This window comes from Lepisma saccharinum, chromosome 5 (assembly GCF_977018435.1).
Source record: "Lepisma saccharinum chromosome 5, izLepSacc3.1, whole genome shotgun sequence".
NCBI classification, from domain to species: Eukaryota; Metazoa; Arthropoda; class Insecta; order Zygentoma; family Lepismatidae; genus Lepisma; species Lepisma saccharinum.
The window spans coordinates 64,955,845-65,100,023 of NC_139233.1; the positions used below are offsets into that span (position 1 = coordinate 64,955,845).

At 37.4% G+C, this 144,179-nt stretch overlaps 1 protein-coding gene across 1 annotated transcript; it reads right to left on the reverse strand.

The window, feature by feature from the left end:
• Positions 1-4,199: 4,199 nt before the first annotated feature.
• tim (timeless) lies at positions 4,200-101,071 on the reverse strand. The gene is made up of 25 exons (XM_083122590.1): positions 100,651-101,071; positions 72,034-72,152; positions 70,636-70,730; positions 64,316-64,377; positions 62,729-62,912; positions 60,723-60,926; positions 58,162-58,308; positions 54,496-54,660; positions 53,934-53,982; positions 51,889-52,031; positions 49,709-49,875; positions 49,460-49,594; positions 46,639-46,872; positions 41,235-41,361; positions 40,496-40,595; positions 37,646-37,838; positions 35,792-35,990; positions 33,202-33,335; positions 27,322-27,445; positions 21,511-21,667; positions 20,956-21,102; positions 13,542-13,742; positions 9,504-9,648; positions 7,598-7,699; positions 4,200-5,019 (listed from the first exon to the last, which is right to left on the reverse strand). Exons 2-25 carry the CDS (start codon positions 72,128-72,130, stop codon positions 4,743-4,745), a joined length of 3,588 nt encoding a protein of 1,195 aa, XP_082978716.1. The 5' UTR covers positions 72,131-72,152; positions 100,651-101,071; the 3' UTR covers positions 4,200-4,742.
• Between the last annotated feature and the right edge of the window lie 43,108 nt (positions 101,072-144,179).

A 144,179-nucleotide genomic window follows, 5' to 3' on the forward strand; every position in this document is an offset into this window, starting at 1 on the left:
TAGACAAGCTAGAAGGTGCAAAGAACTGGCCGAGATGGAAACGACAAGTGGAGCTGCTGTTACGACACCACGATGTCCTAAAAGTTGTGGATGGCACGTGTACTTCTCCACAGGAACTTGGTGCTGAGTGTACTACGGAAGATCGACGTAAGTATGAAGCAGAGTGTAAAACATTCCAGAAGGCGGACATTATGGCACAAATGATATTGGTGAATAGTATGGATGATGCAAATTCGGAACTTACCAGCACGTGTGATACGTCTAAGGAAATTTGGAACAAACTAATGTCAGTATATGAACAAAGTTCAGCACAGCGTTTGGATCGATTGTCAGAGCAGTTCTTCAATCAATCCAAAGATGCAGCGGAAGACATTGCAACATACGTGTCCAAATTACAGAGAAATTTTCGTGAAATGAATGATGAAATGGAACGTCTCTCGAAGTCCAAGGTTCCAGAACTGCTTCTAATGAGTCGAATCATGTCTACCTTACCTAGTGAATATTTTGAATTCAAAAGTGTATGGGAATCAGTTCCAGTGGAAGAGCGTACTGTAGACAGGCTAACTGAACGACTTAGGCTAATTGAAATGAGACTTCCCAACAAGAGTAGTGACACAACAGCTTTTGTGGTGAAAAGTGATGATCCGAAGAAACACAAGAAACGTCCAGAAAAAGCGAAAAAGTGTTTTAAATGTCACAAGGTAGGCCATTTTGCCAAACAATGCAAGTTGGTGTTAAATAGATCTTCAACCAGTGAAAGTGGGCGTGTTCCAGGAGGAGCATTTGTGAGCTTTGAATCGAACTGTCCTGTTTCTGAAGTTTGGATTGCAGATACTGGAAGCACAGCACACATGACTAACCGGAAGGACTACTTTCTACAGTACCAAAAATTCCCAGCACCAAAGGAATTACAGGTGGGAAATAAAGCCATCATATTAGCACATGGCAGTGGTATAGTGAATGTGGAAATGTTGGTCAATGGTAGGTGGGTGAAAAATCATCTTCGTGATGTGTGGTATGTGCCAAATATCAGTAAGAATTTATTTTCTGTGAACTCCACCACAAAAAGAGGTTTTCTATTCTGTGCAGACTCCATGAAGTGTTTACTAAAAAAGAATGGTAAGGTACATGCATGGGGAAGTGTTACTTTAAGTGGTTTGTACCAAATGCACATGCGTGCATTACCCCCCAAAAATCCTGCTGAAGTGTGTTTAGTGTCAGCTTCCGATACATTGCAGCTGTGGCATGAAAGGTTGGTACACCAAGGTAAGCAACATGTTCGGAAGTTTCTAGTGCAGCACGGAATTGATGTAAAAACTGATGATCAGTTTTGTGAAGGCTGTGTGGTTGGCAAGCAACATCGTAAAAGTTTTGGACAGCGGGTTACTCGTGCAGAAAAACCAGGTGAAAGAATCCATGCTGACGTGTGTGGACCAATGCAAACAAAATCATTGGGTGGTGCACTATATTTTGTTTGTTTCAAAGATGACTTTTCGAAATTCCGACGCGTGTTTTTTCTGAAACAAAAATCGGAAGTTGCTGCAAGACTAAAACAGTTTTTAGTTGAAGTCAGTGTTGCAGGTCATGTAGTAAAAGAATTGCTCACTGACTGTGGGAAGGAATTTGATAATGCGGAAGTGAAGGCTTTGTTGAAAGAAAAGGGGATCAATTTCAGAACCACCATGCCTTATACACCTGAACAGAATGGAGCTGCAGAACGTGAGAACAGAACATTGGTTGAATCTGGACGCTCGATGTTGCATTCAAAAGGTCTTCCAGTGAAACTTTGGGCTGAAGCAGTGAATACTGCAACGTATGTTCTGAACAGAACTGGACCAACAACTGTAGAGAAAAAGACACCATATGAACTTTGGTATGGAAAAGACTTACCAAGTGTAGATCATTTGAAAGTGTTCGGAACAGAGTGTTTTGTTCATGTACCAAAGCAAAAGCGACAGAAATGGGACAAAAAGAGCATTAAGGGTCTTCTGATTGGTTACTGTGATGAAAAAGATGGTTACCGCATCTGGAATCAGAAAACTGATAAAGTGTTGCTCAGTCGTGATGTAATTTTTTGCACGGAAACAATTTTGCCAGTAAAAGAGTCTTTTGAAATTGTTTCACCAGAAAAGTCAGTAATGTTTGAATCTACTGTGGAAGAACGTGATAGCCCTGGTAGTGAGTCTGCAAACTACGATGATACAGGAAACAGATGCATCACAAGAGATGTAGCTGGTGGAAGTGAACCACGTTATGAATTGCGAGATCGTCAAAGGGTGCAGAAACCAGTGTGGCAAGATGGATACGTATTACAGGTAGATTGCTTAGAACCGAGCTCATATAAAGATGCCATGTCATCAAGAAATGCTGCAGAGTGGAAATTAGCAATGGAAGATGAAATGCAGTCTTTGACTAAGAACCATACTTGGATACTAGTTGAACCTCCAAGCAATAAGAAAGTTATTGATAATCGGTGGGTTCTAAAAGTAAAGACCAAAGCAGATGGCAGTATCTACAGATTTAAAGCAAGACTGGTAGCAAAGGGTTATCTACAGAAGAGTGGAATTGATTACGATGAAACCTTTAGTCCAGTGGCTCGATTTGATACTGTACGAACTGTGCTGAGTGTTGCAGCTTGTGAAGGGTTGAAGTTAGCTCAATTTGATGTGAAAACAGCTTTTCTTTATGGTGAACTTGATGAGGAAATCTATATGTGTCAACCTGAAGGGTTTGATGACGGGACTGGTCGTGTGTGTAAACTAAAAAGGAGTCTTTATGGACTGAAGCAAGCACCTCGTTGCTGGAATAGACGATTTGTGAATTTCATGTCGAAGCATGATTTTACATGCAGCAAAGCTGATCCCAGTATGTTCATTCGTAAGAAAAATGGAAAGAAAATGATCGTAGCCATCTATGTGGATGATGGTTTGGTTGCTGGCAATAATATTGAAGATATCAACAGTTTTCTCGGAACTCTAAAAGAAGAATTTGAAAGTGTGGTTGGGTCATTAGATTGTTTCTTGGGCATACAAGTAACACAAAAGGAAGATGGTTCTATTTTTGTATGTCAAGAAAATTATACAAAGAAAATTCTAGAGAAGTTTCGCATGAGTGAATCAAATGCTGTGTCAACACCTGCTGAAAAGGGAAGTGTAAATGCAAGGGAAGAAAACACACAGCAGTTAGTAGACACTAGTGTGCCTTACAGAGAAGCAGTTGGCAGCTTGATGTATCTGGCTACAGTCACTAGGCCAGATATCTCCTATGCTGTTGGATTAGTGTCGCAAGCATTGGACAGTCCAAGACTATCTGATTGGCAAGCAGTGAAACGAATTTTCAAGTATCTACGAGGAACCACTGCTTATGGAATATGCTACAATTCAAATCATAATCCTGGGATCCTGGAAGCCTTCAGTGATGCAGATTATGGTGGAGATCCAACAACAAGACGCTCAACAACAGGAGTTCTATGCAAGTATGCAGGTGGAGCGATATCTTGGATGAGCCGGAAACAGAAGTCTGTTGCTCTATCAACAACAGAGGCTGAATTTGTGGCAGCCAGCGAGGGAGCGAAAGAAGTGATATGGCTAACAAGACTATTGGATGAGATCACTCATCTGACAGGAATGCCCACACTGCTGGTGGACAATGCTAGTGCTATTAAGTTAGTAAAAAATCCTGAATTTCATAAACGCTCAAAACATATTGCGGTGCGTTATTATTTTGTAAGAGAAAAGTTTCAGGAAAAAATGTTAAATGTGGAACACATTGATGCTGAAAGTCAGGTAGCAGACATTCTCACGAAACCATTAGCAAAAGTTAGGTTTGCTAAATTATGTGGCTTAATGGGAGTGGGAAATGAAAAGTAGTGTACTTATTGTTATGTTAAAGTGTAACAATGTTTTTTTGTAAAGGGAAGCTTGTGAAAGTTGTTTTTGAGGGGAAGTGTTGAACGTTGTACAAAAGACACACTTTCCCAACATGGTCAAATTGACTTATCATTTGTTTTTGCTCTGTGGTGAGTAGTCTGTGGAGAATGCTCTCCAAGGAAGGTTGTATTGTACCAAGAATGTAGCAATGTACATCGCGTCGCGGTCGGTCGCGTTAGACACTAATAAAGTGTTAATTAACTGTTAGCACGTGTTGTTACTCCTTGTACCAAGTCACGGAAATATCTGCGTTGAAGTTCAACAATTTTTCTGTTTACAGCAGTATACTTTGCCACTACCATGAGGCAAAATACTCCTTTCATGCAGTTCCATAGTTCAATCAATTCTTTCCCCAACCCAGAAAGCCATCTGTACATTGTTGCAAGATTTAAGATTTTTTTTCTGAAATAAAACCTTTATGAAAGTATTAATTTGGAAAATTACACGAATATGTTGTTCCCAGCAACAAAGAAATTTTAAAATTGACCAGACATTTTGATTTTAAATATTTTTTACCCCATTTGTGTATTCAGTGCATTTTTCCTTTTTCTTGAGGGATTTCTTTGTCATTTATTTTGTTTTCCTCAATACAATGTCAATGCAGTTCTTGTAGTCATCAAACCTCATTTGATTCATAAGATGATTTTTTTTTAAGAAACTTATTTTTTAACATATCTACCCCACTGCTTGGAGGTAGGTTCTTAAGACAAGGTTGCATCAATTTGTAACTTTTCTTTAAATCTTACTTAATCTATAACAGATTTCGTAAAGATTGAGGCTAACACATTTTCCTTTGAATTCATTAAAAATACATTATGATACATCCATACCTTTGTTAAATGGAAAATTCTGTGGAGTTGGCAGTTCATCACACTTTTCTTCATCGCTTACATACATTCTGGTCAGATCAGAAGCAACTGAATCTTCTGCACTTACTACGCTGTTCACTTCAGGTGTTAATTCCGCATCAAAGTGATCTGGCATGACTTCTCCAATGGGCTGGGCTAGCAGAGCACCTGATGGTAGAAATGCCTCCACTTCCGGCAGAACTTCAACTGCTTTCACAGGAGGAATGGTGGGAGAAATAAACCTGGAAGAATTATATTAAATTATATTCACAGCTATACCATTACATTTCAAGTTCTTGGTGATTCTCAGAGTAAAAAAAAGTGGATGAAATAAATACAATAAACAACATCGTAGAAAAGAATGAACAAAATACATGACAAAGCTCAAAACTTACACTACGCTGCACAAAGTCTTTAGGCCAATGTGAAAAATATATTCAAAGAATGGTGGATTTTCCATTTTATAACCTTTTAGGCCATATATTTTTTTCAAAGACGAGGTTTTCGAGTGAATGATTTCAAAGGTGCAAATATGTATAAAAAAGTAACATGAGAACTATGGATCACAGAACGTTAAAGTCTGGTTCTTTCTGGGAGAGGGAAGGGGACTGGCTTCCTTGAGGAAGTGAAATTTTGCAAATCAAACACAATTACAAGATGAAAAAAGAAATTTTACACATAAATTCTAATAATGTTCCATTGCTCAAAATCACATATTTCTTTATTAACGATTTATTATTTCAGGGTTCATTTTGAAACATTGATTGTAAATACAATAGACTAACAGTTTAAACTTTCTAGAAAAATTGTATTTATATTTATTTTTATTATTATATTCTTTTCCTCATTCAATTCCTGTAATATATTAATATTAAATATATGAAAGAAATGGACAAAGAAAGCGAACATTTCATGCTTTATTATCAGCAGGAATGGACTGACATGAACTTCTTGCCAACACCTATAAGTATCGATATAATTTTTTTATATATCAATGCATAATTGATATTCTACTGATGTGATATGAAATTGTACATGTTTGAAGGTTTCATTTAACCTCTTTAACTAATGCATGTAACCAAGTGTATGCAACAGGCTTTGCTTGGAAAAAGAAACTTCAACATTTATGTACAAAACTAGAAAACTTAATTTACATATTTATGTCCATAAAAATTACAAGTGATGACAGTACATGTCCTACACAGCCCAAAAGATTTACTTGCAACAGAATGAGATTGGTATTTCTTAACTATAATTTTAGCCAAAGACTGGCATCAATTTTTAGCATCTAAAGGTCCGGTTTCATTTGTGCGATGACTGCGTGCAGTCGCTGCACACATACACGTCAAGTGGAATTTACCAGAAGTGGTTTTGTTTGTGCGTCGAACACTAGAGAACGCATGTGGCTGCTGCAACGACTCCTCTGGGAGCAGTCAGCCTGCAGTGATCACATGTGTTCCAGTAGGTTCTTGTGTTCCTCGATTGAGCAACTTGTGTTAATTTCTTTGTAGAATGAGTTTCAGCCACCGGAATTATGCGATCCTTCTCACAAAGACTGCAAAGATGTGGTGCTGAGGGATAATATTTGGGAAAACATAGAACCCTCAGGACTGACATCTGGAGAATAGAACAGGTGAATAGAAACTGCAAGCAGTTTAATTTGTGGCCCTGACAGAATTTTTGCAGTTTACGAAAAATATTATTTTAACATAGTTACACATTTTTACAAATTTTGGTGCTTTATCTACATATTTCGCAAGCTTTGGCTACATAAAAATCCGTGCCTTGGAATAAGTGTTGATCAACGAGAAGATGAGGTAGACTTATTTTACAACTCTAGCAATATCAGTGAAAAAATTGCCACAGTATTTACAGTAACAGGCAAAACTGTGACAAAACTGCGAAATCAAGCCACAAATGAGATGCTGAGTCTGGAAAATATTGTTTTAATAGAATCCACAAATTCGATTTAAACATTCAGGAAATATTGATAAATTATATCAATAAAACGTGGCTGTGGTGGCTCAGCCGGTAACGCGTCTACCATGCTAAAGGTCCCGGGTTTGATCACCGGTTCAAATCCGGGAACTTTTCTAATGTTGGAAGCGGCCCCGGCGCCCACCCAGCATCGAATGACATGGGTACCTGGGAGAAACCCTGAGGGGTAAAGGCAGTCAGGGGCGTGATGCTGATCACATCACCCCCACTCACGACCGGATCAAGAAAGTGTGGGGCGTTACCCCCACACCCCCTATACGCCTTCATGGCGTAGTGCTAAGCACAGGGGAGCACTTTACCTTTTCTTTTTATCAATAAAACATTCTCGTCTGTTTGATGATTGTATTCATCCAAATTATTAGAACCCACCACAATAGCACTAAATATTGATTGTAAACAAGAATTCTTCTTACTGTTTTTGAAAGTAATTTCTGAATATCTTCCTTAATAGCACCCAAAACAGAATGAAATTGATTTATTCTTAACCCGGAAAAATGTGTGGAACTTCATTTCATTGCGATATTTTGGAATTAAGTTGTAGTGGTATCCTTCATTTACCCTTTTGTACATCTTATCTGTTCTCTTTCTTCATTTCTTTTTGTTTTAAAATTTACTGTTTCTGGACGCGATCCATTGTAGATAGCCCCAGCTGTCACCGTTGCATGCGTCTGCGGGATAAACGAAACTTCCCCACCCATGCATCGGTTGTAAGCAATCACTGCACGCAGTCATCACAAACGACCATCGCACAAACGAAACCACACCTTTAGGAAACAAAGCTAAGCACATATTAACTACATGGAGTTTCAGGTGCTAATGTACCTTGATAGTGATGTTTCTTGTGGAGGCTCTGGCTGCAGATGGGTCTGAGAACATACTGGAGGTTGCACCACAAATTGGAACCAATTGGAAGCAGCATTGGGCCTATTGAATTCAATGAAAGAAAATCAGCCACTTATGCAAAACCATCAAAGTTAGGGATGTGACGAAGCTGAAAATTTACCAATGCCGATGTACTCACCAATAATTTTTGGAACTGATGCCGATATTTAACCGATTCCGATACATAAGATTATTACACAGAGATGGGATGTTATTTTTCTGCATGACAAAAATAGACTTGCTGTACATTTCTATTGCATATCATATGTATATACATATATATTCTCATAAGATGCGAATGTACATTTGCATCTACAAAACGTTATGTGAACCTAGAGATTTAACATTAGTACACAAGCAGTTCTTCGAAATGCAAATGAATTCCTGTTCTGCCAGATTCAACTTCAGAAATACGAGATTTGGAAGCACTTCAGGAAGTAACCTACTTCTTCTCTTATCGCAAATCTGTTCAGCAACACTGAACACTCAATCGCTGAATACTGATGCAGCAGGTATGCCCAAGTATTTTCTCAGCACTTGCTTCAGGTTTGAATACTCATTTTTGAATTTCCAATACAACAGCAATGTACTGTTATATGTCCAATTTATAGTTAGGTTGATCCTCTGAATGAGAGTTTGCAATAATTTTATTACAAATCTCTACAATAATGACGAATCATAACCAAATTTTCAATAAATCTTACAAAACTAGAATATAAAACTTGTTAGAAGGTAAAACTCTAGTATAATCTATACCGGTTTAAATATTGGATTTTTGCCGATTCTGATACCGATGCCGATATGTCAATTTCTGCCGATTTTCATACATCTGTAATCGATTTTGGCACATCCCTAATCAAAGTCAAATTACATGAAACCTGCATGCATCCCGGACCCCAAAGCATAATGCCTTAGACCAAACGGTCATAGTGCAGAACTCCTTCACCCAATAATATTGGCATTTATGGGCAGAGCTCCCAAAAAACTATAGTGGTGGCAATGTTTGTGGTGACTCAGGGGTGCAGAGTCCTGAAAAGTTGCCATCAGGATTGGGAAATTATTTCCCATCCTGATCCCAACTTTGGACAATAATTTCCCATCCTGATCCCAAATTTGTAGAATCATTTCCCATCCTGAACCCAAATTTATCAAGTGATTTCCCATCCTAATCCCAAATTCATTGAATGATTTTCTCTCCCGATCCCAAATTCATAGAATGATTTCCCATCCTGATCTTAACTTTGGGAAATGATTTCCCGACTTCTTGAGTTCCAAACAGTCAGAATATTCCAAATTATCATGCTTAGATGTGGTTAATTTCCAATGTTTCTGCAGTACAAGTCTCTGAAATTTCTTCAAAGTAGTAGTTTTTATTCCAGAATGCAAAAACAATTACTTGAAGGGAAAATGGTGTGCAGAATTTAGGATTTAGATTCAGGATATTACGAACATTTCCTGTCTCAAGAATTTCCAAATTTAGTTGGCAAATGGTGAATTCTTTCCATCCTGAATGTCACATTTATAAAATTCTAACCAAGTCCTAACCAAAAATTTTCCATCCTGCACACTCCTAGTGGTGACAACAATGATGATGGTGGTTGTAGTGATGCTCGTAGTGATGGTACCATTGGTGATCATGATGATTCATTTGAGGAAAGGAGTGAGTACAACAGCCAAGATGCCAATGAAGTGACTAAGCTTTCTTTTTCTTTCTTTTTTTAGTTTTATTTACGCTCTACAGTATAAATTTTAAATTTACAATTTATTTTATAAATGTGTTGATTTCAAAATGTATATATAAACACATGTAAGCAATATAAAACAAATGGCCTTCAGAAATACTTACAAAGGCATAAATCTTATTGCAGAAGATGCCTGCTTGGTTTTCAGAACACTGAATGGCGCACCTGGTAACTCAGATTCTTCAACTGTGGTCTTCACAATCAAATCATCTTGAACTTTGGTGAAATCAGTATCAAATTTCAGAAGAGCTAAAAATAAAAATAAAAATGCCATTATTATTAACACTATAAAACTATAGTGAACCAAACAAAAACTACTTAAAGGTTATATGAAGCTACAAGTTGATACATATGAAATTTGCATTAAATTATATTCATCTCTCATAATTAGTATTCAATAATGGGATTACGATAGGATGAGAACTTCCCATTTTACCTTCGACATGAAAGTAAATTGCATGACTTATTTTGTTTTTGGTGGAAATACACACAAATGATATGGATACTTAAATTCCTTATTTCATATATATGTTAATAAAATGTTCATAAGAATCAACTTGAACCATCCTGAAAACAAACACATAGTTATGATAACGCAAAAACTGACTGCAAAATGATAACATACGAGGCGCATCCAGAAAGTAAGTTTCCCTATTTTTTTCCCCGTGAAAGTAAACATAATGAGCCATGTAAATTGTGCATGCGCAGCAGAGCTAAGACGTATCAATCATATGCCAGGCGGACAGATCCCGCCCGGCGCCAGTAGCGAGGCAGCAGTGGTCCGAAGTGGAAGCTTGTATTCCTTCTCCCACCGCATGCGAGGTTCGGTCGGTGATAAAGTTCCTGAATGCACAAAGCATTGCGCCAATTGACATTCATCGTCAGCTCTGTGAGGTCTATGGGCCGAACATTATGAGTAAGCAGATGGTGCGTCGCTGGTGTCGGCAGTTTTCGGAAGGTCGTCGAAGTGTCCATGATGAAGAGCGCAGTGGGCGTCCGTCCCTCATCACTGATGATCTGGTTGAGCTGGTGCGGCAGCGCATCGTAGAGAACTGTCGCTTCACGATTACGGAGTTGAGTAGCCTTTTTCCGCAGATATCGCGATCCGTGTTGCATGAGATTGTCACGCAGCACCTGCTGTTCAAAATATTGTGTGCCAGGTGGGTGCCGAAAAACCTGACACCCGAACACAAAATGAAACGTTCAGGAGCAGCACTGACATTCCTGCAACAGTACCATGATGACGACGATGATTTCCTTGACAGGATCGTCACGGGCGATGAGACATGGATTTCGCACTTCACCCCGGAAACAAAGCAGCAGTCAATGCATTGGCGGCATAGTGGATCTCCGGTCAAGAAGAAATTCAAACAGACGCTGTCGGCACAGAAAGTGATGTGCACCGTGTTTTGGGACAGGAAGGGCATTTTGCTCATTGACTTCCTCCCCAGAGGTGAAACGGTGAACGCTGACCATTACTGTGAAACACTAAGGAAATTGCGACGTGCCATTCAAAACAAGAGGCGTGGCATGCTTACTGCAGGTGTTGTGCTCCTCCATGACAATGCTCGTCCACATACGGCTCGGCGCACAGCAGCTGTTTGGACGGAATTTGACTGGGAGTTGTTTGATCATCCACCTTACAGTCCTGATCTGGCTCCCAGCGATTTTCACGTTTTCTTGCACCTCAAGAAATTCCTGTCCTACGGTGAGCGTTTTGGCAACGACGAAGAGCTGAAGACATCTGTCACACGCTGGTTCCATTCACAGGTGGCAGAGTTCTACGACAGTGGGATCCAAAAGTTGATACCACGATACGACAAGTGTCTCAATTCTGGTGGTTGCTATGTTGAAAAATAGCTGAACCTTTGCTGTACCTGTTGCCAATAAATGGTTTCCTGAAACTGTGTTGGTTTTTTTAAAAAAAATAGGGAAACTTACTTTCTGGATGCACCTAGTACATTGTCATTAGGGTAATCATATATCCAGTTTTGACAGGGACACTTTTGTTTTGGAGGCTGTTTCAATTTTATTAAAAACTATCATATACTATTACTTACGTGAAATTTAAAAAATTACGCACTTCCGCATTGCACAATTTAATGGTTAAATCCTATTAATTTCAAAGACCCACTGTCTTCATTCACAAAAGGGTACGGCGTTTGAAGCAGAGATGGTACCGCGTCACTGCATTGTTTGTTCCCGGGCGGTGGTAGTTGCGATTTATCCCGTTCGGCGGTGCTGGCATGCGCATCTTGGTTTGTGTCATCTGCTTCCTGTTGTCAGGTGGCGTTGCCACTTGGGGGTTGGGGGGCTTGGCCGTGCTGCTCAGCAATGTGCCGTTCCTATTCCCCACGTGGCTGGAGGGGGGTCGAGTATGTGCACCGCAACTTTTCTTTTTCAGGTCGGGGATCTTTCTGAGGACAGGGTGCCAAGTTGGGTGTGCCACTGTCCAGGTTCAGTGCTGGTTTCTGTTGGATGATAGCATGGGTTTCTTTGATGGTGTTTTCTATGACAGAGCCGGTTGGGTGAAGTATGGATATGGGGGAGATGGTGTGGTTAGTGGAGTGGAGGTGTTGGGAGAGGCCTGATTTTGGTGTGTCGTTTTTGGCATCTTTTACATGTTCGTTAATCCGTTCTTGGACAGTGCGGATGGTTCTGCCAAGGTAGGTGTTGTGGCATTGGCATGTGGTCTTGTAGACACCGGGGGATGCAAGTTTGGGTAGGTAGTATCTCTTGAAGTTAGGTAGTGCCCTTTCGATTTGGGATATGGGTTTGTGTGCCACTCGGAAGTTGAAAGGGCCTTGGCAAATTTGCCAGATGTGGTGGGGTGGTATCGAAAGCCGATCCATTTGGGTTTAGGATTTTGGTTCGGGTTATCTCTGTTTCTTGGGTGTCTGAGCTGGGCTTCTGTTTTTGCGCACCACATGGATAGTTTGTGCTCGGTGTAACCGTTGTTTAGGCCTATTTCAGTTACGCATGCTATTTCATCATGCAGGTCATCTTCTGTGCAGCTGTGTGTGAAGGCTCTTCTGTAAAAGTTCATCCATACTCCAGCTTTCTGTTTTGGTGGGTGGTTGGATTTTGCATGGATGTACTGGGTGCCCGAACCTGGTTTCCTGTATACGGATGTGATAAACTTGTCTTGGTGTCGTTGGATGCTGAGGTCGAGAAAGTTGAGGTGGCCATTTTGTTCCCTTTCAACAGTGAAGTTTATGTTGGGGTGTATGTTGTTGAGGGCAGTTAGGAGATGGGTTAGGTCGTCTTCCTGTTTATAAATGACTATGGTGTCATCGGCATATCTTTTGTATCTTATATGAGCAAACTCTGGTTGGGAGAGTATTGACTTCTCAGCCAGATGCAGTACAATGTTGGATAGGAGTGCAGAAAGGGGGTTGCCCATCGCTAGGCCTCCTGTCTGGTGGAAGAAACTATCCTCGAACTGGAAATAGTTGTGGGTGAGGCAGGCTTGTAGAAGGTTGCAAATTTCATCAGGAACGGCACATTGCCGAGCAGCATGGCCAAGCCCCCCAACTCCCAACTGGCAATGCCACCTGACAACAGGAAAGACGACGCAAACCAAGATGCGCACGCCAGCGCTGCCGAACGGGAGAAATCGCAACTACTGCCACCCGGGAACAAACAATGCAGTGACGCGGTACCATCTCCGCTTCAAACGCCGTACCCTTTTGTGAATGAAGACAGTGGATCTTTGAAATTAATAGGATTTAACCATTAAATTGTGCAATGCGGAAGTGCAAAATTTTCTAAATTTCACGTAAGTAATTTTAAACCGTGTTTACCGCAACCATCATCTATCATATACTACTACTATAAAAGTCTGAAACTTAGCTTGGAAATTAAGTCTAAATTTGAGACACATTCATGATATAAAATAGTTAAAAAGTTGATGGATTTTTATGGCAACACTGTGGCAAAACAGCTGCTCCCCCTCCCCCTTCCTCCATGTAGATCAGAGGCTGGATCTCTAGGGGTAGCAGTCAGACAATCTACTGACTGGACCACCTCAGCTCACATGAAGTTTCTATGAAATTAATGGTAAAATTTAAAGTGAACTACAAAATTAAACAACTTTTCCACAACAATCAATACTTCAGTACAAAAATCATTTTGTAACTTACAGTTGTTGATTGGTCCTAATTTCTGTGCCACACTGAACAGCACATCCGAAGTCCAGAAGTTTGGAATGCGAGCAAATACTTTCCCCACATCAGCTGGAAGATGAAATCCCAGTTTGTGAAGGAGCAAGATGAATGGTTGGTACATGAAGATGCTCTTCTGGTCAGAGTTCCACTGCACCAAAGGAATTGACTGCTTCATCACTGAAAGAAACAAGCACAAGATAAATACATTATTTTGATATATATATATACAGTATCTGCTGTAAAGACAAACTCAAAAATTTAAAGGTTTAATGAAGGGAGCATAAAAGGGAGTTCTGAGATTGAAGCAACAAGTGACAAGTTTGATAAATTTATTTTATGTCTCTTATTTGGCTAATCATGAGGATGGGTATGAATTTTGGTAAGATGGGATGGATGAAGGGACAATTATGGACATATATTATTCCTACCGAGGATTATACTGGTTGTTCGTTCAGATGCCTGAGTCTGGTAGTATTTATATTTGTAAACTATATTTCGATATCTCTTCCTTAGACCTATGTCCATGGGTCCACAAAAAACATTTTTTCTTCTATTGAAAGCTTCTTTTGCTATTGCGATTCTCATTTTCACTTCTTGTTTGCAGCTCATGTCACTGCTTATAGTGCATCCGAGGTACTTGAAGCTATCCACTTGCTGGATTCTTTCACTGTTTGTTCTCACATTAATATTCCTTGGTTTCCGTCCAATAACCATTGCCTTTGTCTTCTTTACATTAATCTTCATCCCATACTGCTCACAGCTGCTGTTTAACTCTTCTAATATACTATTTATGGTTATTTCATCCTCAGCGAATAATGCCATGTCATCAGCAAATCTTATGCAGTTTATTCTTCTTCCTCCCAATTTGACACCTCCTGTTCCCTGGAAACAATTTTTCACTATATCTTCTAAATAGATATTAAACAACGTAGGCGATAGGCAGCATCCTTGTCGTACTCCTCTTCCAATTTCACAGCCTTCTGTCATTTCGTCTCCTGTTCTCACTTTAACTCGTTGATTCATGTATAAGTTGCTTAGAAGTCTTCTCTCTTTCCAATCTACCCGAATTTTCTTCAGAATTTCTGAAAGTTTAACCCAATTCACTCTATCAAAGGCTTTCTTCAGGTCTACAAATACTACAAACACCTCCTTTCCTTTCTCTAAATATCTTTCCCAAATGGTCCTCAGTAAACCAATTGCATCCCTTGTGCCTCTTCCTTTCCTGAAACCAAACTGTTCTTCCTCTAACTCACCACTGACCTTCGAGTATAGGCATCTGTTCAGAATTCTTAGAAGAATTTTTGCCGAGTGAGATATCAAGCTGATTGTCCTGTACTCAGAACATTTTCTGGCATTGCTTTTCTTCTGCAGAGGTACCAAAACAGTCTCCGTGAAATCTTGTGGCCAATCCCCTTTCTCATAGATTTCATTGCATAAGTGTAGTATTTCTCTTTTTCCATCTCCCAGGCATTTGATAAGTTCAACAGGAATTTCATGAGTGCCTGTTGCTTTCACATTCCTCATTTCTTTGAGTGCTTGCTCAAATTCTTCATTCAGGATATACTGGACGTTGAGAAGAAATGAAGAGAAACGACTCGAAGCTTTTGAAATGTGGACATGGCAAAAAATGGAGCGTGTAAAATGGACGGACAAGGTAAGAAACGAAGCCGTACTGAAAAGAGTTGGTGAAAAAAGATCTATACTGGAGACCATCAAGAAGAGGAAAAGAAACTGGTTAGGACACTGTCTAAGAAGGAACTGCCTGCTAAGAGATGCCTTGGAGGGAATGGTTGAAGGAAGAAAAGTTCGTGGAAGAAAGAGATATCAGCTTATGAATAATATTAAATTAACTGGGTCGTATGCTATTATGAAGTGTAAGGCGGAGAATAGGAAAAGCTGGAGATTGCAGTGAAAAACCTGCCAATTAGGCAGAAAACAATGAATGAATGAATTTCGATATAAAATTTATTGCAGGGACACAATGCATAGTTAAAAGAAATATGTAAGCTAGGGATGGGCAATTATGAAATTTTTATTGATACCAATGTAAAGTAAAAAAAAAAAAAAGTAAAGTGCTCCCCTGTGCTTTGCACCATGCCATGAAGGCGTATAGGGGGTGTGGGGTTAGGGCCCCACACTTTCTTGATCTTGGCTGACCTGGGGGGTGATGTGATCAGCACCATGCCCCTGGCTGCCTTTACCCCCGGAGTTTCCTCCAGTTACCCATTTTATACAATGCTGGGTGGGTGCCAGAGCCACTTGAACAGGTTGAAAAAGTCCCGGTTCTCCTCCACTGGGAATCGAACCCAGGTCTCTTGCATGGTAGTCGATGCCCTAACGACTGAGCTATTGCGGCTTCTTATTGATATCAATGAAATACCAAAACCAATTAATATGAGTAACAGACATTGCAACAGTGCCAAAGAGAAGCATTTCATGAACAGTTCAAATGAAAGTGAAAACCACAATGATGTAACATTTTTGTAAAAAAAAATGAATGAATGAATACTTTCGAATGGCAGCAAGAGTCAAGTGTGTACTATGAAGTGCATTGTATGTTTTTCATTTCATGCAAATCATGACTTTAAATAAACATTCAAATGTTGAAATGCATTTTTCTCAGAATACACAAAACATTACTCATACACAGAGCCGTAGCTAGAGATTCCTGCACCCAGGGCAAGAATAAATTTTGGCACCCCCTACACTGGCCTTGTCGAACTTCTATCATTGTTTTTTTAGGGAGGGGTAGAAGTATTTGTTGTTGTGCCTTACTTAAATAATGTCGTTCATTCAAATTAACATTTCATGTATACTAATAATTGTAGCAATTGTATGTAATTGTAGCAATTACAACTATCGAGTTGATTGTATGTATACACATTTTCTTCTGAATCAAGATCATTATTCACCTCTCGGTATGCAATGATAAAAAATCCTAGAAATGAAACTAATCCATGCAAAAAAAATCTTATCGTATGAATAGCATATTTCTTAGACAGCATAAAAACCTCTAAAAAGATCATTAATGTAATGTAATGTTTTTTATATTACATGAAACCCTTTCAAATATTCTGCAAAGTCATTGTACAGACTAGCTAAAATCATTCAGTATTAATGTAATGTTTATAAATTAAAACCTATTTACACTGTGAAATGTTATACTGATGAGCTGAAATCAACAACAATAAAAACAAAAACTTATTAAGAACTACAATCAGTACATGATTATTTGACAATAATCTCCTGTGCGAACATACTAGCTACAGTTTTACTCTTCTTGCCTTTCGAGCAGCAAAGTCATTAATAACATCATCGAACACAAGTGATTGGACAAAATAGCCAGGTTAGTCAGCTTTTCTTGACTCAAGGAAGAACGCAAGTAATTCTTTATAAGATTTAGATTACTAAAACTCCTGTTACAAGATGCAATAGACGAAGGTAGAGTTAAAAATAGTTTCAATGCAGTGACAAAATTTGGGTACAACTCAATACATGATATTTTATGAATGAATGAAGTGGTGACAAATCTGACAAGCATTCCAAGTGAAAGTCTTTTGAAAATGCTTGCGCATGATGTTTAAAAACCAACATGTTTATGAAGTAACTCACTTCCGTTGATATCCTCGGGGTATAATAAAGCCAGATCAAAGACTCCCTTTCTCAACGTTTCATTTGACATAACTGCCATATTGCTTGGAATAATTATGGAAAAATCCTCCAAAACTCAGTTCATTAGCTTGAATCAATCACCTATTTGTGACAAAATTGAATCCAATGCACAAAACAAGCTCTTCCAAATTTTTTGTTCTTCATTTATGGCTACACTTTCATCTTCTGCAACTTCATCGGAAAACTTGGCTTTCTTTCTGGGACACTGTTCTTTACTAGCAATGTTCATATTGACGCAGATCTGTTTGCTTTTCTAAATAGTGTTAGTCACAATTGTTTCCGATTGGCAGACAGAAAGCTTTGCAGTCCCTGTAAGTGACTATCTTGTAGCCATAGGTTAACGTCGTTAATAACTGGAAGGATATCAGCCCAGCAGAATAAGAACAGAAGAAAGTTAAACTTCTTAAGGCTGTGTAGCAGGCATTTGGCACCTTGTACTGTTTCGGGTGAGTCTCTTGGGAGGTCACATAATTCCTCCAAAGCTGCCCAGACATCCGGAAATTGGGTACTTAGAGATTGTACTCAGTTTGCTTTTGAAGACCACCTAGTTGCTGATTGACTCTTCACAATAATATGAACATGATTTTTTGTTATGATATGCAGATTGCAGTTTACACCAATAGTATTTTTACAGCTGCGTAGGTATACTATTGGAAATATTCACTAAGAAGTTGTGAAACACATTCTCACTAACAAACAAATAATATGTATATAAATTGGATATTTATTTATTTTCTTTTATTTGTTTAAAAGAAAAGCTTGTAATGTGAGCGCACAGAGCTAAAAAAAAATCAATACCTTTGCAAACTGGCAATGATATTGGTTTAATAGGGCACCAATACTTTCAAGGGGATCACACGCATCCTTTATTACAAGAAATTATCAATGTTTTTCTTCTTGCCGTTCGGTGCCCCCTTCCATCAGCGCCCGGGGTGACAGCCCCGCTGCCCCTCCCCCCCCTAGCTACAGCTCTGCCCATACAGTTATGGTTTTCACTCATTCAAATGATTGATCAATGTTTTCAAATAGCATACATAACTAACAGGGGTGTGTGGTGAATTTTCGTGGTAGGCAAGCGATGCATCAGTTTTGAGTTTTTCGTTTTGGCTAATTATAACATTTTCAACTTTAATATGGGGGGTCAGGGTAAATTTGAAACCAAAATTACCAAAAATTGGGCGTTTGTGAAAACTTTTAGAGTATTGAGGTTTTTTTTGAGGGGGGGGGGGTTGAGTGTGTGTGGATATATCACTGGTATACATACAGGAGGGGCTGGAATTGTAAAGGAGGCTCTTGCTCCCCCCCCCCTAACCTAGTCCCTGCAACGTGTATTTTATCATATTTTTCCTGTTTTTAGCCTTCTTTCTTCTCTTATGAATACTATGCCAAAACAGGGGTTATGATCCCCACCAATCCTCCTTTGGTATGTTACTAATGAACCAAGAATAAAGATGGACACAGAAGAGTTGAGGGTAGTGGAGAGCTTCAAATATCTAGGAAGCATAATTGAGAGAAGCGGAAGAATAGATGAGGAGGTAAACAAAAGAGGACAAATGGGTGGTAGACTACATCAAAATGTTCAAAGATTAATATGGAACAGGGACGTACCTATGAAATGCAAGTATGTAATACTATGTGCCAATAATTATGTATGGATCAGAGACTTGGACAATGGCAGAGAGAGACAAAAGAAAGATGCAGACAGTAAAGATGACATTTTTAAGGAGTATATTGGGGAAGACTAGAAGGGATAGAATAAGGAATGAGGAGATCCGACAGACAGTGGGTGTTGTGAAGCTTCAGGACAGGATAGATCAGGCACAGATGAGATGGTTCGGACACATGAAGAAGATGGATGCAGAAAGACTATCAGTAAGAGCTTACCATGAACAAGGAGTGGGAATAAGGCCAAGGGGGAGACCAAGATGTCAGTGAAAGAGCAGATACTGGAGAGTGTTAGGAGAAGAGGAGAAGATTGGAACACTGTGGAAAGAGAGGAGTGATGGAAGACCAGGAAAAATGGAGAGGCTTGACTTCTATGCAGACCCAGCCAGAGGCAGGAAACAGGTAAGGAGGATGATATTTTACTTCTCATTTCTGCCACTTTTCGTTAATCACGAATATGAGATTTTGGGAATGTTCATGTCTTTACACTGAATTGTGGAAATTACTGAAGTCATTGTGGCCTGCATAGTTCCGTGTTGAAACAAAATGATTTATTAATAACATTGCTGCTACATAACCACACAATATGTAATGTGACCTAGGCTGTGATACGTAACGTTGTTGCCTTGTCGAATGGTTCGGGTCCCACTTTAAACTGAAGGTCGAGTCCCAATTAGCCTTTCTGAGCATAAAGTAGACTTTTTTTTACTGAGACACTTTTAATTGCTTAATGAAAACTTGCTCGTTTTTCTTACTTGTTTTGGTTATACATAGTTCAAGACACGGTCCCACATGATTCACCACCTCCAACTTTTTCGTACAAGTTCTTTAACTGAATGGTTTTCAAAGAAGGTCCCTAATCAAGTCCTTACCTGAACCACTCCAAATCAATGGCTCGTCTCGTTTGTCAACCCTGGTGGTTATTTTCAATATAGACCATACTTTAACACAAAATAGCAAAAACACCACACGAAAGAACAGAATAACACAGGATGATGGCCACAGTAAAGAAAACACGTGTGCGCAGCTCCCACACTACCAAATGCTCCCTCTTCCTCACCCTGTTTGCAGTGTTACATACCCTCTATATTTCAGAGTTACTGACCACATGGCGCATATGTCCAAGTATTCGCTGGTGACTGTATTTCTTATATATACCATACGACCAGTACTCATTGACTAACTTCATAAGCTAAAGTGACCATGTAAGAACTGCATAAGTCACTCAAAACATGGGGAGAAAGGCGACCAGTCCAAGCCTCTTGAAGGCTGCAAACGCTTTATGTTTGCAGCCAATATGACAGGAAATAGGGTAATTGAAAAGTCTGCATATGTAAATATGTTAAAGTAGTTAAATTACATTCCAATGTGTATATAGTTATTAAAAAACATGAACTTAAAATATCAAAATTGTTTTTAAAAAAACAACGCAAGCGGCGCTTGCTCCGCCTTCCTTTACCACACGTTTCTGATAACTAGGTAACTGCAATGCATTTGACTTAGAAAAAGAAATTACATATTTAGAAATTTAAGAACCCAGACTATATGATTAATACCTTATATTCATAAAAATAACAACAAAGTGGCAGAATTATGAACTAGGTTAAAGGCTATTTATAGATATACTGTAGTAGACTCTAGAAGATACAGAGGTGATGAGATTCAATATGACCAAGCTTCACCCAGTGTCAAGCTACTTGCCAGAATTTTGGATCATAAATATCAGTTACACTACCAAGTTTATTATTTTATATAAAAGTATTAGGTTCATGAAATTATCAGAAATTATATCAATACACCTATGTGCTCTACATTAGATGATACTGATAGTGTACCAGTTAATCTATTCAATTCCTACTATTACTATTGTTGTTGAGTTGGTGTTTTAAGTCCACTTTATGCACAGGAAGGCTAATTGGGACTGGACCTACAGTTTCAAGTGGGAGTCAAACCACTTGGGCCTCTACCAGAAATCGAACCTGGAACCCCTTCATTACAATTCCTACTATTGAATAACCAAATAATTAAAATATATATTTCAATTCATACTTACGTGTATAATGATATGGTATTGGCTCCATTATGGGCAATGGCTTCCTACCCTCTTTATGCTCCTGGTTTAATTTCACGTAACAAGCCTCCAGAAGTTGTTGCTGTAGCCACATTATCTCTCGACCCTTGTTTTCCTTCAAAAGATGTTCTAGAAGCAAAGAAGAGGACATTTCCTTACTTTCTCATGCAAAAGCACTTAATTTTCAGATTTTATGACCACAAAAATTTCACCAACTTTGATTATAGAATTAGCTTATTGATGTAACAATTGATAGATGAAAGAAAATTATACTTGTGCATCAGTATCTAGACCAGAAATTGCCAAACTCCTTGAGGCATTAAGCCCACTTCCCACCACCCATTTCACACCTTACATCCTGATGGTCCAAGAGCATATCATCATCATCATATATTTTTTCCTGATGAATATGTTGTGACACTTGCTCAAACACTGCCTGCTTTGTAACAAATGCATTCATTCAATTATCAGTCCTCTCCTCTACATATCACAATGCATATGCTTCCATATTAAATAGATATACCACTACTAACATACCTCTCAGCAAAGTTATTTCATCCCATGTTTGTGAAGCACTCTTAAATCCTCCATTTGCTTCACCTACATTTTCGGAGCAATCCATCATTTCAGCTGCTCGGTTTTCTGCTTCCCTTAGATCATGATTTTTAGTTGCATTTTTTCGCTCATCGCATGTCTGGAAAGGATGAATGGATTTGCAACTGTATAACATTATTGTTGCATACACAAAAACAAACGCACACTAACTGCTCTCAGCTGAAAAAATACACTTCAACACATACCAAAAAACTCTTTAATGTTATTTTGAACCACAAGTAAAAAATATGGAAATGTTTAAAATAAGCAGAATATACAGGGTGTTCAAAAAGTCTTTTAACACTTCTCTTAATTTTTTACACAAAGGGCACAAATGATACAATTTCAGCATATATGTCATATGAAAAAGAAACTTGCCAAGTTTGTTTTCACATCACAAAGATTTGTTATGGGAACCACATGTAACTTGGCAGATATCCATGATAACCTGTGGCTCAAAAGTCTGAGGGCAAGGGCATACCTACCAACTGCCAGCCATGTGGTCAGCACCATGCAGTAAATCAACCTCGTGCCATACCCATATCCTTTGCTACAGTTGTGGCAGCTTCTTGAATCCTACACTTGAGTTCCTCTACATTTTGTTAAAGGTGGCACATACATACAATCTTTGATGTAGCCCCACAGGAAGAAGTTGCAGGGACTCAAATCCCGTAACCTTGTGGGCTACTTTTCCTAAACAATTATCACCAATCCAGTATTGAGGCAACTCAGTGTTCAGGTAATCACAAATGACATTATGGAAATGGGGTGGAACCTCATCCTGCTGGAAAAGGGATTTATCGGAATCTTTCTGCATTTGAGGTAAAAGTCATCCCTGTGACATTTCCAGGTATGAAGAAGAATGGTCCATAAAGTTTTCGGTGTGACAATGTCCAGAAAATATTCACCTTAGGTGATTCATGCTCATATTCAATAATTTCATTAGAATTCTAGGTACTTCAAATTTGACTGAAATGTTGCTTCATCACTGAAAATTAAGTGATTCACAAAGTATTCATCTTCTTCCATCCATTGTTATACTTGGACACAAAACTAGAAATGCTATTGTTTGTTTATCACCTGGTTTTAACTGGTACAATAGCCTGCATTTTACGGCTTAGAAAGTGAAAATCTTGGAGAGTGTGTGCTGCAAACAACATTATCCAGTCAAAACATTTGAGATTCTGTATTGTTTAGTTTAGATAGTATGTTGTGATAGATTGCCATAAATTACCATTTACTTCACTCAGGAACAATAATAAATTCAACTTGATTAAAAATACAATTCATTTCAATATTTATTGTACTAAGTCTCTTATGCACAATCTTCCTCATAAGTGACATTTGATGCTTGTGGGATGCTCTACGAACTGACTTTTTTGGGCTCCTTACATGTCTCTATTTTTGTAGGTTTGGTGCGTATTACCCACAATTCCAGAATATAAAAAAAGGACGTTAAAAACTGTACTTACGTGTGCGAGTATGTTGTTCCAATATTTCTTACTGTAGAACCACGTTTTGGAGATTAACTATCCCCTTCTTCAGGTTCCTATGAAAAAACTAGGTACTTAGCACAGTACCACGTCGAAATGTAATATATGGATTGTGGACAAGGGTTGGTGTGGATACATTTAAAATATTATATCCTCGCCCTAGAGGTATATAAAAAGCTTGTTGTGCACTAAAAAAACTTGCACAATAAACCTATTCTCATGTTAAAAAAAAAACACTTTACTGATTATAAGAAAGGAAAGACAACTAGGGAAATACCGGAAAAACAGAAGGGAGTTTATCGAATAGAATGTCAATGTGGGAAGGAGTACTTAGGACAGACAGGTCGAAATATGGGTAAAAGATGGAGCGAACATGAAAAAGATATAAGAGAAAAAGTTCCCAAAACAGGTCTCTCGGAACACATTTTGGAAAGCGGACATAGAATCGCAAAAAAGGAGATAATTAGAAAAGAGAAGAGGAAGTTAGGAAGAAATGTGTATGAAACAGCAAATATTTGTAGAGGGGGGAAGAATAATCTTAATAGGGATGAAGAAAATTTAGAAGAAGGGTGGATCAATTTCCTCAAAAAATGGGACAAAGCCTGGAAGATTGAACCCAATATCTGTTTCCACGTCACTCCGGAAGTTATCCATGCTGCCCGGGAAGAACTTGAATTTACGTTGGATTTGTGACGTGATACGAGGAAATGAGAAAATAAAGGGGAGAGGAAAACATTCATGGAGAACTGACCTTCAAATAGATTAGGAAGCACAGTTGGGTAGGAATGGCCGAACCTGCAAGTTGTATAGAGATACATGCAGGTTCTTTAGTTTTTTAACATTTTTAACATGAGAATAGGTTTATTGTGCAAGTTTTTTTAGTGAACGACGAGCTTTTTATATACCTCTAGGGCGAGGATATAATATTTTAAATGTATCCACACCAACCCTTGTCCACAATCCATATATTACATTTCGACGTGGTACTGTGCTAAGTACCTAGTTTTTTCATAGGAACCTGAAGAAGGGGATAGTTAATCTCCGAAACGTGGTTCTACAGTAAGAAATATTGGAACAACATACTCGAATATGTAAGTACAGTTTTTAACGTCCTTTTTTTATATTACATGTCTCTCAGTAAACATTCTGTTGAATGGCCTATCCTTCTCTGCATATCTTCACTCTTCTTCTTGTCGAATCCCAGCACACAGAAACACATTCTGCATCAGAGATTGCCATCTTTACAAGAATGCCAACTGTGGTGAATGGAGAAACTACAAGCATCAACAGTAAAATCTCCACAACACTACATGTACAAGTACATGTCATGTGAAACAGAATTTCAAATAGTGTTGTCTTTATGTAATAAATTAAGAAAACTGATACCAAACTTTATCATGCTGTTTAACATTAGCAAGCTTTCTGCAGCCTTATAAAATATGCAAACTAAAGGCATTTCCAGCCTCTCTCTTCCAACCATAATTTTATCCTGGTACTATTAGAGCAATAATTTTGCCTCAGCTGCTGAGTACTGTATTTGGCTAATAATCTAATTTTTAATTTCCATGTTCACACACATGTGTGTACTACAATTTTGGTAGTAAAATAAAACACAGTTCAGAGTGACTGCCCTTTAAGTCCGATAAAATTGAAGTTCAATTCCAATCAGCTCAGTGGCCCAAGTGGTAGACTTTGGTGTTGCCACCAAAGTTTACAGGTTTGAATCGTAGCCAGTCATGGGTGTTATTTGTAAGTGTGTCTTCATCAATTTCACCTAATCATCACTCATCTTCACAATTAACCAAAAGTAGCAGAAAAGCGATGTGAAAATGCAAATACATAGTATGATTCCAAGTCCCCATGACATGAAAGCATAATAAATTATCAATTTAGAGAAGAGTATATAGAGATTGCTCACTTATTCAACTACCTGCATAAGGTCTCCGGGAGAATTAAATATGGTATTTTTTCACATCTTAAGAAAATTTACAGATAATTCCAGAATTCAAGGTTTTCCGGTTGGTAGACACCCTGCAGTTTAGCTCTTTCATTACACAAAAATTAAATCGTCTAAAGTATTTAGCTACAGATTTCAATAATAATAATCCGAGTAGTAATAATAAACCAGGTTAAGCAAAAGTGCAAAAATCAGACAAAGCCAGGGTTTTCTTGGTACTCAGTATATGGAATGGTATGCCAGAGACTCAGGTTTGAACCCTGATCGATCCTGTATTTTTTGCTCTGTAACAGCCATTAATTTATCACTATTCCTGTTCATTTAGTGGATTGAAAATCTACAGAAAATTCAAGTTATCATTTCTTAAGGTTGAAAAGATACACAAAGTATTGCATTACTAACCACATTTGCTGTCGATATAAACTATATATACTGTTTGTACTTTCTACAATCTTGCATTAACAATTGTTGAATAACCTAAAATTGAAATTTGAGCATCACAATTTAATCCAGAGCATACAACCACACTTCATGTCCACTGTATATTGATTGTTGACATATGGTCTACGTATGTTACAATGTTGACTTTCAATTTTCTTTTTGTCATCCAAGTAACATACGAATGTAGCAGAGTATTATACAAATTCTCAATACAGGGTATACAGAAATGAATGGTGGGGTTACATATGTCAATAAAAAAAAATATTTTTCAACTTACGTGGTTGCAGCAAACACAGAAGCAGAAACTGTCCTAGTTTTTGATATGTGAGTTAAAATTACAATTCTTGAATGTGGGCTCTCCTGGTCACATTACACACATCAACGTGGTAATCAAACTCGTTCCAGACATGGTGTAACATGTCCACTGTAATGCCCTACACTACATGCATTATCAGATCACGAAGTTGCTGGATGGAAGTTGATTAAAGACAGGGTTTATGCACAACCAATGACAAATTTCATGATCGGATAATGTGTGCAGTGCAGGATTGGATTGGATTGCTTTGTTGTTTTAAGTCCACTTTGTGCACAGTAAGGCTAATCAGGACTGGACCTACAGTTTAAAGTGGGATCTGAACCACTATGTGATTCCACCGGGAATCAAACCTGGGACCCCTTGATTACAAGGCAATGACGCAACCACTGTGCCATCAGGGAGGCCACACCATGTCTGGAATGAGTTTGATTACTGACCAGGGGAGTCCACATTGAAGGATTGTAATTTTAACTCACACATCAAAAACTGGGACAGTTTCCGCCTCTAACAGTGTTTACTGTAACCGCGTAAGTTGAAAAATAGAATTTTTATTGACATTTATAACTGCACCATTTGTTTGTGTATACCCTGTAATATATGCTTACAGGCCAAAACCAAGTGTTAGGTAATAATCAAAATCTAATTATTGATAACAACTCATTTGAACCAGTTTCCAAATTAAAATACTTAGGAGTAATATTAACAAGTAAAAATTATATCTATTAAAGAGGAAATAAAAAGGAGGCTTAATTCAGGAAATGCATGTTACTTCTCTCTTCATAAACGTTTCTTTTCTCGTTTAATATTTAAGAAACTAAAAGTTAAAATATACAAAACAGTAATTTTGCCTGTAGTATTGTATGGCGGTGAGGCTTGGTCCCTTGCATTGAAAGAGGAACATAAATTGAGAGTATTTGCAAATAAGATCCTTAGGAAAATATTGGGACCTACAAGGGATGAGGAGACAGGTGAGTGGAGAAGGTTACATAATTTAGAACTACATAATTTGTATTCATGTCCAGATATTATTAGAATAATTAAATCAAGAAGACTTAGGTGGGCAGGTCATATGGCACGAATGGGAGAGGAAAGAATAGTTTACAGGATTCTTGTTGGGAAACCTGATGGTAAGAGACCTGTAGGAAGGCCAAGACAAAGGTGGAGGGACAACGTTGAGATAGACCTAAAGGAAATCGGTAGGGATGGAAAAGAGTGTATAGATCTTGCTCAAGATAGGGACAGATGGAAGGCCTGTGTTGCTGCAGCCATGAACCTTCAGGTTTAAGAAGGCTAGAGAGTTAGTTAGTTAGTTATACCCTGTATGTATTTAGTTAAACACTTGTATTAACTGAACCAAAGCCAAGAATTATTCATGAATCCACCTAGCTAATACAAAATGTATCTGATGTTTATCTTATAGGGGTTACCAATACAAAATGCTTGCTGAAAAATAAAATTTACTGATACATTGAGGGCATATACAAATTAATAAATTTAGGGCATATACAAATTAATAAATTTAAAGTAATATTTGCAAAACTACTCACATCCATACGAGCTCTATTAGTTGTACCAGAGTCAGAGTACAGCTTAACAACTTGCTCCATACAATCTGCAGTCTTGGCTGTCTGCATGAAGTACCAGTACAAATTGTCGGAATTTTCTTTGGATCTGAAAACAAGAATATAAGGGGTAATTTCAACATACAAACTGACCATAAAATCTATAAAATTTGCATGAAATACCCTGAGAAGTTAGTTATATATTTAAGATTATCAATAGTATCAAGATTGTTAACAGCATCTGAAATAAATGCATGCATAACTTATATATTAAATATATTACATATATTTTCACTTCTTAAGGTATGGAAAATTTGAAAAAAAAACAATAGCTTGCGCAACCTAGTAAATTATTTTGTTAATTTTTTGTTTTTAAAGGTCGAATCACACGGAACTGGATTTCCAGTAAGAAACCCATAGTCGGCACTTGACTAACTACCTAGATGAAAATCATGGCCGCCGGGCTGGCTGCTTGACTGGTTTTGGTGACTAGGCCATGTTCTAATTGCAACTGGCTTTCTCTGCTAGATTTTGTAGAACAGGCAATCAGAGGGAAAGTTTGCCCATGTGAAGATGACATGTGAGTTTGGCAAAGGAAAGTTTTTGTCTGTGGTTTCCGAGAGTTGGTTGTTTTGGTTCACTTCTCAATAAAATAAAAGTAACAGAGATGATATGCATTCATGTTCAGTTCACTAATATTTAGGAATTTATCCAAAGCGATGAGATTTGTACACGACAAATGTGATTAGCTGATAATGAAAATCCTTATTATTACAAGTGTATTAAATGTTTGACATTTATGAACAAAATATTTTTCTATGAATGAATTCTGTAAATCTCATGTATGAATATGCTGCATACCAGAGTTCATTAAAAAGGTTGTTCAGTATGCACTGATTACCACATTTTCTTTCAAGCCAATTCTTGTCCATACTTTTCTTTTTCATTATTTCAATTTTTAATAACAGCAGTAGCTATTCTCTTACAACATTCTTCAAATCGCTCGTCCATCTTTTTAACTTCTCTGCTCTGCACAATGTCTTGTGGGAACAAAAGTATAAAGTCAAGTACGGTATCTAGCATCGTATGTGGTGAAAACTAGCAGCTGAGCCAGTACTACACAACTAAAGTTCAAATCACCAACCCTGAGACCTTCTGTAAACAAAACCACGTGCATGCAGAAAGCATTGCAAACTCATAGAAGTAAAATAATCGACACGAAAATCCAGCATTGTTAAAGGATTCATTACGTAAGGTAAAACAATGGCCAATTTGTAGTATGGGATACGCTGCCGCAAATGATGTCTCACTTTAAACCCAATGCTCTTTCTTTTGTACTTTTTGCTTCACCTATATGGTTACTCTTTGCACCAGTAATCATTTCCCACAAATTTGGCTTCTTTCTAGCATGTGAATTGAATATATTTTACTTGAATTTTTTTTAGACAAAATGATAGAACATGGTAATGTATATTTCTAAGGTTTGATATAGATAGGAGTGTATTTGAAATTTGTTTGTAGATTTTATGTAAATTGTATCTTATGTAAATAAAATATATAATGGGCATAAACATCCATATGCAATGCTGTAAGTCCAATAAATATATTGATGATGATGATCAAAACAAGACAAAGAAAGTTCGTAAATTTATTGTGGTTGAAAACTTTGACAAGCATCCTAATAACGATTTTTGTTCCGCCAAATATAGTGCACTTCGTAAAATAACTTGGTGACATGGCAACGCAAGATAAGTGTGAACATTTTGTAGGAATATGCATTGTAACTTTCAATGAGCTTAGAGATTTGTATACATATTGATATTATATAACATTGGTTATTTTCTAAAAATAATCATGTGAACAGCAAGGAAGTAGTGCCACTTAGTAATATTGTCTGACTTGACTTAAAAAAAGTAATAATATGCAGAGTTCTATGCGTGCGGGAAGGTGAAGATGTTCTCCGAGCTTGTTTTCAAGGACAGCCTTTGAAAAGAAGCGAGAAACAGATTTGGTAACTATCTGATATCGCCCGAACGGATATCTTCAAAATTACAGGAGACATACTACTTACTGAAATCACTTTCTGTATCATTGTCGAGGTTCTTTGAGGTATTTTCTTTCGCAGAAACTAAAAACTTTACCATAGAATGCTGCAGAACAATAAATAATCAGTTGTTACGTAAGGAACTTGCATCTTCTGTAACATTAGGCCGTTGTTTCCATTATGTATGTGCAGATGTTGCAAGCGTCGAAAGTTTTCAGTGTTTCCAAACGTGCCTTTTTTTACGAGAACTTTTTTAATTTTTTTTTAACTATGATTACCTAACCTAACCCAACCTAACCTAGCCTTGCCGGAAATGGTTCGTGGGGCTATCGTGGATGTTTTTTGGGGCTATCGTGGATGTTTTTTGGGGCTATCGTGGATGTTTTTTGGGGCTATCATGAATGTTTTTTTGGGGCTATCATGAATGTTTTTTTGGGGCTATCATGAATGTTTTTTGGGGCTATCGTGAATGTTTTTTGGGGCTATCGTGAATGTTTTTTGGGGCTATCTGTCAATGGTTTATGATGACATAATGAACACGAAAGTAGGTATTTTTCGGTGAAGAAGGTTGAAACACTGCATACCCACTCCAAATTGACAAAACACAAGCACGACGCGCGATGATCCATGACGAGTGCACACCATATTGTCTGTTACCCAAGCATAACAAGGAAGACAAATAATGACTCGTAATATGAAAAGTTGACACTATTTTATGGAAAAAGGCATAACTTCACCTTAAAGAATCTTCCGCAATGCAGAATAGGTATGTATCAATACTAAAATTAAGAAAATAAATGAGTGAGAGGTGTTCGGGCCTTATCGGATAAGTACCACAGATTCTACTCAATATTTATGTAACGTTCTGTCAGTGGTATCCTGAGAAACCAGTAAAAGAAGTGGTTAAGTTGGTATCCCAGTGCAGTGGTGTGTTAGTGTCTGCAGTTTTAAGGTTTATGAAAGAGAGAATGACCGGGAAAGTAACAATGTATGCGGCTGCATATTCGTATGATGTTTTGAGAGCAGGTTCTCACATTCAGAGGCTCTTATATGAAATGAATAGGTGCGGCGAACTATGAGTGTAACAGCAGATGTTTGCAGTCAAGAATCAGCTGATGCAGAGTGATACATCGATCAGTGCGATGGTTTGTTTACAGAAGGTCTCAGGGTTGGTGATTTACACTTTAGTCCAAGTCCAACTGGAAAATCCAGCAGGAAATCTAGCTTCATGTGATTCAGGTATAAGATGAGAATACTGAACACTGGATCATCTCAATGAAGTGGAATCTGGACTACCAAAATATAGGCCCCAAAATCAAGACCTGTGGCATAGCACAAATGTGTGAAAAAGCTTCAAGTATGTGAAAAGATGACAAACATGGTGCTGGTTTAACCAAAAAAATATATCCACTAAGGCTGAGCCAATACCACTTTGAACTGATATCCATACCATACCAATGCTGATACTCTTTATCGATTTCCACTGATACTGATGCTTGAATATATTAACAATTAAAACTTGTTCAAAATATTGATTAATATTACTGTGTAAGTATTACACTCCAATTATATGCAACAATTTACCAAGAGTTTTGCTTTAAAATATTCAATCATTACATCAGAATATTAAAGTATATGTTATACAATCATAAAATCCAGTTTCTAAAATACTGGTGCAAAATAAATGGAAACTTCAAATTTTGCATATTTTTCACAAGTGTTACATGGCATTTCTGCAGACCTTGTGAAAAACCAAAATGCCGGAAAAGTATTGGCTAGTATCAGTATGTAAATTCAAACTCCTACTCTCCGATACTGATACATCATCTTATGCTGATACTGATACTTATGCATCAGTTCAGCTCTAGGACCAACTCTTCCCTTAAAAGTGTTTACTGGCTTACTATGTTAATTGCAATCTAAACTCCATTTCACTTCATTCTAATCATCCTGAAAGCCTGAGAATAACTAATTAACAAATGAAAAATGATTCAATTGTTAGTAATTACATTGTATTATCGTTTTTCTTGTATGTACACATTGCTTGCATTATAGAATTATTTTCCTGTAGTTTACGGTTATTACAAGCATAAGAAAACAGTTTTTCTTTGTGACGTTTCAGGAGAACACACGCTCCTTTCATCAGACATTTATTTTCATTTTGACTAAAGATACAGTTATAACAATGGTTAGTAATTTTTTAAACAAAAAGAATCTGTTATATAATGGATGTTGTCAATGTTACATTGTTGTAATATAGCAACTTAACTGTGAAAAAAGCAGTCTGTTTTATTTTTATTTCAGATTTTTTAAAATTATGAATCCCAAATATCATCAGGTAATTCAAATTCATCATTGTTTTCACAAAGTCTCTTGATGTTTTCTGTTACATTAAATTTTAAAGAAGGTGGCTTACTCCATTTGTGAAAAAGAAAACTCCATACTGGATCTATGTTACATTTTCATTAATTTAATTTATTCCAGTGTTCTTCTGCAATGAACGAAGCTTCCCAGACATTCAACTCTGTGTTCCCCGTTAATCTTTTTAAAACCCTTCTCTTTTTAATCAAATGCTTCTCTTCAATGATATGAGTTGACAAACCTGTTCTTGGGTTTAGATTTATAATGTCCAAATCATGTTCATGCCATCTTATTGCCATTTTCCTTGCTGTTTGTCCCACATAATTCTTTGAACATGAACAACTTATATTATATATTCCTGTGGTTTCCACATCTGGTAGAGAGTTTCTCATTTTGAATTCATTAAATGTACATTCCAAACTTCTTGGTGATTTAAAAACAATTTTGAAATTAAAACTTCTAAAAAATTTTGTAATTTTATGTGAGAATCCCTTGTGGAATGGAATGCACACAAATTTCTTTTCAACAGATTTTTCATATTTGTTTGTATTTCTCTTTTCCTTTAGTTTTCTTGCAGCTTGTTTTTTGATTTGGTTTATTCTGTTAGTGTGAAAGCCATTTTCTTTTGCTATATTAAAGAGCCTTTCTTCTTCATTTTTGATATCCTCATTATTAGAACATAGTCTTTGTGCTCTCAGGAAAAAATTTAAAAATATGTTATCCATTGTTATACGCGAATGTTCTGATTTGGCATGGATGTATTTTTCCCCTGCTAATTTTTTTCTATTAACAGATTCTTTTTGTTTAAAAAATTACTAACCATTGTTATAACTGTATCTTTAGTCAAAATGAAAATAAATGTCTGATGAAAGGAGCGTGTGTTCTCCTGAAACGTCACAAAGAAAAAACTGTTTTCTTATGCTTGTAATAACCATAAACTACAGGAAAATAAATCATTGTATTATCTCCATAAATCCATTATCTCAGACTTCTTGTGTCTTCATGCGAGCAAAAATCACTCCAAAAATTTTCTCCACTGGTCTAGTCAGTAGGGTGTCTGACTGCCATGTGGGAGACCAGGGCTCGATTCCCAGGATGGGTGATCTGAGGTCTGAATTTTTCTGCCCTTGTCCCCACATATAGTGGCTCTGGGGCTCAGCCAACCTCTAATCAATGGGTACCTGGGGGACAACCGTGGATAGTAAAGGCAGCTGGAGCATTGTGCTGATCACATCACCTCCAAAATGGCCGAGATCGAGAATGTGTGGGGTCTTACCCCCCACATTTCCTAAATGTGCCTTCATGACTCAGTGCTATATGCACGAGGAATTTTACCTTACCTTTACCTTACTCCTTTGATTTATCTAATAAAGGGCCTAACCAGGTACAAATATAAATCAGAATTTACCAAATGGTTTTATATGATTATTCAGAGCAGAATGTAAAGAAATGACTCATACCCTCCAGCATCTTTTTGCCCCTCCATCTCTTCATCACATCTCAGATGGGCCGGAATCAGGTGAGAGGGAAGAGTGGCCTGTCTGGTGCTGTTCATGAACTTGTTGATAACATATTCAACCAAATCTGACCAATCCTGGAAACAGAAATAAAAGCAACTTACTTACTGGATGTTACAGCAAGAACCTGGCTATCCAAAATTCTGAATTAATATTGTCCTCAAATATAAATTAGTGCTAAGTCAGGAACGATATATCTACGATGCTGCCATCTGAAAGAATATAGCAGTGGCATAGCTGTAATAAAACCTTCCCTATCCATGATACCCTTTTCTTGTTGAGTTTGATCTCATTTCCAGAAAGCCATTATTTTTTCCATCATGCTTGGCATTTCTATTTTTAAAAACTAACACACAATTCCACCACACATCTATATGGTAGTTTTAATTTTTTAATTTACCTCAGTCCTTCAAGACGTGGAGAATAGAGCGAAGCATTGAAAAGGTTAAACATGGTTAAAATAACTGAAGAAGGGTTAAAAGGTATGAATACTGTATTCTATTATATGAGCTGCCATGGTTCTGCAGGTAATGGCTAGGGTTACCAGATTGCTAGAAGGAAAATGTAGGACATGATGCCCCAAAATGTAGGACATTGAGTCAAAATGTAGGACACAAAACATTCGCAATAAATAATACATATTTCTATAGAACACGTTAGAGAGTAATTTAAAATTGACACTTTTTAGTTTAAAAAAGAAAAGATTTCTTAATGAATTCTTTAATGCAAAATTTCCAAACTTGTAATCATACTAAACAATGAACCTCTTACTAGATGGTTTTAACTGGTAATTCTCAGAGGAGCCAATTTTTCTCAAAATTTCAGGTTTTAGTCAAAATGTGTTTATGAGAGACTGGACAGTCAAACTCTTTTAAATTTTATGACCAGTACCAAACTTTTTACAGACTTTATGAAAAAAAAAAAAATATTTATCTCGCGAGTCCTCCACATTTGCATTATGACCTGTAATGGCAAACAAATATTCAGGAATTACCGTAATTTGAAATGATTCCAGAAGTTTCATCTTGGGTAGTTTTTAGTTCAATAACAGGGTTTCTGCCAAAATAACAAATCCAAAATTCTTGACTTCTTCAGGACTTTTCGTGACCTTTTTCCCAAGTTTTTCTTAACCTTTATTTATTCGACCCCTACTTAAAATTAGCAACTAAGAAAATAAATATCTATTTAATGAAAAAACCCTAGCAAAAGTCCAGTTAAGATGAAAACTGAAGTCGTATTTAACCAGAGAATTAGACCTGCTTTATCTATTAATGCCCTCGGACTGCACTTTCCAGACTAGCGAGACTCTGGCATCTCGACTCACAGTCTGTATAATCTTATGTGGGGCTTGTGTTGTTGTTCCTATATGTTTGTCTCTTCATCCATCTATTCTTACCATCATTCATCCTCATCTTCGCGATTAGCCAAAAGGGCAGAAAAGTTAAGTAAAATAAACTAAATAAACTAATCAGTCATTGTGATATCAAAAATTCTTGACCACAAGTATAATTTATTGACTTTCATGACTTTCTTGACTGGTAGACATCCTGAATATAACTGTTCTCTATACCCCTGCTTTACAATGAAAATAATGAATAAGAATGGGAAACATCTTGTTCCATCCCAAGGCAAGAAATTAGCCTCAGGCACTGAACAGTGACATCATCATTATGTGGCCTCAAAACTTTGCTCATTAACTGCTTCAGTTTTTGTTCTAGCATGACAAACTTTTCTTTTCTTCTTGGTCAATGACTGAATTAAAATAAATTTCACTATTGAGTTTGGGAGCGCAGTCCATTGACTTGTAACTTGCATGATTTCTCTTTGTTCAACTGATACACGTATTTTCCTAATTAATATTATGTGATGCTCAAAATGTAGGACATTTATGATATTTTTCAAATTCCTCCTGGATGCCGGACATAAGGCTAAAATGTAGGACATGTCCGGGAAAATCCAGACATCTGGTAACCCTAGTAATGGCTGACCCATCTATTTAAATGAAGAGCAAGTTGTCATACATATTATCCATTCTTAATCAATTTTAACAATATTTTAACCTTTTCCATGGTTTCTTACTTTCTCCCAACCCTAAAGAATGAGGTTGATCTGAAAATAAGGATGACAAAACAGGTGTGTTTAGACTGTCTCAGTTGTTAATATACTGAAAACAAATGGTGTGAAAACCAACTTTCTTCTGATTTCTATTTTTCTTATAATTCTTTGTGGTCACTTTCGGGATTAAGTATAAAGAGACTACTTTGATTGCCTTCCAGCTAGAAAAATTTCTCCTGTTTTGTTGTCAGCATTAAACCTATCCACAAGTTTAGACTAATCATTGCCCCATCTAATAATTGCCATTTTATATGCATAGATAACAACCCCACTTGCCTTAAGGACAGTAATGAATAATAGAAGGAAGAAAATAATCAGTTATATTACACAATCTTTCAGCAGATAAGACACTATCATTAACCAACAATACGCATCAGAACAAATGAAACATATACTCTTGTTTTTGGGTAATACTTACATCGCAAATTTCAAATTCCATCTCCCAAATCTGTGAGAAAACTCGTAATATGATTGGTTGAAACAAAGTCTCCACCTGACTCAGGTCTCCAGCAATATGATGCATCATTGTGAACACACAATCATTAATGAACTGGCCATTGTTCTGAAAATCCTCCAGCAGCCTTCCATATTGGTGCATTATCTCTGCTGTTGCAAATCTACAAGCACATGTTCATTTAATGGATTAATGATTAATCAAGAATAGAAATATATTAAGAACTTGACATTACTCAGAGAAGGTAATGTGTATTTTAGTATGCTGTTACTAATTATTACACTGAGGTTAGTGCTCTGAACTATTCACATTATGCCTTGAATTATAATTCACTGATGTAAAGATCCAGATTTTTTCTACAAACACAAACAAGTATAGTAAGATTGAGTCAATAATGTTTTTTTTTATGCAAAAGAATGTTGAACATTCAGAATGAAAGTTTACTTGTAGTGACATTACTTCACGAGTCACCGGCAAAAAACTTCACATTTAGTTAATATTATGCACTACTTGCAAATATACTTCAGAAAAAATTGTCGATTTGGAAATCTTGCAATGAATGGTTTCTCAAATATGGAGAGCAAAGGAAAAAAACACTTTTGCAAATGATTTTATCAAGTATCAGGGGGAAAAAAAGAAACAAAATGATTAGCAGCAAAATCAAGGAAGTAGGGTGGGTGCTCAGAAGTTATTTTTCTGAAAAAGGGTACAAAAGGATCAATTTGTATATTCCTGTCCATTATGTACTGGTTACATACAAAATAACTACAAGAAAAAACAGATTGTTTTGTCAATTTTAATAATTATTTTTATATTAGTATAATACAAGGTTATAAAATATATTGCTTTTGAGTCATTCCATATGAAATCAACACAGCCCACAACCTGACCAAGTCCGATTTTCATGAAATTTGGGGAGTTGAAACTTAGTAACTATGAAAATTTTGAGTCTCGTGCATCTTGTAATTGTTAAATTATTCAAGGTCAAAGTTCGCATATATTGCCTTTTTATAGCCCGCTTAGTTATACTAAGTGTGCTGTAACTCCACCCCTATTTTGCATAGGAAGCTCAAATAAAGCTTATTGTTTAGGGAATTGAACAAGCTTTCCAGTGATATTAACAAGCCTACCTTTGGATAAAAATATAATTTTGTTACGTGACCTTGACCGTGAATATCTCAAAACATGGCATCACCAAAAATCGTGAAAAAAATATATTTGGTCCCTCATGCCATACTCTAAAACATACCAAAAAATCATTCTGGGACTGCAATGGGATCAGAAGATATAAAATAATATGTGTAACTACGTGACTCATAAAAGCCTCATGAAAGAAATAGGTTAGCTGTGTGTATCAAGCACAGGTCCAGCATATTGTTGACCGCCATATTGAATTCAATGCAAAAATTTCAAAGGAAAGGGGGTGATGTGATATATCACTGGAAAGTTTGTTCAATTACCTGTACAATAAGGTTTATTTCAGCTTCCTAGGAGCGGAGTTACAGCACATTTAGTATAGCTAAGCAGGCTCAGAAAGGGCAATTTATGATAAACTTTGACCTTAATTTAACAATTACAAGACGCACAAGAGTCAAAATTTTCATAGTTACTAAGTTCCATGCATAGTTTAAACTCCCCAAATTTCATGAAAATCGGATTTGGTCAGGTTGGAAATTGCACATATCTGTGTTGATTTGGCATGGAATATGACTTTTGTAACATACATTTTTTGTTCTCATATTTTGAAGCAGGCTGCAAGTTTCTTGGATGTATTGCACATTCAACAACAAACACCACTCTAGCTCCAGGTATACTTACTGCTTTATGTGTTCCATCATGTTAAAACACCCCTTAGAGTCTGGTAATTCACTGACGCTTTCCAAGAAGAGTAAGAGAATATGATTTGTTGCTACTAAATCCTGAAGATACTGTTTACTTTGAAACTTGGGATTATAATGTCGCAAGAGAAGAACAAATAGGCACCGTAAATTTTCTGTGGTTCCTATTTGCACTGGAATTGAAAATATAGTAAATGTTAAAGTGTAAAAAAAATAATTATGAAAACAAATTACCAGGCAGGAGAAAGATTTTTATTGAATCACAAGACTGTTTTTGATGACAATATCAAGAATAAAATCCGATGTCTCAAAAAAAAAACTAATATGGAAAATAGTGAAAAAATAAATAAAAGTATTGAAAATTCTACTTAAATTGCACAGAAATTGTATCTAAGAAACAATACTTCTCAGAACATTAACTGAAAGCAAATGAGATTTACAGAAGAAAACACTTATCGCACATATAGTAAAAAGTAAAAAGAACTCATGTCGAAATGAAAATTATAAAAGCATATTACTTTTAGAGTGAACAGTTTAAAAGTTCAATGAACAAGGTTGGAAATTTCAGTGTTTAAAGAAGTAATATAATGCAGAAGAGATGCACTACACATACAAAAAAATAACTGAAAGAGACTGATGTATAAGCTATATTGGCATTCTAATGTCAAAACTTCACATCTACAATGGACAATTCCCAATACAAGAATAAAAAAAAAAAAGTCGTAAATTAAATCACAAGATAACACAGTATCACGAAACACCTAAAATAATTTTCTGAATGTGATGCATTATGAACAGATTTCTTGACAATTAATAGTGAGGATAAGAAATTGAACATTTCATATAATGGGCAAGGTGATTCAAAATTATTATCAGAGTTTCCATAGTCTATAGGTTATAAGCAGGTAATAACATGATGGAGATGGAGATGCTAAAAGAATATGAAAGGGTAATTTAGTCCAGGTGCCAAATGCCTAAAAGTGGTATAACCTTGACTTGAGGTATGAATAAAATGTATTGACTGTTTTTGAAAGCTTATGTTATGTACATTTCAGATCCAATTGATGCCACTCTGTCAACCTTGAGCAATTTGAGAAATTCAGATAGCATCCAATATGGCAGACTTTCCCGTTAATGACCTATATCTCAGTAAGCACTGGTCGTAAACAGAACATTTTCTTAAAGTCTTGATCCTCATTAGATGGACTACGAAAAGATTTTCATTAGTTTTTCGTTAATATCAGTGGTTTTAGCATAATTTAAAAAATAACAATATCTGAAGGCAGGGCCGTCTCAAAGTTTGTGGAGACCCCTGGGCAAAATGTTTTGTGCCCCCCATTTTTTCTTTTTCTTTTTTACTAGGAGCTTTATTAGCTCAACATGTTAACCACCAATTTTCAGCAGTTGAAATGGTAGACCTGATTTTAGTATCAGTAGTCTTTCATAATCGAACATATCGGAGATAGATTTGCAGGGAGAATAGCGCAGTTAAGTTACAGGATGACAATTGTAGCACTAAAGCAGCAGTAAAATTCTGCATCTAAATGTCTACAGTATATTATGAAGAATGATCACCGTAACTACAATATATAGTACATACTAAGGGGGTTCAGACGGAAACAGAGAACTGAGCATTAGACTGTACTTATGTACATAATTTATTATAAATGATATTATTTACAATGAAGAGTAAATATGTCACTACATATGCACGGTCCATCTACTGGACAATTACCGACAGGTTCATTGTGGAAATTGTATGTAATGTATCTTATGTAATTTTTCACAAGCATAGACAGCTGGTTAAAAGATTTTTTGGTGGAGGCCCTTCGCAGCTTCCTTTTGGTGGGGACCCCAGGGCAATTGCCCCAGTTGCCCATAGGTTCCATCAATCTCCCAGATATGAATGCATAAATTATAACAGTGTCAAATAAAACTTCCTAGGTTACCCTTTTATATAAACAGTTTTATTTCACTGTTTTCAACTTTAAAATTATAGATCTCAAAAAGCCTAACAATAATGTTAAATCGCCTTGTATTTAAAGATGGACTCCAATGCCAAATGCTGTAAATTAAGATCTTATTCCATACAATCAATACACAGCATTAAAAAAATTAAATTAATATGATTCATTTCACAAATGTCTTGCTTGCAGCAATTTGATAAAAATATAAATCCTGAAGCAGCAACTGAGTTTTCGCTGAAATTTCTGCATAGTAACTGTTTGACAAACAAAGGACCCATGTTCTAATGCTGAGTACTCTAATTTATCTAACATAAACAACTGTAGCAGAATTAATAACATAGTCAATTGAAAACCTGTCACAAAACCTGGACAGTATTAACCAGGATGGTCTGATATGAAATTGTATTACAAAATGGCAAATACTTTATTAAGAAATTTGAATAGGACTCCAATGAGTCAAACTTCTCCATAATATATGACTGAAGAGTTTTGCCTCAGAAAAGAGTAGTTGCATATTAGAAATTTAGTTTACAACAATGGGGCTACATGAATTAAACTTTTAGATCCTTAACTTTCAGTGTGTGAACTACTTATTATAAGAGCATCAATAAAATTATAGTCAATTTTGCCAAGTCAAGTCAATACTGTAACAAGTTTTTACATCCCTAAGGTTTATTAAAGTAAAATAAAACAATAAAAAAATCCATGGACTACTGAGAAACTGCTTGAGCAGACTAAGTTTAAATATAGTAGCTTACTCACGGTGAGCCACCTTAATTTTCAATTCAACAAATTAAAATAATAGCTATTTATGCCTTAAATTAGAATATAACACCTGGAAAGTCCTGAATAAGATATCTCACCTTGCAACATTTGTAGCCGTTCTTTATCCTCTCTGCTTAGGTGAACAATCTTCTTGTATGTGACAACTGCTTGAACAAACTCTCGTATTGCAGTAACAACCTATAAGGGTAATAGTAAACAGCATAAATCTAATATTCATTTAAATTGGTGGTGAAATTCACATTTACCCCTTTTCGTGTCTGTCTTTATGCCATGAAAACACCTTCTTCAAAATTATGTTTGCTGTTACTATGAGCAAATTGAAGAACATGAAATAGCAACGTATCAGTGGCATGTCCAGAAGAGAATTTGAGGAGGATTTTTGACAGGTCATTGTTTTCACGACCGGATCAAGAAAGTGTGGGGCATTACCCCCACACCCACTATACACCTTCATGGCATGGTGCTAAGCACAGGGGAGCACTTTACCTTTTTTTCGTTGTTTTCATAAACAGTATACATGTATGTGTGTGTGTTCTCATGCAAGACTATTTTCATTATTATTTCAGTATTGACAATTCCTAACACATACACATGTAATATATATAAAATTCTTGAACTCTACGCTCTTTTTTCAGCCCTAAAAATTATATAACACTGCTTCATTGGAACCATTAAGATGAGGGTCCCACTGCATTTTACTTTTGTTTTACTTTCAATGCACTATTAAATAATAAATGTCAAGACTTCACACACAAATAAAAAAACTTCCTAAAAGCACCAGAGCAAACCATCCTCCATTCAGAACTAAACACTTACCAGATGCATTCTACGTAAACATGGCTTAAGGTCAGTTTCCTGATGTTGGTACGCTAACTCCAACTGTTCACACAAGTTTACTCCCTCAAAGGTAAGGTATGACACAACATCAAAGGAAAGCACTGGGCTAAGTAAGGAAAAGAAAGCATAAAATCCATTATACACAAATACTAAGCATTGTTATTGCTTTGGTCATATTAGAAAAAAGCAACCACCACACATTACAAAATCCACACTAAAACAAACACATTATCCCTGACCAGTCGTCGGCCAATAAAATTATGCTTGCCCGGGCTGGACTCTTGAAAGGCTGTTTCACTATATAAACTGATTGAACAATCAAGGCTTATCAAGTTGAAGGTGCTAATTCTTATTTTCAAACTCATCCATGTAATCATCCTTGTTTATTTTTATTTATTTGAAAAATCCTTGTATGGAGGGAACCCAATAAGAGGATATCATCAATGAAAAATAACATACGATGCACAAATAACAAACATAACAGCAATAAAATAACAATGTCCACTATCCCAGTGTGATTTATGTATGTCTGCAAATCAGTACCAGTATCACATGGTTATTGCTTTGTTCATTGCAAGAGTTTCCACATAATATTGGTACAAAATCAGTAGAAACTTCAAATTTTGCATAACTTTCAGGATAATTACATTCCGTGAAAGTGTCACGTAGCACTTTTGCAGACCCCGCAAAACACCAGAAATACCAAAAATGTATTGGCTGGTATCAGTAAATAAATCCAACTGATACTTTCTGATACAGATACCACTAATCTTATCAGATACCGATAGATGAGCATCAGTATCAGCTCAGCACTAGTCACTTTTTTTACACTTTATAACTTACAGCATACTATTGAACAGTGGTGTGCATTCAAGGTAAGCTACCGAAGCACTGCTTTGGCATGCAAGTTGAATTTTGCATAATTCCCAGGATACTTACGACTCCCCGATAGTTTCGAGAGGAGCCCGTGAAAGACTAAAATGCTGCCGCATGGTAGTGGCGTGCAGTGTTTTTATCAAGGCAAAGCCTGCCCCTTTATGTACTATTGTTTATTTAAAAATTATATATTCAGTGCTTCGGCTATCTAAATAGTCACCGCACACTACTGCTATTGAATGTGGTTTTAACAGTAGAAAGTAGGGTTTAAAACTGATTTGGACTCACTTTCCAGGGTTCGCCAAGCAATGGAAACAACTTCAGTATGATTGATGTCCAATTGCTTTTGTTGTTAATGAGGTTTGATTAATTTTGTCTAATAAATATAATAATAAAGTTGTATTAATATTAAAAATGTAATTAGAAACCCTAATATATCCTTAATAGAAAAATATGGGTGGAATGGATTTTTGTTGTTGGGACAATGTGAGATCAAATTCCAACTTGTCAGCCAACAAAAACCCAACCTTTCTCACACAACTCTGGTTGGTTTTAATGATTATGGGTTACTTCAGTTCTCTTGTGTACATAATTTTCCTATCCTTTCACATTAACTGCAGTTGTTTACATTTCTTGATTACTTATTTTATAAACTCACCTGTTCTCGTTTATTTTCTACCAAATTAGTGCACCTTCTAATTTACTTTAATAGCCCATGAGGGCCACAGTCTACCTAATGACTAACAGCCTCACCCCCACATGCCTCAGCCAAGTTGGGTGATCATTATGGATGTGCCGAAGCCGATTACAGATGTATGAAAATCTGCAGAAAATTGACATATCGGCATCAGTATCAGCATTGGCAAAAATCCGATAATATAACCGGTACAGATTATACTAGAGTTTTACCTTCTAATAAGTTTTATATTCTAGTTTTGTAAAATTTATTGAAAACAGTACATTGCTGTTGTATTGGAAATTCAAAAATGAGTATTCAAACCTGAAGCAAGTTCTGATACAATACTTGGGCATGCCTGCTGCATCAGTATTCAGTCATTGAGTATTCAGTGTTGCTGAACAGATTTGCGATAAGAGAAGAAGTAGGTTACTTCCTGAAGTGCTTCCAAATCTCGTATTTCTGAAGTTGAATCTGGCAGAACAGGAATTCATTTGCATTTCAAAGAACTGCTTGTGTACTAATGTTAAATCTCTATGATCACTGAAATAAATTAATGAATGACTCACTCCCTCCCTTTTTTTAAGTTTTGGCCTCAGTGTTCGGAATCTCGTAAAATCCCATGAATTCCTCAAAAATATTAAAATTTTCATTTACAGTTCGAATGCAAAATGTCAATTGTTCAAGGATGGATATGTCACAAGTTTCGTCAACCATAATAGCAAAATATTCCCGACTTTTATTAATATCTGCTACCATGGAGCGCAAAACAGATCTCCCTAATATATCAATGATCTCATTCTGAATGTCATGCGAGAGCCATTCGTAGCCCGAACGTCCCATCCACTCTCCTAGTTTATGCACATCTTATTTTGAAACTCTTTTTAGTAAAAATGTTAACAGTACTCATAATTATATACTTAGTATATAATAATAAGTCATGTGTTTTGCTCTCTGGTCATAGCCTCCCCAAAGTTGATGGTTTAGCGGTCTCAGTCCCCCAAAGTTGATGGTCTAGAACATTTCAAATGTGTATTTAAAGTTAAGATCATGTGGCACAATTCAGAGTAATTTTACAAGAGAAGCAAAATAGTACATTAGATTATCTTAAGCAAAATTATTTGGGGGGCTCTGCCCCCACATCGATAACATTGGGGGGCTCGAGCCCTCCCAAGCCCCATAGAGTCGGCACCTATATATATACATATGATATGCAATAGAAATGTACATAGCTAATTTATTTTTGTCATGCTGAAAACAACATTCCATTTCTGTTTAATAATCTTATGTACCGGAATCGGTTAAATATCAGTTCCAAAAATTATCGGTGAGTATATCGGCATCGGTAAATTTTCAGCTTCGTTACATCCCTAGTGATCATCCAACCAGTTACAGGTGATGTGTGGTCAGCAAGCCAGCAGTCATTGTTAGAGGTTTGCATGACCAGGTTACACTACTACCAAAATTATTCATCCTATTTGTTGATGATATCACGCTTATGCATTCAGATTTATCGATTACTTTATATGCAGATGACTCCCTTCTTGTCCATGTTGGAGAAACATACGAGGATGTAAAGGAGAAAATGGAAAATTCATTCCCCACAGTATTAAATTGGTACAACATCAACAACCTGAAGCTTAATGTTGCAAAGATGAAGTCTTTGGTACTTCACACTGGTAAGGGAATCCTGACTAGCACGATATGAAGCGAAAGTACCTTTGAGCAATCATTAAAGTATCTCTGAATCATTATCGACCACCAGCTAAATTTTAGCCTCTAAATAAATAACTATATTCGTAAAATCTATCACCATATTTACATATTTTGGAAAATTCGTAAATATATCAACAGAAATCTTAGTAGACATTTCTACCTTTCCTTTATTCATCCCGTATTTGAGTATGGTGCTCGTCTTATTTTTGACGGTAACTTAACTCATCTGATGAAACTTGAAACAATCCAAAACAATTGTTTAAGAATGATTCATATGCACCCACAAGGAAACAATTCCCAAAAATTGCGCAAGACTTACAACATACCCACAGACACTTCAAGAATACATTACATCTACCTCAATAAGGTATTCCATAGTATTCATAACAAATCATCTCCATTGCATAATAGGCTACTCTGAGGTCAGTGTCTGAAATGCCAGATCGTCCTTACATAGAGACCTAGTAATCCCCAAACCTAACAAAAGCAGATTTGGCCAGAAGTTCATCTTGTACCTACAGTGGTTCCGGCGAAAGAACAGACTTGGAAATTCTATTTTTGTCTTTTCTATCGAAAGCAATGGAAGGTTACATGAACAGCTGAACCAATTGCCGTGGTGAGAGGGAGTTCTCATGGTATTCTGCATTGCCAATTTTTTCATTTTGGGTCATTTTCGAAACAGGCCAGCATGACGAAGCCTAATGGTTGCCTCCACATAGCAAGCGATGGGTTTCAGATTCCCTGCATCTCCCTAAAATGCAAGCAAAGGGGGCTTGCTGACAGGAAGAGGTGTCTTGTACGACTGGACAAAAATCAGGTAGCAACATGTGGCAACACCACTTTTCCCCCCTTGAACTGGAGGCGAAAAGTCTGGGTTTCCTCAAGTCCAGTCTTTGGCCGGGCGGACTTTAGCAGTCAAACTCAGTACCAGCAAAGTGCAGTTCTGCCATCTTCTTCATTCACATGTTCATTGTTGTCAGTGCTCCCCCCCCCCCCCTACTCTATATACATATATAATTAATTAAAATTTTCATCCTCTTTCCACAAACAGTCAATTCCATATCCACAACCACACATCCTTAACTTCCAATTTCTTCTCAATATGTATGATATATACGTATATTATGTTATAGAACATTCTACAAATCATGTAAACATATTAAATCATCTCATTTTCATTTGACGTAGTTTAATTGATAGGCATTTTTACTATATGGGGAATGATCAAGCCATTACTTGTATTAATTCATTACCGAAGCATAGATTTCTTATAGCAATAAAATTATTATATTAGAAATAATATTGTGACAAAGCAGATATACAAGAAAAAAAAAGGAAACCAAACACTCAATATGCTGACCAAGGCAGAATTTATTTCATTTTAAATCATAAACTAAATGTTACGTTTCAACCTTCTAGCAAGGTCTTCTTCAGACTCTGTACCAAATACAAATTAAATAAGGTACAAAACAGGAAGATAACAGGAAAAAAAGTTTCCTGGACCATATTTAAATTGATCAGGGAAAAAAGGTTCCTGTGTCGAATTTAAATACTTTACAAATAAAAAGGTTCTTTACGGTCCAGAACCCATTTACGCTTGCTGAATTTCTCTCCTGGACCGGAATTGAATTTATTTACAATTCCTGGACCTTTAACAACCCTGCTTGAAATAGCAGATGTTCAATTCAAACCTACCCATTTCAATCACTAGAACAAGAGAAATAGGGGATAGCAATTAACATCAGATGAAAGAAAACTCAACAAATTTTGGAACATAATTTCAGATGTTACACTCCTAATAACTTAATATTGCAAAGGCAGCATGAAACTCAACAAAATACACACACACACTAACTCTCAAGAAAAATGATTTCACATTTACTTACACCTATTCTTTAACTCTAAATCACAAGATGACGAGTTCGATGCAGCACACTTCAAACTTACTTTATAGCTGTAAAACGATAAGTAATTTATTCAATTATTTTGAAATTAAATTACTGGAAAATAATAAACTTTTAAAATAACTTAGTACTAATCATGCATTTGATTCCACCCTATCATGCATGCAATGTAGTATTTAATTTTTACAAAACTAAACAAAAACCACATCACCTTATATGCTCCAGTTCCAGTTCCAACTGCGTGGCAAATTTGAGGAAATATGTAACCAGCCAAAAGAAATGCGAAGTGTCAATCTGTAAATGGAGATTTGAAAGCATTTGTCCATGTAGTTCATCGACCAGTGACCCATAGCCTTTTAGCAGAAAATCGACTGTGAACTCCTTCAGTAGATTGGAAATATCTTCATCAGTTGGTGTGTGATGGACAAGGGCCTTTATATTCATCCTGCAATGAATCCATAGTGTTAGTATTTTTAGACTAGTTGATGTTTTAGACCATTAATTAGAAATTTCTGGTATACAATGTTGCACTTTTGGACATTTATTATTATATATCAATCAGTCAAGTCAGCTGTTCTGAAACTTTTCAAATTGCGGAGCCCTTATCACGCAAAGACAAGGCCCTGGCCCAACACTTTTTGTATGCTTTTCAGAGCAAATTTATATTTTTACAGCCAATGAGAACTTTGGAATTAATTTGAAAAGTATTGGTTTTACCTAATGCCCTACGTACATTTTAGTGTTTCGTATGGTCTTACATCCAGTAAAAAAATCAATTATTTCATAATATGGAATCAAAGAAAATGCTATTAAAACTGCATGGTAAGTATTTGTAATGAAAAAGTGTTTGTATTCGTGACTTCAATGTGATGAGTGCCCTTGTTTCTTCTTGCAAAGTTCTTTCAAATCTGACTCTATGGAGGAAAGTTGCAGTTTAAAGCATTTAGGCTACGAAGCTTGTCTTTAACCTTTTGCCACCCAAGCGTCTCGAACAAGATACCCAAATGTAACCCTCACTGTCCCAAGCGTCTCGATCGAGATGCTGTGTCAAGGTAGTAGTTTTTATGTTATAACTTTTCTAATTTTGGCTAGAATTTCGATTTTATTTCTTTATATTGTTCCTAACACATGTATTTAACAGAAATGGTTTTTTGCATTTTTTTTTGTCTTCATGAAAATGGAGGGGAAAAGGTGGGAAAAGGTACTTCTCTTTTGCGGCTCTTTTCAACGTCAATTTTTTGCCGACAAAGGAAGACCGGCTTTGTTGTTCTAAAGCAATGCTTTTCACTCCCTCCTGCTATCTGCGTTCGAAGGAAGCTTGTTTATAAGTATCCGATGTCAAAATGAAAGTTTTCCGTGAGGGCGGAAGCAGGGGGTAGGGGTAGGGGAGGGGGAAAACTGGTTGTTGAATCTGCGTTGTGAGAATGGGAATTCGAAGCACGCTGAAGGAAACGTTTGTTTGTGAGCACAAGTGTTCCACAATGTTGAACAGAGGTCACCCAGCATTGTCTAAAAATAGAATGTCAAGCAGCTGCAAGAATCTGCGTTCATTTTCCAGTGCGTTCTAGCTTTTTGTCCGTGAAAGTTGTGCGTAGGTGTGTGTCGTTTTGTGCCCAAGTGCGAGGATATTTTTTGACTGAAGTGACATACTTCCAAGGACTTTTTTGTCATCTACGTGTTTGTCAAAAGTGTGCTAGCGATAATTTCTATGTGCATTTTGAACTTTTCATATCCTTTTTTCGGGAGGGTGGGGGGAAACCCCATTTTTAAAAAAAATATCGGGGGATTTCCCCCCTTTTCCCCTCCATATGTGCGCCGAATGTGCATAAATTATATATCGTCTGAATCTGTGATTCATTCTGCGTACAACGGTATATCGTTCATATCTCCAGAGCAAATAGTCTCTGAGCTAAAGCCATTTCAAGGTACAACTGCATTTTGAAGCTTGAATCAGTAGCGTGCCGACCATTCCTTTTGGGGGTATAACTCAAGTTACATTGGTCATATGATAATAATGCAAATATTTTTGTGTTCCTTACATGATAGCGATCATTTCCATATGCATGTCGACACTGTCATGTACTTTTTGCTTGAGGGAAGGGTGGGGGAACAAAATTTTTTTCCCGACATTTTGGAATTTTGAGAGTTAGCCCCCTCACCCCGCCACATATACACCGAATTTGCAAAAAATTCATATAGTCTGAATCTCTGGTTCATTCCGCGTACAACGGTATATCACTCATCTCTCTAGGGTAATTAGCCTCCGATCTACACTCATTTAATTGAAACTCTGCATTTTGCTCAAAATCGGCTCGGAACAGAGAGGCTTACATGTGAAAAAGGCTTTGGCGGCAAAAGGTTAAACTGCAAATGGATCTTTTACCATGCATAATTTTTAATATTCTCATGCATTTCATATAACCATTCAGTTTTTCAAATTAGAAAAAAAAATATCCGATTGTTATAAGATAACATTGATCAAAGAACAAATAAATGTCTGATGAAGAGAGCTTTTGTTCTCCTGAAGCATTACCTTAAATGCTTGCAAGAAACAAACTACAAAAATAAATTATTATACAATGCAAGTAATACATACACTGATAATAGATATGTTAAGTATATATTATTAAATAATATATTTGATTTGATTTTTTGTTATTTAGTATCACTTTTCTGACATTTTTGGCCAATGCGAATGAATACTCACCCATAACCAGGCCAGGATTTGAACCCAGGACCCCTGACATCATAGCATGCTGTGCTAACCACTCCACCATGGAGGTCAGCTAAATAATAATAGATGTATGGATGTGTTTGTTGAATATTCAATTTAAGTTTTTGTTAACATGTAACAAATTATTTAAATGCTTAACATGCATGTTAATTGTGCATAACTACTGTATCCAAATGTTCACACCAATAGAGCAAACTCTAAAAGAGCATTCATTAACTTCTTTTTAGTTCTAAGTTTTCTACTATCTGAAACAAATTTAACCTATATTCTGATCTTGACAATACATGTTAGAACTTACATGTGTGATTTATTCCTTTTTACCAGTTTCTTTCGACGAGTCTCATTTTTATCTTGTGCAGTTTGGACAGGTTTTGCAGGTCGAGCCTTCTGCATCATTGTATGTGGTTTCTGATGGACCAGTTTCACATTCCTGCTAAAAGAATATTATTTTACCATTTTGTACTAAACCTCACAATAGGAGTAACAGTCAGAACATGCATAACACCCAGTATAAATTTTTGCTGTCAAATTTGTGGAATTAATTTACCTTGTGGCTTGAGGACCTTCATCTTCATTACTCGAAGTAGAGATGGATTCCTGGTTTTCCAGCTGTGTTGAATAACCGCCATCTGATACTTCAGACGAAGTACATTCCCTCTTCTGTGTGGCTGTTTCGCCATGCCACTTTGAAGATGAATGCTGAAAATGATTAACCTGTAAGGGAAGGCAAATTACCAGGCTTCAAAGCATAATGCATGAAAACAAATTCACTGTTACTATACTGATTGATTTACTTCTTTTTCACACTGTTTTATTAATATATGATATCAAAATTTTATAGCAACTTGTGACTCATGCTATATATTAATTACTCTATTTCAGATAATATTTTCCAAGCTTTTGAAAACTGGTCATTAATGAAAGAACTCTCTAGTCAATATTAATTCTCATCATCATGATTAACAAGTATAGATACAAATGAGAAAAATAATAAAAAGTAAACAAAGATAATGCCTAAGTGCTTGCTTTTCCATGATGCTTATGTTTTAGAAGTGAGTACTTAGGTTCCTCTGTATTTATTTACTACCACGCCTCTCATTTCCCGAAATATGAAAAAGAATACTTTGCTGATTTTGTAGATTTGGAAGCTCATGTTCTAACACAATTTTTAAATAATACATGTTAATATTCCAACTAGGTGTGTACTACCCTGGTGCATGTGGGTGCAGTCCATATGCTTGTGAATATCTGGCTGGAATCTTCTTTGAGCGAGAGCTCAGAGAATAACAAAAGCAACACTTCATTGCTGTTTTTATGACAAGTATGTATTAATATAGTAGAAAATTAATTAATATTTTGTTAACTTTATATTGTGTCTTCACCTCAACAGGTTGACAGCAGCTATGAATAATAATTACACAAAAATTGCAAATGGACACTCTGAAAGAAACATGCAAGTCCAGGTTAGAACTAACCTATGGACCTTCAATGGCAATATCGACATGATAGTCAAAGTATTAATTTACTTCTTACGAACATGGCAAGACTTCATATTCCATGTCATATATGGACAAGTACTTTAGTAGTTCCCTTTCATAATATGTTCCTCAATTCTATCTTAGTTAACAACTTAATTAACATGCTCACCCAGCTCTTTTGCCATTTCTCTATCTAATTGTTTCTCTTACCTATTATATCTATCAGTAGAACATCATTAGTAAGCACCATAAAAACTTATTATTGACATTATTCAGAGGCAAAGCGTCCGGTCATTTATGCAAGAAATTTGCTAATCTTAGCACATCGAAATGAGAGCCCAGTACTACCCCTCACGCCGAACCCTCCCGTAAAGTTTCCTATTGAAGGCAATAGTGTTAGAAGCCTCAGCTCATCGCAGAAATGGTGCGAATCCCTCTGTGCTGAGAACAGCTGAACACTTCCGAACAGGTCCTTTTTTCAGCCCCCATCCCAGTGTTTACAGCCATCAAGATTGTTCCTCATGCTCAAGGAGGGATTGGTGAGGGTCATAATCTCTGCTTAGGCTCAATATTCTTAAAAAATAAAAAAAAAACAGATCGTGACAGGAAAGAAAAGATGACAAAATGAGGAATTGAGGAATGACTACTAAAAAGTACATGTAACCCCCACCCCCCTTCGAAAATCCTGAGCACGCCACTGCAAATGCCTACTATTTCCACTTGTTAAGAGGAATAGCACATATTGAATGATATGAAATCTGCTTTTCATTGTCAAAACAACAACTGGAGGTGGACCATAAAGGTTCTTATCTTTAAATGCAACAATTGAGGTGTTTGCATTTCAGTTTCAATCATATTTAATAATTCTCATTGTATAGGATAGAATTATGTCTTTTGTAGTCGTAAGGTCTGTGGTATGAGCTTTTACATTGAATTGGCAGTGAACTTGGCGTTTATCGCAGACAAATATTGTGCCCCACTCCTTTCCATTAAAAGATTGACCCTGACGTTTGGCAAATCTTGTGATGACTACGTAAAAATGTCACGCTTCGATACTGACATTATTATATCATAATGTCTCAACCAAGATAAGCTACTAAAAATTGATAACATATACACAATTTCTGAAAAACTACAATAAAATATACTCCTGATATAAATTATAATTCTGAATTGATATTATTAAATACAGAAGAAGAGAAATTTAACAATGTTTTGTGTTACAGCTAAATGCATTTTTTGTATTTACCCTAGAATCCGTTGGTGACTGCAGAGAAAGTGAAACCATTGAGGACACTCCACTATCTGCATCACTCTGGCGATCTTTCTTATTTTTAACTGGAGCAGGTTTTGGAGATTTAACCTGACACTTTTTTGACACTTCAACTTCACCTGGAAATTCAAACAGCAAATTTCAAGTTATTAGATATATAAAAAATATATTAATTATAGAAAAAATCATCCACATTCATATTGCAGGAACTATGAATTTGACAGTATTTTCAGACAACAGACAATAATTTTTTGTGATACAAAAGTCATGAAATTTAAGTAAGAACAGAAGTATTACAGTGTTCTAACCAATCAATTATGTGTATTTTGTAGGGATGGGACCGATTAATCGGTACTCTATCGGTATCGGCCGATATAGGCATATTGGTGTATCGGTTTATCGGTAAAATTACCGATTATTTTACTGATCTGATATATCGATAAATATATGATAATTTAGTGCAAAATTCTGCATTTTGTTGTAATATTTATGGATAATCTCCATGCTCTAATTTTTAAAAAAATAAATATCTAAATATGCAATTTCTTTTTCACAGCAGTCACCTTGAAACACACATTTATTAAGGAAGTCAATGAACCTTTCAGGTTCTTAAAGGACCATTTCTAATTTCATATCGGATCGGTAGAATATCGTTTATCGGTATCGGTAAATTTTATATCGGTACTTTATCGGTCTCGGCCAAAATTTCATATCGGCCCATCCCTAGTATTTTGTATATTAAGCTGCCATAGGAAGTAGAACTACATCATCAATAAAAATGAAATTTTAATTTATCTTGCTCATTGCTGTACAGTACAGAAAGCTACATTGTTATGTGATGACATTTGGGTAGTCCATCTACAAAGTAGATATTCTTTCATGAACTGCAACTGCTTTGTAAGCCAAGTGTATGTATGTATTAATAATAAAAATAGATCAGAACTACAACAGCACTTTTTTTTTAAACTTGATCTTTTACAAGTATTTTAGTTCATCAATTATTCCTATAGTTTTGGAGCTTAAATTCAATGAGAAAATTATGACACCTTTGTCTTCATTTGAAAATAACAATTAGGATTAGCAATACTCAAATACAGAAAAGGCATGAAGAATTTATGAATTCATTGTAAGTAGCCTGTGTGTAGGGCATGTGAGCAGGCTAAAGGACACCATCATTGTATTGTATATACAATATATCCATATTACACATATCCATGGGATATTACAATATCGTAAAGCATCTTCTGTTATTTTAGTCAAAACCTTGTGACAGTATTTATAGCATCCCAAGCAACCACAACCGTTGGGCCAACATTAGTTTTTACGTGGGCAAGGTTGGTTTTATGTTGGTTGGCAAATTGACGTAGATCTTACGTCGGGCCAGCAGTGGTTGCCAACATTTGATCAACCATGGAAAAGTGAGTCAAAATCAGTTTTAAATGCTAAGTTTTTCATGCTAATACAATTTCCAGGAGTGTGATGTAAATTCTAGAGTGTAAAATAAGTGACACGTAACAGTGTTTCTTTTCGAATATTTCAGTCACAGCACATACTCGAAATATAATTTATTTTTAATGAAAGTAGAAGCTACTTTTAACTTGTAGTCACTCACCAGCCCTTTGTCAGCCACCATGGATAAAAGATGTGTTGATAATTGCTTATTGTTTGCCTCTTTAGCTGTAGTAAAACAAGAACATTCTTACAGGTATTATTGTGAAGGTGAACAGTTAACTGTGTAACTGTAGGCCAACCATTTACAGTATGGTTGTCCTAACATTGGGCCTACCACTTTTGGATACTTGGGATACTAATCAACAAATAGAAAAGAGAACTGAATCTTGATTAGTTTCAGAGAAATAACATGTTAAATGAGCATTTATACTACTGGGACAACTGCTATACCATACTTCCTCAAGTCCTTACAGGAGCTTAAATAGCAGTTGTTCCAGTTGGCTGCTAGAGGTTAAAATATCTTCTAATTATAGTTTACTATAACCAAAAATATCTTTTAGCCTACATACCTTTTGTTGCATTTTTATTATGCTCTCTGGGTGGGAATGCCCAATTTCCCTGAAATTTAAAAATGCACAAAAATAAATTCTGAGTTTTTTTATACTCACACTCACTGGAACTCCTCGACAAGAAATATTTCAATATTGAGAAAAGCATATCATTTTATACTTTATAGAGGTTTCAGTAAAGAAGTTACAAAAACTATATTGACACCATCTTAAAGGAATTCATCATGAACTACAATATCATTCATGGTGTGGTGCAGTAAACATACCATACAATATATAACTTGTCTATCTGAGATTTTCCATCAGTGTCTGTTTCTTAGTCAAGTGCAACTAAATATATTTAACATAATGTAGCATATTTTGTAACTATCATCATTTGGATGTAACATTATTTAAATTACGCAAAAGAACCTATGCTAATTGCTGTGATTTGTGTATTTATTATATTTTAGGAATATTTTATGTGCATATATTCAGTGCTGTACTGATAGCTGTTATGTGACAAAGTCCTGGAACTAAACTAAACTATAAAGACAACAAGCAACTTAAAAAACTTTCTCACCTGTTTTCCTGAATTTTCAACTCGAGAGTGTTTGTTTTCTGAATCTGCTTTATGAGAAAATGTGTTTCTATCATTACTGTTTCCATTGCCACTCCCACCAGTATCTGAAGAGTCTGATGTTGGATCAGATGTTAACATTGGTGATGAGTCTCCAGATCCCTGATCCTTCAACAGAAAATAAAAATATATATATTTAATATATTACTTGCAAAGAAAACAGGGAAATTCTTTCTGTATGCATGCATTGTTTCAATTATACAAAGCATAAAACTCCATGCCATTGAAGTGCCAAGTCCTCCATGGGGCACATCTTCACATCCAAGTGCTGCTATCTGGATTTAGGTCAGAAACCTCTACTACTGCTTTTAAAGTAGATCACCAATTAGTCTCTCGATGCTAAATCAACCAAAATATTGCATCCTCCACTGGAAATAAAAAATGATTGCTTGTACCACCAGAAACCTTTGCTTTCATTGTATAATTATATTAATTTGTCCTACAGTTACTACAGCCACATTAACATTAAATTGCTTAAGATATCAGATCAGAATCCCCCCTTCACCATTTTTTTAATTAATATTGTTCTAAATTTGTAGTTTCTCTTGCAAACGCAAAATCCTAATCAATTGTTTATGTGCACCTGTTAACTCATTCATGTCATTCATGATTCTGTACACTATCGGTTAGCAGTATTGGTAAATTGTATGTGGGCTATTTTATACTTTTCAACCTGTCTAGGTTAATCATGAAAATTAATATAGTGGTGAAAATTGTATAGAAACACAATGATTAATTTTTAAAATGATTATTGATGCATCAACTATTTGCACCCATTAGCAATATTTGAGATAGGTCTTGCAAATTAACAGCCAATTAAAGCCTACCATGAGAGGTTCGGTTAATTGCCAGGAATAAAACCAATACAAGTCTGTGCATGTCAAAATTAACCCAAGCGGTATAGTAGTGATATCTCAGGACAACCCATTACATGTGAATAGCATGTACAGTGGCGAAGCGTGATATTTTTACGTAGTCATCGCAAGACTTGTCAAATGTCAGGGTAGATCTTTCCAACCTGGAAGAGGGTGGACACAATATTTCTCCTCAGTAAACGCCAAAAATATGCCAAGCTTTTGATACCTCACCTCTCTCTCACTTCTATCCTGAATATGAGAGTGATGTTAGCTCTCAAAAGCTTGGACTCCACTACCCAAGAGTAACTTTTCATCAAAGGAGAAAATGTCTTCAGTAAAAATATTGCTTGAAAGCATTGCAAACAGTGCACAAATCCATACGCTGTGCACACCTGCCTGGTCCAGTTGTAATCAAATATTAGAAAAAAAGTCAATCCCTGTACTCTTCAACTCTGTTAACTAAGCGTGATTTATAACATAACCTGGGTTGTGAAAAGGATGGGATGGTTTTCTTTTAACATTCTTGTGTGGCAAAGTAGATAAGAATACATGGTACAGTCCCGTGGAAATTAATCGGAGCAAGATATTTTTATGCATGATAGAGTCTCAAACTTAACTATGGTTTCATGATGATGAATCTATGACAAATCGTGTAATACAAATTATATAGATATTAAGAAATATTACGAATAGGTAATTTATTGTTTCTGAATAGTGTAATTGATGAATTAGGGTATAAGTACAAAAAAATACATAAAGTGTGTAGTTATTGTCGTATTTCAATTAATTCGCACGGGACTGTAGACCTTATTTCCGATTGACCTACTTTATTTGAAATATTTTCGCAACGTTCATACATTTATTAGTGGGCGAATTCACACACGCGTACAGTCCCGTGCAAATTAATTTAAATACGAGAATAACTACATACTTTGTGTATTTTTTGTACTTATGCCCTAATTCATCAATTACACTATTCAGAAACAATAAATTATATATTCGTAATATTTCTTATTAGCTAATATGTTCTTCTTTCTGTTATATAATTTGTATTACACGATTTGTCATACATTCATCATCATGAAACCATAGTCAAGTTTGATACTCTATCATGCATAAAAATATCTTGTTCCGATTAATTTGCACGGGACTGTATTTCATTCATTCCCTGGGACAGCACTAAATCTATACTTGAGCATAGCAATATAACTAACGCCTTCGGGTACTCGTCCTGGACCTTATTTTGCAAATCCACTAAATGCCCCGACAAAACTGCTAAACCATCATAAGTTTGAGCAATAATAAATTGTTCCTCCAGTTTCTACTTGTTGACAATATTTACATGAACAAAAACAAATAAGCTGTCAGATATGCAATCCGTACTCACATCAGTAAAACCAATAAACCCTCCTCCTTATGCACAGATCTCAAGACAGTTGACAATTGATGGTTTACATTGTTAACATTAGATGGTTCATCAATTATAATTGAAAGAAAGTCTGATTTTTCAGTTTATTTAATTAATTTTTTTCACTCACAATATCACTAATTGCATGTATTAGATTATTGCATTGCATTCTTTACAATGATGGAAATAGCACTCAGAAAAATTTTAATCCTGATGATGTCAGAGAAACCCTGACATAAACATGGGAGCTGAAAATAAAAGGCCATTTATAACCAGACCTTCAAGCGGTCGTTGGGTGTCTGAGCAGGTAGAGATATTCGCACATTTTCTGCGATGACTTGGACCAGCGAACACCTTCAATAGGAAACATAGCGCGAGTGTTGGCCACGGGGAATAGTACTGGGCTCTCATTCCGATGCGCTAAACTTAGCAAATCCCTTGCGTGTTTCATTATGTCACTTGGCTTATTTTGCACAAATATGAGAATATTCTGGCTTATTTTTTACTTCTTCTCTAAAATATTAAAATGCAGTATTTTTATTATTTTGCTAAGTCATAGCTGCATCTGCCGATGACAGGCCTCTGAGCATGTATATCAATTGTGATTACTTTATTCTTAAAAGACTAATATTTTCCAGAAAGAACAGAAAATTTACAATTTCCATGTTTTTCGTACATTTGAACAAAAATGTGGTAAAATACAAAACGTACATTATACACAACTTAGTATGCAAGCAATTTGATCAATGATTTATATTTTTCGGTGTTTTCACAATTGTCAAATTAAGGTCTCTACATATATCACAGACACTATAATATTTACCTGTGAAATAATTCACATTACCTGGTATTATCTTGCTATACGAAAACAAAGTCAACAAAGGTTAATACCATTTTTTAAAATCCAAAAGCTAAAAAAAAATCTACAAAAAAATGGCTACTTTTGTTTCTGCTGAAACTAAATTTTAGAAGTTTCATTTGACAAAATTTTGAGAGGGCCAAGCCTAGCTATGCCAATAACACACAGCCTCATAGAAGATTTTCTTACTGACCGTCAAGGTGTCAAAGCCTCGAGGCCTCCAGATATGCTGTTTCCTAGGTGTTCTGCATGAAAGAGATGTTGACCCTTGAGTACTTTCCAAAAATACTGCATTTTACATCTAGACACACAATGAAATATGTCTTACCCAGGATTCAAACCTAGGACCCTGGTATTGCAACAAGCTACGGGTACCACCCTATTACAAAATCTGGTTACACATACTCATATATTAATATTTACCTGTGTCAAGAAAACATAAAATATGGAAACAGAAGTTAGAATTGGGATATATATATACTTACTGGAGGTGAAGTGTTGCTTTCATTATCTTCTGAACTTTCACTCAAAGAAGATTCCAGCCAGAGATTCAGGAGCTTATGGAGTGAGCCCACATGTTGGTCCTTGTATGCAAGAGCAATCAGCTGAACCATTGTCACACCCCAGTTGGACTGCAAATATACATTATTCATAAATTATATTAAAACACGACCTTTCAAATGTACCCTAGTAAGGCTATCCAAAATCCTCTTTAACCTAGACATGTCCTACATTTTAATCTTTATGTTATTTATTATACATTTGGATATTTTGTACTAAAAACATACATTGCAAAGTGCATTTTTTAAATGTAAAATGTCAGTTTCACATTGACATAAAAAGTTCTACATTTTAGAACAGCATATCCCAACTTTTTGATTCTGGTGATCCTATACACTACCATATTTATTTAACAGATTACAATGACGTACCATATGTAAAGTTATAGTCATTAGCATTTTATATGTACAAATAAAAGCTTTTAATTATTAAACAAACTGATACAGGGCAAAGCAGAAGGTAAATATCTTGTTTGGTGAGTGTCCCTTCATCAATTTCTTCTAAGCTGCATTTACCAGCATCGTGGTTAGCCAAAAGGAATAGAAAAGTAATGCGAAAATACAACATAATACAAAAATGTCAAGTCAATAAGCATGCAAGTGAAAAAGAAAGATTAATACCTAGTTTATATCAACTGGCTGCTTGGTGTTTTATTTTAATTTTATAGTGCCTTTTAGGTGCTTATTTTAAAGTTGTTTCTGCCTATAAATCCACACCATAATAATAATTTTGATTTTGTTTTTGTGATTTTACTTTGCATTTCTGCCACTTTTGGTTAATCACGAAGATGAGGATGAGTGATGATATGATGAATTGATGAAAGGACACTCACAAAGAATACCCAAACCCAGGCTGGGATTCGAACCGAAGGCCTCTGTCATCATAGCGTGATGTGCCGAATAACACTGTTCTACAAATTTTCACTTTTTTCTGTTACAGAAAGGAAAGTAGCTGTTTCTTATTGAAATTGACCTCCTGAACACTAATATGCACTTCATTTTCTAACATTGGCTCTTAATTTGAAGTTACGGCATTATTCATGTTACCCATAAGCAATATATTTGCTCTTATTTTCAAGATAAGTATAATTCATGTTACATAGCAATTAATCTTAAGCAATGTGGGCATAACTTGATAAATATATTAAGAGCGCCCGTAAAAGGAGGCCCTGTTTTCCCCAGCCCCCTCCCTCCTGTTATGCCAAAACAAGAGCCAAACAAACTTTTTTAATGTCATTTCAGTGTTCAGCATTCTCAGAATAGTAAAGAATGGGTACTTTCATTTCTGTAACAAAATGTGTGTAGAACAATGTAATTATATACACTGAACAAAGAGATGAATATAACCTTCTACGTAGGCTATTTGGAATTCAACCTGCAGTTGGCTTGTACGAGCACATGACTTATTGCAGAGCCACCATGGATGCACAGAAATAAGCTGTCACATGTTGGCTCATGCCACAACAAGTGGTCAGTCACTGTGTTCAGTGCTTGGTGTGTAGTGAGCAGAGAACAATGGCTGGTACAATAGAAACTCCCACCAAATGTGAGGTGTAATTCGCATTTTGCAGGCCGAAGGCCATAGAGTAGCTGAAATCCATCGCAGAATGAGTGCCGTGTATAGAGAGAAGGTCATGAGAGTGACAGTTGTGTGAGGAAATTGTGTCAAAAATGTTAACATCGGGCATTATTTTGGTCCACAAGAATGCATGCCCACACACAGAATCGTTACTTCACTAGTTTTGATGGGAGGTGGTTGACCACCCTCCTTAAATCATCACATCTAGCGATTATCATTTGTTTGTAGAAATGAAAGTGTGGTTGGGGTAGCAGCAATTTATGAGCAATGAGGAGATGATGGATGGTGTTTGTGAGTGACTCAGTTCTCTGGCTGCAACCTTCTTCGACAAGGATATACAGAAGATGGTGCAGCTCTGACAAATGCTTGAATTCAGGTGGCAATTACATTGAAAAATAGTTCAGGTGTGTGTGTGTAGCTTTTGTATGTAATAAATATCAGTTTCCTTTTTTTTTTTTCATGCCTCCCAGGTGTTGATTTCCGAATAGTCCTTGTAATAGAACACTCATAAAACTTTCATTAATATTGTGGAATTGGGAATTTGAATGTTTTCATTTTATATTTTCTTTCTAAAATAACACCTTCAATTTGAAGTAATATGAAGCTTTCAGTCCAAAGTGACAAGCTACAATTTATATACTTGTCACTTGGAAACAAACCTACAGAAACAAAAATGCAACCTTGCATACTGTAGTGTCGTGACAATCTGTACATGTCACTTGTGTGTCACTTGGACTTGGCAATTTACTCCTTGTGTCTTCTCGGTCTGTTGATTGTGAATGCTTTCCTACAAACAGGAATGGGAAGTGCATATTCTAGTGTGTACAGTTTGTGGTCATGATGCTTGTGAAAGCTCCCTTCAAGAGAATCTTCCAAACCAAAAAAGCAGCTATTCAATAGCACTTACCTTTTGTGGGCATGTCATAAGATGAATTAGCACTTTGTCCACATTTTGAGTAAACAGATTCCATAATATTTGATTCTGTTTACTGCAATGATTGCCAATGGTTCCTTGAGATGTACCGTTGCGAAACTCTGGGATGTGGAGGATGTTTCTCAATAGAAGCAAGCAGTTGTTGATTGTATCACAATCTTCTATTGTGATAGTATCCTAAAAAAATATGTACATAAATACAAAAGTAGCCGTATGTAATACACTAAAAGCATATACTGAGAATTACTGTTAAAAATGTTGATATATGAGAGATATAGAAAAATCTATTTCAATTAATTCATGTGTAATACACACATGCAATATAAATATGCCCTGATAAACTTTATGTTTTCCCTGTCAGTTTATCAAAAATTAATCCTTCCTCTTACATAAACATTTACATATGTATAAATATGAGTAACAATGAGCAGAGCACCTAGGATTTTGTGAAACGAGGATATGCCGTAAGTGACTGTACCTTATTTTATTCTAGTAGGCTGTTCATTTTTTTACCATCTTCTCCCAGCATTAATATTATTATTATTATTATTATTAGGAAAACTGGGCTAAAGGGTCTATTTCCAGTCTCGTTGGCATGCCAGTGGTCTAAATCAGTTTGTTTTAAGTCCATGTTATGCACAGATAGGTTAATCGAGTCTGGACTTTAAAGTGGAACCCAAACCACTATGTGCTTCCACCATGGATAGAACCTGGGACACCTTGATTACAAGGAAACTGTGTTACCTTTTACCCCATTTCTGATGTCCCTTTCAATACTGCTTTATGACCCATGGTGGATATTGCACAGCTTTGCCTGCAAACACAAACTCGTCATGTAAACAAACCATTAAAACAAAATACACACACAAACTGAGACACGGAATTAAGAAGAAAAATAGACTTCTCACAACTAAGATCTCTGGCTGGAAATCACTTGTGGGTAGTGTGAGCCAAACAAAGAAGATGACAACAGAACAGTGTTACCACTATAGCATCAAGGAGGCCTGGGCATGCCACTGGTCACAAAGTTACAACCACAAGTGAAGGGCCGTTTTCAATAAAGTTTCCGTCTGTAGTTTTGGAATCGCATATTAAAAAAATATTACTTAATGTCTGGCAAAGTGTGTGGACGAATACTGGTCCTCAATGCAATAAGGTGTACTATTCTATACAAGAAAGAATTCCAAAGGAATGCTGGTTCAAACATATACGACTCTCCCGGAGTTCCCTCACAACTATAATCTGCTGCAGATTAAATCACACTATCGTTCCAGTTCACCTTTACAAGAACAACTTTGTGCCTTCACCAGTTTGTTTGTGCAGTGCAACTCCAAACCATATTATATTTCAGTGAAAACTTTATGAAACAAACAGAGAACAATTTTACATAACTTGGACAAGAGTGGATATCAAGCGCCACTGACACTACCTCATTTATTGACTTCTCCTTCATCCTCGGTGATCAATATTCTTACAAAATATTTCAGAAAGTAAAAAATAATGTTATAAATTTGTAATGAAATGGTTTATCTATTTATTATGAAAGTCGTGTGTGTGTGTGGGTGTGTGTGTGTATAAATATTATATGCATGCATGCATGTATATATTGTAAGTTGATAAATTGTTAACTGGTGCATGAATTATGTCCACAACCAATAAAGTTTTATTTAAAATAAAATAAAACTTGTAGTGGTATTATATATATTTTGCTGTTAGCTAGCACCTACTGTCTTGTTCTTTGGATTTTTACATGAACTTAATGGTGAGAAAGAAAAGATTCAAATATTTTTATTTACATCATTAATATGAATGGAAAGTGGGTGCAAGAACTGAAACAACTAAGAAAATCTACCAAATGTGAGAAAGATGTTCCAAGCTTCTAAGTAAATATTAAGAGTAATTCTTATAATTCAGAATAACAAGAAATATATCTGCATCTTGCCCAACCAACAACAATATAGATAGAACTGAAGTCTTACCTTGTCCACTATGCTCTTCATATGATCTAAAACTGCACGTGTGGAACGAGGATCAGTGAAAGCTTCTTTTGCACACATAAGTAACTTGCCCAATTCAATTATAGTATTCCTTCCTGTATCTGTTCTGGACATTACTTCAATAGGGAGGAGACATTCTACAGGTATTGTTAGGTTCACGAGGAGCCTGCAATAAAAAGGCTTCATTTATGAAACTAAAAACATAAAAATTTATGTGGTTACCTCATACATATTACAAAGATATGGTAGTATAAAAATTGTAAGTCCACTTTATGTGCAGTAAGGCTAATTGGGACTGAACCTCAGTTTAAAGTGGGATCCGAACCACTATGTGCCTCCACCGGATGTCGAACCTGGTAACCCTTGCTGACAAGGCAACGACAGGCAGTGTAAAAAGAATAAGTTTGCCGTTTTCTTTTGAAACATTTCAAGATTTGTGATAAGTCCACTTTATGCTCAGATATGCTAACCTGGGATTGTCCTAAAGTTTAAACTGGGATCTGAACCACTGTGAATCATGCCTCCACCAGGAATCCAATCTGCGACCCTTTGATTATACGCCAACAACATTACGACTACACCATCTGAAAGGTCCTTTCAAAAATTGAAATTCATCCCCAGTATAATGTAAAGACTTGATTTATTACCTAGTTTTGTTGTCAACCAGGAAGGTGGTTGAGCCACTGATGTACACAGGCACAGGTTCACTAGGTCAAGCCCCCTCCAAAAATTTTGCTAAATGATAGGGTTACTCTTCTTTGAGTAGTCAGTAACATATATTACCATCTTTTCCTGCATCTGGCATTTTTTTATTGCGAATGTTGGGCCAAAGAGAGGAGGTTGTGACCCTTTCCAATGCCTCCCCCATTGGGAATGCCACTACTGATACCAATAGAAGAGTACGCGTACGTTAAATATGTCCCATCCTTAATTTATTGAATGTAACTGTATTTGATTGTAACACTCAAGAACTACGAGGGGATGCTGAAAAGTTCGTAGCTGACCAAGTTCCCAAACTGTTTAGAGGAAGGTCACATTATGTCTTGAAAGTACATATCCTTGTATGTACATATACCAAATGGCTTTCTTGTTGTTTCAGGTTTATTAAGTGACCATATCTGCTCAGCAAGTGAAATTTACAAACATCGAGTGCAGGGCTGTCATGAAGTTTCTGTTCCTCCAGAGCCCGTCGCCGAAGAGGATCCACGAGGGAATGAGCAACACCTTACAGGACTCTGCTCCATCGGATACTTTCTGTTTCCTCAGCTCAAAAAACACCTGAAGGGACGCCATTTTGCCTCAGATCAGGAGGTGATTACTGCCACAGAGCATTGGTGCAAGGAGCAAACTTCAGAATAATTTTTAAGTGGTTTGCAAAAGTTGGAGCACCAGGCCAGAAAGTGCATTGAGCTTTGAGAGGGGTATGTTGAGTAACTATGAATTTTCATCATTCCAAGTGCATTCCTTCTACGTTGGGATACGAACTTTTCAGCATCCCTTCATATTTAACAAGCCCATTTTCTAGACCTTCCTTTGAAAAGGTACAAAATAGTCAAAATTTCTGCTTACCTGACAGTTGCATCTACTATTTTGGGTTCATCTTTGACGTGAATGAGTAATGGTATAAGTTCCTGGGGAAAAAGAGTAAAAATTATTAGTGTAATGAGGCAAAAACATGTGATTTACTATCATCATAATCACAATCACAATTTGAGCTATCAGGAAAAGGAAGAAATAGTGGACATAAATATAACTGTTTCAGTAGCATGATACAAAAGTGAACATGCAGAAATCAGTTCAAAATATGTAGAATGGTTTCGATTCCATACAAAATCATAGGTGTTAAAAGCTAAAATGCGATTTTACTCATGACATTCATGATGCCATTTCTAGGCCATTTATATGTGTAGCCTAGCTATTAAAAATATTAATTCCTGAAATCCACTACCAATAAGTCCCACATGGAGAAGTTTTGCTCAACAGAGTTGAAAAATGAATCATGCCGAGTGAGGTTTGACATATTATATGCCATGATGGTCATAGAGTTTAAGCTGAAAAGCTACCCCCCCTCCCAAAATAAAAAATCTCCCTGCTTCTTTACTAAATTCCTGAGCATCAGGATTGCCATTAGGAAATGTCATTTCTCATAAAAGTTACGCTAAACCACCATGGTTATTATTGTTATTATTACATATTGTTATATTTTATATTGGTGTTTGCATTTGAAGTTTTGGTTTCCTTTCTCTATAGTATGTATGCTGATTACATGTAGAGTTGTATTGATTGCCAATTCAGGCTTTTCTTCTCTTTTCTTCCTTCCATTCAAGTATGATTGCAGGGTAATGCATCCCAGATTCGATCCCGGTGAAGGTACATTGCACAGTGGTTTGGATTCCACTTTGAACTGTAGATCCAGTAATGATTATCCTATCTGAGCATAAAATGGACCTAAAACAAATTGACTTTTGAATGATCATGCTTGCACTAAACAGTTCAATAGCATTGTATATTTTGGAAGCATTAAGTACTATAAGGAGGCATGCATCACACACCTTAATGGCAGGCCTTGCTGAGCATGTTACTCAGTTAAAAGTTTTGAACTGAGATTGCCATAAATAGACTTTACATTATGGATGATTTGATAATATGTAGTAAGCTGTAAACTATCCCCCTACAAAATAATTCAAAGGCAGTGATTGATGTCTCTATGAATAAAAATATCTAACAATTTAACTTTTCCCAGAATCTTACAATTTGCTATTCTCACGCTGTTATGCAAAAATCTAAGGAATCCCACCCAGCTACCAAGCTTTGTGGATGGGCAATAAAAGGAGGATTAAGAGTGTAGTGTGGATTGTTTATGGAACTTTATTCTTTCATTTTGTTCAGTGATGTACACGTGTTTTTATATAGGATGAGGAAGCTTCATTGTATTATTCTCTTCATGTGTACTCCTTTGTCTTCAGTTAATTTTCAGATGGCACATGGTAAAAAACTGGAAGGTTAAAAAAAATACTTTTAAGTTAATGACATTCCAATTGAGCCTTCTCAAATGTGTCGTCACATTCAAGTGGAAAAACTCACAGATATCTCCATTCTGATTTGGCATGTTCACACTTTGGAGCAGAGTAGATTGTGCAGTTCATACACGTCCCCCTTTCCCAAAAAGAAGAACCTTGAATACACATAATAATGGAAAACCAATGTAGGAAAGAGTAAAGCATAAATAAAAGAACTTTAACAATTTCCTGGAGACTTCTGAAAAAAAAAATTATGAAGACAGTCACATCATACATGAGCTGTTGGTTGAATTTCCAGCATAACAAGACTTGTAAATTAGCTTCTAATTATGATTATAATTCCTATTATATATTTCCATAATGATACTGTACGGTGGGATGAACAAGTGTTGCTCAACAAATTGTACACAATTATTTTCATTATATTTTCTACATCGTACATATTTTTAAGGACTGGATTTTTACATAAGGCTATTATAGGAAAGGCATTACGAGTATGGAAATGATTTGATTATGGCATTCCTAGATATAGAAAAGGCATACAAACATGGACAGAACAAAGATTTGGAAGGCTCTAAGAGAGAAAGGATTCAAGGAACAAATAGTGTGTAGACTGCAGAGCACACAGAAGGCCAACCAGAGCTGTGTGAAGACACCAGTGGGAAGAACGGAGTAGTTCACTATAAGTAATGGACTAAAACAGGGAAGTGCTCTTTCCCCACTGCTCTTCATAATTACAATGGATGCAATTAACGAAGAGGTGGGGAAGAAGATAGGAAAGGAAGAGATGAAGGCCCTGTTGCTCGCTGATGACCTAGTAATATGAGGAAACAGTGAAGAAGAAGTACAGAGACAGCTTGATAGTTGGAATGAGGAAATCAGAAGAGCAGAAATGAAATTGAACACAGAAATGAGTGAGGCGCTAATAACAACAAGAAACAGAGCCAGAAATGTACCAAGGATAAAGATGGGCACAGAAGAGTTGAGTGTAGTGGAGAGCTTCAAATATCTAGGAAGCATAATTGAGATAAGTGAAAGAATAGATGAGGAGGTAAACAGAAGAGGACAAATGAGAGGTGGACTTTATCAAAGCATTCGAAGATTAATATGGAAGAGGGATGTACCTATGAAATGCAAGAAGGTAATATATAATACACACTATCTACCAATAATTATGTATAGAGCAGAGATTTGGATACTGACAGAGAGAAAAATTCAGGCAGTGGAGGTGAATTTTTTAAGGAGTGTATTGGGCAAGACTAGAAGGGACAGAATAAGGAATGAGCAGGGGCGGCGCCAGAAATTTTCGACTGGGTGGGCAGAAGCTCCATATTGATAGATTAGGGTGGGCAGTATAAATGTAAGACCATATATAGTATATATGTGTATGTAAAACGTATGTATCCCCCTCTCTCTTACAGTCTCGATTTTCCGCTTACTTCTTTTCCCTTTCCTTTTCTTTTTTTCCTATTTATTATTTTCTAATCTATTCTCTGATCTTCGTCCATTTCCTTTCGCTTTGTCTCTGATGGACACAATTATTTCAAGGAAGTGTTTATCCATGCGCAGCCATACATTCTAATCACATTCTTTCATGCATGTTAATACAGTGAAATAAATGTGAATTAGGTTTAACCTTGTGTTGTAAATACGAGGCACATATTTGATTTCATGTATTCGGCGACAATAATAGAAAGTGTTATGGTAGACAATCGTGAAGTCTCTCGTAATTTAAATGCATGTTCCTGAGCATAGTATTTTCATCGTATGAGTTATTGACTGAAGGAGTTTTCTTACTCCTTGGGGGTCACTTCTCTTAGCATACAAGGTTTGTACAACTGAGAAATCTATCTGAATGTTTGTAGTAGCGGCGATTGGGTGCCAACATTTGAGGGGCAAGGACAATATACTTTTTCTTGGTAGAAAAGGCTTAGCATAAAGAGACCATAGTGCGGGGGCAAAAAGTGGCAAAACGTGGCGGAGGAACTGCATCCCCCACTATTTTGACAAACTATCACTCATAAGTAATAAACAAGTAAGATTGAAAATTCTGTTCAGAATTGAAGAGATTATTAGCTAAGTTGCTATTCGTTTCCTGAACTGTCATGTTACTAATGCGGGAGAAGCAAGCAATACACGTATGGTTACATGAACATATTTTTTGAGTTAATAAAATGATTTAGGACATAAGGAATTCATCGAACTTGATCACCATAGCAGTAATAATTCATCCATTTTTCATAGATGATTGGGGTTGTATGGCGTGACCATTTTGAACACAATAGAATGTCAACCTTTATCCTGTGCAGCATACCCTGGAAACTTTATTCTTTCAGAGCAACGAGTCCCTGGCGCCTGGAACCACTGTCAAAGTAATAATTTATGAGGGCTTGTATTTTGAGTGTCAGCATGTGTTTGTTTTCGCCCCTTCGTTACTTTCATCTAATCACCATTGAACCTTATCGTCAACATTATCAAAATTAGCAGAGAAATGACTTAAAATAAAACAAATCAACCACAACTTACTCTTCCAAAAATGGAGTTTCATTAGCTCGTACCTCTTAGAAAGTTGAGGTGGTAGTTTCAATTGCACAGCGTTTCATTAGTGGATCAAGGCAGCTAATTCCGTGAACAATGACGTTGTTTTCCGAAAGTCTCAAATATTTGTCTCAGGCAATCACCCTCTTAAAATGGACGCATCTTCTGTGGTGATAAAATGACACGTTTGGTGCGAGTTCTTTCTGTATATTTTTCCCCAATGGCATAACGCTGTCGCATTATAATGAAGAGGTTCTGTGTTCGACTCCCCCTTCCTCTGGAGGAAGCACAATGCACACTGGTTCGGACGACACGTTAAACTGTTGGTTTAGTCCCGATTAGCCTATCTGAGCATAAAAGTGGGCTTAAAAACAAACTAACAAAATCGTCTTCTGGGTACTTCGTGACATAACCGTTTTTTTTTTCTCTACTTCAGCTGCATATACAGATTCTGCTGACATTTTCGGCTGATTCATGTGGCAAAATTTATGTGTCGAACGAGGATTTCTAAATAGGATAAGTCACTCATTAGCAATTGAATAATTCTGTAGCTTTTTCCATACATAACTTGTTTTATTAAAATTTATTTACTTAGGTATTTTAGTGATTATTGTGATTCCTACTTATTAGTAGAATGAATATAAAGTTGATATTTCGCATACCATATTGATATTTGAAGATGACAGGTATAGAAAAATTGTAATGAAATAAGAAAAGAGACACTTCTGGAATTTCAATGCAGAGCTAATTAAACTATATTATACTCTGATCACATCACCTCCAGCTTCGGCCGAGATCAAGAAAGTAAGGGGCTGCTCTACCTCCACAACCCCTATAAACCTTCATGGCGTGGTCCAAACCACAGGGGAGAACTTTACTTTACTTTTTTATTATACTCTCTAGCATATTTAAACCCGAAGGTTTATGGCTTCAGCAACACAAGTCTTCCATCTGTCTATCCGGGGCAAGATAAATCTAATCTTTCCCATCCTTACCGATTTCTTTTAGGTCCATCTGAACGGTATCCCTCCATCCTCGTCTTATTCTTTCTACTGGTCTCTTACCATCAGGTTTCCCAACAAGAATCCTGTAAACTATTCTTTCCTCTGCCACTCGTGCCACATGGCCATCTAAGTCTTCTTGATTAAATTATTCTAATAAGAATAATTAAAAGGTCGAAATAATTTATTATGTTGCTGGAGGAAGTAGCGCTAATATGATATTTTCATCTGTTTATTTGGAGTTTATTTTAACCATACTCAGGCCGGGATATATATATACGTATGTGGAGACCCGGAGCTACAGTCCTAAAGTTCAACCTAAATTCTGATCTAATCTTGATCATACCCTGTATAATTTTAGCCTCCTAAGCCTACTAGCTGCTTTTAATCATGGAAGTATTCATTTGATCACAGTTTTTCTTTCAATAGCTCTAGTAATTACTTTCACCTAATGACAAAAATTGGCTTTTTATGTGTTGATAATATGTGAATATGTGTAGCATAGATAATATTCACAAGTTAAATATACATGTTATGAACACCAGAATACACTTATATATTGAATCATTCATGTATCCCCTAGTATATGTACTTATTGAATTTGATTGGGTGGGCAATCGGGTGGGCACAGGAATTTTTGGGTGGGCGCTTGCCCACCCGTGCCCACCCCTGTCGCCGTCCCTGGGAATGAGCAAATCCAACAGACAGTGGGGGTGGTGAAGCTCCACGACAGAATAGATCATGCACAGATGAGATGGTTTGGACACATGAAGAGGTTGGATGCAGAAAAACTGCCAGTAAGAGCTTATAATGCAAAAAGAGTGCAAATAAGGCCAAGGGGGAGACCAAGATGACTGTGGAAAGAGCAGATAGTGTTAGGAGAAGAGGACAAGATTGGAACACCATGAAAAGAGAGGGATGGTGGAGGACCAGAAGGAAATTGAGAGGCTTGACTTCTATGCCAACCCAGCCAGAGGCAGGAAATGGTGAAGGATGATGATGATTTTTACATACATTTGTCAACAGCTAGTTTGGCATTTTGTTTCAATTCTTGAATCTCCCATTGCATGAAACAAAGAGAATAACCACGGTGATGGACAATTTGCTTGGTAATTCTCATGCATCACACTGAACTCTCTTATTGATAAAACCATACCTTCAATTTGCCATTAATAAGGCATGCCCTAGACCCTTGCTGGAACACTGTAAATTCCTCAAGAAAGATAAGAGATGTCAAGAGGAATACTCTAGCCTCCATAACCCTATTCTTTGCACCCCATGATACAAAGTACTATTGTACAAGAAGCAAGTTCCTACAGGAATTACCTACCTTTTCTAGGACTTGAGATAATCCCAGAGAACGGCGGAAGGTACGAAGTGTTCGGTCATCAACAGTAAGCTTGCTCAGTATTTCACCTAGGGAAACTGTCAACAAAAGAAAACTATATTAAATTAAAGGAAAAATTAAATTTACATGGGATTGTAGACATATGACAGCGCCTTTCTAGAGATTACAGAACAACTTTCACATTATTAGAAGACTATTAAAATACTCCTCAAGAGTACCTCTGCAAATGGGCAAGACTGTGAATGTGCAGGGAGTAGCTTACCATATGTATTGAAATATTTAGAAATTTAGTTTGAACTGTAACTTGATCTGAAAAATTAGCAGTCAACACAATAGCAGGACACTTAGTACTTTCCTATCCAGAATTGGTGGAAGGTCTAAATCTTTGTCCAGCACGTTAACAATTTCTAGAGATTACAGAACAACTTTCACATTATTAGAAGACTATTAAAATACTCCTCAAGAGTACCTCTGCAAATGGGCAAGACTGAATGTGCAGGGAGTAGCTTACCATATGTATTGAAATATTTAGAAATTTAGTTTGAACTGTAACTTGATCTGCAAAATTAGCAGTCACCACAATAGCAGGACACTTAGTACTTTCCTATCCAGAATTGGTGGAAGGTCTAAATCTTTGTCCAGCACGTTAACAATTTAAAAAATTATCATTCTTTTTATTGCCACATGATTGTCAATGTCAAGATTCGCTTGCACAAGAAACAGAATGGTTCTAGCTAGTGTGGGTTGGATCCATATTCTGGATGGAAATATTCAGTGTTTTTCGAATGCTGAACACTATTTCTCCATGAAGTGATGGTTTTTGCATTTGTGGAATGAAAACTGCAATGTCCAAGAAATTACCGACCCTTACAGGGGAGAAAATTTCAAGAATTGCAAACTTTTAATACAGCCCATATAAAATTTTGCAATATTTTCCCCAAAATTGGAATCTGGATGGGAATTCCCCCTCCCCCCACCTCCGCCAAAACTGATATAAAATTCTAGAATTCTGTACACCCAGTTCTAGTATATTGCAGGATTATCCTCCTCATTATTATTTTTTTTTTTTTTGAAACATTGACCAGGCTACAATTCAAGTGATTCTTCTGCCAATGGATAGGTAGAACATTAGATGTAGATATTTCATTATTATTATTTATTAATAATTATTAATAATTATTATTATTGTAATAATTAATAGTAATAATAATAATTAGTATCTGCAGGATCACATGTTTGCATTTTGGTAGGATTTTCGAAAGTATGGATGAAAAATTAAGAGATCAGAACTTCCTTTTTTTTTAATACATCTGAATAGTAGATGTTCTTCAAAGATGTATTGTCATTCCTGCATTTACATTTTTTTACATCAACACTCACCGAGGCAGTCTTCATTTTCGTGATATGAGTCTCCAATACAAACTCCGAGTGATGCGAAAGTTTTCCGAATCTCTGGATTAACCGCCATCCATTCCATGATATATTTGCCCAAAGTGTACCTGCAACACAAGAGAAACACAATATAAGCAAGTAGCATATTTTATGTTTCTTGTACTGCATGATAAATTTCTTTCAATTTCCTAGACATGGAATTTCAAAAGGAATTTATATTTTCCACTGTTCCAAATTTTAAAGGAATGTCTATTTACAGTTCAATATTTCATGGTGATTTTAATGTGCATGGTTCTGGCTAACACTGGAATGAAAATTGACATTTGCTGCAATGTGATTTTATTTTCTTAATTATGTAATATTTCATATTGAATATAATGATCAGAATTTTATTTTTCATATTTGAATAGACTTAGCTACTTAACTGAAGTGAATTCATACTGTATCAAAAAAGAAAAAGCTGACAAACTGTGCTATACAAAACTCCATGGCAAAACAGCCCTCCTGTGACCAAGATCTACCACGTGGCTTTCCATTGGGTGAAGTCTGGTCAACATGGAAAGTCACATGACCACTGTTTTCTGGCTTTCAAGGCCCAAATCCACTAGTATTGCTTCCAAGTAGCTCCAGTTTTCCTCACATCACTGAAACTGTTGAGCTCTCACCAGGGAGCTAATCTCATTGTGATCACACCAAAGGCAAAAGCACTAACCATTTAACTATACGAGAGCTTACAAACTGCTATTTCAGTTATACTAATAAAAGCATCACACCATTTTTATTTCAAACAATACAATTCTGTATAGCTTAATGGAATGAAATGGTGAGGGTCAGGCATGGGCATATTTAAGGGGGGGGGGGTTCAACGGGTCCAAACCCCTACCCCTAGGTCCAGTAAAATTACCAGATTACCTGTTCTATCAGCTTGTTCATATAAATTTCTTCGCACTTATATTATTCTCCTAAATTAGAGACGTATAGGACGGGTTACGGATGGGAAGGAAATTATGTAATTCCACACACCAGATGGGTCTGCAGACCAAATGTCTGCAATTTCCTGATAGTTTCGGAATTTCTGTGATACGAAACTGCATTGGGACTGTCAAATCAGTTATATTTTCCCCCCTCGAGTCTTCTTAAAGGAATTTCATTTTTAAATAGGCAGTGCAAGAAAATCGGAGAAACACTGTAACATTCTCAAGTTATTCGACACAAGATGGACAGAAAAGTATCAACACTAAGTAGCGTGACTTGTGGAATTGTATTCACTAATTGTAGTACATTTACACACTTTACAATTTACTAGCAGAAGAGATATATTTCAGCAAGCTCTTCAGTTTCTTCACTGTGTAACCTGTGGGAACTTTGAAATCCCCACTTCTTCTAACCAAATTGTTATCATGCAGTGCAAGATTATGTTGCACACGTCAAAAGGTGAATTGTTCAAGTACTGTGAACATGTCAGTATTCTAATAGAGGTATACAAAAGAAAACTAAGAGAGAGAGTTCTGAGAACTTAATGAAATTTATTCCAAAGCAGAGAAACTACTTAGAGACTATGGTGAAGAAATGAAGAGACCTAGAACAGCAGCCCTCAAATCTGAGGGAATAATGCACCAGCTGAGAGCCCAAAAGAATATTACAATGCAAACTTTTGTTGTCCATTTTTGGATCATTTTGTAGTAGAACTGAACTCACGTTTCTCTGAACACAGTTAACACATTGCAAAATTACAACTTATTCCAAAAATGTGAAATGACTATCCCTCATTTATTGGAACAGTGTGTCAAAATGTTGAATGACCTGGTTGATATATTGGATTTTGATAGCCTGTTCATCATTAGGACTGTTATACGTCCCGGAATGATATAATTTGTCCTGGCATCCCGAATAGTTTCTTCGGGATGGACAAATTTCCTGAAATGATTAAGAATATACTTTCCTGAAATGTATTTATATTTAAATGCGTAATATTAAAATACTCATTTTACTAAACAATATAACTGTACATTGAACCCCTCCCTCTCGATGATGCAAGAGTTATCAAGTTACAAGAAGATTCTGCAAAGATATTTGACTTCACGATATTGCCGCCATCTGCTAGCAGTACTGAATTTCAGTTGCAAATCTCTTCCTTGCATAGTAAGCTGTTTACTGTAAACAGTCAGTGCTTGGGTGTAAGAACTGTTCAGTCCGCAGTTCTCAAATAAAGTTTCGACATTGTGAGATAGCAGGTTAGTTCATTATGGCACCGAAAACGAATTGCAAAATTAAAAATTTCGAAAGAATATGATAATGGATATGTACAGTTGGATCCATGAGTATTACCATGTAAATTGTCCATGACTATTTTCATTAATATTTCTCTTACATCCTGTGCATTTTTAAGTGATGGACTTTTATATATCCTGGTGCAGAAGTTGTCAACAGCTTGTTTTAAGTTTTCTTCTAATTCCTGAAGCTCATATTGGGTCAAATAAAGTGGACGAACATAGTGATGGGCAATTTGCATGGTAATACTCATGTGTGTACATACACAACTTTGTCCAGCACCCACTCCCACACACACTCCCCAACAAGCTTCTGGTCAGCAGTGTCCCGGATTTTCACTTATGAAATATAGCAACTCTAATCATACCAAACGTTATACTCCCCCCCCCCCCCACTTTACGTGAACTATATATACGCGCCCATGGGATCAGGCATACTTTAAAGTATAACACTGAATAAATTTTAAAAATAGTATGATATAGTGATACAGTGGAACCCCGATTTTACATTCCCGGATTTTGCAATCTTGAAGTTATGGTCAAAACATAGCAAACTGTTATACGATTTTCAACGATTTTACATTTTCCAACATTTTAAGTTTTCTTCAACTTGGTCAAATGAAAAACGTAAAATCGTGGTTTCACTGTATTTCCACAATGAAAGGAACTTTTCATCTTCAGTTGGGGATGGATTTAGAAATGTATAGCCTGGAAAATGAAAACCACAAGGGGTAAAGTCAGTTCTTTTTTTTTTTTTTAATCAAACACTGGTTACATGCATGTTAAGAAGAAAGGGGAAGATAAGTTCATTTCGCTACTAACGTATCTCCACAATTCAACACCTTCACATACAATAACGTAAGAGAGGCAGTATTTTTTCATTGGTATAGGGATAATGGCACTTTATATCAGGTTCTGGATCTACAGCTCAGTGAAGACATTCAGAGGGTGGTGATGTCAGCTAGTTCATCAGTCCAGCCTCAACAAACAAACAAACAAAAAAGCCCATTTCTTTAATTTTTGTTTACATTACACCTTTCTATATACTGTTAAGTTTATCTTAACAATGCAATTTGTAATGATGAAGACTAAAAATATTTAATTTCCTCTTACCCAGCCAGAAATTGAACCTAAGATTCCAATTCCCATGCCAACACGGAGCCAAACTAAGTGATTGACTCATGATGTCGGCAATGGAGACTCCAGATTAGTCTAAAGAGACTGAAATGCAATGTAAAGTAAGAAAATACAAACCTCATTTTTGTACAAAACTCTACCATGGAGGACAGGTTAGTTCTTGTTTATTGCATTACATTGCCCATATAAAAATCTTGAGGGTGGTATTTGTTGGGGAAGATTGGGGAAATTCTCACTTCTATAACTATAATGTTATACAAGTGTTATGTTAATGTTATATAAACTATAATGTGAAAATTTCTTCATGTACCTAATACTTTCTGTGAAAAGGAACATGAAGTTACTGCAATTGGGCTAACATTGTCCAGATAGGCAATTGAAGACATCCCCAAATAAATTAGTCTGCACACGCCTATAGTTATGCATCCCACTGTACAGGGAGGGAAGGAAATTACAGGCGTGAAATTCCTTAAATTCGAACACTGAATTTATCCAGGTTTGCCACTAACTATAGTACACATTACACACCAAACAACTGCTCACAAGCTTACATTTTCAGACATTGCAAATGTTTATCTTTAACGTAAAATGGGTTTTCGTTAGTGACGTGCACTGAGGAGTATCTAATCTGGCAGAGATAGATCAATCAATCTCACATTTCGAATTATATTCAAACCACAATATTTATTGTCTTGTTAAATCCATAGTTCATATGTAACACTTTCTTTTCCACGTGCTTCTCATCCATCGGTTCGATCCGCGGGCAAAGCTGGCTGGATACCCTAGCTCGCTCTTCCTCCGCCTGACCAGTTTCCAGGTAGAAACGGCCGCCTGAAGGAAAAAGGAAGATTTTTACCTCAACCTCCCTTGTCCCCTCGGTCCCCGCTGCAATGGTTGAAAGCCCAGGCTTTCAGACCCCCTAGTCTATCTCGTATAGGACAGATAGGGGATTGGTTTCTCATAGATTTTTTTGTAAATCCTCTAAAGAACTCAGGGTAAAATTTTCTGCAGTACTTATGTTATCTGTATTTATACAACCTTCTACACGTTGTACAATATGTATGTATAATATGGGATGTAGTTTTATTATTTATGAAATGGGAACGTGTTATGTGCAGACAATAATGTTATGCTTTCTTTCCCTTTTTTTTTCAAGTATGGAATATATAATGATTAAATTACAAATATGTGATCAGGCTCTCTCTCACTCTCGTTTTAGTAGTGTTTTATTTAAATATACTCATCTTGTATTAATTTGGGCAAGAGAACGCGTGTTCATATTGTTGTTGGTTTGGTTTATCTTACTTATCTTTTCTGCCACATTTGGTTATCGCGAAAATGAGGGTGAGTGATGATATGATGAAATTGATAAAGTGACCTCATATGAACAATCCAGGCCAGCATTCGAACCCGTGATGAGCATAGGCGGAGTTCTGGAGGGGCCAGGGAGCCTGCCCCCACTCAACTTAAAAAAGGGCAGTTACTACATTTTTGTTATGAAGCCATATCGAAAATCTTGACGTTTCGCATGATGGCATGAGTGGTAATTTCTCCGCAATAGCGGGTCTTAGACGATTTGATTGATGTGTACAGTTTGAAGAAAGAAAAACGTGAAATGACTTTGTGTTGAGTCAACAGTTACTGCTGAGGCATCAAAATAACTTCTCAATTTAATTTTTCTAAAATTTCTGAAGCTTACTATTTATTGTACCGTATTTTTTTAAAAGTAATACGAGTATTGTATCAATAAAAAATTAATGAAATGCAAAATGCAATAATCGTACTGTTTTGCTTCTTTTAAAACTGACAACCAATATACTAATTAATATTTGTTTACTTAAGCGGGGAAATTTAACATTTTCAAATCTAAAAGGCCTAGAACTCAGGGTTTTTAAGTTGTTGTTTTTTTATTTGCCGGGGGAAGGTCTCCGGACCCCTTATAAGCTAGGGGATATTCAACAACCCTCACTAACATCATTTGCTTCTCTCAGAGTCTGGCCCCCAAAGCAAAAGCTCAAACTCCGCCCATGGTGATGAGTGCGAATTCTTGTCCTATGTGCTGTACTCTGAAGTGAATATTGAAATAATTTGGAATGAAAAATGTATCTCAGAACTCAAAAAGCCAAATGAATATTATTGAAGAAACTGCAAAAAAGTGTGTTTTGTTACCTGTTTTGTTTCTGTGCATAAAGTGTACTTAAAACACCAAATCAACAAAACGTGGGGGAGTGGTTATCACAGCACGCTACAACACCAGCAGTTCCGGGTTCGAACCCCGACCTGGGCATGGGTGTTCTTTGTGTTTGTCCCTTCATTAATTTTATCGTGTCATCTTCGCAAGTAACCAAATGTGACAAAAAAGCGAAGCTAAGTAACAAGAATGAAATCAAATCATTGGTTGATTGCTCGATTTGGTTTATTTTACTTCGCTTTTCCGCCACTTTTGGCTAATCGCGAGATACGATAAAATTGATGAAGGGACACACAAAAAGAATACCCATGGCCAAGCAGAGATTCGAACCCAGGATCTCTGGCTTAGTAGTCAAATCAAATCTTTGTTTTTTTAATTTCGAATGTGGGTGGGTTTAACGTGTACTTTTTTTAGTACTCATTCATCATTTTGCAATATTTTCCTGTTATTGACATTTTTTTAAGGAATACTGGGCCCTAAAGGGGGATGGGTGTGACCCACACCAACACCCTTCCCCTTGAGCACGCCACTGACTGCTACCCCAAGTGTCGACGTCACCGCACGTCACTGGTTTTCGTTAAGTCCTAACAACGTGACAAATCTTTTTTTGAATCTAGGAAACCTCTCAGGTATTCCTCGAATGTGTCTTCAGGTAAACGTGCTTGATTATTTTTGCAGAAACCCGCACGTGCACGTTCCCTTGTGTGGAACAGTGGGGTTCCAGGTGTTACGCAAGCACGCAGCTTCGTCTGCATAAGCACTCCTTCGTTCTTTGCCATAATAATACATTGTAGTAAAAGAGAATGCTGACATGTGCCAAGGAAATAAGAAAAGTGGCACACACTAGTGGTTTCAATGCGGATTTCCATGAGCAAGGGAGTCCACAAGGCATAGGTGTACGCAAGAGGTGATCGTACCTTTTTAAAAATAGAGGCGAGGGTAAGACCAGGTCGTGTAGGCACGAGATCGAGAACGAGACTCTCCTCTTCAAAATAGAGAAAAACCTGATTTAGTGCTTGACAGTCTCGGTCTCGTGGCTTATTAAGACGTACCTAAATAATATTAATTTACCTGAATTATTCTTAATTTACAGTGGACGGCGTGTTTAGGGGGATCCAGGCGGTCCGCCCCCCACCTCCCTCCAAAGATTTACGAAGTACTAAAATTAGATAATGAAAATATAATCGAGGGTTATTTATTTTCTCCGAACTTATTGGAAAGCAAAGATTATATTTTGATCATACGCATTTGAATGAACATCAAACAAGATTCATGCAAACTACTACATATGCATAAAATATTAATCAGGAACTTCGCTTTTCGTCAACTGGATCTAACATCCTTTTTTGATATTCTATAAATATTCAATTCTTTATCTATTTTACATTAATTTCCTTGCGAGAGCAGTTGTTCTTATACAAATTTTGGCGATCTTAACTATACCTAAGCTAGATAATGAATAATAATAATAATAATAATCCGTCGCGCAACAGCCCATGAAGGGCCTAGGCATACCTACCGACTGCCAGTCTCCCTCCCACGCTTTCCTTCGTCACCTCTAAGCGTGGAGATCTTCAACCAGTATTGGAATAGTCGGGGAGTCAGCCCGACGTATCCCCAGTCGTTATAGTAGGTCTCCGTGACCGGATTTCGCTCACTCACTCGGAGCTCCCCAATTTCCTCACGATGGTGGGGCGTTATCCCCACACCCCCTATACGCCTTCATGGCGTGGTGCTAAGTACAGGGGAGCACTTTACCTTTTTTTAACTAACAAATTTAATGGTCAATTATTACGACATTTTTTCCCAATTTTTAGGACACTATAGGTCCAATACCTATACCTACCCCCACCCAGCAGGTATCTATTTATAAGACGATGGGTGAATCCTTGAGTCGCATTTATGCAGGGACAATTTTGGAAAAATTCCCACCTAAAAACCAAGCAACGAGGGTCGCGTTATTTCTTATTTGAACATGTCAGTGACAAAGTAGACGTGTTTAAAACTCATGTACCGACTGAACGAAAACTAACAATGTAAGAAAAGACTTCCGACTGCAGAAGTTCATTCTAATGTTGAACCAATAGTGTTTCATATGTTATCCAATATTGCAAACCTACATACACAGTGTGTCCCATAATTTTACGGACTAGGATGAGGAAACAGAAACCGCACACTCAATGACACTCTTGGGTGTATATTATTCCAAATACAATCCTTGTGCTTCAATACACTGAATGCAACACCCATACAGCTTGTCGAAACACTTCTGGAAGTGTTTGACGGGAATAGTGTTGAGATACTCGGTCGAAGCTCTTTGAATGTCTGCAACAGCATCAAACAGGGTCCCTTTCAGCTGCAATTTCAGTTTCGGGATAAGAAAGTAGTCAGGAGGAGACAGATCAGGAGAATAAGGGGGTGATCAAGCAGATCAATTCCCTTGGAGGCCACAAACTGACAGACAAGCACACACCGGTGACTTTGGTGCATTGTCAATCCCAAAGGCCATGTGCCCTGTTGTCGGTATTGTGGGTGTACCCGTTGAATTTTCGCCCACAGACGCTTCAAAATCTCAAGGTAGAATACCCCTGTGACAGCCTGTCCATTGGGAACAAATTTTCTATGAATGATACCCATGGATTCGAAGAACGTGAGGAGCATCTTGATACCTACGGGACCTCTGCAGGCGAACTTTCTTGGGTTCTGGGGACCCTTGGCTCCACACCGAACTCTGGCGCTTTGTTAACGGCTCATATTGGAAACCCCACGTTTCGTCACTGATCGCGATAGATTTCAGGAAATTGAAATCCCTGTCAACCCTAATCAGGTCTCGGCAATTTTGAACCCTTTCGTTTCTCTGGTCATTTCAGACATGGTGACCTAGGGTGGTGTTCCTTGTGTTACTGTAAATTTTAAGAGGATTCTTCCTCAACGGTCAAATTTACCAGCAAGAGAGAGAAAACATCAAAGTAATTGGAGAAGGGGTGTTTTTTTTCTAAATCATGCAATATGTAAATGCACTACGACATCAGTCCGGAAAATTATGGGACACTGTATATGTCGTTCAATTCTACGGGTATCGAATTCGGTATACCTTTATTACAAGGCGACTTCGTTATCACTACGCCGCCATCGGGAGGGCCGGTTTAAGAAGAGCTGTGTATTTTGTTTAGTTTCGGCTTGCCTTCACATGGAGTCAATATGAGTTCCATTTCCGCATCAGATGTATATGTATATATTGTAATTACGTCTAAAATTATACACTTAAATGTACACAGGGATGGGATTGTAGGGGGTCTGGAGCAACTTTAGATCAACCGAATCAATTCAGAGTTAGTTAAGTGGTGAGATAGAATATGAATTTTCTTTCCTTCCCTGAACTTTCATAAATACCCCCCCCCCAAAAAAAAAAAACACCAAACAGGCTTTGCGCATGCCTATACAGGGAGGGACAAACCGAGGCAATTGTCCCATTCTCGAGAGAAACAAAATTGTTGAACCTGTATACGATACATGTTCATAGGAATGTATTTGAAAGGTTGATGAGGGAGTGTATTCCCTTGTCTGGTTGGTATTCCTTGGCACTTGGAGGTAAACTATTGTAGACGGTAGGGCAAGAGTGACGTATAGAAATCCCTTTCTCAGCGTAATATACGTGTGCTCCAACTTGGCAGGAGGATTGCGTCAATCGTAAAGTGTCACGACGGGGTTTACGGCTGAGCAAGGTGAGTGAGTGGTAATTGCCTTACAATTACAATCCCTTCAAATATCCTGCCTTCAATTAAATGTGTGGAACGAGACGACGGTATTTTTATTGAGGATCTACCAATCTCCCGGTGCCGTCTCTATCACCCAGAGATAATAGGTGTGAGCGACGCTGGAGGTTGGAAACGAACACGTTCTCTACGCCTCTAGCCAGCGTCTATATCTCGGGGGGGAGCGGGGGGTAAGAGACTAAATGGTGGAGGCGCCTGGCATCGATTCCGGTACCTCTCGCAAGCCATTTAGACTAAACTATATATACACAGGGAGGTTATAAATTGAGCACATTCAAGAATGAATTTAAAATTGAAGGATAGCAATATTTAGTTTATTTCCTTAATATGCCATGTTGTAGTTTTATTTACAGCAGGTGCGACGAGTCGATTTACCCGGGCTTCTCGTAAAAGCATCCCTCACTTGATCCACAATGTCTTCGGAGACAGATGGTCTGCCAGCACCTTTCCTAAGTTCAACACTCCGTGTAGCATTAATTTGCTTTTCTACTCTAGATACCTGTGGGAAGTAAGGAAACGGCGAGGGAAAGTTGCAAGAGAAAAGTGTGAAGTGAGAGAAGATGTTCCAAACGAGCCAGCTGTAGATATATAGACGTGTGGAAGACAACCCAAGAAATCAAAGGCCTCCCCGATGGCGTAGTGGTAACGTCGTCGCCTTGTAATCAAGGGGTTCCGGGTTCGATACCCAGTGTAGGCACATGTGGTTCGGATCCCACTTTAAACTGAAGGTCCAGTCCCGCTTAGCCTTACTGTGTATAAAGTGGACTTAAAACACCAACTCAATAATCAAACCAAGAAAAAAAATGAAACAGGACAACATGGGAGGAGGTTTTGTGTAGGAAGTGAGTGAGTGCCAAGATAAAGTAAAGAAAAATAGCTAAATAGAGCTGAAAGCCAAATGAGCTGGATACATAACTGAATAATAAAATTTATGTAGTACGTACAGCGTACAGCTCGCGCAAGGAAAATGCAAATAAACTAAACTAAACGTTTTATGGGGTCCTTACTAGGAGGAATACACTTGTACTCTAAGTCAAAACGTCTTTGAACAGATTTGGTTTCATGAAATCAAAGAACGCACACAGCTGACTCTTGTATGGTAGCCATCATGTTGCTGAGATTCCCTATCTTGCTACCATAGCGCTACGTACGTTCTGTCGATGTTGAATAAAGTTGATCTGATAGTGTGTTATCTAGTTCATATATCAAATGCGCTCAATGATTTATAACCACCCTATTATTTCAATTATTCAAGAGTAGTTACTAGAATCATTCCACTAGAAAGCTTTCAAGGACCGCACTGTAATTCAAGAATAGACTTCTTCCATCGAATGTCGCAAGGGCCTATCAAAAATTCAATCTTCCACAGACTCTCGTTGTAAAAACAGGGAAAGAAAAAATTGAGTTGAACGAAATACTAAAGGCTGATGGGCTTGCTGTGAACACAAACTAATTTTAAAATTCTAATATGCTAGAATGGTATATTTGGGTTCCATTCGTTTAATAGAAAAGCATTAAGTGTCGGAACCCATTACTTCAATCATTACGATGGAAGCTTGTATTACAAAAAGTTCAATAGCCTTGTAAGAAGGTAAGATTAATCACTAAGTCTTTCATTACTGCAGCAGGCTACATCTGGTGGCAGATACAGTAATCAACTTTGACAAGGGGAGCTCTTCTTACCTTTAAGAAGCAAACAACCGTATCTATGGAAACAGATGACGCGTGGGCAAAGCACTTTTGTCTATCGCTACGATGCGTGTACGTCTGAATGCAGAAACACGTGACGGTTGCGGACTGATATCTAGAGAGGAGCAAAGATCACTTCGCATGTCTGAAGCAGCCGTTGAAAGATTTGCCAATAGATGGCACAACATCATGCTGTGACAAAAATCACTTTATCTGTGACGTCTTCCTAGATGCAAGGAAAGATAGGGTGGGTGCCGTTTTGTAGAAAACAAATGAAAGACAGTTCTTGCAAGAAATGATCAGTGTAAATCACAATGCTGGCCATTAAATTTGCAACATCAGTAAGAACGCTCCCAATCAATCTGATTGATTGATTTAGTTTATTTTACTTCGCTTTCTGCCACTTTTGGCTAATAGCGAATATGAGGATGAGTGATGATATGATTAAATTTATGAATACACACTCGCAAAGAACACCCTGCCCAGGCCTGGATTCGAACACGGGACTCCTAGCGTCGTAGCGCGCGGTGATAACTATAGGAGAAATTGGCCTAAAATGACATACTTTTTGTAGAACGCCTAAAAATAGGACAAGACTATACAGGTTAGAGAACTGATTTATTGTAACCTATTCTTACATTCTTTAGCTACAATAATAAAAATAATTAGAATGATGTATGCTCAAAGAACAACTGGCAATAATCATTTGAAGTGCAAAATGTAATGATGTATTTCATGTACTGAAATAGTACGCCTAAAATGACAAAGTAAGTACTGTGTAATTTTGATTGAATTGTTGTTTAAGTCCACTTTATCCACAGAAAGGCTAATCGGGACTGGACCTAGTTTCAAGTGGGATCCGAACCACTATGTGCCTCCACTGGGTATCGAACCCGGGATCCCTTGCTTTCAAGGCGACGACGCTAAGTATAAGATAAATGTTTCCTCATTTTCTCTATTAGGGTAAAATTACATATTGTAATTTTAGACTGATCAGTAATGCGTCGTTTTACGCGGCAACATGAAAAAAAAAAGTTAAGAAGTGTTTTTCTCGGATGCCAAAAGAACATTCCACGCGACAGTACATTATTATTTAAGTCATTGAACACTATGCACAGAAATTCCTATTGTAAATCCGATAGTGTGCAGTTTAACAGCACATTTGTCGTAGCCTACACATTAGCCATTTCACAGGTTCCAGTTTTTTTTACATTGTGCATAGGAAGGCCTGAATTGACCTCCACATCCAAGAAACACGCAATATGTCATTTTACTTGAGTATGTCATTTTATAAAAATAGGCCAGTTTCCCCTACTCCGCCACGGAGGCGGGCTATTGTTTTGAAATTCAATAGTAACAAATGATTTGCAGTGACGGATACATTGGAAGTTGTTCCCCAAGTACTGTTTCTTTCCTTAACAATTTTCCAATATATTGATTTTTTTCTTTTATCATCAATAAAAGTACTAGCTACACCTCTGCAAGTTGAGTCTGATCATAGTTACCACAGGAAGGAAGGAAGCCTTGCATGGCTCTTGAAATACGACTCGAGGTTTTACTTCTGATTGGATAAAGCCAACGCGACGACAGAAGCCATAGAAGGGAGAAAGATTAGTTGCACGAACCTTTGTCCTTTTATTAACACGTTCCATCTACGCCCCTTCCATTTTCTCCAATACCCCTTCCAAAATGTTGCACAAGCCTTACTTTAAGTGGAGAAACACGCCAACCGAACGCAACAGACGCGTTTCCGGCGTCTCAGTGGACGATAACCTTTGACATAAACTGCAGACTTCCGGCAAGGAAATTCCGCGCGTTTCTCTGTAGTGGGCGTTACACCATTTGATTTCAATTCGCGATTAAAATTACCACCTGAGCGCTAGTGTCGCTTCCAATATATCCGCTCTACGTAGGATAGATCTTTGTTTGCATTCAGTAGTAGTACGTAAAAGCAGCGTGCTGTCATTGCTGGTATGGAAGGAACGTTTAAATTACGCGTTATATTTAAATATTGCGAATGCAATGTGAATTCCAGGAACTATAACGAAGGTGAAGCTGTGCTGAGAGCGAAGCATTAAATTATGATAATTAAAAAAATAACACGGGAAACGCACACGAAACTAATGTATACGCAGTGGTTTTTCAAAGCGGTGCTGTTTCATCTGCACTGCACCTCGGTTGTAACTGCCTAACTTGGGGCTCTCAGAAATGTTTTGAAAATAAAACAATTCACCTGTATTGCAAAAGCTTGGGAGGAAATAAATGAAAACATGCTGTTGCAGTTTTTTCCCCAAAGAGGCAGGCTGAATTAATAACAACACCGGATAATAATAATAATAATAATAACAATAACAACAATTTCATTGAGGCTATTTTCAGTCTTCACTGAAAATTGACATACTGAATGAAACAGCAACAGTAGCATGTCAATTATGTTTTTCTGACTTAGTTTTATGATTACGGACATTAATTAATTCTCAAACTATTTTCATCTTTGCACTTAATCGACTTGCACCTGTTTCAAATTACATACATAATACATTGTTTTCGAAAAAAATGTTATATTCTTAAAAAACAATTTAAAACTTACTTTCGTGGCAATAAAATCATCATTCTGAAAGACTATTTCTGAAAATAGAGTGAACAGACTCGTACATTCTTCGTAATTTCCTTGCCGGATTTCAGTTATGCTAATCTTGTCAATCAGTTCTGTTTTCCCTGATTTATTTAAACATTTCATTTTGTTGATTCCACGGGGTGGAAAACACATGTAAGCTTTTCACCTGTCCTGAACCACAAAACTATTTAGAGCAAAAAACTGAACAGTATACGCTACTTTTTCGCATGTTCCCCATGATTTGAATGGCTTCAACACGGCGAAGCGCAGCGAGGTGTCCTACGTGGAGTGGTTCCTGAAAACCTCACCAGTCCTGTTGCCGCGTTTCTCAGTGGGCGTTAAGCTTTAGAAACATTTCCTCTTTAGAAAGCACCTAGCAGTTACATTCTCCTGATACGTTTCTCACGTTCAAACACGAAAAAAGACTAAATGAAGCTATCAACCAACTTTATGCTGTAGCAACGTGATGAATATTGGATAGTTTTCCATAATCGGATATGCTGACCTTCGTGGTGGAAGGTCAAGAGTTCCAGGTTCGAATCCCGGCCTAGGAATGTGTGTTACTTGCGAGTGTCCATCGATTTCATCGTATCATCACCACTCCTCATCGTCGCGATTAGCCAAAATTGACTGGAAAAAGTTACGTAAAATTACCAAATCAATCATTCAATGAGTTCCCTGATGTTTCGTTTATGGTAATGGTGACGTAAGGGCGCCCGCACCGATGGGGGGAGTAGGGGTGTACTTGCCCCCCCCATGAGATATTTGGAAAAAAAGATTATGTTAATTCGAATGATAGTGATATTTTATTACAAATAATGTTGTTTTCTGTGATTTATACTGCCTGTCAGTTACAGCGATTAACTGCCATGTTCAACAAAATAACAAGATAACGTTTTCACCAGATATTAGAATCATGTTGACTGCTATAACTAAGGGGTGTGCTGGTTAGCAAATTTTTTATACGGGCGGGATTGAAAAGAAAATAATAATCCTGACATTTGGGATTGACAAAAATCTGTTCTCAAATTCTCAAAATTTCCCGATGTGGTGAAAATCTCAAATTTTATGCATTATTTCCCCTTCAAATGATTGATTGTTTTTGCACTTCGGGAATAAAAAAAATCTGTTAATTTTAAGAATTTTCAGACATTTATAGTGCAGAAAATATCAAGAATTAACCTCTTTCAAAGAAGATTCTTTGGAATTTCTCGGCTGTTCAGGATTACGAAAACCTGGCTTCCTGGGCGCTACGACGCCAAGGGTCCCGGGTTCAATTCTTCAAGAGTAGTTACTAGAATCCCTCCACTAGAAAGCATTCAAGAACCACACTGTAATTCAAGAATAGACTTCTTCCTACGAATGTCTCAAGGGCCTATCAAAAATTCAATCTTCCACAGACTCCTGTTGTAAAAACAGGGAAAGAAAAAAATGTCCCGGGTTCAAGTCCCGGTCTTGGCATGGGTGTTCTTTGTAAATGTCCCTTCATCAATTTCATCATATTATCACCACTCATTATCACAGTACCCTTCGGCACGTAAGAACATTGAACAGCGGTATCGTAGATTAAGTGGTCTCCGTTTGCTATCTGTGCTTTGTGAAAAAGTACAAAAAAAATGTTCATCAACATAGATGTTTATGGAAAGGAAGCAAGGCGAATCCAGTTTCTATCTACGTAGATAGCAGACTGGAGTCTGAACTTGTATTTGAATTTTATTAATTGTAAAGTATACGTAATAATAATAATAATAATAATAATAATAATAATAATAAAAGTTTATATGACTGACGGTCAAGATATGAAATCTTACTCTGCTTCCTCTCTGAGAAAAAATCCTGCGGACGCCCTTGCGTGTAAATTGGCGGTGACCTAATATCGGATTCACATGGGTGCTCTATTCCGGATATCCGATATTTTAAAATACTTTCCTCCCTGTCCTTTCTTTCAGGTGGCCAAGGAAGATGTGGGAACCGGAAAACATGTGCAACACTGTGGCAGCTGTCAAACACAAAGAAATCAGACACACTTCAATGTCCCGATTACCCTTTTGAAGTCGAATATACTTCACTGGAATAGTATAGTACACACACACAAAAAACGAACAACAAAGAGCCTCATCTCCAAGGACACTGGCCTGAACCCAGCAATCCCCAGAACACAGAAATTAGTCCGACTTGTTTCTGCTCCATGTAATTCTCACTGCCATTCATCAACTACCGCAAAGTATATAAATATATTAATAAAACATGTAATATCATTTAGATGTGAATTTTATGTAGGAAACTAATATCTTCTTCATGTCTCTTAACTTTCGCCCCTCCCCCTAGTCACGCAAATCACTGTTTATAGCATCGGCAGTATATTAAAAAATAACACAAAATTGCAAACATGTGGTGGTTCGAAAATCCGCATATGCTTCTACACACACGTAGGTTGAGGTGAAATACTCATTGGATATTTGCTGTTCGATGATTGGCGTTCGTTAGACATTGGTTTCTCTATTGAAAATATTTTAATATTATGTCAATGTTCCAAATCTGAGAATTTTTGTTTCTGTGCCGTACGAGTTCGTGTCGTCACTTTCTGCGACCAGACAACAGATGCGTTCGTTAATTTCTTATTCTGCGCCTAAGAGTATGGTGTTGTCGCTTTGTTGTTTTGCCCCGCTATCATAAAAATGTGGCGTTTCTCTCGGAGTAAAGATTACCACGCCTCTCTAACTGCTCTTGAATTTTTCAAAGGGCCTTCCCAATGACGTAATGGAACATCGTCGCCTTGTAATCAAGGGATTTATGGCTCGATGCCCGGTGGAGGAACATAGCGGTTCGGTCTCACTTAAACTGAGATCCAGTCCCGATTAGCGTGTCTGCATCAAGTCGACTTAAAATTCAAAATTAATTTTTCAGTTTAGCTTCTAATTCGATGCAATAGAAGTCAAATTGTGCCTACATGCTAAGGTCCAACTTTGAACACTGTAGCATATGAAGGTTGGAACCTCCACGACAACCAGCTTAGATTCCGTATCAACACAATCACTAGAATTAAAATTTAAGGGAAGAAACGAGATCTGATTTTGAAGCTACCTATTTCACACGATGTACCTTGATAAGCAATAACGATGAGAACATTTGTGAACAAAGCATTGCACCTTGAGTTCCTTGCAAGGCGTCTCTAGGTGACAGATCAGTTCTAAAAATAATAGGAAACATGCTATGACGTCAACCTTGCAAGAGCTTGTATAAACCAGTAATATCAACGACCTTTCTACAACTGGAAGCACATGGAAACTTCTAATTGGATACTTTGGACTCGCACCTGGTTCTTCTGGAAATGTAAGCAAATGAGGATTTCTAATTTTATACTGTCTATCATCGTTGTAATATTAACAGTTGGGACACCTCAGAATAGGACACTGAAGCATACACTTCCGGAAATAATATGGGCATACATAATATATAATTAATCGTATATTTCTACGGCAGAAAAGAATGGCAAGTTTAAAGTTACTAGCATATATGTTGAAGTTATGAAAATAATTATTTTCCACTGCGGTATTATTATTATTATTATTCTGCCGCAATGTATGATTTTTGCGTATCAAAATTACTTTATTATGTGACTTATTCAGACATACCAAATGAATATCAACCTGATTATTTATAGACAGGTCATGAAAACAAATTCATTTTTCTGTCAGAAAAAATTATAATTACGTAAACGTGATTATGCAAGCAGAGAAACTGAAAGGATCAAATTGTGATATTAACCCTTTCGTTCAATCAATGCATTGTTGGACAGTAATTAAGGTAGTAAAAAATATCTCGCAAGCTTCCATCAGGCTTCTTAAAACATTTTTTTTTTTTTTTTTTTTTGCGTGTTCCCTTTCTAACCTTTAGAATCCTGATACCAATACGTCGACAAATAAATAAAATATACAGAACTTACGTTGAGTAAATATGGCTTATGAAGAATAATTAAAATCACTTGTGACTGAAAGGTGAAGAGAAGGGTTGTTAAAGATCCAGGAATTCCAGACTAAGCAACAGTAAATGGGTTCTGAACCGTAAAGAACCTTTTTATCTTTAAAATGTATAACCGAATATCATGCAGGAAAGAAGAAGGATCCACAAAAGTTTCCATTTAAATCGGTTCCAATTTAATTCTCTGCGGAACGTGGTACGGTAATACTTGGAAGAGATTATTAAAGTCCATGTTGTACAAAAATTCAGATGTAGGTCCAGTCCGTTGCCGAAAGATGCCGTTGCTTGGTCTCAAACAAGCGTTGTATGCACTTTCGTATTGGGAAATTTCGGGTTCACGATATATTGAATATCATTACGAGCCTGATAAAAAACAATTATCCACTCCAAGCATTAAAGACTGGATACTGCCTCCTCCAAAAAAAATAATTCTCAGTCTGCGCACCAGAATTTCCGTAACAGTCTAAGACAATACTAATACACAAGAATTGTACACCCGCCTGGGGTGCCCACAGGGGGTGGATTATGGCGCAGGTTGCGCCATCGAGATATTTAGGGGGGCATTTTTTTCCCTTCAAATATAAAATTCAACATTTTTATATTTTTCCAAAATATATGTAAAATTTTAAAACCTTAAATGCATCATATTTAATCAATTATATGAAGAAAAGAAAGTGTTTAAGGGTATTATCGAAGGCCGGGGGGGGGGGGATATCCAACTCTTACATAACATTAGGCCTTAATTGACACGTGGATTCTAGGGGGATTCTGAATGAATTAAACGTTGGGGAGACAGTAGGTCTTAGATTATGGCGGGAATTTTAGTTACAGGGGGATTGAGCATTAAATTGAGGCGGGTATACAATACTTGTGTATTAGTATTGTCTTAGAATGTTACGGAAATTCTGGTGCGGATACTGAGAATTATTTTTTTGGAGGAGGCAATATCCAGTCTTCAATATCAACAGTAAGTCTAAAATTAGCATGGCAATTTTTGTGCTAGGATTGAGTATTAATTTTAAAGGGGGAGATAGGAAGCTCTTGATAAAGTGTTAAATTTTAGATTGTCAAGGGATTTCTGTAGTAGGGAGAGAGTTCGAACATTAAATTTTGGAGACTGTATTTAAAGATATGTTATCCATACGTTTTCGATCCCGAACGTTCGAATAGAGAATCTGGAAAAGACTAAATATCTCGGGATCCTAAGAAAGTATTGACACCCCATTAAATGTATATTCTTCAAAGCCTGCAATCGATGTAAATATTTTCTTGCTCGCTTCGCTCGCAATGATATGTTGCTAGGATGCGTGTTTGGCGCTTTCATGAGGTGAATGTGAAGTTCTTGTACAACACAAGCGATATTCTCGATTTAGATTAACGAATTTAGGGGCGGTCTTGAGTGATGGGCCCCCCATTTTTTTTAAAAAAACATTCCAGGTTAATAACTTTATGTAACGCTAGTACTCCAGATACTAATATAATTCTGAATAACATCAAGTAAAAGGGCAGGTAGAGAACGAGGGGCCAAAAGATCGTGGAGTGTCTGCGTCCGAGGTTTATCTTATAAAAATAGTCTCAGCTCTATAGGTTGGAAAGATAAACGGACCGACGGATATGGTTTATTTTTATTATTTAATTTTTACATTAAAGGGTGTACAGAAGTGATTGTTATTAGGAAGTAGGAGAAGCATTGTAGGAAACATGGCAGTACAAATTGATAAGGAGTTGTTGGGAAAGTTATTAAGGAGTCCAAGATATAAGCAAGACTAAGAGAAGGAGATAATTAGGGACAAATAATCTTGCATTATCCCACTCCGAACAGCTGAGAGCTAAAGAGGAGGAGAAAATACGGGAAATATGGAAAGAAGTAATTTGGTGATTTTAGTGTTTACAGGGAACCACGACAAAATTTTACCACATGATTATTTGCACGGGTTGCGAAATTATTAGAATGTTATGGAAATTTCGGATATGTCTTTGTTGAGAAAATTCTTGTTGTTTCCCTCAGGCATTCTGCAGGTGGTTGGATTGGATTTTTTTACGTCCGTTTGAAGATTATTTCCAATGTTTTTTTTTATTTCTTTATTACTTATTTAAGGAGAATACTATTCCATGGATTGTAATAACGAAATACTGAGGCTGATATAGAATAGATTTCAAATGAAGGAAGTGCACTAAGTTCTGTATAATCGTCGTAGAAGGAAACTTTGTGCAATGAGGGGATTCCCCGATGGTACGGTGGTATCATCGTCGCCTTGTAATCAAGGGGTCCCGGGTTTGATACCCGGTGAAGGCACATTGTGATTTCAACCCCACTTTAAACTGTGGGTTCAGTCCCGATTAGCCTTTCTGTAAATCAGATGAAGGAATTTTGTAGCTGTTCTTTTTATTCTGTAAATTTAGCCTTCAAGTTTATGAGCAAAATACATGTAGTATCTACTGTCTACATTTTCACTCGTTATTAAACACATTTCACAAAGTAGTTTTATCGAACTTCAGAGGGAAGCTGACAGCAATGTCAGGGTGGCGGGAGCTTGTTTACGACCAGGGTGTATTCCGAGACTATTTTTCGCCGTTCCCCACTGACAAAGGTTTCGCTTTGAACAATGGACACCGTTGCTTCAGGGGGCAAACACCAAACAGGGCGAGGGGGGGGGCAAAAACCAAACAGACACTTCGCCCCTCCCATACGGGCCTCCAACTGAAGTTAATTAAATATCGAATAATAAGAGAGTTCATTTATAAGAGTACGACGATTTTCACCTTTTGAAAGTGGTGTATTCTGCATGATATCACTTTCCTGCTTATAATACCAACTTGATTAACACATATTAATTTGTTTCGTCCAAGATTCGAGCGCCGACCTGGGCATAGGTGATTTCTCATTCATTTATGTCCTGTAATAGCCGAGATTAACCTACGTTTTAACCAGTCTTAAGAACTGGGAAAAAGTGTTGAATGTGGATGATTATAAAACATCACGAATATTTTCAGGACCACAATTAATCTAATCGTGGTCGTTAGTGACAACGCTAATTATTAAAAGACATTCAAAGTTGATTCAGGATTTGGTTGGTTGGTTGATTTGATGTTTTAAGTCCACTTTATGCACAGTAAGGCTAATCGGGACTGGACTTATAGTTTAAAGTGCCTCCACTCGGTATCGAACCCAGGACCAAAGGTGATCGAAGAAAACCCGACACTACATGTCAGTTGTTGTGGATTTATCGCGGTTTCTTACTATTCAGGGACTTGAATTTCGAGATGATGAGTCTGAGGAAACCTTAACAAAGGGGATTTCTGCGATACTCTTGAAGTTAATGAGGGGATATTATTTGGAAATGTATTGAACGTGAACCTTAAAATGCAAATTACACTTAAAATTCGATTCAAAACATATCGCGGGCAGGTAAAAGAACGCTTATTAGGATTTGCCACTCTTCAATGATTAGATGCAGGTTCGCTCTTTCTCGTACATATCAAAATCGAAGAACTTCTTCCCACGAACACCATAGGTTTCTGTAATTGTGTAGCACTGACATACGTTGGAGTGGTAGAGTAAGAGTAAGTATTGCCAGGGTCAGAATATTTCTTGAATTATGAGATAACTGTAACCTTTGTCTGATTTTTTATCCTGTGATAACGTTTCCCTGAAAGGTGAAACACAAATTTTGCCCAAAACTCTTCAGCGTTACGAAGATGATTGTCCTTCAAATCTTTGAAAAGGCTTGCTCGAAACAGGATGCTGGATGCAAACTGCCTCATTTGGCTGTTCTTGCCATTGAGAAGAAATATCAAGTCCTGGACGTACCAAAGGTGCACAATGTGTTCTCCAAAGCACATAGAGCAGAATTCTCCTACAGGAGAATTGCACTTCACTAAGTGCCTCACATTGTTTCTAATACTCAAGAAGATTCATTTCTTCCAACGTCACGTTTATTTTGCAAGAAAATTAAACTCTTAGAAGCATTATTTTCATCATTTATATTATTATCTTATAACTTAAATATTTATATCAGTAGTTTCATCTCAAGAAAGACGATGAATTATAAAATTATGAATGTCTTTCAATACTGAAATAGGCCACTAGAGACAACGCAACTTACCAATAAAAAAATAATTAATGTCTTTATTAAAACGAATCATGTGGAGATAAACTCGTAATCAAGAAGTAAATTTAGGCAGTAAACGTCCACTCTAAATAAAAGACACGCACAAAACATCATACATGAATATAATAATAATTATTATTATATAAGTATATATATGTGTAGTGTTTTCGGGCGTTTTAATGTGACTGCCCCCTTACAATATTTTGTTGCCAGCCTTCCTTCAAATTTCCCTGGCGCCGTCACTGGTTGGAAGTAAATTTATTAGGACGAGGAAAGTAACATTAGCTGTTGACAGTGTTGCACCAAAGGACGTGATATGTGCCACCGTTTGTATAAATGATAAGAAATTTAAGCAAAAATTTATAATTGTTGAGACTTGAGAGTTTATTTTACACATACATGGGAAAGGGTGGTTGTTTAAAGAGAGAGACGTATTTTGCACATTTTTTAAAAGTTCAGATAAAACGAGAATTTAGCCTTACTGTTATGAAAAGAAATAACGCAGTACGGGGAAATAATAACTTCACATTTTTCGCACCTGGTGGGATGCAACACAAGAGTATTGCAGGAAGTCTATGAACGAAGATGAAGAAGGATATGTGAATTTTTTTTACCTGCGGGTGAATTAGTTTATTTTAATATTCTTAAGGTTGATATTGTTTTTTTGTTTTTGTTTTTGTTTTTGTTTTTGTCCACTTGATTCGCAAATAGGCTAAATCGCGAACCGACCTACAGTTTAAAGTGCGATCCGATCCACTTTGTGCCTCCATTGAGTACCGACGAGAGGACCCTTCATTACAAGACCTCGACGTTATTACTACGTCATCGGGGAGGCACCCAATTTACACAAATATGTTGATTCCAATAACACGTTATATGCATAATCTGATAATGATGCACTTTGGGTGCATCTAAACATATTTTCAACTATAGCATGTCTAAAAGAATCATTGAAGTTGGGATTTTTATAACTTCAGGAGGCACGGCTCTGTAAACGTGCGATATAAAATTAATGCAGGTTTGCCTTCCATACGTGGTGGTTTTGTCACGTTTCTTCGCTTCGTAAAACATACACTTTTGCAGGAAAGGCTTCTTGCATCCTCCTGGGGCCTTGCTCTAGCTAAACAAAAAATATATTTGTTTAGCATAATCGAGGGTTACATATTCCTGCCGAACTTACTAGAAAACAAGGATTCTATTGGGATCATACTGCTTTGAATGACAGTATCAATGAAGTTTTATGTACGCTACTACTTATAATAATGAGCATAAAATATTAATCAGGAACTTTATCTTTCGTCAACTGGATGTAACATTTTTTTTGTTATTCAGCAAATATTCAATTCATCACCTTTTTTGACATTAATTTTCTTGCCAGGACAGCTGTTTTTATGCAGATTTTGACGATCTTAACTACACGTAAGCTAGATATTAGCTAATATTTGTGCTGTTATATTACTATTCTTCTACCATCTTTGTAACATGTCATGCAATAACAATAATAGAATTGATTAATTTACATATTCAAGTGAATAGACCTATGAATTATATTAATGCATTAATTTAAATATTTGCTTAATTGTTGTCGTTAAAGTTATTATTATCATTTTTTGTGAAACACTTGGCTCAGACACCCTCCCCCGACATATATTTCTAGATGCGTGCTTGCCGAAGGATAAATTAGATCAAGCTGTGGTGGTACCGGACTTAGAGGCTAAAGGGAAAACAAATAAGTATGTGCGTCATAAGCTGAACATAAGAAACAGCACAATATCACAAAGAAACACTTGTTGAAACTTATGTCATAGAAGATGTTTAACAATATTAAGAACAATAAATGCTTTCTATTTGTAATATACTAAATATTGAAATTTTAAATAGTCTTTTGTGTTCGCACTACATATTTAAAAACTTTTTTGTTGCTCCCCAGCGCCAAGCTTAGAATTTAAAGAAAAAATGTACATTTTCATAGTGCACGGAAGTTCGACATTCAGAAAGAAAGAAGGTCTATTGGAAAACATTTCAAGACTTCCAAAAGGTATAGCAGTAATGAAAAAGAGCACTCACTTATTATAAATGTACGTTGGATAGACAGTTGTATGAAGCGAGAAAAACCACAAGGTAGATTTCATAAGATACCTAGCAATCAGTAACCAACAAACTGCATTTTTAATATTAATGTCCTCATGATTAACGAACCTTATTTATTCTCACCACGCAATGGGTAAAATATTTGGATCTTTATCCCACTTTCCGGAAAAATATTTTGTGTTTCTGCTACTTTTGACTTTTGTTGGCATGATATCCCGGATCACTTTTACGAGACGAGACGGGACAAAACGAGACGGGACGAGACGAGACAGAACCCTTCGAGACGGGACACGAGACGGGACAAACGAATATTTTCGAGACGAGACACGAGACGAGACAGCATTTTCACGAGACGGGACGGGACAGACCAAAGTCTCGTCTCGTCTCGTGGGCAACACTACCAGCCAGCTTTGCCCGCGGATCGCACCGATGGACGAGAAGCGCGTGGAAAAGAAAGTGTTGCATATAAACTGTGGCTTTAACAAGACAAAAAAAATTGTGATTTGAATATAATTCGAGATGTGAGATTGATCTATCCCTGCTAGACTAGCTACTCCTTACTGCACGTCACTGCAGATAAAACAAGCCGCCGCCTTTTGTAGGCGTCGAATTTTCTCAGACTTTTTCACAATATAATTGAACCAATTATATTGGTTAAACCATTGTAACTAATTTAATGGAGGAAATTACCAATATTGTTTAACTAATCAACAACGCATGTTCACATCACAACTCCCCCCAAAATAGATGCATAAAATGAACTTAAGACCTAAGTAATCCGAGCACAATTTAGTTGCATTTAGCAAAATTTAATAGCTTAATCAGTACACTTTTCCTGATTGGGAGGTTGGCAACGCTGGGCACACGGTACAAACTGGGCTTCTCATCTGTTTCTTGTCCAGCGCGGGGTGTCCATCGAGGGGAAAGGGAAGGTGAGGGTAGAATGGCAAAGACAACTTGTTCCGAGGGCAAAAAAAAGTTTCTATCCCAGTGTTCTGAGTTTTCGTTAGTTTTTCGATTTACTCCTGTTGCATTGTTATATTTTATCTTGTTTTTTTTTTTCTTTTCGGTCATTTATTTTCTTCTTTGATTATTTTTTTTACTTCGCTTTTTGTGCCACTTTTGGCTAATTTGCGAAGATGGGGAAGAGTGTTAATATGATGAAATTGACCAGAAATACCCATGCGCAGGCCGAGATTCGAACCCAGGACCCTGGCGCCGTAGCGCCATGTGCTAACCACTCCGCCACGGGGGCCGGCTTTCATTGTTGGAGCGTGAAGTGAGCAAGGGGAATAATGACTTGTATTACTCTGGAATGCTACAAAAATAAGCATAAAAGCCTATTACCGGGCATCGGAACATTGAGGACTGCCACTCGAATGACATCTAAAGCATAAATTTACAATAAAATCAAGAAATACGATTTACGAGTTCACACACATGAAGAGTTACTATTCAGGTACGTTGATAGATGCAAGAATATGTTGTTACATTTTCAATAATAACTTTAAAGGTTATATTTTTTTATATTTTTAAAATGTTGCACCCAGTGGCGAAGAGTGGTGTCGCTGGATGGGTAGGTACAGGCGTGTGAGTTCGTGTTGTTATGGGTGCGACTTTATTAAAATATAAAAAAAATATAACCTTTAAAGTTATTTTTGAAAATGTAATAACATATTCTTGTATCTATCAACGTACCTGAAGAGTAACTCTTGTATGCTAACTCGTAAATCGTATTTCTTGATTTTATTGGAAATTTTGATGCTTTAGGTGTAATTCGAGTGGCAGTCCTCAATGTTCCGATGCCCCTTCTTTATTCCTATGCCAGGAAATAGGCTTCTATGCTTGTTTTGTAGCATTCCAGAGTAATACAAGTCATTATTCCCCACGCTCACAACAATGAAAGCCGGCCCCCGTGGCGGAGTGGTTAGCACATCGCGCTACGACGCCAGGGGTCCTGGGTTCGAATCTCGGCCTGGGCATGAATGTTTCTGAGCGTCCATTCATCAATTTCATCTAATCAACACTCTTCCCCATCTTCGCAAATTAGCCAAAAGTGGCACAAAAAGCGAAGTGAAATAAACCAAATAAATCAAAAAGCAATAAAAAAATAAATGAACGAAAAGAAAAAGCAAGATAAAATATAACAATAAAACAACAACGCAACAGGAGCAAATCGAAAAACTAAAGAAAACGCAGAACACTGTGATAGGAACATTTTTTACGCTCTCGGAACAAGTTGTTTTTGCCTTTCTACCTTCACCTTCCCTGGACACCCTGCGCTGGACAAGAAACAGATCTGAAGCCCAGTTTGTACCGTGTGTCCAGCGTTGCCAACATCCGAATCAGGAAAAGTGTGCTATGCAACTAAATTGTGCTCGGATGACTTAGGTCTAAGTTCATTTTATTCATCTATTTTGGGGAAAGTTGTGATGTGAACATGCGTTGTTGATTAGTTAAACAATATTGGTAATTTCCCCCATTAAATGAATTACAATGGTTTAACCAATATAATTGGTTCAGTCGCTTGAAAAGGTTTGAGAAAATTCGACAACTACAAAGGGCGGTGACTTGTTTTATCTGTGACCCCAACTTTCTACCAATTTCCTTCAATAAAATGTTCCTCGTGAGCTAAGTAACGAAAGATAAAGAAAAGATGAAAAGAAGTCGGTGGACCAGATGTGGCTGGATCGGCATGCTACCTCTTGTTTGAAACAAATAAGATCTGCGATTTTTTTAAATTTATTTTTTCACAATGTATTCCTCTGAATTCAATTTATGATGATGATGTAGATGATGCTATATTTTACCATTATTCCAAACACAGGATGCTAGGTGCCAACTAAGTTCAAAATTGGTCTACGTTTAGCACAATTATGCTAGGGTTGGCATCACTGCGTGAGGCCGGCCTCACTGTGTCCATTTCGGGCGAACGCGCCCCTGAAATTATTCTTTCCCGCATGAATCACATAGAATGTAATGGGACCAGCTGAGGCCCTCGGAGAAGTGGCTCGACATGCGACGATAGAGCCTCTGGCAGGGATGGAAATTTATGGAAATTATCGTAAGGCCTAGAATTTCAGTTTTCTTGTATTAAGGCGTCGTTTAATGAAGCTATAAGTAATAAAATAATCCGTAATAGCCAAATATATTAGGGTAGGCCCGGCCTCCGGGCCTCTTAGGACGCTTCGCCACTGCACCCATAACAACACGAACTCTCACGCCTGTGCTTACCCTTCCAGCGACACCACGCTTCGCCACTGCACTGGATACACCTGCACTGCACCGAGTGTCAAAGAGTGCAACCAACTAGACGGGGCTAATTACAGATAAGTACGGAGCCCTGGAACTGCAATCAGCACATCATCTGCATTCTGCATCATCCCCTTTTATCTTGAATTTCCTTTTTTCAATACATTTCTGCCATCCTTCTTTCTATGCCCCGGTTTATCTAACATTAAAATTTTAAACCAGTCAAATAATAAAAGCAGTTCCTGATCACGAGCAAACTAGCAACACGGAGAAACAGTTGAACGGATCATTTTTTAAGTAATATTATTAAGATAAAGTATTGAGGACATGTACCAAAGAATTTTCCTCAGCAAATTCTTACCGAAAGTTCCATGACTTTTGTCCAATATATCTTATATTATTTGTTGTTTATGCAAATATTTTAATATTACCTATTATTAATTGTAATACAGCGCGTCATTTCACTAATCGTTAATCTCGTCGCTGTAGTAAAACAAAAAATACAACATTTTGTTGAAGAAATTAAAGCGTTCAGTTTCATGAAAATTTCCATTTAGAGCCCTGGTAAGACCTATTGAGGTTATTGAAGTAATACAGCCCAGAATACTCACCGGGAAGCCCTGTAAAGAAGAGGGTACGTAGTTTTTCTTCTTTTGAACACACAAGTGCCAAAGGATACTAATTGTAATCCATAATAATTCACACACAGGTACAGGTTCCACTTGCATAATTATTAATGTAAGTCTAGTTCCAACCAGTTATTCAAAGCAATTACTTACATTTCCAGGAAGAAACTTACTGTACATGGCATAGGGGGAATTTGTTTCTTGTGGACGGGCCCTTGACGATTTTGTTACGTTACTGAATGCAGCAACTTTCACAGTTTCAAATCTATAAAAATGTGTGTAATATTCTCATAAGAATTTTAATACTTGCGGAGTTGCGGTCGATAACCAATAACTAGTGGTGCAACAGCACTTAGGTTTCATAAATTAACATCGCCAGAGAGCTACAAAGTGATTTCTACAGTCAATGGCGTGCCCCATGATTTTTTAAAGCGAGGGTTTAAATATACTTTAGCCTAGTATTACCCCCCACAAAAAAAAAAGTACGGCAAAGGCAAGAAAATGTGGCAAAATAAGGGCTCACTACTACAAAAAGTATACCTAACATCCCCTTCAAAAAACCTAGGCACGCCACTGACCCTCTGGAAAATTCCTAGGGACGCCTTGGAGCCCCTTTGGGGCTTGGTCCTTTCGAAAACCCTGGGCACGCCACTGATTACATTGCTTCTGTACTTTTCTTCCGGAACTCACGTGGCCTTGTCTGCCAGCTGAGAACGTGCTGACACAGCCAACGTTCGGTTGCAAGGTTCCGTGAAAGTAACGAGCATTTAACAGCTATGAAAACTGCACGGAAAGCGTAACAACATGTGGTGGCTTGGATAAATCAAAGTACCCAAAGATAACGAAAGAAAACATTTACATACCTGTATCCAAGGACGAAGACAACATCCTCTCTCAGGGAGCACGAGCGAAGACAAACTTGTCCCTCCGTTCTGAATCGCAACTGACAACCATCGCCTTGGGAAAGTCACGTGCAGCGACACACGAGTGGGAGGGCGCTACATATCGATCAAAGATGCTGCTGTAGGAAAAAAACTTGGCGTATGGTTGATTAAGCTCATTCATAAAACTTCTTTGACGGATGGGCGTTAGGATTGCTGTCGGTCTGCAACACCAGCAGTACCTGACCTCTTTCTGTGTTTTCGTACTTCCGGTCAAGAATCTCGACCGCAGATGGCACCACTGTCCCTTGTATTTTTCGGTGTCATCCTCGCGTTTGCAATACAAGTGGAACACTGGCAGATTTTATGATGGGCGATGCTTAAATTTGCTTGCTAAAATGTAAACTAACTGAAGTTGTGTGATCTTTACAACACAATAGAGAATCTAATGACCAAATTGCTCTCGAAAGCCGAACAACAAAATCACGTGCTTATTGACAGGGTCGCTGGGACACGATCTATCTCCTCTCTCTCTCTCTCTCTCTCTCTCTCTCTCTCTCTCTCTCTCTCTCCATGCAGAAGCGTGGCTGAGATTTTTCCGGTAGACTTAATCGATACTACTGTATATTTAGAAAATACTACTTTTACAAAGGTGTTATCACATGGCAGAAAAATGTATGAATGATTATCGCGGTGTATTGCACATGTAATGTACAGTGGGATCAATGCGTGTTAGCGTGCAAATTGTTCATGACTATTTTAATTAATTTTTCTCTTACATCCTATGTGTTTTTAAGTGATGGATTTTTATGTATGCTGGTGCAGAAGTTGTCAACAGCTTGCTTTGAGTTTTATTTTAATTCTTGAAGCTCATTGGTTCAAATAAAATGCACGAACGTGGTGATGGACAATTTGCACGGTAATACTCATGGATCCCACTGTACAATACGAGGGTCACTATTTATATTTTGAGCCTTGGCAACACTGACTGAAGTTAGGCGCGATTTGACGTTTGCACGGAATCGTCTGGCATTATTGACCATAACGTACTTCAAATGTTTTATCAATAGCTTCATTTGTGTTGTTTATGTTGCCTTGGAGATTGCGCGACAACAATAAAATGGAATTAACTCGTGAACATTTTCGTGCGATGATTTTTTACGATTTTCGACGTGGATTATCAAGACAAGAGTGCATCGATCAACTTACTTCCACATTTGGCGATGAAGCCCCATCCTTTGCCACCTGTGAAACGCTGGTATAACGAATTTAATCGTGGCCGCCATTCGCTCACCGACGAGATTCGCGAAGGTCGTCCGAAATCAGTTGTTGTTCAAGAAAACATTGATGCTGTGCAAAACCTAATACTGCAAGATCGTCATGTGACATACTGTGAGATTGAGGCAACCATAGGCATTAGTGCCACCAGCATATATAAAATATTACATGATCATTTAGCTGTGAGAAAGGTATGTTCTCGTTGGATCCCACACAATTTGACAAAAACTCAAAATGACGCTCGCGTCAATTGGTGCAAACAAATGCTCAATAAATACAATCGTGGTGTTTCAAAAGACGTATATAAGATTGTAACAGGTGACGAATCATGGATATATGCATATGAGCCGGAACGTAAACAGCAGTCAAGATGAACCCAATCCAACAAAAGTTGTTCGCGCTCGAAGCACATCGAAACAAATGGTCGCCTGTATTTTTCGGGAAAACTGGTCATGTGGCAACTGTGCCTTTAGAGGAACGTAGAACGGTCAACTCTGAATGGTACACAACAATTTGATTGCCAGAGGTCTTCGGTCAAATACGGAAAACAAACAATCGCCGTCGGATCATTCTTCATCAAGACAATGCCAGCTGTCACACATCTCGTCTAACAACCGACTTTATGAACAGTCAAAAAATCGAATTGATGGGTCATCCGCCGTACAGTCCTGATTTGGCACCCAATCACTTCTTCTTGTTCCCGAATGTCAAGAATAAATTGCGTGGACAACGATTTTCGTCGGCGGAAGACGCCGTTGATGCGTTCAAAAACCATATTATGGAGGTGTCTCAAGAAGATTGGAAAAACTGCTTTGACAAATGGTTCGAACGAATGCAAAAGTGTATTGACCATAAAGGAGAATACTTCGAAAAACAATAAAGCAGTTTTCAATGCCAAATTCCTGTTTTTTCATTGTTAGGCTCAAAATATAAATAGTGACCCTCGTACAATATAACATTTGCAGGTGGAGTCAGTTACCTAAATTTTCTTGACATGGATGTCGCCACAAATGTTTTTAAGGAGTGTCAGTCCGTTTATGTAAAATTTAATAGTAGAAATATTAACAACAAAATTGCTATTATGAACTATTATTTCGTTTCCAATTTTTATTATTTTTATTATTATGCGCTTGACGAGAAAATTCTACTCGATGCCCTATACTCTGTCCCGGCTGGAGCAAGCGAACAAAACCAAGTCTCTGCAACGTGTACTGCTTCGCTCTGCAGTGGGGTGGGGGGCAGTTACCCCCATAATACTTTCACTTAGACATTTAGTGTAGAGGAATCTTATAAAAAATATTATTACTCTTAAATAAAATGTTTTTTCAAGCCCATGAAAGTTCCAAAATACTGCGGGGGAGCGGGTGGGGTGTATTATTTCATATGTAATTGGAGTAGCGCACTTCGTTCTCTAGCATACTTTATTCTATAGCTGCAGAATAAATTTCTCATGGAAATGAATAAATTATGTGTAGTGGATTTAAATCTGCTGTAAGAAAACATGTTTACATGTAAATTAATCTCTGAACCACATAGGCTAATTTAAGCAGCCACATAATAAGCAAACAAGCAAAGAAACATGTGGTTATAAAAGTCAAAATGGAAGACGTAGAATAGAGAAGAGCAACCGAGACATTGATGGGAGATAAATTGATAAAAAATACGAAGAAATCGGTATTGAAAGAAAGAGGGAGGCAGAGAATGCCTACACTGTTTTTACAATTATGACTCCTGCCCCCCTGGCAAAATTTTCTGGTGCCTCTCCTGCCTTACAATTTAGCTGCAGAAGGTTTTGCGCTGCAGACAGCTTGCGTGTTATGTTGAGAGACGTCGAATCATTACGAAGCACCACAGTAAAGCTTCCCTTTCCGTCATGTTACGTCAACGCTCCTGCAGATTTACCTGGTCACGTTTCCCTCTCGCAAGATTGGTTCGAGACATTTAGTAGATTAACTACGCTGGATTGCTTTAATGAAACCCCAGCAAGACACAAAATACGTCATATTTTGATATAAATAGCATTTGCAGAAACAAATTATATGCTACGAGATCTTGAGCGTATCTCCAAGAATTTTGCCCAAGAAATTCTGAATACTTTCAGAAGTTGACAAGGTTCAGCTCCTATAATTGCCGTCTGTCGACGTTCAATTCGACTTTATCACAGATGCTACTTGGAATTGAACCTGCACTGGGAGTAGAATCAGAAATCATTCGATTGCAAAATGAAATCGGAGAAATCCTATACTTCCATGCAGTGGCGACGATTAGGGCAGACAGTTGCCCCCCCCCCCCACCCACACACACACCTTTTGCCCCGCACTATGGTCTCTTAATGCCAACCTTGTCTACCAAGAAGAAGTAAACTGTTCTTGCCTCCCCCCGTCCCAGTTTTGAGTTCTTGTCTTCCCATTTTGGACACTCAATCGCCGCCACTGCTTCCATGCATGTTTTCTTCTCACACAGCATATTACGGCCGTGTGTTGCAAATATATTTTTTCCAGAATACATATAATTTTCACACGTAAGGTCATAATAAAACTCGCGGGGTGTAAGGGGTGACCTTCCACGTAGTACACCCAAATGTCAACCTCACTTCCACGTTAGTACACCCTGGACTAAAGACTAACGAGGCTCTGGCGACTGGCCCCATGGCCAGTATAATTTTGTTTGTATTGTCCTGTTGTCCTTATGTGTGCTGAGTGCCCATTTACAGCCTCAGCTTTTAACAGAAGTCAGAACATTTTATGATTTTTAATTATGCAACGTTAGAGTTGTTCTTTGTAAAGATAAGGGGCTGGCCCCCGTATAATGTGACGGGAGCAAAATAGCCTAAGTGCTGACGCTCCCACAATTTTAAAATCACATTCACACATTCACATAATAAAACTCGCTCCTCTATGCTTTTATTTCGACAACTGATCTGAGAGAGTCGAACATAAATATTACGTTAAAAGTGAAAATAATACCATCAAAAATTAATGATAATGTTCGTCAAACTGGAAACTTGGACTTCCAGTGATAATTGTATCAAGACAGTTGCCTGTTTCTGTAACGGAGTATGTAGCTTCTAATCTTGTGTAAGGCACGACTTCAAAAGTGTTTGTCCCTTCACTTACTTCCTTACCACCAGTGTCCGATTTTTTTTTTTTTTTAGATAGGGGTGTTCTCTTGAGCAAACTACCTTGAGGAAGGTAAGTATTATTATTATTATACGTCACTTTTCTATCCATTTGGCTAATCGTGAGAAGGGTGCAGGAGTGCTGCAGAAGTGCATGGTAAGTACCTAAAGTCTACATTTCAAACTGTACATCCTTTACGTTTCTGTGACAACTGAACATTTTAGTAATGCAAACCATTTTCTTTCGCCTACCTTATCTCCAAAAGAGCATACTTTTCATCTCAAATTTTATGGCGTGAAGAGTGAAGCTGGATAATTTGTAAGAAGTATATTGTTCAGTTGAATTGGTGTTTTAAGTCCACTTTATGCACAGTAAGGCTAATCGGGACTGGACCTGCAGTTTAAAGTGGGATCCGAATTACTTGTGCCTCCACCGGGTATCGAACCCGGGACTCCTTCATTACAAGGCGGCGACGCTACCACTGCGCCATCGGGGAGGCCCATTAAAAAGAAGTATAGTGAACCAAGAACATGTGTATATCGCTTCGAGGCTACACAAGTATTTTGAGAATTGCAATTTTCATAATTGTTCCATGTAATCAAGAGGGGAGTGTAGCAATTGAGACTCAATTGTGTGTGCGTATGTGTACTGCACAAAAATATTTCTTGAAGGGAACTTTTGTACCTCTCCCCTATAAAACAAACCGTAACGTACCACTGCAAATAAGTGTAATATTCTCGTAAGTGTTATATCTGCAACTTATCTAATGTACTTCTAATAGGAACTTCCTGCTCTTTTGACCAGCTAAATTAAATTTCTCCGTATCTATTGAATGAATGTAATGATAGGTTTCCGCTTACATAAAGTTTCGCTAAAAATATAATAAAGCTATTGGTCTAGCAGTTCTCCGTATACAGATTGTGTATCCAATTTTGATTGGAAATTGGAGAATTCAGGAACGGGAGAAGTGGGTTTGATCTTATTTCCAGTTTCAGGAACTCAAACCGGTCAAATATAGAAGACCACTTCAGCTTACTGGTGTGCTACAATAAAATACAACACGTATGCCACCAATTTCAGTGCAAAGCATAATATTGTCATAAGTCTTAACATGGATTACTATGGATTGAAAACTAGAGAGGGAAAACCATACGAAAGCTCTCTCAATCAAAATGTCTCGAGATACGGCTGATTTGATTTGATCATTTTACGTCGCTTTTCTGCCTCTTTTTACTAATTTCGACGATGAGGATTAATGATGATGAGATAGATAATGGGACATTCACAAACACATATAAAGTACACTTCAAGTGCGATCAAACCCCTGTGGTGGCAATTAGCCACCGGGGAACGAACCTAAGATCCCTGATTTCCAGGTGATATCGTTACCACTATGCAATTGGGGAGGCCCCAAAAGTACTATTTGGGTCGTCCCTTTCAGGCTACACGAGGGGCGGTCATAAAGTTCGTATTGATTGATTGATTTGCTTTATGTACTTCGCTTTTCTGACACTTTTGGCTAATCGGGAAAACATATAGCAATGAGACATATCACAATAATTCTCTATTCCGTGAAATGCTCGATCTTTCGGGTACTAAACAACTTCCGCTGGTGTAGTAGCGCCGGACGCCAACATTGCGCCACTGGTGCAGAAAGATGAACTTCCCGCTGTGATTCGCTTCCTGCACTTGAAGGGGAAAACGCCAGGGCTATTCATACACAGATGGTCAAGATGTACGGGGAGAATGCGTCAGCATATCATACAGTGGTAAATTGGGCTAGATTATAAAATTCTGGAAACCGAGACGCGAAATGGCCGATCGTCTGTCAGTGAGAAACCAAGTATTGTGGCACATTAGTCACTGGTCCATCTGCAACATTGTGCACAATTCTTTGCAGAAGAGGTTGTCGCCGATAGGTTCCGAGATTACTCACGCCCATGCATAAACATCAGGCAGAACTCGGAGAGGGAAATATTTTTGCTGTGCCAGGCCAACACGAACGATTTCATCACTATGGATCAATGCTGGGTGTACCACTACGACCAAGAAAGGAAGGCCTTGAATAAACAATGAGTATACACACATTTATCGCCACCAAAGAAGGCAAAAGTACAGCTCTCGTCTGAGATAGTGCTAGGTATTTTCTGGAAATGCCACGGTACGCTCATATTGATTATGCCCGCAAAGACCAAACCATCACTAGGAGATATTATCGTGAACTCCTCACTAAGTACGAGGGGTTGTCAATGAAAAGCGTTCCAGAATGCTGATGAAAAGGTCCCTGCTATTTGCAGACAATGCACCCGCGCATTCTGCTCATGAGACAGTAATACTTGCCATCACCTCGCCCACCTTATTCGTCCGACCTGGCACCCAGCGACTCCTTCCTCGCCTGAAGACCGCATTTCGTGGTCAGTTTCCGGAAGGCTGAGCATGCGATTTTCGACTTCCAAATTGCTGACTTCTACATTCAGGGCCTGCGGCAAGTGATCCATCTCTGGGAAAAGTGTTGAGTTGAGTTTCTGTTAGTGTTTTAAGTCCACTTTATGCACAGTAAGGCTAATCGGTACTGGACCTACAGTTTAAAGTGGGATCGGAACCACTTGTGCCTCCATCGGGTATCGAACCGTGGACCCCTTGATTACAAGGCGACGACGCTACCACTGCGCCATCGGGGAGGCCTGGGAAAAGTGTGTCGCCATATATGGTGCATATTTAGAGAAGGACTAAGCACATCATCAACGTTCGTGCTCGTGGTAATGATACGAAATTTATCACCGCCCCTCGTATGTGTGAGAAACAACTTAACTAGAATCTGGTGATTAAGATAATATTCCAAAACTCTATTTCCTTACCAACTAATTACATGATTCCAATTCACGTTAAACAAAACAAAAAAAAACCTTGCGAAAATTTACGAACAAACAAAATTTTTATTGCACACACATTCGCGTGAGAGAATATCCTACCCACTTAACTCTACCTACTTGAAATAGCCGAAATTAAACAGCTATATCTATTTCATTTTGGTTTTAGAATGCATGACGTCAGAATTAATTAAAGATAAGTAGTATAAAAGTATATATTATAAACCCAGGAAAGTATGAACCCCCCTCAGGCAGATTTACCTACACTTAAAACAAGCTCAACATGCCCATATGAGCTTTTTGCTCAAGTGTGGAACCCTGTCTAATCCAAGATTTTTGTAAAAAATGCCCTCGGGAATTTCTCGGAAAGTATGAACCCTCTCAGATTGATGTGCCTACACTTACAAAAGCTGCATCAGCCAGATTGTTGTCCATAAACTTGTCAAAAATTGATATTTTTTTTGACCACACTTAAAACTAGGCCAAGATGCTTATAAGAGCCACCTACCCACACACCCATACATATTTACTTCCGGTTTAAGTTCAATTGGATGCCAGGTTCAATTTGTTTATCTAATATTAAAATAATGTAATATGCAGAGACCCTCTAGAATTGCTCCGTGACTCTCTCATTTCTTACATCATAAACATATGATTTTTCACCTATAAGAATAACACTACATATGGTGTCATCAGGTAATGCCTCATGGAATTCACAGATAATTTTAATGTTTGTTCTGCATTCACCACAACTTGTTTTCTTTTTGAAGTGTTGATTACAAACATGGGTCTCTGTGCTTTGAATTCATCTGGTGTGTAATACATGTCAGTATTGCCAGTAGTGACCCTTTTGTATGATGTAAATGCCTCATATAATTTGAGGAAATCATCCTTGGACATGTCTAAATTATAATTTTCTCTAGGAAAGACCTCATTTCTGCCATTTTTAAGATATATGTTCTTGATGTTGCAGCTATCAAATTTACTTGAATTTTTTTCCTGATTATTGTGTCTTCCAGTCTGAAACAATACCACTACAAAATCAGGCATGTCAAATTGAATGCTGGAGAATGAATTTGTAGCATCAAACTCATAATATGTACCAGATGCAGGCTTCTGTACACATTGATATGTATAAAATTGTAGAGGAACCTGTGGATTTTTTATTATATCAGCTTTGTATTTAAGAGCATAACTGGCCTCATACTCAACAACAGGGATTCTTAACTCCATAGTCTGAATAATGCATTTGCCTGCATCTGGTAGGGTATTAGGCAGAGCTTCCCCTGTAGAGTTTAATGTACTGTACCTCATCAAAGCATTGTTATCATTTGCAGCTCTTCTAAATGTGATTCTTAAACCACCCTTCCACATAATATCTTTGTAATCTGAGAAGAATCCTGGCAATAGGCGCATGGGGAACAGCACTGTGTGGTTCTTAGATAATATCTTATCACCAGCCTCAAATCCACCTATTTTGTAGTAAGAAGCCTCGGTTTTGGATAATTTTAATGTGGCCAAAGCTGTGGAGGTAATGCCGGGATAATCCACTCTGTTTATAACAACGCCATGCTTTCTGACCTCAATTTCAGAGAATAGATGTGGCACAAAATTATCTACAAGTCTTATATTTGAATTTGCCGGATAATCTGTTCCATCGAGCTTTACAACATCAAACTTGATGTATAGATCTGCTCTGTGGGGGTGTATAAATCCATCCCCTACATCAAGATCAACCTCAATCTCTGTGTTGGGTTGATTTAAATTTGCAAATGTCCTCCTGTTTGGAGGGAATGATTGTAGCTCATAACTCTCAATATTTTCCATTTTTTTTTCTTGTATGTATTTTTATTTAAATATTAATCTCTATGATTGCAGTTGTTGTGGCTCCAGCAAAATCAACTAATTCTTCTTTCTCATTAGTGACCATCAATTCAATATTATCTATTCTGTTATGACACACAGGAAAATATAATGTTGGGGATGGATTGTAGATGATGGGCTCCATAAATTCAGAATTAGGTTTGAATGTTGCAATGATGCCTGTTTGTTTGTGAGTGCCTATGCCATTTGATTTGGTGATCATACCCTCAGCCACATTACAGTGAATATTTAGAGTCTCTATGGCCAAGAATTTAGGTATATTAATAGCAGTGTGTTTGATGCCTGGTTCAAGTTTTGTGTTGTTCTCAAAGCCTAACAGCTCTCCTATAGTACCCAGATCCACTGTTTCTGTAGCAGATACAATCTCTACTCTGTGAGTGACAGAATTTTGAGTTAAAACTATACCTCTGGGTAATTGAGCATTTAGAGTGGATAGATTATACTGCCCTGGAGTGATGACAACGTTTTGATCCCCTACTGCAATTGTATTGTTGTGATGTGTAATATTAGGGATCAAGTACATGCCATAAAATGCTCTGAGAGCTATTGTTTTGGGATACACTATGTCATCATGCAATTTGAGTTTCAATATTGAATTTTGGCTGGTGAGATGAAATACCCCCATGATGTTTCAGATACCACAAGGCTTTTTGAAAATCTTCAATTGATGGTTTATTTATTTGAGACATATATCTAAGAACAGATAAACACAAATGTCCACAATTAACATCTTTGAAGTTTTGAACACGGGCATTATTGTAATAAAGATTAGCTGAATTTAGATATTTTATTAAATTTTCAGGTGGAACACCTCCAAATGAATCAAACACAAATGCCTCATTTTTTAAATATTTAAGATAACAAATCCAGTGAGTGCCCTGATTTTTGTACTTATCCAAATTAACAATGCCACACTCTTTGTTGAGTGGTTGTTCCGGTAAAGAATCAGACATGTACACACCTCTAAAATGTTTGATGCCCAGTGGTTTGATTAAAGCTTCAATATCTTGGTTTGTAAGCGGCTCTTGTTTCTTTTAAACTTATTCATGGCTCTCTTAACACCTTTGCCTTGTTTCTCAATGGCCAGGTTATGGCGCCTCTGCTCATCTAATTCTGCCCTATTTTTCTTAGCATCTATTACTGTTTTTGCTATGGCAGCTGATCCCCCAGCCAAGCTCCCAACAGCCCCGAGAGCAGCTAAGATGGCAGGGATGGTAAATATGAATCCCCCCACATGTGATTTTTTTCTTGATTGCTGTAATTTTTTTAATTGAGGGGTACTAAGCAACAATTTCATACCATGGCCCTTTGCAATACAAGATTTTTTTTTCTTGCGCTGCTTTTTGGTTAAAAGACTGTCAATAGTTTTAAGAGATTTGAGACCTGCATAAGGTATTTGATACATAACACCCTTGGCCTTCATTGTAGGTTTATTATATACATATTCACAGCCCCCACCCCAGTTTTTGTTTGGTGCTCATAGCTATGGTGGTTCCCAATGCTGCTATTTTTTCACTCAAAGAAGCATCTTTGCTTACAAATCTACCAAATGCAGCCTCTTCTAATTTCTTGTCTGCAACATGTCTCTTGTCAAGATCAGAATGTGTGTTGTATGCTATGTCATGGTCTCTACAAGCAGCATCTAAAGGATTAACACCAGGATCACCTCTGTTTAATCTATGCTCCAATTTTGTACCGGGACCACAATACTGATAGCCTGGAATATGTAGTTCAAATGGCAGCTTCTTTATGATGTCATTAACCAGCCCCCGACCCTCAGAAATATTCCAAAATTTGGGGGGTAGAGTATTAATAATTTTTATAAGATATCCAATCCCCTTAGTGTCATTCACTATAAAATTAGACAATTTGGTGCTTATCATGTCCATAATTCCAACCTTTTCATTGTAAAAATTGTGGTTCCCTGCATTTTCCTCCCCAGCTATCACCAATAACCTATCTACAAGTTTCCTGACATCATCAACCCAAACAAATTCTTTAGGCAGGGTGTTGTATTGTTTGATTCCACTGCCAGTCTTGATTTGTGACCATATGGGCTTGATTAAATTATTGTATTTTGCTCCACTGCTAGACTTGACTCTTTTTTGTGTGGGATCATTGTTCTGGTATAGAGCATCTGATTTTATTAATATTTCTTTGTAATATTCATAATCTTGATCTGTATAGCTGCCAGGTCTCTTCCTAGTCATCAGTTCCCACAATCCAGGTGTTCCGGGGTACTTAACAAAAGCACCTTTTTCTCCGAGACGAGATTCTGAATAAACAATCAGATCATCCCCCATAAATGTTACTCTGAAATTGCCAATTCTATGTATGATGCTACCATCAAGCTCTGTGTCAGCATATAAGCCAAAAACCTCATCTTTATTGTCTTTAGGTGTGGTTAAATATTTTTGAGCAAGAAGACCCAATTCAATAGGATCCTGAGTAGCTTCAATTCTTCGAGGAGCAACAGGACTAGGTGTATGAATACTAGAAAGTGGGGTGATTGGATAATCTAATATGTTCCTTGCAGCTACAGGTACAAGCTCTGTGATCAAATTTTGATTTTGCTCTGTAACAGTTTTGATATTTTTACCTAATTCACTAATAGCATCAATAATAGGCTGTTCTGTTTGTTTGTGTTTTTCATAAATTCCTCGGTTCTCTGATTTCCATCCCTTAAATCTTTTTACAAGATAATCTCTTAATTTAAGATCATCAATAATTGGCCTTTTCATGGTTATTTATTTATGTTTCAATGTCTAGAAAATTGTTGATTTTATTTCTGTATTTGCCACTATTGGGTGTTCTTGTCATATCAATTGTGACAAACCCATAACTGTCCTGGTTCCAGCACCTGCTGCAAAACTTAGAAAAATCATTGTAGCTCAGGTCCCCACCTACATATTCATCATGTATGTGTTTGAGGTTGGTATGGTCTTGATGAAACACACATATAAAATTGCTATTGTCTCGGATCAGCTGCTTGGGTATTTTTGAAAAAGTCTGTGCCAGGTAGAAGCAATCAATGTTTTTGTGCCGGCCTTGTGTAAAGAAATTCCTAACCTTGTTTTGATTATCCAGTATAATGTCATCAAACACAACAACAGAATTATCGAGACATTCATGAAGTGGCTTAACATCTGGTTCAAAAGTGGCAATATCCAATCCATCATATAGCTTCATCAGCTGCTGATATTTTAATTGTTCCAAGCTCTTAGAGAAGATATACAAGTGCCTGTTTTTCCAGTCTAACCAGTTGGGTGCCAATAAAAAATTATCAACCATTAGTGTAGTTTTACCACAAGCAGATGGCCCAACAATAAGACACCTAATATTATCAGGTAGCAATTTGCCATTTCTCTTATTCTGTTGTTCAGGTTCTGGCAGCCTTTTTATAACATCCCAGGTGCTCATATTATTATTTTGTTTGCATCGATCCAGCTGTGTTCTGGGAGTCCTAGCCATTTGACAAATAACTTGTTGCCTTTTCTGCGGATGATTTTTTCTATGAGATATGTGTCAGGCTGTTTAGTTTTGCTGAGCTCTTCTTCATAGAACCTGCCTTTGAGAATTGCTCCTCGGTGATCCTTTATTATATATGTGTTAAGGGTCCCGGATTTAACTTGAACCACTGTAAATAATTCAGTGCTCCAGTTTCTTGTAAAGCCTCTTTTGAATAAGTGCTTATATTTGCTGATTCTTACTTGATCACCAATCTTGTATTTGGCCTTTCTTGTTGTTGGCTGATATTTGGGATAATAAACAGTGCTGATCAATTTTTGCTCATCAGATGAAGTTACTTCAGAGGGTTTCATGTTGATTGTAGAATGGACCGAGTTGTTATATTTATGTAGAAGTTCTGGAAGAATATTAATCCATTTATAATTACCTTGAAGTGTGAATTGTTTATACATAAGATTTTTTAAGGTTCTGTTGAATCTCTCTACAATTGAGGCTTTGAGATCACTGTAACTCGAATAATGTTGTATTGCCTGGCTTTTAATAAATTGTTGAAACACAGAATTATAAAATTCTTTGCCATTATCTGTTTGCAAATAGCGCGGGGATCTTCCACTCTGATTGATGATTGTCCTGAGGGCTTCTGTAACACATTTTCCAGTCTTGGATTTGAGTGGCACAGCCCAGGCAAATTTTGAAAATGTGTCTATTACAGTGAGTAGATACTTGTAGCCCTTGTTGATTTTGTCTAAGTTTTTCAACTGTCCACTTGCCATTTCAATCAAGTCGCTTTGCCATAAATCATCTATGCTTTTTGTGACTACTGGGAGCCTCTTAAAATTATGTCGGGCTTGTCTGTGTAATTCATCAACAATAATTTGTCTAGACATAATATGTAAACAAGAATATTGCAACTATGGGGTGTTCAGCAGCTGAGACTGCAGGATTTTCTAAATATAATTTGTCTCCAATATGTATTTTAAATTCCAAAGTGCCATCATCCTCAGTATAGGCTGTTTCTAATGTATTGGGGTCTGTAAAATCCTCCAATTCTACACTGGTGATTTTCACTTTGTTATCAGCATTTGTTATTGATAAGGTGGGGAAGTGGTGTGCCTGTGGTTGTAGCCAATATTTGATCTTGATTGGTCTCAATGTGCCCCCAACAAAAAATTGGTAATAAAATTGTGCAGGGGACAGCATATATATTTTGCCACCTGGTGTAAATGGTGAATCATATTCTTTGTTGGGGATGCTGTACAATTCAAGAATTACTGTATGTTTTGGATTCTCTATTATGGCTGTTATTTCCTTTTCTGCTGTGAGCAATCTGCTTGTTACAGATTCAAGGTGCTCATTAATGGTTCTAACAACATCATCATAGCCCGGCTTTATTTTTATGTCCACAACAAGTTTCTTGTATTGTTGCACAATCTCTTGTAGCTGGGTGGCAAAAACAGACAGAGCATTTGCTTGATTGGATTCCATGGTCCCTAGCTGTTGCTTGATATTAGCTACAATTTGTTGCAAATTTTCAACAATTGCCAATTTTGAATTTTGAGCAGTAAGATCATGGACCTGTCTTCTGATATCCTCAAACAGGGCATGCAATTTATTAATATGTTGATTGGTTGGAAGAGTGGCCACTGTCTGTGTGAGATGTTTGATCTCTGCCTGGATATTCTTGATATCTTCTGATTTCAATATCCTATTCACAGCTCTCTTAATATTTTTAAGTTCCTGTGATGTGGGCAGATTTGACACAGTATTTTGTAAAAATTCAAGTGCCAATTTCACATTGTTTAATTCAGAAGCATCAGCCACATTTTGCATAGCATTTTGGAGCAGGGCTATATCTGCCTGAGAGGGTGTTGATTGTTGTAAAATTTCAAGTTTTGTTTGAATATCATCGATCAAGTGATGAAAATGAGATAGTTCAGATTCAGTGTTGAGGTTTTCAAGCTTTGTGATTTGTTGCTGGACACTAACAAGGGTATCTACAATCCCAGGCAATCTGGATTCTAGTACATTTGCCAAATCACTTTGCACTGCTGCTATTGTACCTTCAAGATGGGTTATGGAACTTTGAATTTTTCCAAAATCTTCATATGTTTCAAGTTGCAGCTTAATATTTGCCACACTCCGAGTTATTGCAGTCAAAGCATCAGAAGATGGCAAATTGTTCATAAAATTTTCAAGTGTCTCAATTTTTTCTTTAACCTCGGCTATGGCATTGTTCAGAGGATCCAGATTAGGTATTTGGAGTGACTGAATCTGTTCCTTTAGAGTGGAAATCACTAGATCAAAATCTTCTTGTGATTTTATGCTTTTGACAATTGTTTGGAGCTGCGTCTGGACATTATTTATTTGCTCTTCCAATTGTTGTTTCAATTGCTCAGAGTTGGTGGCCTGGGTCTTAAATTTGGCTTGAAGAGCTGCTACAGCTTCTTCTAAACTTTGAAAATTATCCAATGTGGCCAGGTCAGTATATTTCTGAAGCAATAATTTGAGTTCAGAATCAATTTTAAGAAGAGGGTCCATGCATTGTGATTGCAAATTTGTAATTTCTAATTGAAGACTGGCATTGAGTGTAGTTTGTAAAGCTTGTAAATCACTTCTTAATTTCTTGACTCTGACATCAAGCATAAGAATCTCATCACTGTGATCTTCATGTCTTGTATGGCCAAATATATCATTAGGCATTTTTGTTTTAGTGGTTATTTATTATAGACTATCTAATTCTTAATTCTATAAAAAAGGGTATAAGCTTGTCATATGATCCAGGGACCTCAATATATAAGCAGTCACCAGCAGAAACAGTATAAACAGTGCCAGAAACCATGTTTGAGTGCTTAATTCTATAAATATTTCTCCCTACTGAAATTTTAACATCACCCTCAGGGGTTGTAATAAATTGTAATTGCCCACCTACAGGTAATTGGTAATAATTTAAATTATTGTTAAATATGTACAATATTTTGCCTGTTTCATCATCAATATCTGTAAGTATGCTGTTCAGATGAATAATTAACAAAGCACTCAGTTTAGACAGCATATCAGAAGAGGGTTGTGGTGTTGGCAGCTCCATAATACCTTGTTTTTTGAACCCAAATAAGTTCATAGGCATGTTTATTTATTTCAAATCATGCTCTGTAATTGGGCATTGATTGCCATTTTTCAAATAACAATGACCCCATGGTAGAGTATGTATGCCACATGATAAAATGCATCTCTTATCATCATGTGGGTCCAGAGTCACTTTTCTTACAACATTTGAAGTCAATAAGTGATCCACACTCTGAATTCTGGATTCTGATGTTCTGATTAAACTCTGGGATTTGAGGCAATTTTTATAATCTTCAAATTCAAGCTCTTTTTCCACAGTTACTCTGCCAATGCCCTTGGCCTTTTTGACAACAGCACTACATGTTTTAAAACTGTACATCTTGGCACTTAACCCAGCAAATTCCACAATAACATCACCAAGTGTTTCATCTTTTAACTTGCCAGGCACCTTTTTGTTGTGGTGGTGTTGAATCTTTGTATGTTCACTGGTGTCAAAATATTTAAACAATTCAGGCTGGGTCATATCTTTATAAACATCTTCTGTTTTAATATCAAGAATAAAACTATCCGTGTCCATGTACATCAATTTTACACTACCACCATAAAAAGGTTTCAGCACATCATAATACAATATTAACATATGTAATTTGGCCAATTCCAATATTGCAGCCCCTACATAAATAGGTTTATCAAACTTAATCTTTGTTTTTTTCATGTTGAAAAGTGCCATGTGCTCATCATAAATTCTTCTATAATTGAAATTAGGCTTTGCAACCAATTTTTTGCTCAGGCTGGGGTCAGTAATTATTTTAACATCGGTATGTTTTCTGACATTTTCAATTGTTTTGCCATATACAGAATTGACCATCAATTTAAACAAAGATTTATCAAATTGGCTCTTTGCAGATGTTCGAAGCTCCGTGTTTGTATCAATATATGATTTCAACCATTCTGAGTGCCTGAACCTCAAAACTTTGCCAAGTTTGGTCACTTGAACACCATGTTTCATCAGGAACTGGAGGTTTTTGTAATATATGACATAGCCTTGTTTTGGCTCCAGAGTCATCATGAGTTTCTTCTGTTTAGAGCCAGGTGAGCACTTAACCTCGGGAATTGGGGGCAGATCAGAAAATTTGTTGTGTAAATCATCAGGAATTGTCAGATCAACCTCTAAGAAGAGGCCATAGTCACTGTCATCAAAATCCTTAAGATCTTCAATATTGAAATCTTCAACCCACTCAAGCCCTGAATATGGCAGTTTTTGCATCATAGCGTGACCATAGAGGCTGTTTGCATCTACATACAGTATATAATTTGATGGCAATTCTGGATTATAATCAGGCATATATTTGTTATTTGCTCTGGCATATCTCTGAGAACATTGCACCATGCCTCCTCTTATATCTTGCTCCATAAACAGATACATATTTTGATCTGGGATCAGATCCAATTGCTTTTTAGTGTTCAAAAACATTGCAGACCATGCTAGGCCCGGGGCACTGAAAAAATACACTGGGTCCAGTCCATAATTTTGCATGGAAGATTTTCTGAATGCCTGCATTATATCAGCTAAGAGGGTCACATCAAGTTTTAAATATGCCATGTGATAATCACCAAATGTCTGGCATTTTAAATTGTTCCACATCAATTGGGCATGGTGATAATCATCATCAGTGATTCCAGATCCTCTGATTTTGCTGTAAAACTCTTCTTGTGGTGGCAGAGAACACTCATCAAATTTAGAAAAATCTGTAACATAATCATATGGATATACACCCTTCCGCCTAATTAATTTCAGGTCCTGATTTGGAAACAAGGCACATGTGATTTTGAATTGATCATCAGATAATTGAGTGGCCAGTGTAGCCAGGCTAGCAGATAAAATTCTGTATGAATCAAGAAATCTTATGTGAATAGAAACACCATTAACTTTAATTATTTTGCTAATAGATATATATTTTTCATCATTTTCAGCTAAAATATTTAAATTCTGCTTGTCAAACCCCTCATATCTGATCAAATGATGAAAATCATAATTGGATGCTCCATGGCAAAATATGGGGACAAATTTTGGTCTCTGGATCTTAATATTACAGCTATTACACAGGGCCATTAAGAATTTACCATCTGTATGAGAATGGTGTTTCACCTTGATATTTGTATCTGAAAATTCAGATTTACATACCGGGCATTTTTCTGCATTGTTGAAATCTTCAATCTGTTTCTCTGTTAAAGGCAACATGGGTTTTGATTTTAATAAGATGTTAGATGCTATGTCACGGCACTCATTTTCTATTCTATGTGCAAATATTTTGATGGCATCTGGTCCCATGTATGAATATTCTTTACTAACAACACCATCCTGTACAATCACATAATAAAAACTGGAAGGTTCATGTAACTGGTATGGTGTAATTGAAGATTCTTCAGGATCTGGATTGCAGAATGCAAGAGGTTTGAGGTTTGATTCAAAATCACAGACAATATATGCTGGGTGTTCCAACAAGGCTTCAAACTTATTGAATTCTGCATTTTCACTTGGATTAGGCATCACCATATGAACAGGTTTATGGTTGCCACAATATTTCAGATGCTCAATTAACTTGTTTTTGGCAATTTCTGCATTCACTTTACAAACCCCTTTTATTATTTTTTTACCATCAAATACACATAAACATCTTCTGCACAACTTGAATATTATATTGGATTTGTCTAGTTGTGTTCTCACTAAAGCTTCAAGATTATGTATCAGAGTGTAATGATATTTGCCATCCCCTTCAATTAAGAGCAAATCAATCGGGAGAGCAGAATCATCATCAATTGTACTGATTCTGAGAGGTTCTATCAAGCAATTGCCACGGCCAGTGGAACAAATAAATACATTAATAGATAATTGTTTGCCATTGATATGCCTGGCCCTTTTTTCAAATTTATCAATATTCTGAACTAACATTGGATATTCCAAACCCTCCATTGCATCGTCAAAAAGATGTTCATGTTGTTTGTAATAAGTTATTCTCTCAGGATGCCTTGAAACTAGAAACAAAGCAGCTAATATACACCACAAAAAGCATTTATCATCATTATTTTCAATATTAACCACGGCTCTTTTGTTTTTAATATTGTCAGGTAATGGCAGATATGTAGATCCTTGTAATGGGCTGAATTCAGAAATATTAACGTATAACTTGTGTGGAGATCCGCATAGGCTCCATCCAGACTCTTTTGCTGCAAATTCAGAGTGTTTAATATTCAATTGATCTATCAACCTGCTTATTATTCTGTCTAAATTTGCATTTGAATATACCGGTACTGTTTCTGTTATGTGGGGCTGTGTAAATTTTGTGCCATTTGGCTTCTTATATTGTGTATACAATTTGAGGGACAACTTATAAGAGCCATTTTGTGCATTGAGAATTGCCTGCAGATCAGGATTTACACTGTTCAAAAAATTCTCAATGCCACATCTTGGCTCTGATACAAACCGGTAATCCCTAAGTTGGGCATTAAAACTGCTATGGGTAGGTTCATAGCGTGGCTGTTTTGCTGCTCTGGCATTAAAAGGTGCTTCATGTTTCCTTTTCAGACCAGATGTGGATGGTTGTGGGGGCAATATTGATGACTGTGCAGAACAAGTATTTTTATGTGTATATGTGAAGTATTGCATGCTATATTTTCTATTGCATTTGGGGCATATTTTTGTGGGAGTTCTGTATTTGTCTGGGTTACAAATCTTTTGGTGCTTGGCCCAATTGGGGCTGGATATATTCTTATTGCATTGATTACAATATTTTTGATTCGGCATTTTTGTTGTTGTTTATTATATACAATTTCCTGGGATTCAAATCAAAATTCTATGCTGGATAAAAATATCAGTTGGGTTCAGCACTGTGCTTTGTGTGTGTGTGTATGTGTATGTGTGTATGTGTGTTAATATTTTTGGCTTTGGTATTTATATAAAATTTCTTGGGGTTCAAATCAAAACTCTATGCTGGATAAAAAATATCAGTTGGGTTCAGTACAGACAAAAAAACTGCATAGCTTTATGTCAATTAGTTCTTGAGTTTTGTATTTAGGAACCATTTTGGCGGGAATAGAACTGCCCGGGCGGGGAGTATTGATCCCACAGCTCCGCGGCGCGGGAATCTGAGAAACTGCCCCGAGTATTGATCCCACAGCTCCGCGGCGGGAATAGAACTGCCCGGGCGGGGAGTATTGATCCCACAGCTCCGCGGCGCGGGAATCTGAGAAACTGCCCCGAATATTGATCCGTGCAGAAGAACTGGCCGTGCCGCAGCTCCGCGGCGCGGGAATCTGAGAAACTGCCCCGAATATTGATCCGTGCAGAAGAACTGGCCGTGCCGCAAAATTTTTTTTCCCCTTTCCCCCCCCCCTTTTTTGCCAAAAATTTGGCTTTTATTGTATCAATGTATATTGTTTCTATGACCTTACTTGGGTTATTCCGCCAAATTATATGCTTCAAGTCTCCTATACTTTGGTGGAGCCTGTTCAGGTTCTGCCCCCCACTTGTGGGTTCCACTGCCGATCCAGCAATGGTGAAGAATCTGCACTGTGCACCGACTTATATAGTCTTTTTGGACCAATCAAAACCTTGCTTGCTTTAGCCGATCAAAACCTCTGTTTATTAACTGTCCAATCTTGTCTATTCTTGTCCTGTCTTGTCCAATCTTGTCTGGACTGGTCCTAACCTGTAATATTGTGTCCTGCCTTGTCGAATCTTGTCTATTCTTGTTCTGTCTTGTCCAAACTTGTCTATTCTTGTTCTGTCTTGTCCATTCTTGTTCTGTCTTGTCCAATCTTGTCCAATCTTGTTCTGTCTTGTTCAATCTTGTCCAATCTTGTCCATTCTTGTTCTGTCTTGTCCAATCTTGTCCAATCTTGTTCTGTCTTGTTCAATCTTGTCCAATCTTGTCCATTCTTGTTCTGTCTAGTCCAATCTTGTCCAATCTTGTTCTGTCTTGTTCAATCTTGTCCAATCTTGTCCATTCTTGTTCTGTCTTGTCCAATCTTGTCTATTCTTGTTCTGTCTTGTCTATTCTTGTTCTGTCTTGTCCAATCTTGTCTATTCTTGTTCTGTCTTGTCTATTCTTGTTCTGTCTTGTTCAAACTTGTCCAATCTTGTCTATTCTTGTTCTGTCTTGTCTATTCTTGTTCTGTCTTGTCTATTCTTGTTCTGCCTTGTCCAATCTTGTTCTGTCTTGTCCAATCTTGTTCAATCTTGTTCTGTCTTGTTCAATCGTGTCCAATCTTGTCTATTCTTGTTCTGTCTTGTCCAAACTTGTCTATTCTTGTTTTGTCTTGTCCAATCTTGTCCAATCTTGTTCAATCTTGTCCATTCTTGTTCTGTCTTGTCCAATCTTGTTCTGTCTTGTTCAATCGTGTCCAATCTTGTCTATTCTTGTTCTGTCTTGTCTATTCTTGTTCTGTCTTGTCTATTCTTGTTCTGCCTTGTCCAATCTTGTTCTGTCTTGTCCAATCTTGTTCAATCTTGTTCTGTCTTGTTCAATCGTGTCCAATCTTGTCTATTCTTGTTCTGTCTTGTCCAATCTTGTCTATTCTTGTTTTGTCTTGTCCAATCTTGTCCAATCTTGTTCAATCTTGTCCAATCTTGTTCTGTCTTGTCCAATCTTGTTCTGTCTTGTTCAATCGTGTCCAATCTTGTCTATTCTTGTTCTGTCTTGTCCAAACTTGTCCAATCTTGTTCAATCTTGTCCATTCTTGTTCTGTCTTGTCCAATCTTGTTCTGTCTTGTCCAATCTTGTTCAATCTTGTCCATTCTTGTTCTGTCTTGTCCAATCTTGTGTGTGTGTGTGTATGTGTGTGCTTTGTGTGTATGTGTGTGTGTGTGTATGTGTGTAGGTAGCTTTTTGGTTTAGTTTTAAGTGAAGCCAAAACAATATCAAGAGGGGCATATTTTTGACAGGATTATGGACAACAATCTGGCAGATGCAGCTTTTGTAAGTGTAGGCACATCAATCTGAGAGGGTTCATACTTTCCGAGAAATTCCCGAGGGCATTTTTTACAAAAATCTTGGATTAGACAGGGTTCCACACTTGAGCAAAAAGCTCATATGGGCATGTTGAGCTTGTTTTAAGTATAGGTAAATCTGCCTGAGGGGGGTTCATACTTTCCTGGGTTTATAATATATACTTTTATACTACTAAGATAGAATTTGTTTGCTGTGTTTGTAAATAAAAACAGGGCGTGACGTCATCATGTTACTTGGGCTATGTTTGATCGTTGCGTAATGGATCCGCCCGCTAAAGTGCTCGTCTTTCGTAAACACACTTTCTCACGATGAAAACACGACACAATAAACAAACCACTGCTTTTGTGGATCAAGAGCAGCAAAGATTAGGTGTTTCAAAAAATACTCTTTAATATAGCCACGCTTTTCTTAGCTCCAATATGAATAGCACTGAGAAGAATACGTGTGTTACTGTTCGCTTAACGTCTTATCAACACAAGATAAGGCGATGTATGACCTTCCTTCCATTTCAGGAGAATTCCCTAAACCAGTTGATATTTGATTATTATTATTTAACGTCGCATTTCTGTCACTTTCGACGAATCACGACGATGAAGGATGAAGCATGATATGATGAAATTGCAGAAGGGACACTCACAAAGACCACCCATGCTCAGGCCGGGATTAGACCACAGGACCCGTGGCATCGTAACGCACTGTCACTGACTGATTTGAATGGATTGTAGCAGAATATTAGAAGTAATTTTCTCGGTACAATTTCTTGGTTATCATTTCTTTTAATGTATTGATATTGTTTGCGGAAAAATGTGAGATTTTACATCAAAGTAACAAGTACCGCGTGTCACTAGAAGTTTTCATCAATCGAATGCAGACTTGTGTGAAACTTTGATGTTCATCGGTTCATTCCTAAGTGGCTGTGTCGCGTGTCACTTCGATGTGAAATCTCACGACAGGTGACAAGTGACACGGGATGGGTACCTCAAATCTGTAAAAATACATTCGCATGCAATACGCAACCACCGCAGACCGAGGTGACACGATATTGAGAAACTTCTTAGTCTCAGCGACATGTGCAGCTTGTCGTATCACTTCCGTGTGAAAAGTTGCATTTATTTTAAGACGGTTGGTTTCCAGATGGCACGTGTCACTTGTCGCCTGTCGCGTGCCGCTTGTCACTTCAGTCTGAAATCTCTCTTAGACACAATGCATGAAAATTCGCAGAGAAAGGTTGTTTTGACTACCAAATAAACATTCATAAGAATTCATTTTCATATTTTTTCTAATCCTTGAGAAAAGAGCATGGGTCCATGAAAGTGCACTCTTCTTCCTTGGACGTTATGCCTTTCTTGCTATTAGCTCAGTGTCGGCACCAGAAGGGGCGCACTGGGGGATGGACCCCGACCCTGTCAACCCTGTACGCCATCCATAAAAAACACGAAAACCTAAATAAATAAATAAATTATCTTTTAGCCCAAACTCAGCCCCGTGAATCTGTGGCGCAGTACTGTAGCGAAGGGGAGAAAGCGAGTTGACGGAGCGAAGCAGTACGCGTTGCTGCTAACAGCTGGAAGCTGCAGCCACATTTTTATCTTCTTGCACTCACTTCCCCTCTCGCGCGTTCAGTGGTCGAGCCCTCTCCAGTCACCACTTGCGCAGAGACTTGTTTTCGTTCGTTTGCTCCAGAGATTCCCTGGGTAGAGTATAGTTGTCCAACTACTCTTGGGTATAAGATTGACATTTGGAAGAGGAAGAAAAGTGCGAAAAGTTTTCAACGATAATTAGCCAGTGGATTTTTTTTTCAGATGACCGTCTAAGTGAATCAATATTACATTGCTATTGTTGTACACAGCATATTTGTCTTATCCACTACCATTTTTCAAGAGTTTACTAGTTTGATGACAAACAATTCGTAAGAAGCTGTATATGTGCTAAGCAAATGTGAGCATTTAAACTAACTAACTAACTCTCTAGCCTTCTTGAACCCGAAGGTTCATGGTTACAGCAACACAGGCATCCATCTGTCCCTATCCTGAGCGAGATCTATATACTCTTTTCCATCCCTACCGATTTCCTTTAGGTCTATCTCAACGTTATCCCTCCATCTTCGTCTTGGTCTTCCTATAGGTCTCTTACCATCAGGTTTCCCAACAAGAATCCTGTAAACTCTTCTTTCCTCTCCCATTCGTGCCACATGGCCTGCTCAGCTAAGTGTTCTTGATTTAATAATGTAATACAACAAACAAAACCCCTAACTAGCTAACTAACTAACTCTCTAGCCTTCTTAAACCCGAAGGTTCATAGTTGCAGCAACACAGGCCTTCCATCTGTCCCTATCCTGAGCAAGATCTATATACTCTTTTCCATCCCTACCGATTTCCTTTAGGTCCATCTCAACATTATCCCTCCATCTTTGTCTTGGCCTTCCTACAGGTCTCTTACCATTAGGTTTCCCAACAACAGTCCTGTAAACTCTTCTTTCCTCTCCCATTCGTGCCACATGGCCTGCCCACCTAAGTCTTCTTGAATTAATCATTCTAATAATATCTGGACATGAATACAAATTATTTAGTTCTAAATTATGTAACTTTCTCCACTCACCTGTCTCCTCATCCCTTTTAGGTCCAAATATTTTTCTAAGGATTTTATTTTCAAATGCTCTCAATTTATGTTCTTCAATGTAAGGAACCAAGTTTCGCATCCATAGGCAAAATGTGAGCATTTGGTATAAAAAACTGGATACGTTTAACTGGTTACAAAACTTTCAATCTTTGTGTATATTTCAGATATCTTTTTTTCAAATGATTTGACATTAAATATATTAAAGGATCATGTTAATATCCTTTCATTGCCAAACAAAGCAAATATTCCCTGTTACTGACCAGATTTTCCCTTTAAAAATAGTTCCCTTCAAACTGGATTAAGCGAAACAGGAATTCTCGTTTCGCCTAAAATGGCGGACACCTGTCAAGTTTTATATCTTATGTTGATAAACCATAGAGCAAACGGAAAATCACGAAAAGATAATGCCATGCATTTCAACTCACGTAGAGATGTTAAAAGTTTTTTCGCAAAATGAATATCTTCACTTTGCATTATCTTTACTGATACTTAAACATACAAACCTTGTTTCTACATCTAGTTTAGACTACTAATCAACTTTTCCATTACATTTTCAAACTTTTCTCAAGTTAATTAACGCTTAATTACGAAAGAGTCAAACAGGTGCATTCGGTGGCGTCACCAGCAAAAATGTGGGTGGGAAGGTAGAGTTATATTCATCATATCCACATGAAAAATACAGATGTTTGGGTAACAGTTCGTTTAATTAAGAATATTTTCTTCCCTGTTTAGGGGCGGTAGATAGCTGTTCGTGTCCTCCACCCCGAACTTCCCCTTCTGGTTTCTTCACTGGCGAGGGACAATTGTTTTTTTTGTTTTCCTTTTAAGGAAAAAAATATGTCAGTGATACCATATACACCCAGTTTTGATGATATTTAATATTATTTTATTAGAAGGGTTCTGAGTTAGTTTCAAAGTTCAGTAGTTGAAATGCAGGCACGTATTTAGAATTTTTTCGGGGTTGGTTCGAACCGAGTGTCTCAGATATAATAATAATAATAATAATAATAATAATAATAATAATAATAATAATAATAATAATAATAATAATAATAATAATAATAATAATAACAACAACAACAACAACATTGCATTAATTGCATTAATTAATTATAACTATATTAAATTAAAATAATATTAATTAATAAATATTAAATTAATGTAGTATTGCTATTATTACATTAATAGGTAAAAACTGTGTAAGAATAGAGATATAAAAGCATGTATTCATTATGTAGCGTGTAGTTAAGATCGTTAAAATTTGTATGAGAGCAACTGCCCTGGCAAGCATATCAGTACTAACTACCAAATAGATAGAGAATTGAATATTTATTAAATAACAAGAATGAATGTTAAATCCAGTTGACGAAAATTAGTTTCAGATTAATATATTTGGTACTGTCATTCAAAGTTCGGCGGAAATAAATAACCCTCGAGCCGGCCTTCGTGGCTGAGTGGTTAGCACATCCCCTACGACGCCAGGGGTGCCGGGTTCAATTCCTGCCCTGGGCATTAATGTTAATGCGTGTCCATTCGTCAATTTCACCATATCATCACTCATCCCCATCTTCGCAAATTAGCCAGCTAATGTTAGTACTTGGTAAGTCTTTCAGGAGAAGGGGGGCCTCCGGACCCTTGGGCCTCGCCCCTAAATACATCTCTGACAGTGCGGAAGGACAGTTTAGCATCTCCCAATACAATAATTATGTTGTTGTTATGCAATAAAGGAGTGATTGTACTACGTTAGCTTTTATTTAGACACACACACACATCTAATTAATGTTAAATAAAGCAATTATAAAAACTAAATATTTACTGCCTTGAAATAAGTTGAAATAAGAAACCCTCGATTATACATATTTTCTTTGTTTAATTTTTGAACTTAATAAGTCTTTCGGGGAGGGTCCGGACCCTCTGGACTCCCCATTAAATACGTCCTTGTTGAAATTATAATTTTGTCCACTCGCTATGAATTCTATAGATATAATTGAATTTGTGCGAAAATTTGCATTGTGCCTCCTTCCCCACATGACTAAACACACACATTTGTCGTTGAGTTTTCAATACATCTGAACTTTTAAGAGCTCTCACTTCAGATACGAGGGTTGCTATTTATGTATCCGGAATAACAAAAAAAAAATGTATAATTGAAAATGATGTTATTGGTTTTCAATCAGTGGGTGCTAAATCATGGTTATACTGCGGATGACCCATAAATTCAATGTTTTCACCGGTCAAATACTGAGTTGTTTGGACCGATGTGTGAGAACTCGCATTGTTATGGTGAAGAATGATCCTGCATCGCTGGTTGTTTTTTTCTGATTTCCCCAAAGACTTCTGGCAAACAAATGGTTGTGTACCATTCAGAATTGATGGTTCTACGATTCACATGTCCATTTTTCCCCAAAAAAAAAGCAGGCGACCATTTGCTTCGAAGTGCTTCTTGCACGAACAACTTTTGTTGGGTTTGGCTCATCTTGGAACACCCACACCGTCGACTGCTGTTTGCTTTCGGGCTCATATGCATAGATACAAGATTCGTCACCTGTGTAGATGTTATACACGGCTTTTGAAGCACCGCGATTCTATTTTGTGAGTATTTGTTTGCACCAATCGCCACGAGACTTTTTTGAGCGATTGTCAAATTATGCGGGATCCAATGCGAACAAATCTTCATCACGGCTAAATGTTCATGCAATATCTTATGTATGCTAGTCATCTAATGCCCAGGGATGGCTCAATCTCACGATATGTCACATGACGATCCTGCATTATCAGTTCTCGCACAGCATCAATGTTTTCTGGCTCAACAACCGATTTTGGACGGCCTTCTTTAGATTCGTTCGTGAGCGAACGACGGCCACGATTGAATTCACTAAACCGGTGATATACAGTGCTTTTAGATGGTGCTTGATCGCCAAAAGCCAAAGTGAGTTGATCGATGCACTGTTGTTGAGTAATCCACGTCGAAAGTCGTAGAAAATCATTGTTCGAAAATGTTCTCGAGTAAATTCCATTGTTGGCCTCCGATGAAATGTTCAAGTCCCTGTAACAAACAAAAATAGCATCCGTAAGCACAACGTTCTGGGTACATATACCATAGAAATGTCCAACTTTACGATGGATATATTAGATGTTACCTAGCAACATTAGTGTTGCCAGTTCCGGATACATATATATCAACCCTCGTATCAATTCTGCTACATCAAAGGTCTCTTGCTCGTGCTGGAACAAGTAACCTGTGATTTGCAGAAGTCTGGAGATCAAGCATCTCAACTGCCACTTCATGCTTACAAAATTCTGGAAAGGATTTCCTCGGCTTGCAATTTAATGTTAAATACCTCTTTCTTAATTTTCTAGCTTTCTCACTCGACGCGATACTTCAATGGAAATGAAGTGCAGCATGGGTTAGGAAAATGGTTCAGGTGACAGACTCGTATTCACTCAAAGTGAATAATACCTATAACAAATACCACGGCGCTTAATACCAATCTTCTTGTCCCTTTCATTGCCTTCTCTCTAATCCATGAAAATGTTCAAATTGAGAGGGGATTTCTCTTTCCCCGGCTCTACATTTGTAGCTATATTCATTCCCAAGCTGGGAAATAAATTTTCTCCCACTCTGATACTACCTGTACTATCACAGGTACATTTATAAATGTATTAGTTTGTAAGTCCGTATTAGAACATAATTTCAAGACAGAGGAGTGAGACTCTCTCCCTCTCTTCCACTCACTTCTCTCTCTCTCTCTCTCTCTCCTTCCCTCTTTCTGGTGGAAAAATGATAATTAATCGTAATATGAAGCAGTGCCTGATCTACAGATGTTGTGCCTTCCCGCAAAATATTATTAAAGGCCCCTTCTATTCAAGGTACACGTAGCTACTTGTGAAAAGAAATGACAAAAGTTTTGCTTTTATTCAGTTTCTTCAGTGTATGAATGTACGGTCATGGAAGAAAGTACTTCCCCCATAAAGCCTTAATACCAATAGTCTTATGGGGGAAGTATTTCTTTACACACATACACAAACACGCTCCTCCGGAAAGATTTGATTTCATTTGATTTATGTTATTTGGCGTTGCTTTTCTTCCACTTTTGGCTAATCGCGGCGATGAGGATGAGTGATGTTAAGAAATTGAAATTGATGATGACACAATGACAAAGAACACCTATGCCCAGGCCGGGATTCTAACTCGGAACCCCTGGCGTCGTAGCGAGAAGAGATAACCATTTCGACACGGGGGTCGGTATACCTCTGGAGAAACAAAAGTTTTGCAAAACCATCTAGAGATGAAACTACAATCCTTACTTACAAAAAAACCTTACAGATTACATGTGTACATGATGTAACGTTTCACCTTACAATTTCAGTATGTGAAGGGCGTGACAAGGCCCCTCCTAAAGGCTTGCTCGTCCCCTCCTCCCCCCCCCCCCGCATTGAGGGGTTTTGCTGTTTATAGATCCGGCACTGATGTGAAGACTTGACAAAATTGCCACAGGCTTCGTTACCCTGTGCTGTAGATCAACTGACAACATATTGAAGCACTGCCACCCAGTCTATAATTGCACTGCACTTCCGTCACGGAGTTGAATCTGTCGCAGAGAACGGGCAAAAACATGATATCTCATGGGAAAAACATAATAGCCTCCCACATTCGGCGAGGTTAATGTGATTATCTCCCGTTCTGGCTGTGGCAAAGTGACAGCCTAACCGTGAAAGATTGGTGAAAACGAACATGGGAGAAGTGAAGTAAAAACAAAGGCAGCTACGTTCTTCAGCTTTAGGAAGAGAGACGGCGGGAGAAGTTGATGGAGCGTTTCCAAGGAGACTGAAGACTTCCCGAAAGTCCAAAGGTAAGAAGCTTGGTAACGAAGGATCAATAGCGCGTGTACGTCAGACCAGCTACCAGGACAGAAACGTGAGCGAGGAATTTCGAATCAAAGAGCTGTCGAGAAAGGACCCCATAGGCTCCGCGGAAAGGAAGGGGCGTTTCCTTCAAGCGGTTGCAACTTTGGATTTTTATTTTTGTCTGTTTAAGGGCAAGAGAGACAGTTCGTGTCCAGCAAGACGCGACGACCCTAAACTGCTCCTCCCCCACCAACCTTTACTCACGGTGAACTGGGAAAAGGGAGGTCTGTCCGCTGGCAGGTTGTAGGAGGGGACGAAAACTTAGCATTACGCTTATGGAAGTATTATTTTACTGGTTCTCTTTGGAATATCAAGCTTCCGATTGCGTAGAAAGACATATAATTGGAAAGAATAGGCTCAAGATCGAAATGTCCATTTGATTAGACGTAATTTGAAGTTGAAGTTGGTTCTCGGTAAGGAATATATGGGATCCTGCAAATACTCATTCATCATATTTTTCACAGATCGTATCTGGCTCAACAAAAACTTGAAAAACAGCTTACACTTCCAACATGGGGAGAAATTCTTGCTCTCTTTTGTCTCTCACGTTTTTTTTTTCAATAGCAGTTAACATTTCGACGTTATTGAAATAAATCCCACTTGGTGCGAAACTGTCCCTCGTAACCTTAAGTCCACTTTATGCTCAGATAGGCTAAAGGAGCTTTCAGACCGACGCTACAAGTGACACGCGTCACTTGAAAACAAACATTAAGAAATAAATGCAACCTTTCGTATCAGAATGACACAAACATCACGTATCGCTCGTCTCTCGGACTGGAACGTTTTCTCAATATTGTGCATCGTATTGCCTCGGTCTGTTAGTAGCGCATGGGCAATATATGCTCTTCTACAGACTAGATGGAGTCCGTGTGGCCTGTCGCTTGTCCCTTCGTTCCTTGAAGCTCCTAATAGGAAATGGATCTACAGTTTAAAGTGGGATCCGATCCACTCTGCCTACACCTGAAATTGAACCAGGTACTCCTTGATTGCAAGGTAACTACAGTATCGGAGAGGCTCAAATCTTCTATATATAGAGAAATGTATGTATGTGTGTATGTGTGTTTGTTCAGCAATAACTCTCGAACGCCTGGAGCGTTTTCAACCAAACTTGGTACACGTATCAATTCCAATCTCGAAAGAAATACTGTGTGGGTAAGAAACCCCCGGCACCCCTAGGGGTGGGTGTGGGAAGGGGACATAAAATAGCATTCTGTTGCGTGGCATTTTCGTGTCATATCCTGCAAGTTATGCTTCCTGCAACACAGCACGGCGAAGTTGGTTGCCTACACAGAACGTGCGATATTGCTATCCTCGAGCAATTTCAACACATATCACTTACAATCTGGAAAGAAATACTGTGGGGGTAAGACACCCCTGGCACCCCTAGGGGTGGGAGTGGGAGGGGGGATGACATGTAAAAATAATCGAAAACGACCGATCTTAGTATGCAATCCATAGTTTTCGGGGTCACTAAGATGAATAGTGACACTCCCAATGCCGTTCAACTCCAAGTTAATTTTACACTATAGTTATAATTCTTTATTTTCCTGTCTAATAGAAGATTGGGATAAATAAATACCCGGGCAACGCTGAGCAATCAGCTAATCTTCTATAAAAAAATGACCCAGTAACAGAATTAGATTGGTGATGTCACCAATTTCAGCCACTTACACCTGTCATATAATACAGAAAATTATACTTATTAATAACTAATTCTATTCTAAAGTCTACTAAAATGTTTTCATATTCTACAAATGTAATTTCTACTTTACAGGAAGTTTACAAACATTCCTACAAGCTTACGCTGTACTACGCACTGGAATATTACAACAGAAGCCGAAGTCCTGAAAAATAATTTTAAAAAAGTAACCGTGTAAGTGAAAAATTTGAAGTATTGGCAAGATACACAGAATGTTGTTTATAAATGAGAAAGAAGAGGAAAAATGTTTGTGATGTTTTGTGCACGCAGCAATTATATGACGTCAAACTGAACATATGAAACGACGTTCAGCTTTGAATTGATAATCTGATATGAGAATAACTATAATTTGATCGCAATCTGAACCAGTCATGTTTCTACCATCGTTCGAGCTTATTTACCACTTCCGTTGAGATGAATTAAACTTCATGCAACGTATGTGATTAATTTTATTAGACAACCAACGACGGTTAGGGAGGAGGGGCAGTCCCTCCCACTTTTTGCCACATTTGCCCCCACACTATGCTAAACCTTTTCTAACAAGAGAAAGTAAACTGTCCTTGCCCCCCTAGTTTTGGAACCCAATCACCCAATTGTAGACGTACAAGTGTAGGAGCAAAAAATCGTCTCAATAGTTTACCGATAACGTAGTGGTCAATCGTATTGTAAGTTGCCAGACCGACTTAATATTTCAGCAATTTAAATCCCATTGTGTAAACTGTACGTCATTACGAAGCTATAGTACACAAAGGTATAGTTACCGCCAATAAAAATGGGACACCTACAGCCAGGAATACTCTATGCAGATAAGTGGATTACATACAACGTCATGCAGGGAAGAGTGTGTTTCAGGATCTAGGTGTCTCATTCTTTATTGACGGTGACTGTACATAGGCTACATAATAATATTTTCTTTTCTGAATTACCAGGAACATTCAGTCTAATACAATTCCAATGTAATAGAAATGCAACACCAAAACAGAATATTGTACAGTACAAAAGGAATTATATTCGTAATTTTTGTCTTTCCAAAAATAAAGTTTCTGTGCTTTTTTGCCATTATTAGCTAATGTCAAATTTAACGTGTTGAAAAAATTCCAGGAATAATAATAATAATGTCAATATTATTATTATTATTCCTATTATATTATTAATATTATTATTAGCACGTTTATACTCCTGGTAGTTGCCCCAGACCAGAATTCGTGGTTGTGCCTCTGGTGTGTACCGTGGAGTTTCATGGTATAATCATTAAAAGAAATCTACCACAGCAAACCTCTAAGATCTTAAGCTTGCTCGTGTTGAATCACGTGTATCTGTCACGATGTTTACTGACACGTGAGGAAAATACAGCGTCACCTGTAACAGCCATTTAACTCTCGCTTTCATGGAATCAACGTGCGCAAACACCTACTACCTCGTTGGCCACAACTCTGACGTACTCTGACGTAAGATGGTGAGAACCACAGCCCTCCAGCTCCAGGTCTGTGATGAGAACCAACTACTGACTTCTTGCCGGAATTCAAACGACTTAAGGGTAGATTTTCCACCCACCTAGGACGCAATATGCCCTAAATTTCAGGCATGTCGCGATGCATATAGGGCGCGAAATTAGTGTTGCCCACGGGACGAGACGGGACAGGCTTTTAAAAATTCGAGACGAGTCGAGATTGACCATGTGTCCCTTTGACAAACGAATATTTTCGAGACGAGACAGCATTTCCACGAGGCTCCACGAGACGAGACAGGCCAAAGTTTCGTCTCGTGGGCAACACTACGCGAAATCAAAGCATTAAAGGCAACAAATCAATATTTTGTAAATTTTACTTACAATAACGTGTAATTTATATAGTTTATAACGATTTTACTTTTTCGAACAGAATTGAATAATTTTAAATTACATTTTTTCTACTGAGACAACATACTGCACATTGTATTATTAATTTTAATCATTATTCTTAACTGTTTTCTTATTTTACTTGAAGGCTTACATTCTGGTAAACCCACTGCTGGAATTTTCTGTTTGCCAAAGTAGTAGTATTAGTACGTTTTTAAATATGTTTCACTAACACTAAGACTTTCCTGAAATACTTTTAAACATGGTAAACTTCTTTTCAATCAGAAATGCGAACTACTAATCTTCAAATACAACCTAGTACTGTTATTTTTAATGAGTTTTTATTCGTTTCCTGATTTCAAAATACAGTAGAGCGTCGATTATCCGAAGTAATTGGGGGACATGGGTGTTCGGAAAACTGGTTTGTTCGGATAATCGAACTGTACATGTTTATTTGCCAAAAAGAAGTACTGTACAGTAAATTTATTCATAAAAACAGGCATCTCTTTAAGTATGTATTACAAAGTAACGTACAAAGGCAACTTTAGTAGGAATATATAGTATGTGGTACAGTTTATTAAACAAAAATATGTACATATTACATACGCATTTTGCATGAACAATACACGCAGTACACAAAATTAACGTTTAAAAAAATCCTTTATTTTGGTCTGTCTAAGCAAGACTACACGCTTACGAGCAGCTAAGTCACGTACTTTTTTCATTACAGATATCTGAAAGTGAGCGAGTACACAGTTCGGTTAAGCGGTCGTTCGGTTGACCGACGTTCGGATAATCGACGCTCTACTGTATGTAGAATATAAATATCACAAACCACGCTAAAAGAACGTGTAAAAAATAAAAATAAAAAAAGGCCGGTACTTGTTAGTATGGAGGGGCACAATCCTGCATAGGGCGTCAAAATATCTAGCAATGAAGCTGCCAAATTTGAATAACGGTTCGGTACCCGGTGGAGGCACATAGTTGTTCCGATCCCACTTTAAACTGCAGGTCTTGTCCCGGTTAGCCTTACTGTGCATAAAGTGAATTTAAAAACACCAACTCAATCAATCGAACAAAAATGAGATATTTGGATAGTTGTATTTTTGATCGCTGTGATATTCTTATATGTTGAAGTAGGCCATGATAAATGAATATTGTGCAATTTTAAGACCCTGAAAAAAATTCCCTTCCCTGTAGTAAATGTCAAAGTTCAAGGTTAGATCGTCCATTTTTCATGGCACGTGAGACATCATTAAGTTTGGAGTGCTGTATCCTTGGAAAGCAACAATACCCCAAACTTTTATTTTGATATCTACTGTTAATATAAGACCGTTGGTGGCTTATATACATTCAATTGTTTATATGGGGCATTGTTGCTTTCCATTGTTATGTGGCAACAAAGAGGGTCCAAAATGCAGGTTTTTTTATTCCTGTTTCGGCCCTTAATATCTTGGTAAAGCAATAGTACCCCAAATATTTGTTTACTGGGTAATGAAGCTCACTATTAGGACAAGCTACCTGATATAGCACATTACTTGGATATTGATGCTGTAAGCAGATATAACCAACCCTTCGAATACTCAAGAATTGCGAAATCCGCAACTTTAGATTTAGGCTTATCCAAAGGCTCAACCACGAATTTTTGGCTGGGGGCAAGTACCAGGATAAACATACCAATAATAATAATAATAATAATATTTTTAATAAAAATAATGTAAAAATAATGTTAATAACAATAATAATGTTACTAATTATGTTATTATAACATTATTATTATTATTGATTTGCCTTATTTTACTTCGCTTCTTGTGCCACTTTTGGCTAATTTGCGAAGGTGGGGATAAGTGATGGCATGATGCAAATGATGAACGGATACTCGCAAACATCCATGTCCAACCCGCTATTCGAACCCAGGACCAACATTATTATTACTACAGTATTAGTAGTGGAAGTATCAAAGACGTTATTATCCTCGTAAATTACGCAAAAGTTTGTGCTATAACATTTGTGGTCGAACAAACAATTTGAATTATTTTTTTAACACGTTCAATTTCACATTAATAACGGAAAACAAGCACATAAACTATTTTTGAAAGACAGAAAATGCTTGATAAATGCATTCCAAATATAATTCTTTTTTTACATTAACATAACTTTCATGCACGATATATGTTTCACATATCCTATATTCAACGTGCAGTTACGTGGACACTAAATTGTGTACGTATTCAAAGTTTATTTAATAAATATTATAAACTGCATATATTATTTAAATACATTACACAACCAATTTATCCATTTCACAATAAACCAACAGCAAAAATTACATAAATTGTCTCTCAAATATGCACGTTCCCATTCCTCGAAATAATTAATTGTTCATGCAATTAAAACAAAAACAATTAAGACAAGTCTTATTTCTCTGTCTGGTGATTTACAATGCATTTCAGCGAAGAAATATAAATTGCGAGCGAAGCGAGGAAGAAAATTTTTGGATTCAATTTGTTTGCAGGCTGAAATCAATATTAATTTAATAGGGCGCGAATAATTTCACGGAACGCCATGGCATTATATCATTTACAACTTTTGTGCCTTTTTTTGTAACATCGTCGCCATGTGATCAAAGGGTCCCGAGTTCGATACCCGATGGAGGCACATAGTGGTTCGGAACCCACTTTAAGCTATAGGCCCAGTCTCAATTAGCCTTTCTGTGCATAAAGTAGACATAAAAGAAAACATAAATCAATCAATCAATGTTACAACAACTTTTTTCATTTAGATCGTTCGGCATCCAGGGCCGTCTCCCAGCGTCCCCTAGCTACGGTTCTGAACTTGATAATACTAAAGATAGCAGGCATTTCGAGCGAAGCGAGGAAGAAAATTTTACGAAAAGTGTTTTTATTTGCACTAAATTTGAAGTTCTGGGCGGCAATTGCCCCCTGCAAGCACACTTGGCCGTCAATTTTTGCCCCCCCTTGCCCCCCTAGAACTCATTTCTGACCAAGGTTGGGAGGGGGGGCAAAACAGCATCAAGCAAAAAATAAACTAAGTATGCCATCTTGTAGCTGAATATGCGTACTAACACATAGAAATGAAGAAACATTGGGACCTCGTCCTATTTTTGAGATTTTTTTCTTTTAATGTTAACAAATGTCAATGTAAATTATCACACTTCCTCCTCTATCAGAAATTGGAAGAGCCCTTTGTTTGTTCCAAATAGAACAGTACATGTCGTGACAAGTTGTGATCACAGTGATGTGCCGTAGACTATAAGATTACGTTTACATGGGTTGTCAACGCGCAATCTACATGAAGATTACATTGGCGTAAAGTTTACATTGTCTACTGTAGACAATGCAAACAACAGGGAAGAAAGACATCCCAGTGCTCTTTGAAAAAGAAAGTTTCTTTTTCTTCAAATATATCGATAATATGAGCCTATAACCAACTTAAGACCATCGGACGTAATCAAAATTATCGAATTTTCACTAACAAGGGGAAAAGGGACTACCGAAAAAAAAAATGACAGCCACAGTGAAAACCGACATTATTTTTACACTGACAAAAGCGAAGGCGAAAAATATTTTTTTGGTCTTATTACTGCATAGGAAAGTGCATGTGTCTTTAAAGCAGATTTTTCCACGTGTGAAATGGTGGAAATACAAGTAAAACAAATGTTGTCATTCTAGGGACATCGCATTTTTTGGGGGTATGTTGCGACTAGTTTATTTTGCAGTTCAGTTAATACCTAGTGAATTGGTTGAACGTAAATAAATACTTACAACACTTATTTCTGGACAGTTGTATACTTCACGCTCTCCATGTCCACCTGCTGATGCTGGCGGCTGCTTCTAGAACGATACGCGTGCCTTGCACGGAGAACGCCGAGCGCCATGTTGTCTACGTTGATTATGTAGATTACATAGTTTACATAGTCTACACGTAGAATGTAGACAATCGTTGTTTACGCGTGGACGCACATCACTAGTTGTGGAACAGTTTTCGTTTTTCTTTCTTTGATGGATAGCGTAGTGGTAGCGTCACCTCCTTCTAACCAAGGGGTCCTGGCAGTAGCGTACGCAGGATTTAATCAAGGGGGTGCGTTATTTCTAAAGCTTACTCCAAATTCACATTACCGTTGTTTTATTATACTTTAATTAAATAATAATAATCATAATTTATTAATACGTGTAATATATATAATTTATTAATTAGTTGAATTAATTTTTCATAATAATACTAATACCACTACTACTATTAAGTAATAGAGATTTACATAAATATAATATTTATGAAAGGAATAGAACGAAATTACTTTCTAGTCATTCGATTTTGACAAATTCTAGGAGCACTTTTTTGTTTCTTTGACACGAAATAATTGTCTAGTCAACGAGGTGAGACATTTTAAGTGTGAACAAAATCCATAAAAACAAGAAATATATTAAAATAAATTGAAATAATCAAAGTATGGAACTCATCCAAGGAGCTGCGGTGGTCTGGTCGGTAGGGCGTCTGACAACCAGCCGGGAGATCAGGGTTCGATTCCCGGAATTGGTTGGAATTTTTCAGCTCTTGTCCCCGCATAAATGTCCCCGATAATTCACATCTGGAATGTCTCGCTGTTCTTATCAACAAAACATTTTACAATAGTTAATGTTATTGTCTTTTGAAATCAGAAATTTAAACGTGCCAGTGTAAACAATGGAAAGGTGGACCGGTGGCTGTGTATTCTTGTTCGCCTTGCTATACATTATAGGCCAGTAAACAAGGGATGATTTTGGGGTCCAATAAGGAAAAAAATCAGGGAAAGCTGGAACATATTTTATTATCTTCCTAAAAGAATTCGTAACAACATATTAATTTTACACCCCTGTACCACCCCAGATTTGACCTCCCAAAATAAGTTTATTGCAAATATCTTGCTTGGAAAGCACTTTACAGCAAAAGAGGATATGATGAAAAATAATCTACATAAAATTCTCTACAAAGAAGGTTCTGTACATTTTTGTTCTAAGAAGCACCGTTAGGGTGCTAGAGGAGCGAGTAATTTCACTTATTTTTCTCCACTCTATTTTGCAAGAGCGAAAGACAAGGAAACTTCCTTACAAGGTAACTTGAGGGCTTATTTCTTATTAAAATACGAGTACCTATTCCAAATGTATGAGCCGCGGTAGCTCAGGCATTTTGACCTCAGTGGCGGGGTCAGGGGTCCCGGGTACGAATCCCGGCTAGGACATGGATGTTCGTGTATGTCCGCAATGAAAAAAACCTAGAACATTAGTAAAAAGTGATATGTGTGAAAGTTGAGAAAATTGTGAATGACGGGGAATACTACCACATAGAAGTATTCCTTGCACAAGAGAGTCGTTAGGGCATCTGACTACCACGCGAGAGACTTGGGTTCGATCCCCGGTGGGGGAGAACGGAGATTTTTTTCCACCTGTTCAAGCGGCTGCAGCACCCACACAGCGTCGTATAAAGTGGGTACCTGGAGGAAACTGGAGGTAAAGATGGCCAGGGGCATGGTGCTGATCACATCACTCCCACCTTCGGCCGTGCTCAAGAAAGTGTGGGACCCTAACTCCACCCCCTTCCAACTCCACACCTCTGTGTGAGACGGAACAGAATTGCCTGGTGGGGGGAAAAAAATACTGTAGTTACTAGCCGTTTACAGGAGCTTGTACTGCTCCGCTCCGCCCACTCGCTTTCTGCCCTTCTCTACTGCAATGCGTGGCCTTTCTCCAGAGATAGAACAGTGTCAAGTTTTGAACAGGTTAATCTTTGCAATGTTCACAGATCACTGAACACTTTAGCCCAATTTTCTACAGCTACAAGGCCCCTTGTGGAACCTAGAATGCGGTGCAGCTTTCTTGTCTGTTGATACCATCTGTGGAACTTTAAGAGAGTGGTTCAAAGAAGATCATAAAGAGAAGACTTTTAGGTTTACCTCATCAGCTACAATGGGTATGGAACAGTTTGTACTCTGAATAGGTCTTGTGATTTTTTAGTAAAATATTATTTTAAATAAAAACTCTGGATCAACTGGATACAATACATCTCTGATTTTCACTTCAGAAGTGACTGATCCAGTGATTATCCCTCTTATTCGTTCAAACTTGACATTTGCCAAATACTCAACATTGAAGACATTCCAACATCATGAGCAGCCGAAGGGTTGGTTTTCATGTTCCCTGTTAATCCTGTAATTATTGACTTTATACCATCAATACCAGGGAATGGTGAGTGAGAGAACTGAAAGTCTTTCATTATCCCTTGATATAAGAGACTTTCGTGCATCGACATGCAGCTCATCTACTTTATCTGCAAACTAGTAAGAATGGCAAAAATCCACTTAGTTAGCATTGAGTCAGTCACTTCTCTGCAATCCCCCACAACTCTTCATCGGGCACATCACGGCTCAGTCGTCATATCTGACCAGATCAGAGATCAAAACTTTTGTGATCGTGTTATTGTGGTTTGAATTGTTGTTTCAGTCTACTTTATGCACGAATAGGCTAATCGAGACTAGACCTACATGTCAAAATGGACCCCAAATCCCCAAATGTACCTCCACCGGCTATCGAACCTGGGACTCCTCGATTAGATTGTCGTTTTATTGTTAAATAGCCCTTTTAGACAAAGTCAACATGTTCCTTTGGAGATATCTTGACTTTACAACCAAACATATTATATCCGGCACACAGGTGACACTAAACCATTTCTTATAAAATACTGCATGCAATGATAAAAGCAATTGAAACATAAATGACATTCTTAAAGAAAGAACAAATGTATAACTTGACAAGTTTAAAAATAAGACGCTGCAAATAGCTGTTGCGCATCTCGCAGCACATTTCCCCACTCCATTCTCCGCAGCGACGATGTTTCGCAGTGTTGCAACCTGGAGGGAGCGGAATGGTCTGAGGATTTTCAACGAAATTTGTATTCGCTTTTTCCTGGGCTGTTTTCTATCTGTCGGAGTACAGAAATTCAGCTCACCTTTCGCCAACGACTGTTTTCCTTCTTTTAAAACTTGCCCTCCCCGATGGCGCAGTGATAGCGTCTTCGCCTTGTAATCAAGGGGTCCCGGGTTCGATTCCCGGTGGAGGCACATAGTGGTTCGGATCCCACTTTAAACTGTACGTCCAGTCCCGATTAGCCTTACTGTGCAGAAAGTGGACTTAAAACAACAAATCAATCCAATCCAATTATTTTAAAACTTGAGAAACCATCCATTTAGATACATACTCCCGTGGCGGCGCTTGTGGACTCGACAACATTATACTTAAGTTTATGTAACTCCTTCTGATTTCGCAAATATGTTGCAACATTGTAAACAATTTATCTGGCCTGTCCTCTAAGGGGCTTTCCAGAGCAGATTGTGGATTTCGTTGGACCCGGCATGATTTGATTTTTGTATTTCAAAAATATGCAGCCAAGAGTAAAGAGCAAGAACATTTCAATGCTTTAAAAAAGAACACAGGCAAGCGTGTTATCAGATTGCCTTCTCGTAGTGATTGTTGTACGATAAACAAAAGAACCCCCACCTCACTCGGCTTTTTAAAAAAAACAGGCCACTGCTCGATGTCGCATTCAGGAAATGAAGTCATTCGCCCAGAAGTTTCTCTTCGTTATAAACCTTAACGCGCGTGCGTAATACTACAGTTTACGATCCGCGCACCGCACGCATTTCCAAAGACCGGATTAAATCAAATGAACTACTGATAAACTGATATGAGCCGGCATCGTCAATCCACACAGTAAAAATAGTTTGTCATATTTGTTTTAGCTTAATTTTGCTGAGTTGGCACCACTCGTACTCTCAAGGCCAGACTAGTACGTAGAAGAGTGGTGGGGAGGATGACGTAATAGGAAGTGCTCCGCAGCGATCTGCGCATATCGGGACTTAACTTGTCAGGCTATTTTTATATATAATAAGTCCAGTCTTATAGAAGACATATACAGCAAAACATCATGTAACAGGTGTTTCCTTGAGTTCCGCCCTTGCAAAACCGGGCGGGAAAATAACGTAAACTTTCTTGCTCATCTAGCACCCAAACGAAGCATCCTAGGAGAAAAATGCACAGAACCTGTTTTGTAGAGAATTGTATGTAGATTATTTTTCATCCTATCCTCTTTTGCTGTAAAGTGCTTTCCAAGCGAGATATTTGCAAAACAACTGATTTTTGGCGCCATTTTTCAAAGGTGGCGGCCAAATCCGGGGTGGTACAGTGGTGCAAAATAAATATGTTGTTAAGAACCCTTCTAGAAAAATAATAAAATTTGTTTCAGCTTTCCCTGATTTTTTCCTTACTGGACCCCCTTATTGACTGGCCAATTACCCGCTTACGAGGAACCAAGAACTTTCTTTAGTAAATGCTCATTGTTCACATACACAAAAAAATACATATTCATTCAACATTGATGCAGCTGAGGTACAAAACAACTTTTTTTCTCTTTTAAATCTAAGTTGCCCTCGTATTTTATTTTCAAGAATTCGTGTTTATTTATAAGGCGTTCACTCTGAAAGACAGGTGTGTTTGGAATGCCGTGCTTTTCTCCATGCTCCATGAGAATAACAATTGAAATTATTATTATTATTATTATTAGTCATAGTACTCGCAGATCTTTGACTGTGATAAATTGGCCAATTTTAATTTTCTTCACAGCATTTTTCATATTATTTCAAAAGTTCAAGGGGAGGGTTAAACACCGTAACCCCCCCTTGCGTACACCACTGGGTCCTGGGTTTGATGCCAGGTTGAGGTACAAGTTGTTCGTATACCACTTTAAACTGCAAGTCCCCAGTCCCGATAAGTCTTCCTGTGCATAAAGTGGGCTTAAAAACTAAGTGCTCCCAAGGTCGTACGAAGAACTTTCTAAAGTGGGGGGGGGGACCTATACATTATTTTAGTAGCCAGCCATCTATCTTTATGCCATCTTTAACCTGCCTTTGACATTCTATTTACTGGGCCAAAGGGGGTTATTATCCCCAGCAACTCCCTGCCCCCTTTACGCACGCCACTGTCTATATTGCGATAGGAGTATGTTTGTAAATGATTCTGCATTATTGTACCAAAGAAAACGTAACTTTCTTGTAATAGTCTGTACATGTAACACTGTGCTGTGTGTGCGAAACTCCCAAAATAAACCAATTTCAATTCAGGTAGACCTAGGAGCGGACCTTCGTCATGGAGAGGTTACCGCAGCATGCTACAACGCCATGGGTCAAGGGTTCGAATCCCAGTCTGGTGATGCTTGTTCTTTGTGGGTGTCGCTTCATCAATTTCCTAATATCATCACTCATTCTCATTGTCGCGATTAGCCAAAAGTGGCAGAAAAGCTATGTAAATTAACCTAATATCAGTCAATCAATTTCAAATAGGCCTAGAAAAAACAGGCTTCGGATATTTCAATCATCATTAATATTGTTACTGAAAATAACCAACATGCTTTTTTTTTTAACATTATGCCAATTGTTTTAAAGAAAAATCTAGAACATCAGACACAAATTTATATTTTCGAGTGTTTCACCTTACAAGATGTGCTTGGTTTTCTTTGAATAGTGGTGTGGACAAGCCTTCAAAAAGTGATCTTTCAACTTACACCCCACCCCCCATCGTTTTCTTTTTTTTGCACTGTTACCGCAGGAAACCGATAATAGCAACGGGGGGGGGGGGGCATTTATTAGTCACACAGAATGCTTTCAATTCAGTATTTATAAAAAGTAGCTGGTGTCTTCTTGGCAGAACAAAGTGAGTCGACTACAAAAGCACAAGATTCTGTCAGAGTATTGCGATGATACGGTCATTTTTTTTAAAATATTATTTATTACTTAACAAGTAATAATGAAAGAAGTCATTTGTATCGACGTACACGCAAAACATTTCCAACCAAGGGCAGCGCAAAACAAGTCGCTACTAATACACAGAGGCGTAGATTGCAGTGCGACAAGCCTACGAGCACAAAATGAACAAACAATCTCTATTTTATGGTACAAACCTATGTTCCAGAAATTAAAACTTCTAAACTTAAAAACATCACAAAACCATTCAAGTAGAAACCAAGTACATGATGACGACATCCAAGTCTCAACCCAAAAGACAATGAAGCTAGTTAACAATATTCTAATATGTTCACAATGTGATGAAGTATATACAGATCTCCAATTTGAAGACAGGATTATGAGCGAGATTTGTGAACACAGATGGCATGAAACACATTCCAATTACAAAAGACAGGAAATTTAATTTGCGACAACAGCAATTCTATACAAAATTAAAGGTATTCTACCATGCGGTGTTCCATATATTTTCAACTGAATTTATAATTATTTTGTACAGTATAATGGATCATGTGTAAGATTTGTTAAGGGTAGTGGTCTGAAGCATTTTCTACTTACAAGTAGATGCAAATTGTGAAAATTGATACAAGAGGTGGAACAACTTTCCATGTAATTTAAAGTACATGCACATTCCCATGTAACATTCATTATACATCTCTACTTATTTTTTAATTAGTTTCACGGATTTGCAGTCTAACATTTTTTTACAATTCCTTCCTACACATGAACCCAGTGGGGTAAAAAAGTGCTTTCATCAGGGGCAGAAAATTGCAGGGTGCCTGAAAATTTTCACCTGGTACCTGATTTTCAAATTGAGTGGTTAAAAATATATTTTTTTAATATTTCAGGTTCGCTTATGGAAATTTCAATTACCTTTTTCTTCAATAATGAGTACAGTACGTATTTTT

Bases quoted from the DNA above. Each gene is read 5' to 3' on its own strand.
- tim (XM_083122590.1), bottom strand. From the start codon at position 72,130: ATGGAATGGATGGCGGTTAATCCAGAGATTCGGAAAACTTTCGCATCA. The intron at 70,731-72,033 runs GTGAGTGTTGAT...TTTTGTTGACAG, and splicing joins CGAAAATGAAGACTGCCTCG to TTTCCCTAGGTGAAATACTG. The intron at 41,362-46,638 runs GTGATGTGGTTT...TTCCTTACTTAG, and splicing joins CTGGAACTGGAGCATATAAG to CCCAGTGCTTTCCTTTGATG.